Consider the following 141,806-nt stretch of genomic DNA (forward strand, 5'->3'; position numbering starts at 1 on the left):
GCTTGAACACAGACACCCGACCTCGACTGGAGCATTCGGTCCTGCTGGCTGGGACGACATGAACACCGCCGAGGTGAAAACTGATTTTGCACGCTCTATTTTGCACTAAAAATATTGGACACACCTAAGTGCACTTATGGGACGTGACATGGGGTCAACTTGTGCACTGCCAAGTGACGTTGAAGACGTCACGGTACTAGTGCTTCTCAGTGCAAATTTAAAGAACTCACGGAAAGAACAAGGTGTGGGTAAAAATATAAAAGAGGGGAAAGTGGCTTCAGAAGATATTGCTGTCCTTGACCATAGACGTTGGCAGTGTTTCCTGTTGCAGGTCAACTTAAGAGCTGCGTTTTATGGCAAACACTGGATAGTTGGATAGTATATCCATAGTAAACCATGTGATGGATATAAAGCATCGGGCAATGGAAGTGATGAAAAAGCAAAGTACATCCCTACTCTTACATGAGACCAGCCTGTGTCCTGTCTAGAAGATTCCAGGGGTGCCTGCATGTTTCATCCCAGGACACGCAGCACAGACATGCAAGAGCCAAGCGGTCCAGAGGCAAGAAGAACTCTCATAACCAAAGACTATTGTCAGATGTCTCAGTCTAGAAAGACAACCGATGGGAAGGATTTGGATGAAAGTTTTGGCCTGATCAGAGTATAAATTTGGTGAAGGAGGGCATTTTAGATTTGGAAAGTTGTTGGAGGAATACCTTTCCATGCCACAGAAAAAGAGTGGAATTTATTATCCCAGGCATAATACGGCTGCAAAGACTAATGTTCTGGAAGCATGTTTGCGTTAAGATAATGAATTCTCCGTGGTAGACTGGTATGATGAAGCTTAGGAGCCGGGCATGGAAGGAGACAGGACACGTGAAGAATACCGAGCTAGGCCATGCGTTGATCTGTTGCCATGATGTTCCCCAGGCTCCTGTCGATCATGTGTGTCTATGATCACAGTGGCACGTGGCCTGAGTGTCAGAAGTGAAATGTGCCACCTGAGTCCCATGATCCCACGTGCAGTACAAGATAGAGAGATGCAGCTTCTAAGTCCTATCTGATTCATACGGCCATCACATCAATGAGGATTCATGATTAATTTGAGATGTTGAAATATGAAATATTTCTCCTTCCATAATATGCTCTTTTCTTTAGCAAGCCTCTCAATATCCTCAGCAACCTTTGTCTTGCACATTCCTGCTCTTTTTCCCCCGAAGGAGTCCTCGTATTTCCTCTTCTGTTTTTATGATACGTTCCGTAGACGTGACCCTAGACTTGAAAGTGGTAAAGAGCCCATTGATGTCTGTCTTAGGGAGGAATGACTGGGGACCTCTTGTGCTGGGAGTTCCAGTGGAGGAGTCCACTTGGAGAAAATGCTCATCCTCTCCAACCATAGAAGGGCCCTGGGTCCTTGGAGCAGCTCTTCCCTGCCCTCTGTGTGACATTTATCACACATTGGAGCAGGTTGGCGTCCAAGAGAAAGTGCCCACCGCATTCCCAGCTGCTGTCCAGCACCCGTCTGGTTATCCAGCGGTTCTGGAAGCGTTCTAAGTTTTCTGCAGCCAGATCTTCTTCATGACCACAGAGTGGGATGTCTTCTGCTTGTGTCTTTAAGATACTCTCAGGTTGGGAGACAAAAATATCATTGGAGAGAATTGCATTAACTTACTGGGGTTTCAAAGAGTTCTGCCCTGAGGAAGAAGCCATAAATATTCATAACAAGTCTTGCTTCCCTGGATCATGATAGAAATGAGGGCTTTAGGGGCGCCTGGGTGGCACAGTGGTTAAGTGTCTGCCTTCGGCTCAGGGCATGATCCCAGCGCTCTGGGATCGAGCCCCACATCAGGCTCCTCCACTAGGAGCCTGCTTCTTCCTCTCCCACTCCCCCTGCTTGTGTTCCCTCTCTCGCTGGCTGTCTCTATCTCTGTCGAATAAATAAATAAAATCTTTAAAAAAAAAAAAAGAAATGAGGGCTTTGTATGTTTTTAAGAAGGGTGTTTAAGACTATAGCTTTGGTTGATAATGTATTTGTTTTTAATAAAACTCAACAAAATATATCTGTCTCACATCTCCCCAGGATATCATTTTATATTTTGCTACATTTGGTTCCTTAATGTCTTTTTGGAGCCTAGAAGGATAGGGAAAAATCATTCATTAGCAGAGGGAAAATTAGATAATCCGCTGTCTTTCTGGAGGTTTTGTCAACTGACTGGCTGACCTTCAGGATGGCATTTTTCATTACGCGCTTAGCTCCTTGAATTCCTGATTTTTATGTTAATAATGCCTGATTTTTGTGTTACTCCTGTGGTTGGATCTTCTCAGCGTTTTTGGTCAAAGATTTCCAGATATTCCATTGTTACTGCTCGAAACAGTCTCATTATACGACATAACTTTCAGAACAATGAAAACTCCTCAAAAAGGAAAAAAAAAACAAAACTAGGAGACATTCAGCTCTTTCAACTTTTAGTTTCACAAAGTTTTTTTGTGGTCATTCCAGGAAATGGAGTCTACCCAGGTGACGGGAATTCAAAGGGGAAAAACAAAGAAACTTCTGAGAAGCACGTAAAGGGCATCTCTGGGAACAGAGCGCTTGGCTGAAGCGAAGCTCGGATGGGCACCGTCCAGGGCTCCTGCCTCCCTCCCGCCACGTGCGATTATCTTCAAGTACCGAGGTCGTCCCTCGGGCGAGCCGCCCGGAACCCTTGGGAGACCAAAGAAATGTTGCACTTCAGATTTCCTGGCAAATATCTTCAAAGCTAATGTGTGGGCTCACCCCTGCTTGCCTATCAGGCGTTTTATTCATCGCGGCTTGAAAGCGTGTCGTGTAGCAGCTGAGAAGTACCGTGACGACACTGTCCGCGGCCCTCGGCAGGCACAGGCAGAGGTAGTGCAGCGGACAACGACCGCTCGGAAGGTCTCCAAACAGAAGGCGGCCCGTGATGGTGTAGGTGGGACAGGACGAGCTGGCTGTGGAGGAGCAGCTGGCTACCGCCACCGCCGTCCGAATGGAAGTCGTCATCCCCATCACCGGGACTCATCGTCACCGACACCGGCTGTCGGAGCTTCCCCTGCTCATCGCGAGCTCCTCGGCCGCCGAGCCGCTGTGCCCGTGTCTCCAAGGCAGCCGGTCCCTCAATCACCGTCCCCCAGCCTGGAGCTCCTGCCTCTCCTGCCCCAACTAAACGGGTCCTCCGCAGGAACCAGCACACTTCGGTCGGTCTTTTCCGAGCTTAGGGCGTGGCCTGACACCCTTCCAGGCCCCACTCGAGTATTCACTGAGTCAATGAATGAATAAAGGAATGATTTACAGTGTTTCAAAAATATGTCGACTATGGGTGCGATATTTAGAGACGGAAACCCCTGGTAAGCCAGCTGACCTTGCCGGGCCTTGGGATGCACTGTGCGGCCGATGGAGCCGGGGTCTGACATCCGCTTTCCTCCACTTCGCGGGCTCCTGCCACCAGTGTGGGCTTGGCCTCCAGCTCGATTTGTTGATGGGGAAGCATCAGCATGCTGAACCTTCCTCCTGAGCTCCTTATTTCCCTCTTGCCACCACCCCACCCCCTCCCCCACGTCCCATGGATGCGGACTCCAGCTCTGAATTGAAATCATGTTGCAAAAATCCAACAGTTTCACTCATGCTGAACTCGTTAACTGCTGATCTGATTTTCACAGCATAGCGATTCCAGTGTTCTCTGCAGTCGTGGGGGCTCCGCGTCCTCACCTGCCTGCACAGCGCTGGGTGTGGGGTGAGCAGCTCTGCCGTCAGATCCTGACTGTGCAGCCTGCCCTCCCCGCTGCTGCCCTGCTCTCTCTCTCTCTCTGGAGTCCGCGCCCGCAGCCCGTCGGGGAGCCCCTGCAGGGTGTGGCAGAGCGGCTACCACGAAGACCCCACAGGTGCAGCTCCCTGACTTGGACACATGTCTCTTGGGGTGACCCCGCATGTGCCTGGCACAGGCAGCAGGACAGCCACCCTGTCAGCCTCCGTGCTCGGGTCATGGGGGCTGCCACTGGACTTCCTGAATGCCTGGTGGCCAGGTCCCAGCCCCCATTCCACAGCCCCAGGCTCCGGCCAGGCGCTCCTCCTTCTGGATTCTGGCCAGAATTTCCCAAAAGCATCTCCTTTACCAGATGTGTGGAGTCACCCGGGATGTGCTAGGCGCCATAAGACGTGAACAAGATGGGCCTAGCCGTAACTTCATGGAACTTTCCACCAGGGTAGGGAAAACAGACAAGGGAACTGGCAGATTTGCCAGCAGTGGTCAGTGCTGCTGAGGGCCCCTCCCATGGTTGGAGTGGTCTGCCCGGACCAAAGCCACCTGGGACACCTGTGGTTCCGGCACTGCCCGGGTCCAGTCGGTTCCGGCCCATCTCTGAGGGGAGAGAAGGCCTGGGGTAGGCAGACCAGGACCATTTCACAGCCAAGGACTATTTCCAGCCAATACCAGAGACATGGCTGCTAGACCCATGAGACCAAACTACCGTCTTCCCCAACCAGGGGGAGTCCTCGGGGCACGTGCCTGGGGCGCGGCAACCTCTGAGCGTGTGGGGAGGATTACGGAGCCCAGGCCCAGCAGGGAGCGTCAGTTGTGTGCCCTAAAAACACGCCTTAAAAGATGAAATTTCAACACCAGGCAGCCGTGGTACCCTAGAATAATGTGTTCCACTTTGGGTCTGATTGGGCATCCCAGCTTTGGTCTGGGACTGTTTTTAGCAAACATTTCTCTAAACTTCCAATTAAAATCTCTTTTCAAACGAGTTCACATAAACTTCCTGCTTCTTGCCACCTGTTCTCTCGAGATGGTTCTCCTGAATCAGGCAACATTTCCTCCAGGAAGGCATGAAATATATAGGAAGGATGCAATTTTGATCCTCCCAGATATTATTCTTTTTTAAAAAAGTTTTCTTTTTTTATTTACTTGACAGAGAGAGAGCACGCACAAGCAGGGGGATCAGCAGAGGGAGAGGGAGAAGCAGACTCCCCGCTGAGCAGGGAGCCCAACACGGGACTCAATCCCAGGACCCTGAGATCATGACCTGAGCCCAAGGCAGACGCTTAACTGACTGAGCCACCCAGGGGTCCCCTCCCAGATATTATTCTGATAGGCAAACATAAAACAATCAATGAGTACGTATGGAGAGCCGACGACATGCATCGACTATACAGCACATTTGACCGGACCTTGCATAGAGAAGCAGCTGGCTGCGTGAGAGTCAAATTAATATGACCGAGGGTCCAACAGATGCCCCTTCACTTCGTACAGGAAATATATGCGTACTTTAAACAAAAATAAATAAGCTTTTTGAAGCACAGTTGATTCCTGTTTTGAAAGAAGTAAAATCTTGAGGCACCTGGGTGGCTTAGTCAGTGAAGCATCTGCCTTTGGCTCAGGTCACAATCCTGGGGTCCTGGGATCAAGTCCGCCCGGCTTTCCTGCTCAGCGGGGAGTCTGCTTCTGCCTAGCCCTCTGCCCCTCCCCCTGCTCATGTGCTCGCCCTCAAATAAATAAATAAATCTTAAAAGGAAGGAAGGAAGGAAGGAAGGAAGGAAGGAAGGAAGGAAGGAAAACCTGCCACCACAGGCATGTTCTGTCTGCACATGGAATAGAATTCAGTTTAGAAACAGGGGTGTGGATAGTACATATCCACATGGATTTGAGTAGAAGGGGTGATCTTGTCCTAAGGGGATTGATTTTTATTTTTAAATTTGGAGGAATGCTGCTGAGGGAAAACGAGATAGTAGTCATAACAGGCTAACAGAAATTGGAAGTGTTGTTAGAGATTCCATTTTCTGCTGTAATAAGGATAAAACCTGGAGATGGAAATTGTCAGTGTTTTCATTAACAGGCAGTCCTTAAGTACCAAAATGTTAACTCTATTGAATTGTAATCACCTAATATTCAATTCTTGTTACAATCCTCCAAACCAGTCTCCCAGGAGGGCTTTTGCAAGTTTGATTTTGCAAAACAGTTTGCAATTCACCAAAATATATTCAGCACAAAATCCAATCATATTAATGTAAGTGCCTGAAATGAACAACCTGCCACTAAGGGGGAAGCGAACAGAGAAATGAGTCCCATGTTCCTGCCACCTCCTGCCAGCCCAACGAGGAGCTGCCACCACCTGGTGGAGGCGTGCAGGCCTCACTTTTGCCTGCAAGCATGGCTCAACTCACTTCTGCGATTTCTGTTGGAATATTTTCTCCCAGAAATGCTTGCAATTGGAGGATCTTTCCTAAAAGGAAATATGTCTTATATTAGAAAAGCCAGGATCTTTGTAGGGTAATTCGGGGCTATTTTTAATATTTGGAGTTATATTGTGAATCTCCTATGAAGAAGTTCTAAGAGATAAACCGATACTCAGCATTTCTGACAACAGAAGGGCAGAAGGGAAGGCAGGGCAGGAAGGGACGCAGTCTGTGGAATGGAGTGCAGTGGAGCGGAGCAGTGCATGGCCACGGAGCATCACAGTGCAGAATAATATTTGGGGGCACAGAAATTTCAGCAGGAAGGAGTGTGTGAAAAACCCAGGTCTCAGATCATAGCGCTAAGTATGACCGTATCTATATAGACATGTACACAGGGGAAAAAATAGAAGTAAAAACACCAAACATTGGTAGGGGCGGAGAAAGGGCTCAGGGCTTAGGGAGTCGGTCAGGGATGGCATCATAGGTGAGTCAAGTCCTATAAGCAGTGGGGCAGGAAGCATGGTGGCCTGGGATAAGATCATCCTGGGGGAAAAGAACAGCAAGCATACGGCCCTGAGTGTCGTGTGCCCATGGCCTAGGATACTGACCTACCTGTAAAGTTCTCTGGGAGTCCCTAGGCAGCACTAAGAAGTCGGAACACAGATGGTGGTTTCAACCTGTCAATCAGCCGACAAAAACCACGGTCTCATTCAATAAAGAGACAGGACCCCAGACAGCGAGCTCCCCACATGGAAAAGTCACACCTTCAGCTTCTCCTCCCAGTTCCCGATTTCCCTTCACTTCCACGGATGTGGGGCTGCTAGGCTGATGTGAGGCGGGGGCAGGAGCACGGATAAACCTGAGTCACATCTCACCTTGGGTTGGGAAGATAGACGTGCTCATTACTGCGAGGCTGATGCAGCCACAGCCATGAAGTCTGCTGCGAAATTCTCAAGCTAACACGTGAGTGTCCTGATCAATTTCCCACAGCACACACGGGGGACCTCAAAGATGCTATGAGAGCCACGGCGGAGGAGGGGCAGCGTTTCCAGGAGCAAAGTAGTTGGTCCGAAAGGACAGGAGAAAGCAACCAGGTCAGAAAATCGACAAATGAATTTCGACTTTGTATCTGCAGGAGTTTGGGTTGTCAACCTTAAAGCTGCAAAGACCCCAGAGTAGAGAGAGCCTCAGACAAGACTAAGTGCAGAGCACAGAGAATGCAGGAGTCCTGCTCGGCTCTCTGCCCGAGTCATCTGGGGGGCCGAAGCCAAGAATGGAGTATCTTTCCTTAGAGTCCCCAAAAAAGTTCTAGAAAAAGGAGTTTGTAATGACGTGGCCCGAGTGGCTCGTTTAATTGCCTGCCCCCGCTCCTGTGGCTGCAGGGATAAAACGCTGGGATGCAGGCCTGGGGCAAGGCGACAATGAACTCCGGGGACTCCAGGACCGGGGGCTGCGGGGACGAGGTGGCGGGACTCACACCCAGAGCGCACGGAAGACGGGAAGCTGCGGAACGCGAGGAGCAGGACAGCGGACGCGCACTTCGGGCTCCAAGTGCAGGGCTTCTCGGTCAGGAGCCCTGGCTCTGTGCGTGTATTTATAGGTTGTCCAGGATCAAAGCTCCCAGTCTTTGGGAAACTCCCATTTGCGGCTCACTCTTTTACAGCAACAATTGCTTTGTCTCATGTATCCTTTTGACAATGCCACCCAGGCAGCATGAAGTGCTGGTGCGTTGGAATAACTGTCAGGAAAGCAATTTCTGTAAAAATAAATTAACCGGGTGAAGGACGCCTGTTCTCAAAGCGGACTCCTTGCCAAGGAGACGGTGGAAGTTAAAGGCAAGAGCGCCATCTAGTGGCTGCACTGCTCACGCGGTTGCTGGGGGCTGACCGAAGATTTGGGGATGCAGCTCTATTTAGGGGAACACACCTTTATCAGCCAGAGGAAATAGGGTGACCAAAGAGTGGGTGTTATTCTGTACCTTCAAATATAAGCTGAGACCTAACTGCAAACAATGAGAGAATTCATCGAAGGGATAGAGGTACAGAAACTACTTTTGTTTTGTTGTGTCCGTGATAGATGGAGCCCTGCTCCTGGCTTGCCTGGGAAGCTAAAATCTCTGCACGTGCCCGGTGATGTCTGCACTGCCCTAGTTCAGTGATTCCAACAGGTGCGTTTCCGTTCACAATCACAGAACCCAATACCGCCACCACCGGTTTGGCTCTAACAGCCAACGACGTCAGTCTTGGTAACATAAGAGGCTGTAGAAAGGGCAAGTCCCGCAAAGTTATCATTTTATGGTATGATATGACACGAGCTCATCTTAAAACGTTAAAATCCACTACCCTAGGAAAGACGTATATTTTAGGATGACGTACTGATGTAATAAAAATGGGTGAGAAGTAAAGTAAGAGAATAGTTTTCTTGGGTTGGAGGGGAGGGGACACTCTGTAGACACAACATTGTTCTTGTCACATTCTAAAATATTACAAAATACACAAATGTACATGATGATGGGTATTTGTACAAGAGAGGTCTAACCATCTAGTCCATTCCTCAGCAGTATTTTTGTTGTGTCTGATGTGAAACCAGGTCTGAGCTGCTTCAGGAGACAAGCAGACAGAGGTCTCTTTCCTTTGATGTTTACGGGTTTTGAAGAAAAGAGTGGTACTTGCGTAAAAGTTGGAGTTCTTCCTACCGTGTCATCATTGCTGTCCAACACATTCCTAGAATAACAGAAGGTTAGAACAGAAAGAGACTTTGGAGGTCTGCTGGAACCTCTTTATTTTGTAGAAAATGAATCTGAAGCCCAGAGAGGTTATGCGCATTTCCCGAAGCCACACAGCTAAGCAGGAACCAGGCCTCAACTCCAAACCCAGCGCCCATTGAAGCACACTTGGCTGCCACCTTCTGAATACAGTTCAAGATCGGAATCATGCCCATGGCCTTGTTCTGCGTGACCTTGTCAGCCTTCAGTTGACGCTTGCAAAATGCCTGCCAAAAGCCTGGGAAAGGTCAGTTTGCCTGTGAAATCAGAGACGGGATGGATGCTATTCATGGAACAACTTCATTTTGTCCAGGAACCAAGCAGAGTTGATGGTGCACAGAAAAGACTTCGTTTCCTTGTGAAATGTTTCATTAAGTTATTTCCACCGCACAGATCCACGGAAGTCCAACCGCTTATATCAGGGTTTTATGTGAACTGTTGTCTATCAACAATCACAAGATATATTTCAATATTCATGATGGAACCGTGATGGAAATCCGACTTCAGGAAAGAGGAAATACAGTCTGTCATATTCAATATTCAAGGAAAGTACAATAAAATGATACTGAATGGAAAGATCCAGGTAATCTGTGATCCATCTAGACCTGCCATTTACATTTTTAAAAACATTAGGCTAAACATTTCGTTATTAAAGGCACTCAAAGTTTCCTCGAGGAGAGAGCATTAGTGATTTGCATTGCCTGTACTTTGAAAGACCTTCAACTTTCATTCAAAGTGAGGGTGATCTAAGCTCCTTGCGCCCTTGACTGACTCAGCACTGACCTTTGATAATCGCTTCAACTTGCCTGTGTTGGTCGAAGGAATAGATGCGCTCAGGCTTGATTATGAGTATGCGTGAGAGGCAAGGAAGAGATTGGATCTCAGAGGAATTTTTTTTTAATTTAAAGATTTTACTTATTTATTTGACAGAAAGAGAGCGCGCGCGCACAAATGGGGAGAAGCAGACTCCCCGCTGAGCAAGGAGTGCGATGTGGGGCTTGATCCAGGACCCTGAGATCATGACCTGAGCCAAAGGCAGATGCTTAACCGACTGAGCCACCCAGGGCCCCCCCCCAGAGGAATTTTTAAAAATCCTAAGAGGGTCAGTTTGTGTGGGAGTCAACGACATTATCATCCAAGGCCGCTCCAAGATCCCACAAGGAGGGACCCTGGGACCCCACTCCCCATTAACATATTTTAGCTACTCTGTATTCTGCACACTCCCCTCACTTCCTACTGGCTTGGCCGTTCTTTGATCTCCAGCATAATCATTAGGAGAGGGCTTCCCGTAGGCTCAGCTGATGACATCAATTACTCACATCTGAGTGGAGACTTGGGCACTGAATCACGTCACAGACCCAAGGCCAGCCTGTGAAGGGACTGTCATTGGCTGAGGGGCCCATTTCTAAATCAGGCTGGGCCGAAGGATCTGGGCTTGGCACTCATATTGTCGCTGACAGACACTGGCCGCCCTAGCAATGGTGGCCATTTTCTCGAGGGGCTGTCACTACCTCGGGCACTGTGACTGACTGGTCTCATACGTGTGCTGATTAAAGGAAACGCGTTGCCCGTTCTTTCTGCAAATGCAAGAACAAGCCTCACTGAACAGCATCTTGGGAAGGGTATGGCTTACCTGGTCTGTTCGCTGAGCACCAGTTGGGGGCCTTGTTGCTCAACCAGTATCTCTAAAGTTCAAAAGTGGGGCGCCTGGGTGGCACAGCGGTGAAGCGTCTGCCTTCGGCTCAGGGCGTGATCCCGGCGTTCTGGGATCGAGCCCCACATCAGGCTCCTCCGCTGGGAGCCTGCTTCTTCCTCTCCCACTCCCCCTGCTTGTGTTCCCTCTCTCGCTGGCTGTCTCTATCTCTGTCGAATAAATAAATAAAATCTTTAAAAAAATAAATAAAGTTCAAAAGTATTTTTGTAGTAATATGTTAAGGGACGTGTAGCCAAGAACTGACCATACTCAGAGAGCACTGGCCTTTGCGCCTGGCCTCCTGGAAGGTCATCTCTAAGCCCCTGGAATGTCCTGCCTGATGGGAGTGTCCCTGTTTACCTGGGGCTGGGACCACACTGACTGTCGACACCGTCTACAGTGTCGTTTATGGTGGGGGCTGTGGGACATGTGGCAGCAGCTCAAGCTCAAGAGGGTCTGGAGACAAACGGTCAGACAGGCGGGCAGTCAGTCATGACAGAATCCTAATAGAAACTCCGAACACCCACGCTCGCGAGGCTTCCAGGTTGGCAAAACTCCATGTGTACCGCCACACGTCACTGCCGGGAGGAGCCAGTGCTGCCCACAGTCGCACGGGACAGGACAGCTGGGGGCTCTGTGCGGGCGTGTCCTGGTCACGGCTCCCCAGCCCCCCTTGCCCTGGCTGACTTTCCTCTCTGTTACTCTGTTGTTACAAACCACAACTGTGAGTAAAACAGCTTTCCGTGATTCTGTGAGTCCTTCCAAGCGTTGTCAAATCTGAAAGTCTTGGGAACTTCCAAACTCTGCAAAGTGTGATTATCCTTTGTTGAACTTCTATTATTTAAATGACCAACTAAAAGAACTTCAAGCAAAATGCATGTGCAATTTAGGAAAAGGACAGGCATACACACACGTGCAAAATAAGCCATGACGGGTGCTTCTCTGGAGTTAACATTCAGCCTCGCTGGGGAAAATGCCTTCATCAGATGTTGGCCAGGGGCCAAGAGAAACATCCTTGGCCTTGCCAGCTTTTCTCAGTGCCCTTGTTCCGGCTCATTGGGAGTCCTTTTCTCTGATCCGTGTTGTTCTGTACGGACATTGCTGCTTCTTTACGTGCCTGTGTCTGCAGTCGCCGGGATAGCCAGCGTGGCTCTCAGGGATGTGCTGGAGCTGGCTTAGGCTGGTGGCAAACCACAGTCATTAGCATCTCTGCTCCCAGACGCCCACGTTGGTCCCTTGGAGTCACCTATGATGGGAGTACTTCCCAAACTACCCTTGACACAGGACCGGTTCTGTGTTTCTTTAATTTCCAATTCCAATGGATTGATTCTTCTCTAAAATACAAAAAAAAAAAAAAAGTCTTCAGAAAGATTAAAAAAATAGGAACCCTACATTTTTACTATGAGATCTAAAGACATAACATTTCTGTTAGAAAGTTATAAAAGTTTCTAAGCTTTGTAAACTCAGTTTCTAGCCTCAAGTTTTTCAGTTTCCAAGCTCCTAATTTCAGTACTTCACCCTGTAATGCTCTGGTTTTGGACTTAACTTACCATAGGCCAGACGCAGACTATTCGCGGACCGTGTCGAGCAGCAGAGAAGACCCCTCCTCGCAGCGATCTGATCGGTGCCAAAGCAGCCGAGCGTTCATGTGCCAGGGCTGCCGTGCTCCCATTCGTGAAGGTTATGCGTTCATGTTTCCCACCGTTAGAGACCAGGATTAGTGAATGAAATAAACCACGATTTTGAAACTCAGTTTCATTTCACTGAATAATTGATCACGGACGAGCAATTAAATCCTAGCGGGTTGTTCCAGTTATTTGTCTATAAACCCCGGACATTACGATCTGGAGGCTAAGTCCGTACGATGCAATGAATTAACTCTATCGGGATTCACTGAGGTAATCGTAAGGCGATTGATCAGATCACCAATTAGTCGGTCCAAATCATTTATAATGACAACCAAGACGGCTCGACAGGCGCACTGATTACATACCTATTTTCTCTGAATTGCAGCTTTATGGTCCTCTTCCACTATTCTAAGAATATGAAGATTCAGAAGGTCGCCTAAAGCCAGAATCTGTGTTAAAATGGCTCCTCCATAGCTTAGGTTGAGAAGAGAAAGCCCTGAACGAGGCATGTTAATCTGGTGGTTAGATTATCTAATACAAATGCAGTGAATAAATGCACGACAGGGAGCACGAGGATCCATTTAATGGGAATCAGTGAAGGGTGTTGCAAAGGGCTCCATCTTTATTCCTACTGGGGAAAAATTCATTAAATCAGGATGATTTTCTCACTACACCCTTCTGTAGTAGATGGTTCATGTTAACACCGTAGCTGACGTGTCAGGAAATAATTCAGAAGCCTTGAAATGCACTTTCTAAGTGGCCGCCCTCTGGAGCCGCTGAAGTTCTGGAAGACAGGTGAGAACAGCACACTCCAGACAGCTTTCCTCCTCTAGTTAGGGAGCAAATGGAGTATGACTATAACAGCGATTCGTGGGACAATGTGACTAGCACTTCGGATCCATTATCTCCTTAACTTTACACAAAATCCTGTGAGATGAGTTCTAGTATGACGAGATCCATTTTATCTTACAGAGGAGGGTAGCTTTATGCAATGAATCATGTGTCTGGAAAAGTCTACCGTAATCTGTTCTTTTGGGTTAATTGCAACTATCTCTAAAATATCAGTTTCAAATTTAAATAATTTCAGAGAGGAAAATTTTTTAACATTTATCAAAACTGTGAAGGAACAAAAAATTATAAGCAGTTGTGTTCTGTGTATATGTATTTTAAAGTGATATTTCTTTTCTTTTTTAAGATTTTATTTATTTATTTGACAGAAAGAGCGAGAGAGGGAACACAAGCAAGGGGACTGGGAGAGGGAGAAGCAGGCTTCCCGCCGAGCAGGGAGCCCGATGCGGGGCTCGATCCCAGGACCCTGGGACCATGACCTGAGCTGAAGGCAGAGGCTTAATGGCTGAGCCACCCAGGCACCCCTAAGGTGATGTTTCTTAAGTAAGGAGTAGACCCTGGAAGAAATCCATTTGGGATAATTTAGATTAGAAGAAGGCCAATTCTCATTATAGCAGTTGTAATTGGTAATAGCAGCTCTAAAGCTTTTAAAGTACCATCTCTCCTTCTATGTAAAAGAAAATATGCCAAATACTTTATATTTTCTATGAGATAGGTACCCTCTATTGTACAGGACACTGAAATTTTAAGAACTTAGGTGATGTGCTGAAGGTCAAATCGTTCATAAGTGGTGGCACTTTTCCGACTGCAAACCTGTATTCCATACAACAGTGTCCTCTCAATGTAAAGGATAATCCTAAGAAATTGGATGGGAATTACATTTTATGTATTCTGATCCAAAACAGTAGAGTCGAATGAAGACATGTTATAAGCATAAAGACAGTGAAGCAATTGGGCATGAAGACACCAGTTATCTGAAAGGCTCTTCCCTTTCTCAAAGGAAACAAGAGAGGCTGTTGGGGACGGGGAGGAAGAAGAGAAAGGAAAGAGATGGGAAATTAATCATCTCTTATGAAAAGCAAAGGGCACGGAGGTGGGGAACTGCTTGCTCTCAGCTTACCTTGGTATTTTCAGAGATGAGCAAAACCAGTCAACAACGACAGAAACCCCTGATGGCTCTCTACATGCTAGAAATGGCTCTGGGTACGGGGGGCACAAATAAAAATTATACCAAGTCCCTGCTTCAAGGGGCCCCCAGAAGAGCCGAGGAATATACTTCTTTCCCAGGAAAATGTATGCAGAAAAGCAAAAGCTGTGAGCAGCACACTTTACATTCATACAGAAAAGGAGCTGCATAGAAGCCGAGGCTTTTCTATATAATGGTTTCTGTGTATCTGTTGGAGAGCTCTCTATAGACATGGTGCACATTCCTACTCGATGTAAGTACTGAAGTCATACATACACATGAAGAAACAGTTTCAGAAGGGTGTAAAGGGAAAGATAAGTATCCTCTATCCCTCACATCCCTTTCTACCCTCAGCCATTCTGAACAGATTTTTATACTTCCAGGTGTTTTTAATTGCGGTAACAGGTATATCTGTGCCAACATTTCTATTTTTAAAAGTTGTATTTTAATAGAGGATCATACTGGTGACTCCTCAAAAAATTAAAAATAGAATGACTGCATGACCCAGCAATTCCATGTCTGGGTCTACACCCAAAGGGACTGAAAGCAGGCTCTCAAGGAGATATTTGCACGTCCGTGTTCACAGCAGCGTTATTCACAACAGCCGAAAAGTAGAAGCAGCACAGGGGTCCGTTGACAGGTAAATGGACAACTAAATGTGGTAAATGCAGACGAGATACTTTCCAGCCTTTGAAAGGAAGGACGTCCTGACACGGGCACAACATGGACGAAACTCGAGGACAGCATGCCGAGTGCAATCAGCTGGGTGCAAAAAGGAAACAAACATTGTCTGACTGCATTCACATAGGGTGCTGAGAGTAGTTGAATCCATAGAGACAGGGCGGAAGGGGGCTGCCAGGGGCAGGGAGGAAGACAGAATTACTCCTGAGTGCGTGCATGGTTTCAGTTTGGAAAGATGTGCGTTCTGTGGACGGATGGTGGCGGCGGTTACGCAGCAATGAACGTGCTTACTGCCACAGGGCTGTCGACGTAAAATTGAGTAAAATGGTAAATTTACTGTTACGTGCATTTCACCTAAATTAAGAGTTATTTTTTTAAAACAAGGATTATACTTTTCACAATTTGTTCTTTCGAGACAACACTGTTGATGGGCCATCTCATCCTGTGGCCACACATAGCCCTGCTCCTTGTTATTATAAGAGAATACTGAATGGGTTATCCCTATTTTTTAAGAACGTGCTAAAAGCAGGGGCAGGACCAGGGCCCAGCACACCAGAGTGCCCGTCCCACGACAGGGCGTTGAGAAGCCCTACGTCGGTAGAGATCGCTGGGGGCCACCAGCTCCTGACTCTGGGAACTGGGCAAAGATGGCCTAGCAGACCTGGGCGTGTGTGGGGGAAGCCCAGGGATTTGGGTCATAACCTGGAGCCACGGGGTCTGAATGTAGCATTGCAGTGGCTGCAGGAGACGGGGAGGACGGCCTCTCTGGGAGATGGGGTCAGTGAGCAGGGAGGAAGATAGAGAAACAACACCTCCTCCCTGGGCTCCAGCTGCACCATCAGCAGGGCATGCGCCTAAGGATGGCAGGCACTTCCAGCGCATTCCATGTGATGAACGTCTGTTAGACGGCACGTTGGCGCGTCTGCATTAATCACCACCCTGCACACAGAGTTCAGCCGTCTGCCGCGTCTACGCCTCTGCTGAGCTGTGCAAGGTGACCCTGCCTCTCTCGGGGAGCATGCGCTATTTTACCTTTAATTCACACCGCCGGGTGGCATGTGAGGGGGCTACTCTAGACACTGACAATTGTCACTTAAACCTTTGCCGATGGGATTGACTGAAAAGGGTTTCACGTTTTTATTTTAATTTTTATTGCCTTTGTTGTGAGTTGGAGGGTCTTTCTTTTTTTTTAATTGGTCATTTGTAATTCTGGTTTGGAAACAACTTTGCCTTTTTAAAAATTATTTGTATTTTTCTTAGAGATTTATAAAAATTGTTCGTGTGCCAAGGTCTTTTCCTGCCCTGTGATTTGCAAATTTTTTTTTTTTTTTGGTTTGTTGGTCTTTTGACTTTTTAACGATACTTTTGTTGCGTACATATTTTTAAATTTTATACTGACGAATGAACCTGGTTTTTAAAAAAATTATTTATTTATTTATTTATTTATTTATTTATTTGAGAGAGAGAGTGCATGCCCTGCTGTGCACACGATGGGGGGGGGCAGAGGGAGAGGGACAAGCAGACCCCTCACTGAGCACAAAGCCCAACAGGACCTCGATCCCACGACCTGAGCTAAAATCAAGAGTCAGACGCCCAACTGACTGAGCCACACAGGGGCCCCAAACCAGTGTTTTGTTTTGTTTTGTTTTGTTTTTAAAGGATTCTGGATTTTTATATCATACTTACAAATACTTCCTAAATTGTGTTTTAAACTTATCTTTCTTTTCTGTTTTCATGAGTTCCTTTTCTATTAAACTCATTGACCTACCTGGAATCTCTTGGCGTAAAGAATGGGTCTGTATTGAACTGATTTCTTGCAACACCATTCCTTAAAGAATCATCATTTACTCAGTGGTTTAAAATGCTTCCTTTATCATGGATGAAAATTCCGTCTGTTCTGTTGGCTGTTTCTGGACACAATATCTGGGGTCCCCGAGATCAGTCTGTCAGCTCCCTTTTAATAGCCAACTGTGCTGGTTTCCTGGGGCCACCACCACAAGCACCAGAGACCAGGGCTCAAACAGCAGACCTTTGTTGTCTCCCAGTCCTGGAGGCCGGGAGTCTGAGATCCAGGCGTGGGCAGGGCTGGTGTCTCCCAAGGCCTCTCTCCTGGGCATGCAGACGCCGTCTTTTTCCCCCCTCCCCCCATGTCCTCACATGCTCTTCCCTCTCTGCAAGTGTGTATCCTCAACTCCTCTCCTTATAGGGACACCAGTCAGAATGGATTAGGACCCATCCTAGTGACCTCATTTTACCTTAATCACCTCCATAAAAACCCCATCTCCAAATGTAGTCCCATTCTGAAGACCTGGGGGTTACTGGGAGATAGGGCTTCAACAGAGGAGTTTGGTTGAGAAACAATTCAGCTCATAACACCATCTTATAACCAGAGACAAAAGATGGTTTCAGGGTAAAGATAAAATCAGTAAGAAAATAAATGCCTGTCTGTTTCAACCATCATGACTCAGGTTATCCACCGTCTGCCTTCAAAGCTTTGCTAATGATCATAAATGGACATCCCAACATTTCATTTCTCTGGAAATGTATCAGACAGGAGCACTGATTTAGAAAGGAGTCTGTGAGTCAGAAGGTGCAAAACTCCAGAGGTCTGCTTCCGGCTTGTCCATTATGCCCAGATTTCTATGTACACGCCACACACGTATGGGGATGAATAGAAGTTAGTACTAACTGAGCACTAACATATGATGTGCGAGGTCCCTCGGGGGCCCATGCTTTTCTCTCGTCCAATTCCTGATTCTAAGTTCTCTCTCCCCTTGGATTTAGATTTAATGTTCGAGTTGAGAACTTCCCAACTTTGTGTTTTCAAACTCAGTTCCCCCAAAGACACTTTCGTTAGAAATGGGACCAGTCCTGCATTTCCCACTGCACACTAGCTGTGGGGATAACAGGGCCAGTTCTTACCCATCGTGATCCAATTCCGGCACTAATTTATTTGGCTCCTGACCTGAAAGATCCTCATTGTTTCCCCCAAGAAGTGTATTTCAACAAGGAGAGGACTCCTTTATTATCAATATTATCAATAAAGGAGTAATTTTCATGATTGATATGTCAAAAGATGTCTTAAAATGAACCACCTTTAATGATATGTCCTGTGAATTTAAAAAAGAATCGATTCAGAAGTAACAAAACAGCTTTTCTCCACAGAGCTTTATGCTGTATAAATGTGCTCTTGCCTCTGGCTTGTTTCCACTAAAAAGACATTTCACTAATGAATATTTATTTCACTGCCATGGATAATAATGCATAAAAATGCTAAATCAATGCTATCACGGGCATTCCTTCCCTTCCTCCCTCCTCTGATATGGACCCATTTGTTCTTTCTCTAACTGACAGGTATTTGTTTCAAAGCTCCAAAAAGTGATATCTGCAAATTCAATTATAATATTCATTTCCTTCTATTTCTGGCATGTCAAAATTCCTCTTTCAAACAAATAAGCCAGAATATGGTAGCATATTTTGCTGAAAAGATCAATAATTTGCCATAAAACTTCACATTTACTCTGTGAAATAGTGATTTTGATCAGTAAGTGGAACTCAGGGAAGAACCTCAGCAGGAAAGGCCAAGGGGTGTGGGTGGGGAAGGGAACAGATATCCATAGACTCCCTCTGGTTAGTATATTAACCTGACAATTTATTCTGAAGTATCAACAGCAAATTAGTAAGATACTAATTTTAACAGTATAGCATAAACATAAACATTTTATTTTGAAAGATCCTTCTAGCATTTCATAATACAGGAGTTTGACTTATTTTAACATGGTGGTGGGGCAACCTAATGGCCCCCAAGTATGTCCACATCCTAATCCCTGGAACCTGTGAATATGTTAGGGTACATGGCAAAGAGGATGTAGGTAGCAGATAGAATTAAGGTTGCCAATCACATTGATCTTAAAGAGATTAATTTGGATGAGCTGGATGGGACCCACATAATTACAAGGGTCCTTAACTAGGGCAGCAGAAGGTAGAAGCATCAGCTATAGAGAAAGGGCATCAGGAGAAAGACTGGACTGGCCATTGCTGGCTTTGAAGTTGGAAAAGGGGGCCATGAGCCAGGGAATGTGGGCGGCCTCCCAAAGCTGGAAAGGCAAGAAAGCATATTCTCCCTGGAGTCTCCAGGTCTCCAGAGGAAGCACAGCACTTCGCACTTGTTTTAACCCAGTGAGATCCATACTTCTGCCGTCTGGAACTGAGAGGAAATTAACTCACGTTGTTCTAAGTCAGAAAATGTGTAGTAATTTGTTGTAACATCAATAGGAAATAAATACAAACACGTCACATTGTTTATTCATTCCCTGTTTGGGGAAAGTCCGATGTGTCCCCTTCTGCAGGAAGGCTTCTCTGAGCCATCATTTGCCGGCAGAATCTTTGCCTTTGTCTTCCCAGAGGGCACTGCATGTGACGACACAGTAATTCCCCACTTATTTTTCTGCAGCTTATGCTAGACCGAAAGTTCCTTGAAAGTGGGGACTATGTCTTTAATCTCTGCCTGAAGAGCTAGTTTCTAAACTTTTACCCAAATTTTGGCCACAGCTAAGCGGCTTATCCTAGGAATCCAATAAATATTTAGCCAACCAGAATGATTATGGGCCCATTGCACTCCTGCCTGAAAACCAGCTACAAACGTATTATAAAGTGTTTTCAGTTTTATAAAATGACTTGTCATATGAAAAATGTAACCCATGACCACAGAGCAGATAAAGGGTCAAACAAAGAGCCTGGACCTGAATATTGTAATCAGCGCACTGAGCTGTGGGTTAGTTACACCAGCTATGAAGTCATTCACAAGGAAACTGTAGCATTTGGGTTGCAGATAAAACATCAGAAACATACAAGGATTAGAATGTGAGCAATGGCTAGCCTTGGAAAAAAACATTCGAAGAAAATAATCTTGGGCTTTGGAAGTCCCCAGGGTTTGTCTTCGCTTTATCCTTTCTACTTGATGATGACACCCTGTCCTCATAGCCTTCCACCCACTACTCAATAAAAGTCATTCCCTTCTGTGTGAATTAGGTGAATGCGTATTTGCATTTTAAGCATTTTGCTCAATTTGGAACACAAGTCTGTCTCCTGCTAAAGTATTTCAGGCAGCAGTAAATACGTGTGAAGGACAAGATGCTGGTGGAGATCCTTTCTCTGCCTGGGCTCCAACCCTAAATTTGCACCTTGGGGGGGGGGGTCCAGTCTAACGATTTATTCTGCAGTCACTTTAATCCCAAGGATTTCTCTGTTACAGGAAGCAGAAACAAAATTCAAATCATGTGTATTAAAAGCATAAGTGAGAAAAGTAAAACTTTTAACCCCTTTGAAGAAATATAATGTCATTATGGCCTTAGGGTAGGTGCAGACAGATTTGAACCAGCAATTAAATTTTTCCCATATAAATTACAAGACTCATTGAGTCTGTTCTCCAGTGACCTACTTCTAGGTGCCTATTCCTGGCTTTCTTTATATTCCTTTAGACTCTTTGACTCTCTCGGTGCTAATATTAACACACTGTCTTATTTCCTATAGCTTTTTATAGACTTATAAAAGTCCTTAATAATAGGACTTGTCTTCATATCTGCTAAAATAAGTTTCCCACATTGTCCTTCTTCAAAATTGCTTTGCCTGTTCTTGAATCTTTTCTCCTTTGTCTGTATTTTAGGATCATTTTGTGCTTCTAATCTGTTCGGGATTTTTATTGGAATTGCATTGCTTTTTTTCTTTTTTTTTTTTTGCAAAGAAATGACATCTTTATCATACCATGTTTCTTATCTATGAATATAGACTGTCTTACCATCTATTTAGTCTTCATAAACTTCATTCATTAAAATATTATGTTAGATCCATAATTAAAATCTCCTTTCAACTTGTTTCACTCAAATGGGAGTATATTTTTTCCCACTCAATGAGAGTTTCAGCCCACATCTAGCTTTTTTCTTACTAATTTGTGTTGTATATGTATGAAAAATAATGCATATCACTATTTTTACTATCTGTGTAATATTTACCTATATGAATGTTTTATATTTTATTTAAGAAAACTCTTCTTGGTAGTCTTTGATGTTGCTCAATATTTGCTATAGTTGAAAATGCTGCAGAGAACATTGTTCGTTATACATCATTGTGCCCTTGTGAGAATAGACCTGTAGGGTAATTCTCATGAAGTGAAATTTCTGCTGAAAGAGTACACTCACTTAAAATTTGTATAAATAGTGCCACAGTGTTTTCCAAAAGGTAAATACACAGAGAGTAGCACACAGTCCTCAGAGCGTAAGAGTACCTGTTCTCCGTAACTTCACTAGCTCCACTAGCTTTAGATTTTATCAAACCATTACATCTGATAGATAAAATAATATCCCATTGTTATTTTAATGTACTTTTTCTTCAGTTATGATTCATCCTGGATTTTTTCACACATGTATGTATTAAGTTATAAGGTATTTGAAAAATTATTATTATTATTATTATTATTATATTAAAGGCATTAGGCAAGAGGAACCTCAACATCTTAGATTTTCTAAAACAACTGTTCAAAACATCTAGAGTCGGGGCGCCTGGGTAGCACAGTGGTTAAGCGTCTGCCTTCGGCTCAGGGCGTGATCCCGGCGTTATGGGATCGAGCCCCACATCAGGCTCCTCCGCTATGAGCCTGCTTCTTCCTCTCCCACTCCCCCTGCTTGTGTTCCCTCTCTCGCTGGCTGTCTCTATCTCTGTCAAATAAATAAATAAAATCTTAAAAAAAAAATCTGGAGTCAAACTACATTCACGTGAAGAGCTTACCTCCATCAAAGGTGGATGTCAGACAACATACCTAGAAGCAGAAATAAAACAAAAATCTGTCAAGTTAATGTGAATTTCTTAATGGGTCCTTTTAAGCAGACAGAAAAAATAAAGCTGAAGGCTGGAGTCGATGCTGTGCCAATGTCACAATTGAGACCCGAGATAACACAACTATGGAATCTTAGGGTTAAAAGTCGGCTTGCAGAAAATCACGGGCCCATTCGTATGAGTTCAACAGAAGATGAAAGTCTTTTATTCAAACTCAAGGTGGCAGAGTTCAGGTGACACACAATACATTTTTGTTGAATGAAAAACAATGAAGGAGCACTGGCGCCCTAGGTTTTAGCATGGAGATTTCTCCTTATTCCATGTTATTAGCAGTGTTTGTTGACATTTTTTACATTTCTATAATTTCATAATTTTAAAGTTGGAGGCACTGAGCTAATCCCTTATCTTGCATTTCCAACAATCATCACTTGTGGTTTATGATACACTCAGGAATAAAGGATTTCCAAATGGTACGCATTATGTCAATGACATCAATCCTGGGAAACCACACACTTTGTGTTTTTCCTTTGGGAGGTGACAGAACCCTGACTTTTTCATTAGTTGGCTGGGGCGGCCATCACAAAGTACCACAAGCTGGATGGTTTAGAACAACAGAAATTCATTGTCTCATAGTTCTGGAGGCCAGAAGTCCTAGATCGAGGTGTGGGCAGATTGGTTCGTTCTGACGGGGCATCTTCTCCATGCTTCTGGTGTACCAGCAATCCTCGGTGCTCTTTGGGGTATAGAAATATCCCCCTGATCTTTGCATTCATCTTTACATGGCCTCCTGTATGTGCTAGAGGGTCCAAATATCCCCTCTCTGTAAGGACACTGCTCATTTCCTAATGACTTCGTTCTAATTGCATTACCTCTATGAAGACCTTACTTTCAAATGAGGTCACAACATATCTTTCTGGGGAGAGGTAACCCAATCCGTAACCCTCAAATATTCACTCGACTGCTTTTCTACATCCCAAACAGCACCATTCTGATCAAGGCTCATCCTACTAAAACAGCGTTTCATTATGACATTGGATGTGTTTTTGAAACATAGGATATTGCATAGACGATTTTTAACTTTTAACTTCCACATTGCAATGATTTTTAATATACATCAAGATTACACACGTGTGAAATTATACTGGGTGCTAGTCAAAATATTTATTTATAAATTCTGTGTGTGTGTGGGTAGCTGTCAATGAGGTTGTGTGCTGTGGGAACATACCAGTAAATGGCAATTACTGGATTTATATAGCATCTATCCTTCAGAGAGATCAAAATACTCTAACTTCCGGTGCTCATTTCTCTAAACACTCTCAGTAGGGTTAATAACACCCAACTGTGTCTGCAGGATCACAGAGATGCTGTGGTGACTCAGTAACTTTATCACCCAGATCCCCCAAGGAGGAGAGGTTTCTGCACGGGGTGTGTTTGTATTAGTGGCTTCTTATCATCACCTCTGTTCTGGTTCAGCTGGTTTCTCCTCTGGATAAAGAGATACTCAGTTACCTGCAGAATCTATGGTACCGTGAAGAGTTTTTTGGAGACTTTTGGTGGCTTGTCAATGCAATATTACGCTCTCCATTGCTGCCATAGCATTTACATAATCAGACAGATGGCACCTGTCTACTTAGAGAAGGCTTTCTTTAGAGCCCAGAAGCAGAGGCAGGGAGATTTGAGACCATCTGCACGTGAGGGCCAGGGAGAAAGAGAAGAGAGGAGGCCATGGCCCTGAGAATCTGCAGACAGACATGGGGCTGGACTTCTCCCCACCGCTCCAGGGCCCAGGTGTGGTTAATCCCAGATGCCCTTCCACCCCACAGCCGCAGTGCAGGCCCACACGCATGATCTGCCCTCCTGGAGCCTGTCTTTGCGGTTCAAGGAGGGCACATGGTTACTTTGGACAACTTAGAAGTGCGGAGTCTTCCCAGACACGAGATGCAGGTGGGGAAAGCGGTGAGTCAAAACACGCTTGCAGGTGCTTTGAGCTGTCCTGCGGTTCCCTGGGGACATTCTGAGCGGGACCATTCTTAAGGAGGCTGACATCATGGTATCCTGACCCTGGAAACCATCTGGTGCTGTCCTCGGACCATTTCCACAAAGCCCCGTAGGCAGGGGCTGAGGCACCTGGTGGGCCCCCAGCTGGACGTCTTTTACTCTCACTTAACTACCGAAGAACTGCAGATAGAGCTGTGAGCACGCGCAGGTCAGGCTCACGACCTCCTCCAGGAGACCAATGCCCCCACCAAGCCCTGAGGAACAGGCAGCTCACCCGGCCAGCCTGAGTCCGCTCCACACCTGTGCAACCCACTGCACCTGAGTGGGCCAGCCCTTCCCCGCACAGTCCCCGCCCCTCGCCTTCACAGTCCCGCCTACCCCCCAGTACCCGCCCCTCCCCTCCCAGTACCCCCGCCTTTTCCCAGCGCAGGGCAACCATTCGATTGCGCAGGCCCCGCCCCTCGCCTGCGCAGGCCCACCCCTAGCTTTCACGGTCCCGCCCTCCCCTGCGCAGTCCCCGACCCTTGCCCTCACAGTCCCCGCCCCTTCCCCGCGCAGGCCCACCCGCTACCGCGCACGCCCCTCCCCATGCACGCCCGGTGCTCTGGCCTCGGCGGCGCCCTCGCCGGGCTCCGCCCCTCTCCGTGCTTGCCCCTGGCTCCGAACGCAAGCCCCGCCCCCGCCTGCTCCTGCGCGGCGAGGCCCGCGACGCCCCGCCCCCTATCGTCCCGCCCGACCCGTGGCCAGCTGCCTTCGAGTCCCGCCCCGCCGCATCAGGAGCCCACCCTTTTCCTCGCCAGCCTATTGGAGAGAGCGTCACCGTGAGCGCTGACGAATGAGAGTTGCGGCCGATGCGTCACGCCCCCGCGCCGTGCGTCTGGGTAGGTAAAGCTACGACAGGGACCCTGAGCTGGTCACAAGCCATGTGGCGCTGCGGCGGGAGGGTACCGTTCTTCCTGAGGCGGCTGAGCGGCGGGTGAGACGCGGGCAGGAGCGAGAGAGGGCGGAGAGGAAGGAGGCGAGGGCGAAAGGTGGCAGGGGCGGTCCCGGCGGCGGGGAGAACGCAGGGGGTTCCAGGGTCTCGTCTCGGCCTGGCGGGGCCGCACCACAGCTCCCTGCTCTGGGGCGCCCGGACCCTGACGCCCTTCGCCCGGGGAGCCCGGACTCCGGACCGTCTCTCCCCGAGCCCAGCCCGGCGAGCCTTGCAGAGCGTGGGTGAGGGACGGCGCGGTGGGTCCCCCTCCCATCGCATCCTCCTCCAAAGGAAAGGAGTTCCTGTCCAGTTGTCAGGGTTGGGAGCGCAGCCAGGAAAGCCTGTGGGTAAAGCGGGTCCGGGCCCAAGGAGCCCCGGTGCTCCCGGGACCTTAGGCGGTCCCAGAGCGGGTGGCCTTGTGTGCAGATTGTCAGGGCTTTTGAAGTGAAAATGGTCATTGTTATGGATTTTTAACGTGTAATTAAATTAATCGCCAGCTTGTGGTTCTCATTAACGTGATTGCCCCCATGTCTTCTATTGTGAGCAGGGAGTCCTCAAGACACCTGAGGCTTCCACACGAAGTGCTTTTAGGATGCAGTGTTCTTAATAGAACTGGAGTTTCCAGAGATTGACTTTTTTTTAAGTGACTAATTTATGAAAAAAAGATAACAATCCAGCCTTGAATGATCATGCTTTATGAGTTTGTAGATAAGTTTTGTTTCATGCTAATTCACAGAACCTTGTTTATTTTATGGGGCAGTTTAGCTGTTAGTCAGGGGTGTTCGTTTTTGGGTACTCTGGTGGTGTGTTTGAATTAGGCAGCAGGGCATTCTTCACGTGTGTGGCTGGTAACAGGAAGTATATGGGGGAAAGGCCATGTTGCCTCAGGCTTTTTCTGCATTTTCAGCCTGAGCATTTGTTTTTTGGGATTGTGTTGTTGTTGGTAAATAACACCTTAAAACCCTCTATTCCATAGTTCTAGAATTAGCTAAGTTGGTAAGGAAAGAAAGGCTGATGATCGCGTATCTCCATAATGTTGCCTGATAGCGACTGAGTCTGTTTTTTCCTTTTCTGTATGTATTGTCTTCAAAAGAGATATTTTTGCGAGATATAATAATGTAGAAAATTATTTAAAGCATATAATACAGTTGAGAGGGAAAATATTTACAAATGGTGTCACCGTTACCCAGATTAAGGTTACCCCTAAATGATTGACCCTCCCTCCTCTTAGATGTGATCTCTCTCCTGGTTTATTTCCTTGCTTTTCTTTATAGGTCTATGTGTCTATATAAGATTAAGCCCCAGAAATACAGCAGCTACAGGAGTCAGTGGATCGACACCCCCCCGCCCGTCTCCCCACCAACGGGAGCTCCCCTCTGATAACATCAGTTTGTTCTCCATAGTTAAGATTCTATTTCTTGATTTGCGTGTTTTATCGCCTTTGCTCGTTTGTTTCTTATTCCACATATGAGTGGCATATGGTCTTTGTCTTTCTCTGACTTATTTCACTTAGCATAATACTGTCTAGCTCCATCCATGTTGTTGGCTTTTCTTTATATTTTTACCATCTGTACGTATTCCTGCAACACAGTGTTACCTATTTAGGATGATACCATGTCTATCCTTTGTTTTTTTTTTTTTTTTTGGTTTAGCATTATGTGACCCACAATTTCATCACGCGTGGTTGCAGTCCATCCATATTTATGACTAAGCTTATTTCAGCTATTGAATAGTCCACAGTTTATCCATTCTGATGTTGGACATCCTGGTTGGTGGAGTTTGGGACTCTTAGGAATGGTGCCGACATAAGGGGTGTGTGCTGGCACATGATTACAGGTTATCCAGGACACACATATGGAGATGAATAGTTACTAGTTTAAATGATGCCAGATGTTTTTGCAGGATCATTACTGTTTGCACACCTAGTTGCGGTTTAGGTATTCCTAGCAATGATAGATGTCTTACTTTTAGAAGTTTGGTAGATGCGTAATGGGAGTTTATTGCGATACTGTATACTGAGATGGAAAAAGTCATTTTAACAAGAGAGTTGTTTTTTACACAGGTGAGGAGAATTGGTATCATAGTTATTTGTGAGCATTTACATATAGAAGGCCTGGAACATGCAGTTATTAGTTGATACGAAGCTTTAACTGAGTAGAGGTAAAGATCATAAAATTGGAAGAACTTAACGAAAGGTTCCAGAAATCAGTTTTCTGGAATCTGTTTGTAAGATGTAAGGTTTAATTTTTATCTGAAGTGTCTTGATCATGTGAAAATGTTTTCGTGATGTCGCTGAATTACGTTAGCCACACAGTTGTCCTGCAGGAGCGTCTAACCTTGGTTCCTTTCCTCCTGTGGAGCAGGGCCAGTCCGCAAGCAAGGAGGAGGAGGGCCACCACCGCCTGTGAGAGGGCTCGGCAGCACGAGGTGGGAGAGCAGATCCACGGGTTCACCGTAAGCCAGGTGTGCATGGCCTATCTTGTTGCGCAGGCCAGACCCCAGGGGAGTTGGCGTCTCTATCCCAGGCCCTGGCTCATCCGTGTTTCACAGTAGGCTCAACTGAGCAGAGTTGGAAATGAAAGGATTTCCTGATTCTTAAATAAGGGATCCCCAGTCCCTTCCCTGAACCCGGCCCCTTGAAGCCTAATGTCTCTATTAGAAAGTAAGTCACATTGATGTTCAACCACACACGTGACTGTTCACCCCACATCTGTGCGGGTCACATTTTCCCTAGCACGTGAGTTTGCTCTACACACAAAAACTTGGTTTTTGAGCCATCTGAGTAAAGAGATTGTGGGCTTGTATGTTCACAATGTTTTTTTTCTTTTAACACAGTAATTGGAAAATATGTATTTCACATCACTGACTGGCTGTTGGCTTCACGCTGTGCGTAACACTCTTACCAGATTTAGAAGGCAGTCAGCTCACAGTCCAGAAGGATACAAGTGCAGCTGCAGCACAAGGGGGAACGTGATGAGCGTCTCAGTGGAAGTGCAGAGACCCAAGAGGAGGATGGGAGGAGAGGGTGCTCTGCTGGGTGGGGTGGGGTAGGGGGGTAATAGGGACAGGTTCAGGGAGAATGGAGGGGTGTGTACGTGGAAGACGGAGGGCTGGACGTGCCCGTGGTGGCACTTCCAGGCAGGGTTCCAGGGGGCTGGTTCGCTTGAGGGAGGGGCTCATGACACTGGGTGAGAGCATGTGTGAAGTCCCCAAAGGCCATGCAGAGGAGTTTGATGTAGAATAATGACTGTTAAGGAGAACCTCGTTCAGAGTCCTTTTTCTGTATTTTCCAAGTGTTATAGAAACTTCTGATAAAACATGATCCTTGTTTAGGGAGTAGTTCCCATGAAAGAGGTTGGGAGGCAGACAGTTCACCATTTGAACTGATTTTAAATACGTTGATCACCTCTTACAAAGTAAACTCTTAGCTATAGATAATTTAATACTTGTAAACTAAGCAGGCATTACAGACCTCTTTAAGCCATGTCGCTTGCATGGAAGGCCCCCACAACACGCTCCGGACCCCCGAGTTCTAATCTCTGCCCTGCTGGTAGCTTGCTGTGTCCACACAGACAAGTAAGCTTCACAGCCTCTGAAAAGAGGTGATAAATGGTGTGGCTGTCATAGTGATGCACCACTGTGATTGAAGGGGAGAGGCCCCTGGCATGGTTGGGCGATAGAGCACTTTCTAAGGTGCCAACAACCACAGAAACTTTTGGGAGGCTTACATAGCTAGCAGACGACCATCCTTGGGGTCAGGATGCATTTGTTTTTATTGGAGGTGATTTGGACCCTCCCCTAGGAGCAGGTAACTGGTGATACCCCAGCGCACCCCTGGGAATTCCTCAGTACTGCATAAACCAGATGAGGCACAGTTCGGTTGCAGGCTGTGGCCCAGTCCAGCATTTGCCTCCCGGCAGGGCCATTCTGAGCATTCCTCCCATGATGTGTATAAAAGGAAACCAACTGCACACATTGCAGGTGAGAGCAGGACTCCTCCAGCGCAGCCTGCTGTGAGAGATGGTGTCTGTGTCCCTGTCCGTTCCTCTGAGCCTCAGCATTTCCATCTGCAAGTGGGGGTGAGGATCCCTCCCTCACAGGGTTCCCCGGGAACTATTCAGAAAATGTCTAGCAGATAGGAAGCATGCAAAAGGAAAAGGTACCGAGGATGGTCAGGTCCATAGGTCTTACTTGGCTCGTTTGTGAGATTCAGGGTTTGAACAAGGTGGTTTCTGATGTGCCTCTGGCCCCGATGTGCCGGCTTCTTGCTGTTGCCCGGTGACACAGGCCAGGGCCTGTGGTGTAACCATACCTGTGCCGAGCGCCGTTCTGGCTGAGTGTAGCTGTTCACATATTCCTTGTTCATTCAGGTGACGGCCATCCCCGAACTGTCCCTGACCGCAGTGAAGCTCAGCCATGACAGCACAGGGGCAAAATACTTGCACTTGGCCAGAGAAGACACCAACAACTTGTTCAGGTGCGTGGGGCATCGTGAGGGCACGTTCTCGACCGTTTCCACCGAGAACGTCTGCCATACATTACGTAGTTTAAAATCCTCATTCACTCGTGTGTTGTTTTTATTGACCATGTCCTGAAAACAGAAGGAAAAGGTGAAATGAGTTTATGTCCTCAGGTGCCTGGAGTAAAAGCCCAGAGTGTGAATTGGGATTTTCTGCGTTATGTCGGAGACCGTTTTGCTGAGCGGTTGGGTGGTCAAGGGGTGACACATGCAGTCACAGCGGTAACCGTGCCGTCCCCCTGAGCCTTCCGCTTGCTTCTGTTGTCTCGCCGCAGCGTGCAGTTCCGCACCACGCCCATGGACAGCACCGGCGTCCCGCACGTGCTGGAGCACACCGTCCTGTGCGGCTCTCGCAGATACCCGTGCAGAGATCCCTTCTTTAAGATGCTCAATCGCTCGCTGTCCACTTTCATGAACGCCTTTACAGGTGAGCTGGTGTCCCGCGGTGGTACCGGACAGGGTCTCCTCGGTGTTTGGGGTGGGGGTGGTGGCAGCCCATAGGCCATTCTCTGGTCTGCTGGAAAGCTGCTGGAAATGGAATTCTTTAGGAAAGCCGCGTCGTGGCCGCATTATAAAAACTGTAGTTTTAGGGAAAAGGCATCTGACATTTTTCTGGAAAAAATCAAAATAATATTTTTTGGAAATCCTGCTATAAAATTTAAGCTCGGTGGCATATGTGAATGTGGTGGTGGTGTTTGAGTTGATTTCTAGGAACTCGGGCAGCGCGTGGGCTGCTGCTGGGCTCAGAGAAATGCCCAGGCCTCCAGTTAACCAGTGTACTCGGTCCACACCCTGCAGGTCAGGCCATCTGTGTAGGTGTGTGATGTCATGGCTCGCTGTGCCACTTCTACCTGCCCCCAGCCAGGCCTGCCCATAGTGGGACGGTGCTGGCTCTGTGCCCGGGGCTGTAAGGGCTCATGGAGGGGAGCGGGGCTGAAAGTAGTTCATTCCTGTGGGAATCTAGAATTTTAAAAAATCTTTTCGTTTATACCCAGCTAGCGATTATACTCTGTACCCATTTTCCACACAAAATCCCAAGGACTTCCAGAATCTCCTGTCTGTGTATTTGGATGCAGCCTTTTTCCCATGCTTGCGGGAACTGGATTTCTGGTACGTAATGATTAATTGATTTAGGCTTTAGAATTAGAGTCACTATCATTGTGTAATTGCTTACCGTTATTTAGGCAGGAAGGATGGCGACTAGAACATGAGAATCCGAAGGACCCCCAAACACCCTTGACCTTTAAAGGAGTCGTCTTTAATGAAATGAAGGGAGTATTTGTGAGTTGGTTTTTTGTTTTTTCCTTTTTAAAACTGTGTTACAATGATTGCTTACCGTTCCTGTGTAGAATATTGGGATGTGTAAATGGGTCTGGAAGACAGTGGACATTCTCTTATGTTGTTTGCACTTCTCACGTGGGACTTGGAGAACCAGCCGGGGGACGGTGCAGTGAGCACCAGCTGTAGGTCAGCAGAGGGCCACACTCCCGATTTTCTGGGATCCAGTGTGACAGCTAGCAGCCCTTGAGCTGTAGGGCCGCTGACATGTGGTCTGCAGGAGGTCTGTGAGATGAAAACTATTTGCATGACAGTGATCAGACCTTGTCTTTTTTTCCTCATTCTGGAGTTTCCCCAATCCTGCATTACATGTTTTGTAATAGTTTATAGGATACAGAAGCAAATAGGAGAGTCCAGCTGTCTTCGTTAAGCCAGACATTAAGGAGATTTGCGAAATGTGCAGAACAGTGCTATTCTTCTCAGTAATAGTTCTGCTTTGTTCTGAGAAAGTTTCCAAAAAATATTTGTTAACATGTACTGATGGGTTAAGATAATGAGTGAACAAGTAACTTTTTAAAAGGTCTTAGCTTTAACTTGTAACACAGAAAAATTCTGGGTACACACACACTCCTGTGTAATCAAGAAACCCACATCATCAAAGGCTCTTTGAGGGCCTCATTGATTTTTAGGAGTATAAAGGATCTTGAGACCAGGCAGTTTGAGAAACTCTCTGTTGGGCCCATCCTCCCAGCTCCTCTGACTTTGAAGTCCTGCCCTGACATGTGGGGCTACTTGATTCGGGCCTCATTTCTTCCAGCACCTTCTGGAAACTCAAGTAACAGTGGCAGCTTTTGCTCCAGAAGCCCATGGAACCCCTCCCTGCAGCTCATGGGCAGGGACTCTTCCGCATCTTTCCTTGGTCCGCACATCCCTCCCTCCCTTGGCTGTTGCTGGTGGCCCATGCACACTGCAAAGAGTTTCTCCTTCTCTTACAAGACCCCTGATCTCTGGGTCTTGTGCGGAGATTGTGAATGAATTGCATGCTTTGTTAGACAGGATCTGCCTGGACCACCTTGTTTACCACTGCGACCATTTGAATTGCAGGGTGTTACAGGTACATGCTCCCAGAATGTGATTAATTTGCTGCATTGTAACATGATAGTGGGTGTTATTTTTCATGCACATATATCTTTTTTTAAATTTGAAGACAGACAACGAGAGGATATTCTCGCAGCACCTTCAGAACCGACTCCTGCCTGACCACACGTACTCGGTGATCTCCGGGGGGCATCCGTTGTGCATCCCAGACCTCACGTGGGAGCAGCTTAAACAGTTCCATGCTACCCATTACCACCCCAGTAATGCTAGGTAATACTTCATTTTTGCGGTTTAATTAATGGTGGGTTGATGAAGAGCAGGATTGTTTGCATACGCTAAATGGCATGGCTTCTCTCACATTTGGCAAAGAATTGTTTGCGAAGAACTTTGTAAATTTAGAGGATTCTTTGCTTAATGGATCGCCTCGCTCTCACGTGGACGCTCATTCTGAGCGTCTACAGCAAGAACGTGCGTGCCCAGCATGCTGGTGACACCCCTCCTGCAGGACGAGCCGTGTGCTGCCGTGCTCCCTCCCCTTGGCCTCAGCTTTCTGATGGCTAACACGGGAGTGCAGGCTTGAGATCAGTACCTGAGCCAAAGGCAGATGCTTCACCGACTGAGCCACCCAGGTGCCCCAGGATCTTTATTTTTTTATGCTCAAATTGGTCCCCCTGTGTCCCAAGGGAATGCTTTTAAGCTCATCTTGTCTTCGGTCTTCTTAGTTTTCAGTGACTAGTTTCTGTGCCCCCGGCCCCAAATCCAGGCTCCCCCTGCTCCAGATCTGTAGGTCCTTCTTTCTCCGAGGAGTCCTGCGACCAAATGGAGGCAGGCATTTAGAGAAACGTGTCTCCCTGGACGCCAGGGATGCTCCTTGTTGCTGGAGTGCCCTCTAAACCATTGAGTGGACGTTCTTAAAGGATCTTTCAGATACTAGCTCCCAAAGTCAGATGTGTTTATTTTCTCGGGATATAATTGACATATAGTGTTGTATTAGTTTTATGTGGACAACAGAATGATTTGGGTCATGTATATACTGTGAAGTGATCACCACACTAAGTCCAGGTAGCCCTGTCTCTACGCATAGTTACAAATGGTTTTTTTCTTATAATGAGAACTGTTAAGATCCGTTCTCTTCGCAACTTTTAAATATACAATGCACTGTTGTTAACTACAGTCACCATGCTGTCCGTTATGTCCCCATGACTTACTCATCTTAAAACTAGAAGCTCAGACCCCTTCTACCCATTTCGTCCACCCCCTGTCTTGGCAACCACCAATCTGTGTTCTGTGTCTGAGTCATAGCTCACACAACAGCATATTAAAAAAAAAAAAAAAAATCAACTATGTCGTTGTACCCTTTTTCCCCTGGATGGATAAATGTGTTGTCTTGAAAACGTGTAATCTGACATTTGTAACCTAAGATTGAACTTTGTGAAGGTCAGTGATGGATTACTGTCTTCCTGTAGTTAAGACGTCTCATCAAATATTTGAACATATCAGTTACTTAGTTTTTGAAACACTTTTATAGTACATTTTAAATAGCAACTTTTGTCAGATTTACATTTAATTAATCACTTTTGCATGATTTGTGTTTCTTATAAAAAAGATCAAAGCCTCTATTTGGTCTTTGTATTTAAAGTAAGTGAACAGAAGGATGCCTGGCTCAGTCGGTTAAGCATCTGCCTCCAGTTAAGGTTGTGATCCCAGGGTCCTGCGATCAAGCCCCATATTGGGCTCCCTGCTCAGCGGGGAGTCTGCTTGAGGATTCTCTCTCCCTCTGCCCCGCCCCACTAGAGTACATGCACTCTCTCAAATCTTTAGAAAACAAAAAAATGTATTTCTTTTTTTTTTTTTTTTAAAGATTTTATTTATTTAGTTGACAGAGATAGAGACAGCCAGCGAGAGAGGGAACACAAGCAGGGGGAGTGGGAGAGGAAGAAGCAGGCTCCCAGCAGAGGAGCCTGATGTGGGGCTCGATCCCACAACGCAGGGATCACGCCCTGAGCTGAAGGCAGGTGCTTAACGACTGCGCTCCCCAGGCGCCCTCTTTATGTATTTTGGATATTAACCCCTTATCAGAGATGCCCTTTGCAAATATCTTCTCCCATTCCTTTTCCCCATTGAGTATGATGTTAGCTGTGGGTTTTTCATATATGGCTTTTATTATGTTGAGGTGTCTTTTAGTTTTGTTAATTGTTTCCTTTACTGTGTAGAAGTTTTTTATTTTGGTGTAGTCCCAAGAGTTTAATTTTCCTTTTATTTCCCTTGCCTCAGGAGACCTGTCTAGAAAGAAGTTGTTATGGTCAATGTCAGATGGATTTCTGCCTGTGCTCTCTTCTAGGATTTTTGTTTCAGGCCTGAAATTTCAGTCCTAAATCCAATTTATTTTTGTGTATGGTTTAAGAAAGTGATCTACTATCATTCTTTTGCATGTGGCTGTCCAGTTTTCCCAACACCATTTATTAAAGAGACTTTTTCCCATTGAATATTCTTTCCTGCTGTGTTAAGATTAATTGACCATGTGATCATGGATTCATTTCTGGGTTTTCTGTTTTGTTCCATTAATCTATGTGTCTTTTTGTACCAGTACCATACTGTTTTGATTACTATAGCTTTGTAGTATATCTTGAAATTTTGATATTGCGATACTTTTAGCTTTGTTCTTCTTCAACATTGCTTTGGCTCTTGGGGTTCTTCTGTGGTTCAATACCAGTTTTAGGATTGTTTGTTGTAGTTCTGTGGAAAATGCTGTTGGTATTTTGATAGGGATTGCATTAAATCTGTTGATTGCTTTGGGCAGTTTGAACAATATTGGTTCTTCCAACCTGTGAGCATGGAATAACTTTCCATTTGTTTGTGTCATCTTCAGTTTCCTTCATCAGTATTTTATAGTTTTCAGAGTAGGTCTTTCAGCTCTGGTTACATTTATTCCCGGGTATTTTTTATATTTGGTACAGTTGTGAATGGGATTGTTCTTATAATTTCTCTTTCTGCTACTTCATTATTAGTGTGTAGCAATGCAACGGATTTCTGTATGTTGATTTGTATCCTGCAGTCTTAACTGAATTCATTTATCAGTCCTAGTAGTTTTTTGGTGGAGTCTTTAGGATTTTCTGTACATAATATGTCGTCTACAAATAGTGGAAGTTTTAGTTCTTCTTTACCAATTTGGACGCCTTTTATTCCTTTTTCTTGTCTGAGTGCTGTGACTAGGACTTCCAGTAGTAGTTGAATAAAAGTGGTGAGAGGGACATCCCTGTCGTGTTCTTAGTTTTTCCCCATTGAGTATGATGTTAGCTGTGGGTTTTTCATATATGGCTTTTATTATGTTGAGTGTTTCCTTAAACCTACTTTGTTGAGGGTTTTTATCATGAGTGGATGTTGTACTCTGTCAGATGGTTTTTCTGCATCTTTTGAAATGATCATAAGGTTTTTATCCTTTCTCTTGTTGCAATGTAGCATGTTGATTCACTTGTGAATATTGAACCATCTTTGCAACCCAGGAATAAATCCCACTTGATTGCGGTGAATGATTTTTTAAATATATTGTTAGATTCAGATTGTTAATGTTTTGTTGAGGATTTTGGTTCTGCATTCATCAGATGATGGCTGTACTTCTCCTTTTTTGTGTGTATGATGTCTTTATCTGGTTTTGGTATCGGTAATGCTGGCCTCGTAGAATGAATTTGGAAGTTTTCCTTCCTCTTCTATTTTTTGGAAAAGTTTGAGAAGACTGGGTATTAACTCTGCTTTAAATGTGTCTTAGAATTCACCTGTGAAGCTGATTGGTCCTTGACTTTTATTTATTGGGAGTTTTTTGATTACTGATTCAGTTTTGTTCCTGCTTATAGGTCTGTTCAAATTTACTATTTCTTCCTGATTCAGTTTTGGTACTTTATATGTTTCTAGGAATTTATCCACTTCTTCTAGGTTGTCCAGTTTGTTGGGATATAGTTTTTCATGATATCCTTTTATAAATGTTTGCATTTCTGTGGTGTTGGTTATTCTTTTTCCTCTTTCATTAGTGTGTTTAGTTGGGTCCTTTTTCCTTTTGCTTTTCTTTCTTTCTTTCTTTTTTTTAATGAGGCTGGCTATAGGTTTATCAATTTTGTTGATCTTTTCAAAGAACCAGCTCCTGGTTTCATATCTTCTATTTTTTTTTAGTTTCTTTATCATTTATTTGTGCTCTCATCTTTATTATTTCCTTCCTTCTGCTGGCATGGGGTTTTCCTTGTTATTTTTCTAGCTCCTTTTAGGTGTAAGTTTAGGTTGTTTGAGACTTTTCTTGCTTCTTGAGGTAGGCCTGTATTGCAGTAAACTTCCCTCTTAACGCTTTTGCTGAATCCTAAAGATTTTGGACTGCTGTGTTTCCATTTTCATTTGTTTCATTGTGTGGTAGCATGTTATTTAACCTCCATGTATTTGTGGTCTTTCCAGATTTTTTCTTATAGTTGATTTCTAATTTCATAGTGTTGTCAGTAAAGATGCATGGTGTGACTTTGATCTTTTTGAATTTGTGGCCTAACGTGATCTATTCTGGAGAATGTTCTACGTGCACTTGAAAAGAATGTGTATTCTGTTTTAGGGTGGAATGTTTTGAATATACCAGTTAAGCCCATCTGGTCCAGTGCGTCATTCAACGCCATTGTTTCTTTGTTGATTTCATTTTTAGATGAACTGTCCAATGATGTAAAAAGGGGTGTTAAAATCCCCTATAATTATTAACTGTTTTATGTATTTGGATGCTCCTATGTTGGGTGCATAAGTATTTGTAATTGTTGTATCTTCCTGTTGGATTGTTCCCCTTATGATTATATAGTGTCCTTTGTCTCTTGTTGCAGTCTTTGTTTTAAAGTTTATTTCATCCAATGTAAATATGGCTAACCCAGCTTTCTTCTCACTTCTGTTTGCATGAGAAATGTTTTCCATCCCTTCCCTTTCAGTCCGCAGGTGTCTTTAGGTCTGAGCTAAGTCTTGTAGGCAGCATATGGATGGGTCTTGTTTTTTTATCATTCAGTCACCCTGTGTCTTTTGATTGGAGCATTTAGTCCATTTACATTATAGTAGTTATTGATATGTATGTATTTATTGCCATTTTGTTACTTGTTTTATGGGGTTTTTTTTTCTGTTTTTTTCTCTGTCTCTTTCTTGCTCTCTTCTCTCACCATAAGTTGTTTTTTTTTAGTGATATACTAAAATTCTTTTCTGTTTATTTTTTCCATAACTGTTATTGGGTTTCGATACACGCTTACCATTGGGTTTGTATATAACCTTTTCTGCACAAAGCAGTCTCTATTTAGTTGATGGTTGCTTAAGTTTGCCCCCATTCTCTACCCACCGCCGCCCATGTTTTAGGTTATAGTGTCATACTTTACATCCTTTTATGTTAAGAGACCCTTGATTGATTTTTACAGATACACTTATTTTTACTGCTTTTATGTTTCCTACTTTTTTTTACTCTTATTAATGGTCTTCCCTTTCCATTCAGAGTCCCCATTAACATTTACATTAACAAGGCTAGTTTATTGGTCATGAACTTTTTTAACTTTTGTTTGTCTGAGAAACTCTTCATCTGTCCTTCTGTTCTGAATGACAGCCTTGCTGGGTACAGTGTTCTTGGCTGCAGATTTTTCCCATTCGGCACTTTAATGTGTCATGCTACTCCCTTCAGGCCTGCAGTGTTTCTGTTGAAAAACTCACTAATAGCCTCCTCGGGTTTCCCTTTTACAGAACTTTCTTCTTTTGCTGCTTTTATAATTCTCCTTATCACTACTTTTTGCATTTTAATTACTAGGTGTCTTTTTTTTTTTTTTAAAGGTTTTATTTATTTATTTGACAAAGAGAGACCACCAGCGAGAGAGGGAACACAAGCAGGGGGAGTGGGAGAGGAAGAAGCAGGCTCTTAGCAGAGGACCCTGACGTGGGGCTCGATCCCAGAACTCCGGGATCACGCCCTGAGCCGAAGGCAGACGCTTAACAACTGTGCCACCCAGGCGCCCCTAATTACTAGGTGTCTTGATGTGGACCTCACTGGATTGATTTTTTGCGGGGCGTTGGACTCTCTTTGCCTCCTGTATCTGGATGTCTGTTAACTTGCCCGGTTTAGGGAAGTTTTCAGCTATTATTTCTTCACATAAATTTTTCTACCCTCTTTTCTCTCTCTTCTCCCTCTGGAATCCCTATAAAGCAAATGTTATTATGCAGGTCTTGTTATTTTGCATTTTTTTTCTGTCACCTGCTCAGCTTGATTAATTTCCATTGTTCTGTCCTCCAGGTCGCTGATTGTTTTTCTGCTTCCTGTAGTCTGCTATTCCATCTGGTGTATCTTTAATTTCAGTGATTGTGTTCTTCGTCTCTGATTGTTTCTGTTTTATCTCTTTGCTAAGGGTCCGCTGCTCTTTTCTCGAGTCCAGTGAATATCTTTATGACCATCACTTTAAAGTCTTTATCAGGCATATGACTTATCTCTGTTGTACTTAGGTCTCTTGCTGTGGTTTTGTCCCGTTCTTTCATTTGGGCCTTATTCCTCTGTCCCCTCATTGTGTCTAGCTCTCAGCATGTGTTCAGTGCATCAGGAAAGTCAGCTGTGTCCCCTGCTCTTGAATGTAGTGGGCATTGTGCACAGTTTTCACAAGGTGACACTGGTCCTGTGCTAGAGAAGTGCTGCCACCGGGGAGACCGGAGTTGGGTGGGGCGATCTGCAAAGTGCACGCGCACGGGACGTGTAGTTTTAACAAGGTGTGTGTGTGTGTCCTCCGTTGGAGGTGACCAGCTGCCACCACCGGGACTGATGTCCTGCAGAATGTGTGTTTGGGAGACACGGTGTTGGCCAGAGGGGCCCTGGTCATCTGTGGGAGGGGACTCGCAGCACTGGGGCTGAGGCAGGCCTGGCTGCAGGGGGTGGGGCACGTAAGCAAGTTAGGCCCAATGTGGGACTCAATCCCAGAACCCTAGGATCACGACCTGGGCCGAAGGCAGTTGCTTAACCAACTGAGCCACCCAGGCGCCCATGATTTTTAAAGTTCCATGTTTAAGTCCCACTGGTTGTAAGAACTCATGAAATTCAGCTGCTTTGGTTTTCAAAGCCAAATGTTACAGGGGGATTCATGTTCCCGTGTGGGCTCCCTGGTGTGACCCTCTGCCCCCCCCTCCATGGGTCCCTTCCTCCAGTGGACAGTCCCCTTGTCCGTTTAGCCCCCTCAGCGACTCTGCCCTTCCCACTCTCTCCAGTGTGTTCTCTTCCCTACGTTTAGTTGTGGAGTTTGTTCTGCTGGTTTTTGGGTTATTTTCCCTGATGGAACTGTTACCTAGTTGTATCCATGGAATGAGGTGAGTTTAGGGTTTTCCTATTTTGCATACCTTCCATTGTATCCAAACAGCGATCTATGTTGATTTCTCATCTTTTACGCTAAGATAGACTAATGTCTCTGAACATTTCAGGTTCTTCACTTACGGCAATTTTCCATTAGAACAGCATCTGAAACAAATTCACGACGAAGCACTGAGTAAATTTGAGAAAATTGAGCCAAATACTGCAGTGCCGGCTCAGAAGCCATGGGATAAGCCGGTAAGTTCCCCATGCAGAGAATAAGCCATGTTTTCACCTACTGAATACACTGAGACGAAGAGTCAAACTGTGTATTAGTAATAAGATTTTCAGATATCGTAGCCTCTGACTTGAATGTAAGAGCTTCTTAACCCTAAGAAATGGTTACTTGTTTGAAAAGAAAATTTAGTGAAAAGCATCTCTTGGGCCACTCTATACCTCTACGCGTACCTTAGTCTAGTTTAAACCCAGTTGTTCGTGCACTGCACCTGCTGAAAGCATCCCGTCGTTTTACAGAGGGAATTCCACGTAACATGTGGCCCAGACTCCCTGGCTGCAGGTTCCTCCAAACAAACAACCGTCGGGGTCAGCTTCCTCTTACCAGAGTAAGTGTCCGCGGTGAAGGGGGAAAAGTGCGGCTTAGCAGGGTCGGAGGCGAATTCTCCACGTAGAAATGGCTCAGTGGTGAGGATTTAGGAGTCGAGCAGCTGTTGGACGGCAGGGAGGATGTTAACAACATCTGGGATGGTTTGGGGGAAGTTGCCTTTAGTAGCTACCCAGGAAAAAGTACTTCTTACTGCATTTTAAAGCTTATTTCTGTGGAGAAAATGGGGTCAGGCAGCAGTTATTAACATTTGTGGGGGCGGGATGCCATTGAGCCTGAAGAGAGCACAGTGAACACTGGCTTCAAAACAATGTATGACCCATGGAGCTCTGTTGTCGTAGAGATGTGGGCGCCTGCGGGCACGTGGGCAGGCAGGTGTACTCGGCCGTGCGGTGGCAGGCTTGGTGGTCACGCTGCTCGACCGACTGCCCCATCTCCTCACTGCTGTTGTCTGTGTGTGGACAGTGCACTTGTAATTGAGATGACACAGGTCAGAGTGCTTGGCGCACTATGATGGGATGACATTCGATATGCAGCCAAGTCAGCTTGCTGGTGTGGGACCCCAAAATAGTCTAGTTTATGAGAACTTTGCACACCAAAAAAATAGTTACTCTCTTTTATCCATAAAACTTAAAGGTTGAAATGCAAGCATTTGTAGAAGAACACCCGCTTCTTTGGAAATAAAAGTGTCGGTTTAGTAGTGATTTCAATGATTTTGGAAACAGTTACTAGGGCCAACAGTTTCCCTTTTTCTCTCCCCCTCTACCTCCTACCACCCCGTTTTTAAATGAAGCATCACTGATACATTTGAAGCCTTCACGTTAAACCTTCTGTCTTCACTCTTGATCGGTGGACCCAACTCCCCCTTCTACAAAGCGTTAATTGAGTCTGGACTTGGCACAGACTTTTCTCCTGATGTTGGGTAAGTTTCATTATCTGATCAGATCAGTGATGTTTGCATTTGGGGCCAGTTTTGACATTTGACAGTATCGGGACACGTTTTTGGTGGTCACAACTGGGGAGGGTTGCTGGCATCTGCTGGGTGAGGTTGGAGATGGAGAATGCTCGGTATCCCACAGTCACGGGACGGTTCCCCTGCTGCCCCAGCACAGAACTGTGCGTGACAACCCTCGGCCAGTACAGCTGTTTTCTAGCCCCTGGAGGGCACATTTGGGAAAAGAAAAAAAGAAAGATAGCTTGTCCAAGATCTCAGAATGGCGTACGACTGCCTGCTTTAAAAGCCAGGTCGTTAAATATTCTTTTGTAAAGCTCAGCAGTTTCATTTCTAGATTTAATTTTGCCATAACTCTAAAGTTTAAATTGCATAGGTTTTTAGAAATGTGAAAAGGACCTGAATGTAATTGTGACCAGTTATATCTGAGGACTCTGCTTCAGTGGGCTTTTTCTGGGGAGACTTGGGAGGCTGGAGTGTCTGTAGCTCTGTTCTCTAGAGAGTGGCTCTCTAAGCGAAGCGTGTGCGGTGATGGAAATCATCGGGATTCTGCCACGTGACCCACTTGTGTATTGTAGATACAACGGCTACACGCGGGAGGCCTACTTCAGCGTGGGCCTGCAGGGGATCGCGGAGCAGGACTCCCAGGCCGTCCGGGACATCATCGACAGGACCATCGAGGAAGTCATCGAGTGCGTGTGGCTTGCGCTCTGCTATCCCGACAGTGCCTTCGCACTGTCCTCACACTGTCCAGCGAGGGAGCCCACCTCCACCGCCCCCCCCACCCGTGTCCGCTGTCTCTTTACCTCATGAAACACACACTGGTTCACTTGGAGTTGTTTAAAGATTGCCTCTGCTGCCCTGTTGCACAGGTATCGATTTCCTTTTTAACATCTCCGCTCTCTGTTTCTTTAGGAAAGGATTTGAAGAGGACCGAATTGAGGCTCTGCTTCATAAAATTGAAATACAGATGAAGCATCAGTCTGTCAGCTTTGGACTCGCCCTGACGTCCGTATGTAATTTCTCCTCTACCTTCCTCCATTTGTACTTAGTTTTTACTGGTGTGATCAGTGGGTCCTTGACAGAGCTGAAAACACAGGTGGGTATTCACAGTACCTTTCATTTGAACCTCGGAAGTTATGCTGTTTTGGATCTGATGCAGATTTACTTTTAATTTAGTTTTATAATACATTGTGTTCTGATATCTTTTTTTTGAGAGTCATTTGTTTTAAGGAGAGAGAAAGAGCATGCACGGAAGGATGGACAACTAGAAGGAGAGAGGGAATCCTAAGCAGGCTCCATACCCAGTGCAGAGCCTGATGCAGGACTCGATCTCATGACCCTGAGATAGTGACCTGAGTCAAAACCAAGAGTCAGATACTCAACTGACTGAGACACCCCAGTTCCCTTAATATCTTATATTTTTACGTAGGACAGATTCATACAGAGTACGTATGGGTAGAGATTTATAACTGTAGATCTGGGGGTAATAATATTTCCTAAAAATAATTTTATTTGTAATTTTTTTTTTATAATTTTTCTTTTTAAAGATTCTATTTATTTGAGAGAGAGAGAGAGAGAGATGGAGATAGGAAGAGAGAGCATGAGCAGTAAGGAGAGGGAGAAGCACGCTCCCCACTGAGCAGGGAGCTTGATGTGGGACTCGATCCCAGGACTCTTGAGATCATGACCTGAGCCGAAGGCAGATGCTTCACTGAGCCACCCAGGCATCCCTCCTAAAAATCATTTTAAAACCTGTGCTTCACTTTATTAGAAAACCGATTTAAAATTTTCCTAACCAAAGAATGACTTAATTTTTGTTACAATCATTGCGGTATTTTTAAATACAGAAACTGAGTTCGTAATAAAATGTTACTTTTGATGTAGAGTTCGTAGTGTAACGTGCTGTGGATGTCGCGTTCTTGGTTGCAGTACATCGCCTCCTGCTGGAATCATGACGGGGACCCCGTGGAGCTCCTGAAGCTGGGGAGTCAGGTGGCTCGGTTCAGGCAGTGCCTCAAGGAAAATCCACAGTTTTTGCAAGAAAAAGTAAAACAGTATTTTAAGGTAAGGAGATTGGAGAATTTATATGAGTAAGTGACATAATTTCTTAATTATTAATTAATGCTTGTATTAACAAATTTAGTTCATTCTGATGCAAGTTGGCTTTTTATATGAATATGTGAGTTTGTCTTTTATATATGAAGTATTTATTATGCACGTGTTGTATTAACAAAAACATCTGTAGGCATTTTTGTTCTGTTTTGTTGAAAGAGAGAGAATACTATTTACTCCTCAATTTTTTGGAAAGTTTTGATAAGAATTATTCACTTGTCATTAAAAGATTGGTAGAATTCACCCATGAAAAAATACACTCATCCTAGGATTTCTTCATTGGGAGTGTTTTGCTTTTTTTTTTTTTTTTTTAATTCAGTGTCTTCATGAGTTACTGATCTCTTCAGAGTTTTCTGTTTCCTCACCTTTCAGTCCTGGAAGGTGGTGTGGTTTTAGGGGTTCATCTAGGTTATCCAGGTTGCTGTACAGTTGTTCCGAGTATCCCCTTGTGCTTATTTCTGTACTGTCTGTGCTGTTGTGCCCTTTTCGAGTCTGAGTTCAGTCAAATCTCCCTTTTTTCTTAGTATATCTGAAGGTTTGGCCCTTTTGTTGATCTGTTTGAAAAAGTCTAATCTGTGATCTAATTTTTATGGTTTTCTTTGTTCTCCTAGCTTTGGATTTGGCTTGATCTCACTTTTCTTTATAGTGAGGGTGTGAAGATAGGTAACTCATGGATCTTTGTTTTTTTAACGTACAAGTTAACTGTGTGCGTATTAGTCTTCTTGCTGGTGTTCTGGGATCCTGTAGTTTTCAGTATGTTCTGTTTACAGCTTCATTTGTCTCACGGTATTTTCTAAGATCCCGTTATTTACTCTTTAACCTGCTGGTTGTTTGAAAATGTGTTGTGTCACTTGCGTGTGTTTGTTGGTTTTCCAGTTTCCCTTCTGCAGGCATTCCTTGGAGATAGTGTGTGTGTGGTTCCAGACCACCGCAATATAGCAAATACTGCGATAAAGTGAGTCAGATGAGTGTTCTGGTTTCCCAATGCAGATACAAGTTGTGTTTACACTACACTGCAGTCTGTTAAGTGTGCAATAGCATATGTCAAAAAAAAAATGTACACATCTTAGTCTAAAAATACTGCTAAAAAATACCAATCGTCTGAGCTTTCAGTGAGTCGTAATCTTTGCTGCTGGGGGGTCTGGCCTCGATGTCGATGACTGCGGACTGATGAGGGGGGTGGCTGCTAAAGGTGGGCGTGGCTGTGGCAATTCCATAAAATAAGACACGGATGAAGTTTGCCACAGCGACTGACTTCTTTCATGAACAATTTCTCTGTAGCAGGTGGTACTGTTTGCTAGCATTTTACCCACAGTAGAACTTCTTTCAAAATTGGAGTCCGTCTTCTCAAAACCTACCACTGCTTTATCCACTGAGTTTCTGTAATCGTCTAAAGATTTTTATTTATTTTAGAGGGAGAGCTTGCACGTGAAAGAGCAGGAGGGAGGGGCAGAGGGAGAGTGAGAGAGGGAATCCCAAGCAGACTCCATGCTGAGCATGGGGCCCAACGTGGGGCTTGATCCCCCGACCCTGAGACCACAACCCAATTGCTGGATCATAAGTAAGGTGGTTCTATTTTTTTTTTTTTTAAGATTTTATTTATTTGAGAGAGAGAGCGCGAGCACAAGCAGGGGGAGGGACAGAGGGAGAGGGAGAAGCAGACTTCCCACTGAGCAGGGAGCGTGATACGGGGCTCAATCCCAGGACCCTGGGATCATGACCGGAGCTGAGGGCAGACGTTTAACTGACTGAGCCACCCAGGCCCCCCTATTTTTAATCTTTGAGGAACCTCCACACTGTTTTCCGCAGTGGCTGTACCAATTTGCATTCCCAGCAGCAGTGACTGAGGGTTCCTTTTCCTGCACATCCTCGCCAATACCTGTTGTTTCTTGTGTTTATTTTAGCCATTCTGACAGGTGTGAGGTCATATCTCATTGTGGTTTGATTTGTATTTCCCTGATGACAAGTGATGTTGAACATCTTTTCATGTGTCTGTTGGCCATCTGGATGGCTTTGGAGAACTATCTGTTCATGGTTATTTTTATGCCAGTACGATACTGTTTTAATTATTATGGCTTTGTAATATAGCTTGAAGTCTGGAGTTGTGATGCCTCCCATTTTGTTTTTCAAGATTGCTTTGGCTGTTCAGGGTCTTTTGTGGTTCCATACAAATTTTAGTATTGTTCGTTCTCTGAAAAATGCTTTTGGTATTTTGGTAGGGATTGTGTTAAATTAGCAGATTTCTTTGGGTAGTATAGACATTTTAACAATATTTATTCTTCCAATCCATAACCATGCAATGTCTTTCCATTTCTTGTATCATCTTGAATTTTTTTTTTTTTATCAGTGTTTCTAGTTTTCAGAATATAGGGCTTTCACCTCTTAGGTTTATTCCTAGATGTTTTACTGTTTTTGGTACATTTGTAAATGGGACAGTCTTCTTAATTTCAGCTTCTGTGGCTTCATTATAAACGTAGAGCAATGCAGCAGATTCCTGTACATTGATTTTGTACTGCGTGACTTTGCTGAATTCATTTATCAGTTGTAGTTGTTTTTGGTGGTCTTCAGGGTTCTGCAAATAGTGAGAATTTTACTTCTTCCTTACCAATTTGGATGCCTTTTATTTCTTTTTGTTGTCTAATGGCTAGGACTTCTACTATATTGGATAAAAGTAGTGAGAGCAGACACCTTTGTCTTGCTTCTGACCTTAGGGGAAAAGCTCTCAGTTTTTCACTATTGAGTATGATGTTGGCTGTAGGTTTTTCATATAAAGGCTTTATTACGTTTAGGTATGTTCCCTCCAAATCGGCTTTGCAGAGGGTTTTATCATGAATGGATGTTGTGCTTTGTCAAGTGCTTTTTTTTTTTTTTTAACATCTATTGACATGATCCTGTGGTTTTTATCTTTTTTTTTTTTTAACTGATGTGACCTATCATGTCGATAGTTTTGCAAATATTGAACCACCCGTGCATCTTGTGAATAAATTCCACTTGATTGTGTTGTCTGATGTTTTTAATGTGTTGTTAGATTTGATTTGCTAATGATTTGTTGAGACTTTGTGCATCTAAATTCATCAGAGACATTGGCCTGTAGTTCTCTTTTGTTGCGGGGTCTTTATCTGGTTTTGGTATCAGGGCGATACTTGCTTTATGGAATGCATTTGGAAGCTTTCGTTCCTCGTCTCTTTGTTGAAATAGTTTGAGAAGATCAGGTGTTAACTGCCCTTAAATGTTTGGTAGCACTGGCCTGTGAAGCCGTCTGGTCCCGGACTTCTGCTTGTCGGGAGATTTCCGTTAGAATTTTCTATTTCTTCCTGCTTTAGTTTTGGGAGGTTATATGCTTTTAGGAACGTATCCATTTCTTCTGAGTTGTTGAATTTGTTGGCAGGTAGGTGTTCATAATATTCTGTGACAGTTGTTTGTATTTCTGTGGTGTTGGTTGTTATTTCTCGTCTCTCAGTGATTTTATTTGGTTCCTCTTTCTTTCTTTCTTTCTTTCTTTCTTTCTTTCTTTCTTTCTTCCTTCCTTCCTTCCTTCCTTCCTTTCTTTCTTTCTTTTCTTTCTTTCTTTCTTTCTTTCTTTCTTTCTTTCTTTCTTTCTTTCTTTCTTTCTTTCTTTCTTTCTTTCTTTCTTTCTTTCTTTCTTTCTTTTTTTAGGAGCCTGGCTAGAGGTTAATCAACTTTGCTGATCTTTTCAAAGAACTAGCTCCTGGTTCCACTGATCTTTTTTAGTTTCTCTATCATTTATTTCTGGTCTAATCTTTATTATTTCCTTCCTTCTGCTGATTTTGGGTTTTTTCCTTTTTCTAGCTCCTTTAGGTGTAAGGTTGGGTTGTTTATTTGAGATTTTTCATGTCCGAGGTAGGCCTGTATTGCTAGAAACTTCCCTCGTAGAATTGCTTTTGCTGCCTCTCAAGGATTTTGAACCATTGTGTTTTCATTTTGATTTGTTTCCATGCATTTTTTTTTTTTACTCTTTTATTTCCTGGTTAATCTATTTATTGTGTAGTTGCCTGTTATTAAACCTCTGTGTGTTTTGTGTTCTTTCCAGATTTTTTTCTTATGATTGATTTCTAGTTTCATAGTATTATGATCAGAAAAGATGTATGTCAGATGCTTTTTTTGCATCTCTTGAATTGATCATATGACTTTTATCCTTTATGTTATTGATATGATGTATCAGGTTGATTGCTTTGCAAATACCAAGCCACCTTTGTATTCCTGGAGTGAATCCCACGTGATTGGTGTATGATTTTTTTTTTCTTTAGCTTGTTGAGACTTGTTTTATGCCCTAATATGTGATCTGTTCTGGGGAGTGTTTCTTGTGCACTTGAAAAGAATGCGCGTGCTGCTGTTTTAGGATGGAGTGTCTGAATATGTTAAATCCATCTGGTCTAGTGAGTCATTCAAAGCCACTATTTCCTTGTTGATTTCCTGTTTTGATGATGTGTTCATCGATGTATATGGGACGTTAACATCCCCTACTAGTATTGTATTACTCTCAGTTCCTTTATATTATTGCGTGTATTATGGATTTGGGTGCTCCCATGTTAGGTGCATAAATATTTACAACATTATAACTTCTTGTTGGAGAGTGCCCTTCTTTGTCTCTTGTTGCAGTCTTTGTTTTAAAATCTGTTTTAACTAATGTAAGTATTGCTTACCCTGGCTTTGTTTTCACTCCACTTGCATGATACATGTTTTTCCATCCCTTCACTTTAAATCTGCATGTGTCTTTAAGTCTGAAAGGAGTCTCTTGTAGGCAGCGTATAGATGGGTCTTGTTTCTTTATCCATCCATCACCCCGTGTCTTTTTACTGGAGTGTTTAGTCCATTTATATTCAAAGTAATTATTGATAGGTATGTACTTCTTGCCATTTTGTTTCTTGTTTGATGGTTGTTTTTTTAGATTTTCTCTGATCCTTTCTTCTTTTGCTCTCATAGTTTGTTGGCTTTCTCTAGTGATATACTTAGAATCCTTTCTTTTTCTTTTGTGCGTATCTATTCCTGGTTATTGGTTTGTGGTTATCGTTAGGTTTGTATATAACGTCTGCAGATAGCAGTCTCTATTAAGTTGCCGGTCACTGAAATTTGAATGTGTTCTTTACCTCTCTCTCCCTCACGTTTCAAGTATGTGGTGTCGTATTTTACATCCTTTTATTTTATGAATCCCTTGACTGATTTTTGCAGAAATACTTATTTTTACTGCTTTTGTGTTTTTTACTTTTCATAATCTCACTTTCCACTCAGGGTCCCTTTAATATTTCTTGTAGGGTTAGTTTAGTGGTCATGAACTCTTAACAGTTTTTGTTTGAGAAACTCTTTTATTCTGAATGGTAGCTTTGCTGGATATTGTATTCTTGGCCCCATGTTTTTCCCTTTCAGCAAGCACTTTGAATATGTCAGCCACTTCATTTTGACCTGTTCCTGCTAAAAAATTCGCTCGTAGCCTCAGGAGGCGTTCCCTTTTATGTAATGTCTTCTTTTCTCTTGCTACTTTTAAGATTTTTTCATTATCAGTACTGCCATTTTAATTAGTTTGTCTTGGTGTGGACCTCCTCCGGTTGAACTTTTGGGTTGATCTCTGTGCCTCCTGGATCTGTTCTCTGTTTTTTTCCCCCAGATCAGGAAAGTTTTCAACTATTAGTTCTTCAAATAAATATTCTGTCCCCTTTACTCTCTCTCCTCTTGGGATCCCTATAATGCAAATGTTACTCTGCTTGACGGGAGTCACTGAGTTCACTAAGACTATTCTCAGTTTGTGTAATTTTTTTTTTCCTCTCATGTTCAGCTTGGTTACTTTCCATTGCTCTGTCTTCCAGAGACATTTAGCCTATTTATTCCATCAGTTGTATTTTTTATTTTATTGATTGTGTTCTTCATCTCTGATTGGTTCTTTTTTTATCTATTAAGGGTCTCACTGAGGTCCTCTACTCTCTTCTCTAGTCCAGTGAGTATTTTTATGATCATTACTTTAAATTCTCAATCAGGCATATGACTTAAATCTTTTCACTTTAGGTCTCTTGCTGTGGTTTGGTCCTTTCATTTGGGACATGTTCCTCCATCTCCTCATTTTGTCAACTCTCTGTGTTTCTTTGTGTTAAGAAAGTCCGCTATTTCTCTTGCTCTTAACAGTAATGGCCTTATGAAGAAGAGGTCCTGATGTGCCCTGCAGTGCAGTGTCCCCAGGCCCTGGAGCTTCAGGGACTGTCCTCCTATGTGTGTTGCATGTGCCTTGCTGTTGAGTCTTGGCCTGTTTTCCTTCAGTCCAGTTTTCTCTCGAGGCTTTCTTTGCCTCTTGTGGGCAGTGTTTGTTTCCCAGCGGGGGTCGACCTGGGGGGGGGCGCATTTTAACAAGGTGTCCAGTGGTCTGCTTGTGAAATGAGCCCTGCCCCCACTGCCACCAGAACTGAGTTCCCTCAAAATGCATTGGGTCAGAGATGTGGTGTTGGCAGGGTTTGTGCCAGTCTTCTAGGGGAGGGAGCGCACGGCGCCAGGACTGAGATGAGTACTACTGGGCAGGATAGATCCACCGAAGCATGGTGGACGTGAGACTTGGTGCCAGTTAAGGAGTCTCTGTGTGGTCCTGGTGCCCACAGATGGCCATCGTTTATGCAGAGGGTGGGAGAGGAAAGTGGTGCCTACCAGCTCCCTTGTTCCTGCAGGGGTCTTCCCTTGATCCCTGTCTCTCTGGGTCATGCTCTGAGATAAGCAAATCACTGTCCCTCCTGTCTGCCCCTGGTGGTTCTCAGACTGCTGGTTCCATGCTAGATCTGCACAGCCATTTGATATGCTGTCTCTTTAAGGGCGGGATTCCACTTCCTAACACCTTCTGATGATGTGTGTCCCACTGGATGTAAGAACTCAGGAACTTCAGCCTCTCTCATTTCCAAAGGCATATGTTACGGGATTCATTCTCCCCATTGGTGGCTCCCCAGTGTGAGAGTCTGTTTTTCACCCTTTTCTGCATCACCTGCTCGCTCCCTGCCATGGGCAGCCGTGGTTTGCTTCTCTCCCAAACTGCATCTTTGCTCTCCTTACCGTCTCTGATGTGACATCTTCTCTACCTGGAGAAGAGTTTGTTCTGCCAGTCTTCAGGTCGTTTTCTGCGTTATTTATGTTGATGGGAGTGTTTCCAGTTGTGTCTGTGGGATGAGGTGAGCTGAGCATCCCTCCACCACCGTCTTTCCAGCCGACCTATTTTTGTGTCAGTACCATACTGTTCTGATGACTACAGCTTTGTAGGACTGCTTGAGATCTGGGATTATGGTACGTCCAGCTTTATTCTTCCTTTTCAAGATTGCTTTGGGTAGTCTAGGTGTTTTACGATTCCTTATAAATTTTAGGATGATTTGTTCTTGTTCTGAGAAAAATGCTATTGGTATTTTGATACCAACATTGAATCTGCGGATTGCTTTGTAGTATAGACTTTTAATAATATGAATTCTTCCAGTCTGTGAACGTAGTAGATCCTGCCATTTTATGTCGTCTTCAATTTCCTTCATCGGGTTTTCGTAGTTTTCAGAGCGCAGGTCTTTTGCCTTTTCAGTTAAGTCTATTCCTGGATATTTTATTCTTTTTGGTGCAATTGTATATGGAACTGTTTTCTTAATTTCTCTTTCTGCTACTTTTTTATTGGTGTATAGAAACACAGCCAATTTCTGTATATTAATTTTAATGAATTCTTTTATTCTGGTAGTTTTTTTGATGGAGTCTTTAGGGTTTTCTATGTTTAATATCACGTCATCTACAAATAGTGAAGTTTAACTTCTTTCTTAAATTTAGTTGGCTTTTTATTTCTTGTCTGATGGCTGCAACTAGGACTTGCAGTGCTGTGTTGAACAACAGTGGTGAGAGTGGACATCCCTGTCTCGCTCTTGATTTTTGGTGAAAACCTGAGAGCTTTTGCCCTTTGAGTATGATGTCAGCCATTGGTTTGCCGTATGTGGCCTTTGTTACGTTCAGGTATGTTCCCTCTAATCCCACTTTGTTGAGAGATTTTTTTATCATGAAAAAAATGTCGATATTTGCAAATGTTTTTTCTGCATCTATTGGCAAATGATCATTTTAATGTTATTGCTGAATGTGGTTTGTTGATGATAATTTGTTGAAGATTTTTGCATCTTTGTTTATCAGGGACATAGGCCTATCGTTTTCTTTTTTGTAGTGTCTTCAGTTTTGGTGTCAGGATAATGCTGACCTTGTAGAATGTATTGGGAAGCTTTCCTACATTTCTGGTTGGGTGCTTTTTTTTTTTTTTTTTTTTTTTTTTAAGAGTAGTTTAAGGAACCTAGGTGGTAACTCTTTAAATGTTTGGTAGAATTCAACTTAGAAGCCATCTGGTGCCTTGACTTTTGTTTGTTGAGAATACAAGAACAATCACCTGAGTACGTGGATATTTTTTTTTTTTTATGATGGATTCTTTTGATGCTTGTTCATTGGTTTCTCATTTGTTTGCATTTGCTTCAGGGCATTTGCACTTGGTGTGTACGCGCTGGTAGACTGTCACGAGTGTGATAGGTTATAACTTATAAGGCTTTACCACAGGTAAAAATCGGCTCTGTTGTGCTGTGTACCATTATGAACATGGGGCTTAGGTTTGGCACTTGACCTGCCATCTCTCTGTTACTCCAAGTTACTTGGTATAAAATTTATACTGTAGTCCGGTTTTCTTTCCTCCCTGTAGTATTACTAATAGATGAGCAGAGTATGTGTGTGTGTGTTAAAATGAATGAGAGAAGCACATTAAATCTACTAACATTTTTACATTAGGTGGACCATCTAATTCATCTTCATGATTTACAAAATGCTGAATGAAAAATTTAGTTCTAATCTTCGAGAAGTTAGTACTCTAAAGAAGATTAAAGATTACATTATTTTATTGTTATTTTTGACTTAGAATAAAGTCAAAGATTTATAATGTTAAAACATGTACAAGTAATGTGTAAAGAAAATGTTGAATGTCGATATGTTTCTGGTTTAGACGTAGTACCCGTAACAGTAAGCATCCCAATAGTGAGAACCCCAGCACGTGTGAATGACACAGTTATTGCGTGGAGGCCGGGGTGTCCTATACCTAATGGGCTTTCTGCGGGACCACCTTTGAGGGATGCTGTGTTGTCATCGCTATTCAAAACGGGTGGGCGCCTCCTGCCCCAGAGCGGGATGCTGGAGGCTGGGCAGCATGCTGGGTGCAGTGAGATCCTGTTTCAACTTGGCCTTTGTTGCTGTGCCTGTTGCAGAATAACCCGCACAAGCTGACTTTGTCAATGACACCCGATGACAAGTATCCTGAGAAACAAGCACAGATGGAGACAGAAAAATTAAAGCAAAAGGTCAACTCTCTTTCCCCGAAAGAGAAGCAGCAGATCTATGAAAAAGGTCAGATGTTTCATTTTGTCCTAACTCCCTAGCCTTCACCCGAACCCAGTGAACTTTGTAAAATGAGTGGATGGTTGGAGGCAAGGATCATTTCAGCTAACAGATATTTATTGGGCACCAGCAAAGGTCAACCCTGGATGTGATGGCTTTATCCCCAGTAGGATTGCCCTTATTCTCAGGAGATTGATCCTGTAATTCGGCAGGCAAGGCACGAGTCGTAGGAAAGAGGCGCACTAGTCCCCCCGATCACACCTTCACGGTCTCTGGTTTCAGTTGCCCATGGTCAGCCGTGGTCTGCAAGCAGATGGCGCTCCTGCTGGTCTGTCGTCAGAAGGACAGAGGTAGCCTCCTGCTGTGCCACAGTGCCTGCGTCCCCAACTCACTTCATCTCCCCATGGAGGCATTCTGTCACCTCCCATCACCATAAGAGATTTATTTTTTTAAAGATTTTATTTATTTATCAGAGCGAGAGAGCACGAGCAGAAGCTGCAGCAGGCAGAGGGAGAAGCAGGGTCCCCGCTGAGCAGGGAGCCAGATGCAGGACTCGATCCCAGAACCCTGGGATCATGACCTGAGCTGATGGCAGACGCTTAACCGACTGAGCCACCCAGGTGCCCCACAACAAGAGATTTTGAGAGTGAGACAGAGACTTTTATGACAGTTTATTGTGGTCAGTGTTCTGTGTTATCATTAGTTGTTGTTGCTCTCTTGCTGTGCCGAGTTTATACAAGTTGAACGTGATTATAGGTAAGTATGTGTAGGGTTTGGTACTGTCTGTGGCTTCAGGCATTCGCTGGGGCATTGGGAACTTTCTCCCGCCAGATAAGGGGGACTACTATAGCTTCATAAGGTTTATTCATTTTACAAAGTTTATAAGTACTCGCTATTTACCAGGGGCTGTAATATGCCACTAAAATGTATGTTATGTTGCGATCTATAGTTAATTGCCAAGTGAGCACTGTATACAGTATGAATTTGAGTTCGGAAGAGGGTGGTCTCAGTTTGGGATGAAGGCCTCGTGCTGGGCATGAGGCCCTGCTCGGGTCTGGGTGGTGTGGGTGACGACAGAGGCAGTTACATAATTCCTGATTGTCTAAACACACACTGATGCTTAGGCCAGTGGTCTACTGCAGAGCATTTGCCCAAGAGAAACAAAAGTGTGTGTCCACAAAACTTGAATGAACCCACATTTCCATCGACGTGGTATATCCATACTGTGAAATACCACTCAGCCACAAAGAGGAGCAAAATACTGATACACTCAATATCAATGAGTCTTAGAAGTATTGTGCTCTGTGAAATTAGCAGGCACAAAATACCTGAGTCCATTTATATGAAACTATAGAAATAGTAAAACTGTGCTAACAGAAGGCAAGCGAGGGCAGGGGTCACCTGCAGGGGGCCAGGAGGGAACTTTCTGGGGGATGGAAATGTTCTATATCGCGATGTGATGATTACATTACTTTTTGCGTTTGTCAGAATTCATTGGATTATATCTTTGGAACTGTGGATTTTGTCACATGTAAGTTATATATTAACAAAATCTACCAGAATAGGTACACAGGACACACAGACACCGCCTGCGCCACCAAAGTGGTAGCTGGCTGGGCTTACGCGAGGGGTGTATCAGGGCTGTCAGGCGGTGGGAAGTACGTGACGCTACATTTCAGAGGGTTCAGTCTCGTCACGGCAGAGCTGACTCCAGCAAGGAACCTCTTTCTCTCCGAGTTCCTGTGTTGCATACAGCTGTTCTAAGCTCTTCATACATTTAATAGCTAATCGTGAGTCACGTAGTTGCGTAATAATCACTTCTGTTGCGGGAGTGCCAGTGGACAAGTCCTGTCTTCCTTTTTTAACTTGAGATATTGATGGCTTCCTGGCCTTTTGGCCAGGGTCAACTGTAGTATCCGTTCTGATATGTTTGGCATCTGACGCGTTCTCTGTTGGAGCACAGTTACTAAGTGGATGGAAGGAAGGAAGGAAGTAGAGGGGTCGTGGTACGTGACGTGAGGTTCAGGTGTATAGGGCTTTGAGGGGACACCTGTGCAGTGCAGCGATCGCAGCACACCTCGCTGACATCTGTCACCAGTTGCAGTTTATTTTTCTTGCATTGGGAACTCATGAGATCTACTCTTAGCGACTTTCAAATATGCAACACACCACAGTTACCCAGAATCACCAATGCTCTGCGTTGCATCCCACGACTTCGGTAAGTTTGTACCTTTTGACCCCTTCAGCCATTCCTCCCACCCCAGCCACCAGCCTCCGGCACCCACCAGCCTGCTGTCTGTGTCTGTGAGCTTGGCGTGGGGTTTTTGGTGCCGCATGTGAGTGAGATCCTACGGTATTTGTCTTTCTCCATCTGACTCATCTCACTTAGCCTAATGCCCTCTGTACTGCCGTAAATGGCAAGATTTCATTCCTTTTCTGTGGCTGAGTAACAGTCCATCGTGTATATACGGCATCTTTACCGTCCGTGTACACCTCGGTCGTGCTCACTTCTTGGCTTCTGTGAGCAGCACTGTAACGAACATGGGGGTACAGATACCTTTTCAAGTTAGAGTTTTTGTTTGCTTTGGATCAATGCCCAGAGGCAGAATTGCTGGATCATATAGTAGTTCTAGGTTTGATTTTTTTTGAGGAACGTCTGTCCTGTTCTCCAGAGTGGCTGCTCCAGCTTGCATTCCTACCAGCTCTGCAAGCTCACCAACGCTTACTTCTTGTCTTTCTGACCGAGGCCGTTCTGATGCGGAGAGGTGCTATCTCATGATGGTTTTGATTTGCATTTCCCTGTTGATGAGTGATGCGGAGCACTTCTTCGTGTTCTTGTGGCCGTCTGTATGTCTTCTCTAGGAAAATGACTATTCAAGTCCTCTGCCCATTTTTAATCAGATTATTTGGGCTTTTTTGGTGTTGAATTGTATAAGTTCTTTTATATTTCTGGACGTTAGCCCCTTATCAGATGCGGCCTGCCAATATTTTCTCCCACTCCGTAGACCGCCTTTCGTCGTGCTGATGGTTCCCTCTGCTGTGCACACGCTTCTGGTTTGATGCAGTCTCACCCATTTTCCATTTTTGATTAAAACCCTTTGTAGCACAGAACATAATCCCAGGCCCAAGCAACAGATCGTACATTCCCTGAGTTGTCAGATTCTTGGCCTGGCCATGGAGGTGTGCTTGGTTCTGAGAAAGCCCTTGTACTCTGGTCCACACCCACATGTGAGTGGATGGAGGCCCGTGATACAAAAACGTGTTTTTATTTTACAGATCACCACAGAGTTCCATTAGGTAGGAGACCATGCTAGGCCGTTTAAGGGGTATTTCAGGTCAGTAAGTCTCAGCTGTGGACTCCAGTGTGAGCAGTCTGTGAATCAGAGTTTTGTTGTTTTTTTTTTTTAAAGATTTTATTTATTTATTCGATAGGGATAGAGACAGCCAGCGAGAGAGGGAACACAAGCAGGGGGAGTGGGAGAGGAAGAAGCAGGCTCCCAGCGGAGGAGCCTGATGTGGGGCTCGATCCCATAATACTGGGATCACGCCCTGAGCCGAAGGCAGACGCTTAACCACTGTGCCACCCAGGCGCCCCTGTGAATCAGAGTTTAATCTGTAGCTAGCCGCCAGTGAAGACAGTGGGAATGGGAAATTAATTTATGAACTTCGAGCAGACCTCCAGTTTGGGGTATCTCTGTGGAACCGGTCACATGCTGTTGGGAAGGGCTGTAGCCCTGCCGTCGGGAGCTTGTTACCTGGCTGAGGAGAAGCAGTGACCCCGGGGGCATTGGGAGAAGAGCGGCAGGCGGCAGGGTGGGGGTGCTGCACAGGCTGAGGGGTGGGCTCTGCAGCTACTCTCGGAACTGGATGCGGGCAGAGGCGGGAGGCAGCCTTCTAGGGTCCAGCACACAAACCCGAGAGGTGTGGAGGGGTAGGAGGGGCAGGAGGGGCAGGTCTCAGCCGACAGTTGCTAGAGGAAACACCTGGGTGAGGGCGGGCCCGGGACGTCCGCGGGAATTCGCAGGGAGCCTGCGCCTCAGTGTCTCCTGGAGCGCGTGCCGTGGGCCGGCCCCACGGGGCCGAGGGAGGGCGGCTCAGCCACCTATTTGATGCAACAGTCCCTTGCCCCGTGCAGGGCTGCTCTGAAGGTCTCCCGAGTGGACAGGGACTGGGGACCTCAGGGAGGCGCACCTGGAGGCCAGTTCAGCCCAGCTGCTCAGACTGCCTTGGGAAGTGAAGCTGCCGTGTGTCTTGGACAGAACTGTAAACTGGCATCTTCACTTGAGTACCATTCAGTGCTGTTGCCAGGCGCACGCGCTGAGCCTTTGGGGTTCCCTCCCTGACGGGCTGGGCGGTTCTGTGTCTCTAGGAAGGAGGGGTCTCTCCCCTCTTACCAGATCTGCGAGGGCTCAGGCCCCGAAAAGCTGTGCTTGAACATTTCTAGAATTTGTGAAATTTATGTGATGGCACAAGCATGGTGTTGAGGTTAGTGCAGATGAAATAAGAATAGACAAGTTACAAAAGTTACTGAATGTCAATCCAGCAAGAAATGGGTTGAAAACCCTGAAAACAGTGGGTTGAATGTTCAAGGATTCAGTATAAAATGTGGGGGTGGAGGGGAAACTGCTTGAGCAAAGTAGTTCTTTTCCAGCGTGGAGAGGAGAGTTCGGGAAAGCGTGGTCTCCTGAGCAGGTTCCCCGGGCTCGGGAAGGGGTTTGCTGGGCAGCGGCGGGAGCTGTAAGACCGCGGTGCGGGCGGCGGGCTGGCCGGTTGTCCGTGGGAGCTGCCGCGAGCAGGTGCAGACGGCCGGCGGCGTCAGCCCTTTCAGTGGCTGTCCTGAGCATGTCACCCCACATGTCTCTAGGCTTAGAACTACAGACTCAGCAGAGCCGACCTCAGGATGCCTCCTGTCTACCAGCCCTGAAGGTGTCGGACATCGAGCGCACCGTGCCGCTCACGGAGTTGGAGGTGGCCCTGGCAGGTCAGTCCGGGGGCCCCATGTCCACAGGAGAAGGCGCTACGCGTGAACATTTTCCGTGGAGCGTCTCCCTGCCCTCTTATAGGCTTGCTCTTCACATGTCGTGTCGGTGGGTTTTCCCGCGTGATGACGACAGACTTCCCTGTGCAGGGACCTCGGTGCTTCCCTGGCGGTGGCGCTCACAGGGCAGTGCGGAGCGCTGCTTCCACAGTCGCAGGAGGCTCTGGCTCATGCGGGGCCTGGATGGAGAGCAGTCCCTGGCCCGGCCTGCTCCGCAGTTCTTGGGGGGGGGGGCGTGTGACACGCACAGCAGAGCAGCGGGGGCCCATCAGATGCCGGCGTCTGTCCTGGGCGTGCTGTGCCCGGGGAGTCCAGACCACCCGCCGCACTCCCGCCGGGCCGTCTTGCTTCCCCTTTCCTAGGGCTCCTCCGTTTACCACAGGTGGTGCGTGGGGGTGCATGACGAATGAGATCTTTGTTTCTGGACGAGGCCTCTGGAAAGTGGGGTTAGCATCCCGCTTGTGTCTTAGTCTCCCCCAGTTTTGGTTTATCAGTGCCGTTCATTAAGTGTTGATGAAGAGGAGGAGAGAGGGTAAATGGCAGGTTGTGAGTCGAAGCCCCGCTCCCTCTGCTGGGTTATGGCACCGTGCTGGTGTTGGAGGGACGAGAGCACGAGGCAGGTGCCCCTGAGGGACTCGGGGCCCTGGAGGCCGTGGGATGCCAGGTGCCCGGTGGATCCTCAGACCTCGGGGTGGGGGGACAGGACTTGTTGGGGAAGGGGTGGTGGCATTTGAGATGGGTGAGAGTGGGGTCGGGTGTTGCAGGTGGGAGCGGTCAGCCCACGTGACAGTGTGGAGGGCTGCATGAAGGGGGTGGAGGTGGGGAGAGGCGGGCTCGGCCAGCTCAAGTGCCAGGGCAGCCTCAGAGCCCGAGAAACGCTGCTTCTGTCCCATCCCTTCCAAAGGCGTGGGTTACTTCGATGTTGGCTGTTTCAGTGTTCACCATAAACGGGTAGTAGTCTTTGCTGATAAAAAGTTTAAACACTAAGCACCAGCACTTTAAAAATACTAAACAATGATTTCACGATTCAGAAGTTAGCGGCTTTTTGCTTCTGCAGCCGGCGAGACCCCCGTGCAGTATTGTGCGCAGCCCACCAACGGCGTGGTGTACTTCCGAGCGTTCGCCAGCCTGCACACCCTCCCCGAGGAGCTCCGGCCCTACGTCCCGCTCTTCTGCAGCGTCCTCACCAAGTAAGGCACTCACGCCTTGTACTCGGCGCATTTACAGTTTGTCCCTGGGGTTTTCTGTATACGGAGCTCTTTCGTTTTAGTGCATCAGCAGTCACTTTTCAGCACACTGTTCGAATTTTAAAAACCCATAGTCTTATGAAAGTGTGTAAGTCAAATGTGTAAGACATTTGCTAAGAATTTTTCCTGCAAAAGCTGAAACATCTATCTCAACAACTTAGTGCCTTTTAAAACTATGAGAATGATTGTTTTTTAATCAGAAAGTGTAAGTAATTAAATCTGCCGTGTAGGCACGGGGTAACCTTGAGAGGCCATGTCGTGTGCCCTCTTCCCCAAGCTAACTAGCATCGCCAGGACTCTTGTAAAGCCGGTGTTTGGGTCAGTGTGAGCACGCAGGCGGATACACGCGGCCCACCTCCCTGTTCATCTGCTGGGTCTCTGTGGTGGAGGACGGTGGCAGGCCGAGTGGCAGGCAGTCTGAGCCCTGGAGTTTCCTTTCCCACATGCCCAGACGGCAAGGGGAAAGAGCCTCTGTAGGGAGTAGGCCGGCCGCCCCATGTGCCACACGCACAGCCTTCCTGGTGCAGGCCCCCGGGGGTCATGGGTCCTGTGCGCCATGGCAGGCCTCAGAAGAAGACCCCTTGGACCTTTTCCCTGTTCTCTGCCCTCTAGGGCTCCCCCTGCTGGTCCTTCTGCGGCACAGCCGTTTCAGGGGAACCTCATGAGGGTCGCTGTGGCCTGAGTTACTTCTTATACTGGGAACAGGATGTTTCTTGGAAAAACATCACCCACCTTAGATGACTTCTGCTTTTCCTAAAAGTTCAGAAGCTCTCCTTTCTGAGCGTGATCATTTGGGCAGATGCCATCCACGCCAGGATATTTTAGAGGAGAGGAAAGCATAGGGAACACGGGGAGGCCTAGCGAGCGTGGCCCTGCAGGAGCAGAGCGCAGGGTTCCGTGAGCGCCGGGCAGCGGCTGCATCTGCGCACATGGCCTGGACGCTGCCCGGTGACCTCCCGGAGGCATCGGCGTCTGCCTAGACCGGCACTCAGCGGCGCTCTGGTGGTGGTCGCGGTGTGGAGGCTGCAGCCCCGGCGGTGACGCAGGCAGCTCACGGCTGTCGGGGATGCGGCCAGGACTGCGCTGGCAGTTGGGGAACCCTCCTTTGCTGTTGGCAGGCTGGGCTGCGGCCTTATGGACTACAGGGAGCAGGCGCAGCAGATTGAGCTGAAAACGGGGGGCATGGCCGCGACTCCCCACGTGCTGCCTGATGACGCGCACCTGGACACGTATGAGCAGGTAGCGTTGTGCCTCCGCGTCGCGGCCGCTCCAGGGCGGGCTTCCAGCCTCCCTTTTTAACCTCCTAAGTAATTTCCTTTCTTTCTTTCTTTCATGATTCAGGGTGTGCTTTTTTCATCCTTCTGCCTCGATAGGAACCTACCAGACATGATGCATCTGTGGAGTGAAATCTTCAACAGGTGACTACTTAGACCTGGTCCTGCGGCGAGATCACAGGGCTGAGCGTGAAGTTCTGTAGAAGGAGGAGTTTTTACTCAGTTCTGGGTTGTTGGGTTTGGAGCTTAATCTTAGTTGTAACTCCTGAGAGTATTGACAGCCCCTGAAAACGTACATTTAATTAATTTTCCAGGATATTGGAAAGGTATGGGTGGGTCTCCAGGAACTTAACACATTTTTCTTTTTACAAAGCCCGCGCTTTGAAGAAGAGGAACACTTCAGAGTATTGGTCAAGATGTCCGCTCAAGAGCTGTCCAACGGGATCCCAGACTCAGGGCATCTCTACGCATCTGTCAGGGCGAGCAGGACCCTGACGCCCGCGGGGGACCTGCAGGAGACCTTCAGTGGGATGGATCAGGTGACAGGCCGCGTCTTCCAGAGCTGGTGACAGCTTATATCCCAGAAAAGCTAACTTGAGCTGACCAGATTTTATAGGGGAAGATTCTTTGCATTCATCCTCCTCTTCCCAGCCCACCCATCCCCCGGCCCGATTCCCGAGTCGAGGCTGTCTGGTCCCGACCAGAGAGGAGTGTCTGTGGCCGCCCTCTGCCTGGGGGTCCATCTCTAGGTGTCGGTTTCTCTGGCTCAGGTGAGGCTGATGAAGAGGATTGCAGACATGACAGACATCAGGCCGGTGCTGAGAAAGCTCCCGCGCATCCAGAAACACGTGCTGCACTGCGGCAACATGAGGTAGCGCCCGGCCCCGCCGCCCCGCGCGGCTTCCGCGCGGACGCCTCCTCATTCTTCCCCCTTCCCTAAGTGTAGTTTCTAGAATCTTCTCACTTAAAGCTGTAGTTACATAAACTGTGTTCAGAGAGCGCGTTCAGGGTAGGTCAGAGAATTCATTCTAGACCTCACATGTTCTCATCATCAAGAAATCATTTTTTATGGGAAAAAATGTTTTAAGTTTAATAAATGTTGTGGAAAGTGGAAAAGAAAGCAAGCTAATTTAATCCTAGAACTGCAAAGTAGATTTCTTGCAAGTGTTCAGTTATGTTGGTTCCAGAAGTAAGTTGCAAGACAGGAAAGGTTAGCTTGCTTAAGAGCAAAGTAAAAATGCAGTTTCTCATGAGAACAGTTCCCTGATGATAAGAGAAAAACATCTGACATCGGTCACACATAGTCGGCCTTAAGCCCTCAGGGCTGTGAGTGCAAATGACATGTTCAAATGATTGACGGTGTATTTTCAGCATCTCACTAGCAAGGACACAGGTTTAGATTAGCTTGTAGTACCTTGTTGAGATCCCCACCGTCTTCCTGGGTCAGTTCTTGGGAATCCGCGACCCTCTGGGACGGCAGCACTTGTTTCCATTGCCTGGGCCACTAACGCCCCTTGCACCCATGGTGTCCTGGGCACCGTAACCACTCAGACCTTCTGTTTCCTTCTCCATAAAACACTACTGTGTAGGTGTATGCAAGGAATAAACGACGGTTTCCAAAGTAGTTGGTGTAGTGCCCAGAATGTAGTTAGCATTAATATGATGGTGCCTGCTGTTCATTAAACTAAATTCAGGAGTGAGGGCCAGAAGGAAGACAGACACTGTCAGTAGTCTGTGCCATTCAAGTAACTTGCACGTGACAGCAGTATTCGTGATTCTGTGGAATTCAGAAGAGTTACCTACAAACATGTTTTGGGGAGCACAGGAATTCTTTGTCTGCTTAAACTTTTCCACTTTAACGACCAGTTCACATCTTCGAATCGTTGATTTCTCTTCTTGACAGTAGTGTAGGTTTTCTGCCTTCAGTAACCTAAGTCCGAGGGCATGGTTGGCAGACGTGTGGTCTGTGTTCTCCACGGTGCCGAGCGTCAGAAGTGCGCTCCTGGCGTCCAGATGGCCATGCCCCGGCTCTGGCGCGGACCCGATGGCAAAGCCTTTTCGGTAACTTGTATTACTTCTGTATCGGGCTGTTGCTTTGTATCAAATCATGTTCAAAAGTGTTACAGAGAAGTGGGCGTAGTGGTCCCTTCTTTGTGTTATTCGTGCAGAATTACCGAATTAGGAAGACTGTTTTGTTTTTGTAACTATGCTGTCCTAGGTATCTGTGATCTTTTACACAGGTGCTCCATGAATGCTACGCCCCAGCAGATGTCTCTGGCAGAAAAAGCAGTAGAAAAGTTCATTAGAAACCTCGGTCAGAGTAAGACGGAACGGAAGCCGGTGCGCCCGTCCGTGGTTGAGGTGAGCCCGTGCTCACGGGGCGGCGGCCACAGCAGGCGTGGGTCCCAGTGTCTCCATTGGCCCCTTTCATTCTCGCAACTGTCCCGTGCGTGGGTACAATGCCCCCGATGCTCCCGTGGCACGTGAGGAACCGGAGTACAGCGGGGAAAGTAGCTTGCCCAGTGTTAGTTTAAGCCAGGTAGGAAGTGAATTCATACCCTTCGGTCCTGTGTGTGTTCTCTTGTTGTCACTTGAGCCTTGCGGTGAGTGCCCCCCTGCCGAAGAGCCGTGGGTTTGAGAGCCGCTAGGCTAGCGTGAGAACGGGCCGGGCCGGGACACCCGGGAAACCCAGGACTGGGACGCCCAGCGCACAGCTCGTTCTCCAGGTTGTACCTAGCACAGGCCATCTGGTTCCATGACCGTACAGAGCAGGTTTCATTAGCTCACCAGAACAGTCCAGAAGCCTTTTCCTGGAGAAGGGGGACAATCCATAGACTGTGCTGAGAAACCAGTCCTGCTCTCTTCTCCCTGATGTTCGTGCAACTGTGACCCTATCGGGTAGACCAGGCCCGTCTTCCCAGTGAGCGGAGGCCCTCGCAAGGTAGCCTGCTCCTGCTTCTCCCTGACCATCTGGAAATCCATACAGAAATCCCATTTGATTCAAACGGTGTTACTGAAAACACGTAAGCACATGTGACCTGACACCTGTTATTTGGCCGTGAGTTTTCTAGACCATACTTTAGCTACGTAAGATGCGTTTGGGATTTTTCTCATTTCCCTTGGGAACATTTTCAGAAACCTGCACCCAGTGGATCCAGTGGAAGCACCCACCTTAGCGGCCCCCAAGTCATAAGGAAGCTGATCACAGTAAGTGAACACAGTCCCTGTCCCCTTGGAAAGAGCAGTTTCCCATCTTTGCCCTGTCAAGTGTGGGGCGGCCGGTGCCTCCCTTGCTGGCCCCCCTCCCCCCTGCACGGAGGGGTGCAGCAGGCCCTGGGCCTGTCTGGGGCCCTCGTGCTCTCCGTGTCATCTCGGCGCTGTCTGCCTTCACCTGACAAGGCAGACTGCCGAGTCCGCAGTGTCCCTGTCAGCTGGGGACCGTGCGCCCTTCTCCCTGCTCTGCTTTGGTGGTGATGGCTTTTCGTTTGGTTCATCAGAGGATGGTGATTTGACGTATTTCTGGGGGAAAAATGCAAAGATGAGGTCACATAGTCACTTATGGACGGAAACCACGTAGGAGGAAATGTTTCTAATTGAGGAACTACATCTTGAAGCCTCCCGTCAGGGTTTTGGAGTATTTCATTATAAAGCAAGCGCCTGTGTGGAATGACGTGATCGTCGGTGCTTGCCCTTAGCCATGAACACGTGGGGCGGGGGGTGGGCCCTTGGGAGAAGCCAACACGGCCTGCCTGTGTCCCTCAGGACCCCACCTTCAAACCGTGCCAGATGAAGACACACTTCCTGCTTCCGTTCCCGGTGAACTATGTGGGCGAATGCATCAGGACTGCCCCCTACGCAGACCCGGACCATGCCAGGTGTGTGGCCAGGGGCGGACAGGGCTCTCCAGGAAGGGAATAGGAGGACAGGGATGGCTGGTGGGCACGCAGGGCCCAGACATGCAGGGCTGGTGCTAGGTTCAAGGGAAAGGACCTCTCCGTGAGGGAAGTAGAATCCCAGGATGGATTGTGTCCATGTTCCTAGGAAACGAACATGTGTTTGGTATGCTGAGCCCTCCAGACTAGGGATGATACGTGTCTATTAAACCAATTTAAAGCACAGAGAGGTTATGAGAAGTACCCTCGGTAGTAGGAGTATCGATTTTTTTTCCCCTGTTTCTTTGTATTTTATAATTTTCCAGCAGTGACTTTGTGTTCCTTATGTAATACAGAATATTCAAAAAAAACGTGGTGGTTAGGGGCGCCCGGGTGGCACAGTTGTTAAGGGTCTGCCTTCAGCTCAGGGCGTGATCCCGGCGTTATGGGATCGAGCCCCACGTCAGGCTCCTCCGCTGGGAGCCTGCTTCTTCCTCTCCCACTCCCCCTGCTTGTGTTCCCTCTCTCGCTGGCTGTCTCTCTCTCAAATAAATAAAATCTTAAAATAAAATAAAATAAAAAAATAAAACATGGTGGTTAAGCCCCCCAGGCCCTGCTGGGGAAGGGGGAGGCCTGTCTGCACAGGTCTGGCACCACAAACCCACGATATGAGCAGCTCCCCCACCACCATCTTCCGGGGACACCTGTCAGTGGGGAGCAAGCAGGGCCCCGCTCTGTCCTGTGAAGGTACTTGCTAGAACATTCCATTTCTCCTCTAGGGCATCCGCCATAACTGCCCTTCCATTCTAACGGTAGGATTCAGAAGTTCACTCTGTTGGAGTATGTTTTCTTAGGGAGGATTCCTACAGAAATCTGTTTAAGAGCTCTGTTTCGGTAGAGACACACATGCACACACCAGTGGGGGGATTTAAAGAAAGGATGGTTTGTGCATTTGCCTGAGCAATAAAATTTAGTAACGTGTTCCCTTGATCAGATTGTCAGTGTCCCTGTGTGCTGTAGCCGGAGAGGGGGGGGCCTGGACCTGTCTGAGGGACCTTTGCGTCCCTCTCACCACCTCTCCCCACAACCCTGGTTTTAAGATTTGTCTCACATTTTTCTCATGTTTGTTCTCCTTCATTAGGAAAGGGGAGACCATAGTGTATCTTACTGCGTTTTTGTTTTCGCCTAATCCGGAAAGACTGCGAGTACCTAACTAGATTACATCCAATACTTCCCTGCCAGGCCTACGGTTTCTAACTTGGGTTTTTTAATCATTCGTTTCAGTCTTAAGATCCTTGCACGTTTGATGACTGCCAAATTCTTGCATATAGAAATTCGAGAGAAGGGTGGTGCTTACGGTGGAGGCGCCAAACTCAGCCGCGATGGGGTGTTCACGCTCTACTCGTACCGGTGAGTCTGCGCGCCCCGCGCCCCAGCTCCGGCCCCGCTAAGCGTCCGCGGGTCACTGTCTCACACGTTGGGACCAGCCTTTGAAGAAGTATTTCCCCTAGTTTCTCGCTTCTTCGGCACATCCCCACACCCAGCGACATCCTTTCGGTTGTCCGTGTCTGGGAGCAGTGCTACGTAACGGGGAACTTCGGCTTAAATACACCCATTACCAAACACCCAGATTTCGTTACAGAGGAGACAAGCCAAGGGCTTTCTGGGCTCGCATCCAGCACAGAGGCCCAGCGTGGGGGCCGAGCGCGCGTGGTCACGGCCCCCGACTCTTCTCGCCCCTTTTCTTTAGAAAGCTTCCGAGGACACAGAGTATTTAGAATACTCTACGGGCAGGGTGGGTTTGCTGCCCTCTATGCAGGGTCTCTCTGCTCCCGCCTCACCGCGTCCCGGGACACTTGGAGGCCATGCATGCGCCCGCGGGAGCCCGCTTGTACAGAAGGACAGGGGCGCTGCCGTGACCCTGCCCTCGGTGCCCGCTGCCGGGGACGCGTGTTGCTGTGCAGAGCTGGACGCGAGGGCGTCGAGCTCTCGGGCCCCTTTATGGGGAGTTATTCATCTATTCCGGGTGTGTCTTAAGGAAGTGAGGGGTTTAACTCTGTACGTGAGTCGTCTTCCCTGTCCCCCTGATGGCCTCTCTTCGTGAAATCAGCTGCACTTCGTGATCCGGTGGTGACGTAGGTCAGCGTGTGTCTCTTTGGTCTCCTAGGGATCCACGTTCCACAGAGACACTGCAGTCTTTCTCGAAGGCTGTGGACTGGGTGAAGGCTGGGAGGTTCACAGAGCAGGACATTGATGAAGCGAAGCTTTCCGTTTTCTCCGTCGTGGACGCCCCTGTGGCTCCTTCAGACAGAGGTATGTGGCGTAAACGCCACGGTGCACCTGACACGTGGTGTTGCCGCAGTTCCCCTCCCGTGCTTGTCATCGGATGCCTCTCCTAGCTTCCTTCGTGGCGCACAGACGTCCCCCTTGGGCCGGAGCTTCTCAGTGTTGGTCACTCGCAGAGGGGGGCATCCTGTCCTCTCAGAGCTTGAGTGATCTGAGGCCCGAGTCTGGGGGCGGAAGCCACTCTGACTTGGCCTCCACTCCCGAGAGGAGAGGCTTGGTGGGAATGTGAAGGTCAACAGTGTGACCTCTGGTGGAAGTGTGTCCCAGCTGTCCTGAGTGAGCGTGTTCACGGTCAGGGCTGGACCACTTCCTGTGTGGCCTCTCGGACGAGATGAAGCAGGCGCACCGCGAGCAGCTCTTCGCCGTCAGCCGCGAGGATCTCATCCACGTGAGCAACAAGTACGTCCCGCGTGGCCTAGTGGCCAGACCGCGCCCCGCCGTGGTCGCCCGGGCTCCTGCTGTGGGACACAGCGCTGACCTGTCCCCGCCTGCCTTCCAGGTACCTCGGCCTTGGGCAGAGCACACACGGCCTGGCTCTGCTTGGACCGGAGAACGCAGAGATCGCCAAGGACCCGTCGTGGGTAGTCAGATAGCGAGGAACTCTGCCTCCGCTCGGAAGTACAGCTGACCTACGGGCACGTGGGGCTCTCCAGCGTGAAGCCTGAGCTACGCTAGTGCGAATCCGGAGAAAAGTCCCTCCCCCCGCCCCCGGTTCGCTCGTGCCTCGGTCTCGCGTGGCCGGTCAGATCAAGCGCTTGTGTCTTGGAAGAGCGAGGGTCGTGAAGAACCTGGATAATCACGTGTGAAGTGCTAGAGCTGCAGTGTAATTTTAAAAAATTGATGATGTAAATGCTTATTTTATCTTCCTAATTCTGGAGCATTTATTTTAAAGACTTAAAAATAAACAACCACTGTGATCTGACCTACTTGTGTTTTAGTCAGTATTTTAAGTGACATTTTGCTAGAGTGTAGTTATTGGGGCCTTTATTAAAAAACAAGTGAACAAAGGTGCCTTGATTCGTAAAACCAGTGTGGAACAGATGGGCGGCCTGACGGATTATAAGCGCATTAAGTTTCTCCTGTGGTCTTTACGGGAGGGAGCGTCTGTCACCTTACCTATCTCCCACAGAAGCCACACTCGTGCTGGCTCTTCCCCAACCACGGCGCCCTCGGTTCCTGAACAGACCTTGGATGTGACCCTCCAGCCGCCTGTACGTCTCAGGCGACAGAAGAGGCAGAAACGCTGCTTAGACGCGGGCTCCCCGGCTCCCTTTCCTCAGCTGTTGGCTCTGGTCCCGCCGGACGCAGTGCCGTGCTTCCTCGGTAGGAGAGCCTTCGCGTGGCTTGCGGGGACCTTGTTCTTAACCCACGCGTTGCTGGTTTCTGGTTTTAATTTTACACCTGGCATCACTCGGAAGGAGTGGGGTCACCTCGCCTGGTGTCCTGGGTCCCGGTCCAGGGCCGGCACTGCACACTCGGCAAGTCACACCTCTGCTGTGTGTGAGAGCGGGGCCTTGGTCCTGGCCTCGTTCACTGATGCCAGTGAAAGTACTGTCAATCCCTGCCCACAAAACTGCCAGAAAAACCTTTACAGTTGCCCACAGACCCTGAGGATTTAAACGCCTACCTAAAAAAACAGACAACCACGGCTGGAGTTGAGCGAAGCGTTTAATTCTACTGGCTACGCACGTCTGAAAGCAGGACACAGTACGAGACACAGCGGACAGCTCGTGCTGAGTCTTAGGGTCCCACGGGATGAGGGACACAGGACGGGGGCTCTGTGACTAGGTATTAATGTCAACAGTACTCGCATAAAAGTGCCGATAAATAACTTAAGTGTTACAAAAACGGGCAGTAAACGGAAGTCGAAGCGGTGCTAGCCGGGGGCGGGTCCAGCGGCGTCTAGATGGCGGCGGGCTCCTCGTGGCCTCGGTGGTGCACGGGCTCCAGCTGGTGGGAGTCGGAGACCTCGTAGCTGGCCTCGTACTTGGCCAGGATCTTCATGAGCGGCCGCAGCTTCAGCCACCACTGCTCTTTGGGGATCCTGTGCCTGCGGACGGGAGGAAGCGGCCGTCGGGGAGGCGGGGCTGAAGCAGCTCGGGGTGATGGAGCAGTGCTCCTAACTTACGTGGAACCGTTCTGTGTTTCTAGAAATCCTGCCCTGTTTCTAAAACGCGTGTTTCCTCAGGGGTGCTAACGGGTTAGGGACCGTAACTCCAGCAGCAGCGTCCTTCCGCCCTGCCTAGCACTGAGGTGTAGACCCACGAGGCTTATTTACTCACTCGAAGTCTGTTTCCTTCCTCAGCTGTGCCACAGGCCGGAAAAGAAGGTTTCTTTTGCTTATTCCCAGCACGCAAATGGAATCATCGCTCATAAATCTTCTTCCTGTAAAAGAGAGAAAAAGTGGTGTCAGAACAAATCATCGGCCATGTTGAAGACAGGAGGAGAGGTGAGGGAGAAAAGGAGGTTTGCCGACGGCGGGGAGCAGAATCCTGGGGGGCGGAGAAGAACTCGGATGGCCTGGGCAGGAGACAAGGCCCCTGCGTGCCCCAGGGCCTGCGGACGAGGTGGGGAACGAGTCCCGGGCACCACCGCACGACGGCTTCCTTGGGGGCTGTTGGCTCTGGTACCGCTGAGCGCCCGCAGGGCTGGAGCAGGGGAGGGCCTGGGTCACCACACGGCCCCACACGCTGCACGCTCACCCCGAGAGGGGCCGGTTTACGTGCACTTAGCGACTGGCCCCCAGAGCTAAGGAAGGCAGGCGTGTGCTTCTCGGCGGTGGTGAGGCGGGTCCTCACTGATGACTGCAGTGGGAACCCGGCTTCCTCTGCGGAAAGAGCCGGCTCCAGTGAGACGGCACTGGGGGGCGAGGCCCGGGGGTGCACATATGGGGAGGCCGCAAGGTAAGGAGATGAGCATCCTCGGGTGAAGTGCGAAAAAACCCCAAAGTAGAAATGGAATCAAAGCCAGAGTCCGTTCTTTGAAGACTAAAGTTAGGTTGGATCTATTTGCCTTGTTTTTAAATCAAAGGTTGGAAATAAAAATGACACAGATCCGGTCAGACTGGTCAGGAAAACGGGGGTGAGGTCAGGTGTCTGCAGTAAAGGGGGTTACAAGTGCCATGGGCACCAGAAAATGTTCTAGAAAATAGAACTTATAAAACTGATTATAGAGCTGCTCTGCTCTTTCTGTAAACTTACGGGAACTCCACAGTCAGCTCTCCCCACAAAGGAAGCAGGAGGCTCGATGGTATCCGAGGGGAACCCCCACCCCCAAACACCGAGACTTCGTACAAAGCCAGAGCGAGCTCGTGCCCCACACCTGGCAGCGACAGGACACGTGGGGGAAGTGGCTGGAGCAAGAGCCCATCACGAGACTGTCCAGGAGCCCGCGCATGGGGGGGTGCGCTCCAGGACGCAAGGCTGGGCTTGACGGCAGCTGACCACTTACAGCAGATCCGCATGCCCACCTCAGTCCATGCAGCGGTGTACACGGGTGTCTCCCGCTTTTACGGAAAACCTGCGCTGGCACCTGTTTTCACTAACAAAGAAATCCAAAGAGGCATATAAAGTAGCCTTTCACAAAAAAAGGCTAAAAGCCCAGAGAACATTCAGCTGGGTTTTGCAGTGAGGTCGCGGAGGCTGCGAGAGTGGCGCCATCCAGCGCCGTCCCCTGGAACTGCATACGGCGTCTGCACATCCAGCCGCCTAAGGGGTGCCTGTGAGCCCCCTGTGTTTACCTTGATTAATTTCATGCATCCGTTAGCAATGTGTGCGTCCTAAGTGATTTTAGGGGGTTTGGGGATGCTCAGAAATTCTTCTGTATTAAACTGCTTATGCCATTTTGACTTATGAAATGGTTTCATAAGATAGCAAAGGAAACCCAAAATACCCTTTCACGATCCAAGCGATACATAACAACCATCAGCACCAAGATCCCAAGCTCATCACAGACCTGCAGCAGCTGTGAACTGCGGAAAGACCTCAGTGAAATAATAAGAGTGGGGAGCACTGAAAGCTTTCCCTGCTGCTATCAGGGCTGAGGCCGGGACAGTTCTCACTCCATCTCCTCAGAGTTTCTCTGGAGCAACACACACCCGCAAGTAGCAAGGAAAAGTGACAAGGTTACATACAGATGGTCCTATGTCCATGGAGGTGAAAAACAAAACCTATCCGCAAATAATTACTAGAATTCAGAGTGTGTAGAAAGTTGTGGATCACAAGCTCTGTTTACAAAAGTTGTATTTCTGTATGCCAGCAATAAGTAAAAAAAATTCCATTTACAATAATATTTTCTAAAATATCGAGTCAAGAATAAACAAAAGATATCGCAAGATCTTTATGCTTTCATAAGATAAGGAAAGGCCTAAATATATGGAGATGCAGTGTTCATGAATTAGGATATATTTTTAAAATGTCAGTTCCTTCCCCAAATGATTTATTGATTAAATGTAATTCCCTCAGAACATCCAGCAGAGTTTTTGGTGGACGTGACAGTCTGATTCTATCTCTGTGACGGCACAAAGGCCCAAGAACAGCGGAAACTGGAAGAAGCCGGGATAGAGGGGCCTCACCTGTCCAGCTATCAGAAATCATCTGTAAAGTTGGAACACTGGCCTGTTCTGATAACTGAATGCCAACCGCAAGCCCACTAACCCAGAGGTCGTCCGGCTAAGTTCACAGATTACCTGGTCTGTGCCGGAGATTAAAGGCCGCTCCCTAAATGGTACCAAGTAAGTGATTATGCACGTGAAATGAGACTTGGACTCACACCAAGTGGATCAGAGAAGTAAATGCAAACATGTTTTAGCAACAGAGCTCAAACCACAGAGGAAAAGGTAAACAGTCTTCCGAAAGATGGAGGAGAGATGCCTTACACAAAATGACAAGCCCCATGTGACAGCCCTGTCTGCAACATGGGATGGGCAGAACATAGAAGAATTTCCTAGAATAATAAAGTAGAAGAAGTTTCTGTAAAGTCATCAAAATGCTTTCAAATCTATACAGTGATATAAAAGCAAAAAATAGAGTCAATAAGGAAAGCGTCACCAAGCAATAGAAAAGTAGGCAAAATACTGGAAGAGCTCCCGGAAGCAGCAGGACCCTGAGTAAGCACGGCAGAAGCGGCTTTCCCTTCTCGCTTTGGAGGCTTCGCCTCAAAGCCACAGGGAAACTGCCCCTGTCACAGCAACAGCCCGACAGGGATGGGCCCTGTGTCACCTAGACAGGAGGAAGGAGACCGCACGGCCCGCAGGTAAGCCTGGGGCTGGGACGCCGGGAGGCGGGTAAGGGTCAGGAACCCCAGCCGGGCGCACACCGATGCGGAGCACCTGAGACCCCAGCAAAGGGAGATGCACGCTGTCAGCTTCCGTTCACGTAACCACACGCACCAGCTAGAGCACGGGAGCCCGCGGAGCTGTCCCCGAGGCCGCAGAACTACACGGGAGCAGAAGGATTCTGCAGTTCTGAGGCCGCCTCTGGTGGGGAGGGAGGGAGGGACACATGCGGAAGGACACGCTGGGTTTGGAAGGACCAAACCGCCCAGACACCTGCCAGTTCCTGCTTTTCTACGAAAAGAAGGGTCACGAACGAATCCCTAAGTCCTAGATGTCCTAAGTCAGGGCCAGTTCAGAGTGTGCCGTGTGGCCAGAGACAAGGGAAGGTCCCATCTAGGGTCCTGCCGGGGGAGCCCGGTGTATGGGCAGCCTCCTCATTCCAGGACGTCGCTGAACGACCTGAGCGCCTCCCGCCACCAAGGAGCAGGAGCAAAGCACTGCCTTTTACGAGTCCCTCCGAATGACAGCCTTGAAAGTCACGTAGCAACTGCAGAGCGGGGCCAACCCGCGCGACGCTGGCGGCTCCAGAGCGCCGTCCCCGCCCCCAGCCGCTGCTCCCTACCTTTGCCCGAAGCCTCCTTCAGTTTCGTGCTGATCCACTGCATGGCTCTAGCGGAGATTTTGGTTCCAAAGTTTCTGTCAAACGGGGAAGGTGCTCCACCCTGCGGGCGTCAGGGTTACGGGAGAGGTTACCGAACAGCCACGCCGGCCGGCTGCTTTTCAAATGCGGTGAAAGGTACGAGTACTTAACAAAATTCACATCATGCTTTTAAGAGATTCAGGACCAGTAAGCAGGGATTTGGGGGGTTTTGTGTTTTTGTCCTTGCATGTTTTTACCTGCTCGTATGTAGCTGGGACCTGCAGCCAGAGCTCAGCCTCGAGGCCAGCTTCCCCGTGCTCACCCCCACCCTGCGTGGGGCTGCGCGGCTCGCAGCTTCATTACTTTCAGAGGTCCCATCGGGATGTCTTAGTCTTATTTTGGGGTAGGGAGCTGGTCAGGGTTTCCATTCAGAATCGGACCAACCCTGTGGGCGAGCTTCCATAAAAATACACACATGCAGGGACGGACGGCCCTTTGGAATGGATGAGTAGACCCTAAGTTAAAGAGCCTAAGATAGCGGGGGGAGGGGAAGTAGTGCTGGGACCGGGACAGGCACGCATTCCAGCGGCTTCCGCCCTTAATCCATGCCCGCGTCCGGCTTTGTCATCTGGGGCATGCTTACAAACCAAAGCACACCCCAAGATCCCTTCCAGACCATTCTGATTTTGTGCAAATCTCAAGTTTCATTTGTCTGATACGTAAGTAGTTACTAAGGCCCAATACTGAAGTATTTAATTTGATTAGGTTTTTCCAATCAACCAGCGTCACTATGTGAACATCGATTGTTTTCCTTAAAACACCCATCTACCCCTACACAGAATTTCTGAAGTTGGCGGTATTGGGTAAGATTTTGAAACGGAACCATAACCTAGGAAAGTAAATGCCAAGATATTTAAAAACATCTCATGAGCGCACATTTTTCCCCATCACGGCTAAAACAAGGAACGCGTGTCTGCAGCGCCTCCTGGACGGCGGCCTGCCCCGCGGCGGCCCGCACCTGCTGCATGTGGCCCAGCACGTTCTTCCTGCAGTCGAACACGCCCTTGCCCTCCTCGGAGTACAGCTGGTAGATGAAGTCCGTGGTGTAGTTCTCGCTGCAGCTCTCGTTCCTGCAACGAGGGCGGACGCGGGTCAGGGCGCCGGCGGGGCGTCAGCCGGCCCGGGCCCATCCCGGCTACATGTGTTCTTTAGAAATGCCAGTGGCTTCATTAAAGAAATGGCCTGGTGATAGCTTTAAAATAAAACTGCAAGGCGAAAGTGAATTTTTCCAAAGGACCCTATAGTTACGTAAATGTGTGCGGTTTTTAACGCGATGCGCTGCTGCCCCTCCTGCATTTCTTCAGTGGTGAGAGACCGCCCCGAGGGTTTCGACCCTGTAGCCGGGTGGTCTGGCAGCCCGGGCTCCGTGACCAAGGACACGCGTCCGTACCTGAGCACGAGTCCCCTCTGGATGGTGGTCTTCATCTTCTCCGTCAGGTGCTCCACGTTGGACTAGGAGAGAGCGTCGTTTGTCCGTCAGACGGTCGTCTCGGAGCCGGTGCCCGCTGCCCTGCGACCCTAGTGCCACCTGCGGCAGCCAGTGCATCCGGGCTCGCACCGCAGCGGGACAGGACAGCGCGGCGAGCCCAGACCCGGGCGCAAATGGAGCAGAAGGGCCCAGCACATGAGGTCAGGCAGCACGCTCGACCTGGGAGGGCCGTGCTCACCTGGGCACACGGACGGCATCCGCGGGCCCGGCTTCCCTGCAGCACGCTTTCCAGAATAGAGCTTGCCCTCTGACATCGCGAATTCCCGTCACCTGTGCACTGGACCCGCCCCGACCAGGCGTCCCCTCGCCTCGCCCGCCTGACGATTTCTCCCTCGGAGGGAAGACTGGCATACCTGCCCTCGTACGATCTCCTCCCTGCCTAACAAGGGTGCGGGGCCAGAAGCTGGTACAGATGTGGATTTGCGTACAAAGTGTACGAGGAAAGGAACCCGCATCTTGAGCACAGGAAACGTGCGAGAAAAGGTGTTTGCGGGTAAGCGGATCCCAGTCGTCATCACTGGTTACGCGTCCCTGTGCCGGAGCCCAGACATGGCTGGCCGAGCACGGTCTTTAGGGGAGTTTCTGAAGTACGAATAGGTTAAGTCCGATAACGAATAAAAACATCAAGCAGGCCTCTACTCGATTTATGTGGTCCAGAAACATAAAAACACTTTCAAATCCCTGTGCTCACTTCAGCAGCACAAATAAAGTCATATTCGTATTTGTGTTTGAGTTGTGTCTGTCTTACTCAGGCTTATCCTTGTCCAGTGCCCGCCTGGAACCTTCCCGCCTGCTCCCCTCACACCCCAGCCTCCTCCTCCCACCCCAAGGGGGCTGCAGAGCCCGGCTCCCCTGCACTTGCCACTCGCCCCCCGATAAAGCTGGGGCCGAGGAACCCCTGGAGATTTGGAAAGTGCATCTCAACCTTAGGATCCCAGAGTGAACCCTGATGTCAGCTGGGGCCCCAGATGCTGACGATGCGTCAGCGTGGGGGGGGGGGGCATCTGTTCTGACAACGGTCCCACCCTGGTGGTGTTGCTGGGTGTGGGGCAGGTGTGCAGAGAAGCTCTGCCCTCACCCTGAAACTGCTCTAAAAAATACATCGTTAATTTAAAAAAATCTTTAAAGGAAACATGCAACCAGAAAGAGCAGGCTTTGAGGTTACTTCTGTCTTGTTCTTAGTGCCTTAAGCCCACCGCGCTGTGTCCTCACCGGTCCCACCGCCCCAACGGGCGCCGCGCACTGCCGTTACACCCAGCCTTCCCGGTGGGCAGGCCTCGGCGCTCAGGGAGGATGTGCTCCCGTGAGCCTCCAGCACCGACGCCCACAGGGACAGCGGTGTGACCCGCAGACGGACGTCTAACAGGAAGCTGGCGCCTCAGCTCATGCCCCTCAAGGTGGGGGTCACTGAGAGTGCATACAACCGGGTGTCCCGTCAACCCCATCGCCCTCCCCTCGGAGCCAACCACCATGAGTGCGACAAGGCGGCAGCACCAACCACCGTGTCACCCAGGGGCCCCGTGGCGTCGACGTACCTGCAGGTCTCGGATATCAAACGGCTCCTCAAAAATGTAGGCAGCGTCGGCTCCGGCGGCGAGCCCCCCCATGTTGGCCAGGTAGCCACAGTAGCCCCCCATGGTCTCGATGATGAACACACGGCGCTTGGTCCCACTGGCCGACTGCTTGATGCGGTCACACGTCTGGCCACAGAGAAGGACACGGGTCATTCCAGCGGGGGGGCGGCCAGGGCTGGGACGCAGAGATAGGCTGCAGACCCCGGCGCCACCCTGCCCTCGGTGGGTGTGCTCACCGTCCCTGCGTCCTGACACCGCCCACCGTGGGGGGCCTGGGACCAGCTCACTCTAGCTGCCCATGCAGCCTCATGGGATGTGGGCACCGACAGGCTTTATGGGCTTAGTGAGGATGTCTGCCGGGTTGGTCCTTCTGAAAAGCTCCCTGTGACGCTTGGGTTTTGGTCATCCTCAGTCTATCCCCAAGCACTACAGCCCGTGGGGGCAGCGCTACTCGGGGCTGGGTGGCTCCCAGACAAAGGCCCTCAGGAGTCTTCCAGATGCTCAGACAGCGCATCTCCTAAGGAAGCGTCTGCCACGGGCCATCCTCGGAACACAAGCTCAGGGACGAAACAGCAGGCCCACCCATCCCCCCCTTCCACGGTGGCACGAGCGCAGACCACCGCACCTGCTCCAGGGGCCACAGCGCCCGCGGCTGGCTCTGTCCGGGACAAGTGCTCTGATCCCACTCCGGCGTGCCTGGCCCCAACGGCTTTAGGTACACATTCCAGCCTCGCCCCAGCCCAGCCCACTTCCAGCACCAGCTCCAGCCACGTCCTGCCCCCGGGGAGTGGACGGGGGGGACAGCGGCCCTCAGACGCACCAGGTCCTAATCCAGCAACCGCAGCCATGCCCCCTCAGTCACTAAAACCAACACTGACAAAGCCTCAGCACCAGAGGCAGCCCCACCCTGCGCTCGGGGTACATGTAGGGGACTCTCTGCCTTTGGGGGGACAGGGAGGAATCCAGGAGCACTGACGTCCCCGGACCAGCCCTGTTCATGGTGGGAGACGCCCTGCAGTGGCAGCCAGACGGTTCTCCCAGCACTGTCTCTGGGCACGGTCCCTCTGGAGTCGAAACTCGGGGTTGCAGTTCCAACACGGCTAACGTTTTGTCACACGTGTTTTAAAAACATAAACTGTGTGAAAAGATAAGGTGGAGCTCAGAACAGGGTGAGGACAGGAAAGCGCCCGTGGACCCGGACGGGGATGTTCCAGAGAATCAGGTGTCTGCTGAACGGGTGTCTCTGGAGCCCAGGCGACGTGAACGTCAGGAACACGGCCCACCCCTGGCCGCTGTCCCTCCTCCTGTTGGGGGAGGATCACGTCCCACAGCCACCCGCCGCTGTGCTCGCAGAAGTCCTCAGCTCCAACCAGACGGTGGCCAGGGCGGGCCCTGCCGGACCCCCGAGGATGGGGACCCTCCCCGGGAGCAGAGCCTCCCACCGCACGGCCAAGGGCGTGTCCAAGCCGCGGACATGCCTGCGCTCCCCTGGAGCTTTCACATTCACACGCACAGCCTCCAGACTTGCACTAAGCCCCCCTCGCATGCCACGTCCAGGCTGGCCGTCCCCTGAGCACGAGCGCAAGCCTATTGGACACAGCCCCAGAGAGACCAGGGTCTCTTGTTTTGGGGTGTGCAAGAACGAACATCACCCGAGGACCATCCTTGTTGACGGCGGGCGGTAGGCTCTCCCTATGCTAGGAGTTCCACTGACGGACCCCGACAGGGACCCTAACTGTGGCTCATTCCTTCTGCAGCATCCGGTCCACGAGAGGGGAAGAGAAAGACCCCCCGAGTCCGCCAGCCGGATGGAGCCACAGGGCCCTCTTACCTCCACCACGGCATTGAGGCCAGTGTCACAGCCCATGCTCAGGTCTGTGCCCGGGACATTGTTGCTAATGGTGGCCGGCAGGATGCAAATGGGAATGCAAAACTCCTGGTGGCGGTCGCACGCGTCGGCAAACAGAACAGCGCTCTCGAAAGCCTGAAGCAGCAGTGCGGGCCGTCAGCGGGGCGTCCCCAGCACCCCCTGCGAGCTGCATCTGCGGGGCCGGGGGCGTGGGAGCTCCGGGTCTGCCGTGAGGGGAGTTGAGGGCGCGGAAATGCTGCCCCAGGGCATGGCCCTCCTGGAGGAGGGGACGCAAGCAGGCGGGAAGCAGAGCAAGAGCCAGGGGAAGCATGTTAGTGGTGCAGGTGTGAACAGCCGTCCTTCCTTGGCCGCTCGGAGGCAGCGAGGGAGGCCAGCTGGGAGGGAGGCCAGCCTAGCAGCTTCGTGCGGTCAGCCTCGTTAGGGACCGAGCACCAGCGTGAAAGGCAGCCGGCAGGGCGACAGGCAGCCACTGGGCTGGGGAGCCTGGCGGGCACGCCTCTGCCGTTCCTGAGCCCTTCCCAGGCCTGACACAGTAGCATGGAGGGGCCGGAGCCCAGCGCTGCTTGCGAGCCTGACCAGAACATGTTTGCCTCCGAGGTCAGAGAGAGGGCTGTTCGCAAGCACGCGGCAGAGCTTTGCGGTCTCGGCCTCAGTGTTAGCCCGAGTGCTCGTTAGTGGGCACAGGCCCACCATCCACCGTCCCTGAACCCACCAGGCTGGCTGTACGGCCGGGCGGTTTGAGAGACCACCCACAGGTGCGCAGACGCCTGCCAGGGCTGTACGCATCCCGCCTGCGTGACCACAGCGCACCTGTGGCAGGAGCGGGCACAGACAAGGGGGGCGGCCCAGGCCTCCCGGAGAGGCAGGTGCTCTCCGGGGCCTCGTGTTTCCCCGCAACACATCGGGTCCTAGAGCGGCTGTGGCCCAAGGACGTGTGGATGGCGGGCCTGTGCTGGGTTAGTCCAGGGAACGGCCAGGACTCAGGTGAGGGGTCTCTCCCCTGCCTCGCGGCACCTCCACCTTCACCCTCCTCCACCTCAGCCTGGCTCCCCGTCCCCGCACGGACCCTGCCTTTCGGCCCCTAGTCCAGCTCGGGCCCCGCGCGGAGCGCTGGCGTGGGCAGGCATGCAGCCGGCTGCCCCCGGCAGTCACAGGGCAGGCTCTGAGGCCAGGAGGGCAGTTAGCATCACTAAACCCGGCATTCCGTAACCGCCAGAACTTTCTATGTTCGGGCTCCTGCTGCTCCTCTTTTTCCCCTCAATCTCCAGGAAAATGACTGGGACCCCCCAGCGGGGACGGGGGACAGCCCTGCCAGCAGAGGGAGGGGGACGCTGGAGGAGGCGGCTGGCCCAGGTCCGGGGGAGCAACGTGGGCTTCTGCTTCGGGCTCTGAGCACAGGAAATTTACAGCACAACAGCCCTGCGCTAACACCGAGAAAAGACAAGACACTCCGGGGGAAATAACCCTGGCTCCCATCTCCTCGTGCTCCTAACTCGGGGCGGCCACCCTCCCGGCCTCCATGGCAGCACGGGGCCAGTTCTGGGGACGCCAACGCAGCCCCCCCCCCCCGCCGAGCCGCGCAGCCACGGTGGGACAGCTTTCTGAACCCCTGCTTGGAGGTGCCAGGGCCAGCGCAGCCTCCATGATGCACGAGAGGTGCAGGAGTCTGTTCTGAGTGACGCACGGGTAGCCGAGTGTATGCGCTGACGGGGAGGACGTCACCCGTGAGGACAGTCACGGAAGCGCCCGAGAACGCGACACGTCAGGGGGCCTGGGCACTGCGGACACTGGGGCCGACGGCTCCCTGCGGTGGGGCTGTGCCGAGGTCCTGGGGGTCAGCAGCAGCCGGGCCGCTACCCACCACGTGCCAGTGGTGCCCCCACAGCCCGTTCTGGCGACCAAAACCGTCCCCAGCATTGCCGACACGCCCTGGGGGCAGAGTGCCAGTGGGAGGGCGCGCAGGGCAGCCGGTGCGTCTGGACAGGAGGCCTTGGGCCCGCGGCTGGCCCGTCTGGGAAGGAGCTCCTGGGTGAGGCACGCAAACCCACACTGAACTCACTCTGGTGCTCAGTCCCTCGGGAGCAGATTGGGAAGGACGCAGGGTGCCCTGGGCCCCGTCCCCTCAGCCCCCCGACGGCACGTTTCCAGCCTGCCGCTCCCTCTACACGGCCAGTCCCGCCGGGTTCCAACCCAGATCCAAACCTCCCGAAGAACACACGACTTCACTCTGGTTTGCACCAACACAACGCTGCAAGAAACCTAGCGACATCCACACGCCACACCCGTACCCGGTCCCCACAGCATCAGACACGCTTCGCAGGCACGGGGGCGGGCGTCGAGGCCCCTCACCCCGAGCATCCGGCTCACCCCGGGTCACAAGCCAGGACCGGGACCTGTGCCAGTGAGCCCACCCACGGCTTGGGGCCTCAGCACACATGCACACCTTCTCGCCTCGCGAGGGTGGGCCTGGCATCGGCTCGGACACAAAGCTACCAACCTTGTAACTGGGAAACTGGCTTCAAGAAACTCAAGTGAATGAGAAGCCAGATTTAAGAGATCACGTAAGAAATTTCCAAATCCCTCCAAGGCGAGCAAGGTGGACCATTCAGAGTTTCCGTATTTCGTGTCTCATCTTTATAACCTGGAAACCATGTTTTGTAGCAGAAAAGCCTGGGACTTTAAAGTGGGAGACTCCTGGCTTTGTGCCAAAGAGCGTACGTCCTATGTCACGGGGAGACGAACACCAGCTGGGGCCAGGCCATGCCGAGGACAACTCCCGAGTCCACCCCGCCCCCACCTAGGAGGGTTCCAAGCAAGTGACAGTTAGGAACCATGAACTTGCAGTAGCTTCCACTGAGCGTAAGCAGACGCAAACTCCAGCCAGGGGCAGAGAAAAGAGCAGGAAAACACGGATGACGGTCACGCACAGGGAGGGACAGTGACCCTTCCACGGAAGGTTGCAGCCTGATCAGGAGAAGAACTGGTTCAGAGCAGCCAAAGCAGGTGCCACAATCACCAGGACGGCACGCGCCACGGCCCGGCGGCAGGTTAGTGGTGCAAACAGGGACGCTCCAGCGTGGACACACAGGACACACAGGGCAGGGCTTTTTAGTAAAGAAACCACAGAAAGTTGAAAAAGCTCAGAAAAGCAAAACAAAACAAAACACAAAAAAGCAAGCGCTAAGCATTACTCACCATGTGAATTTTATTTAAAGAGAATTTCTTTTATTTACCAGCACTAGAGACAAATTTGATCCCATGGGGTTAAGAATGAAAATTCTAGAAAAACACTCATGGGATTTGTGTCTCACAAGGAAAAAAAAGACTGGAGAATTTACTGACGATTTTAGATGCCAGATTAAAAAGAAGGAGACACGTATCCTGTTACGGTGCTTTAAGGTCCCACGCCACCGGACCCCGGATTTACCGTAATAAATCACATTACGGGGTGGGGTGCCTCCGTGGCTCAGGTCCTGGGATCGAGTCCCGCATCGGGCTCCCTGCTCAGGGAGGAGTCGGCTTCCCTCTCTGCCTGCCACTCCCCCTGCTTGTGCTCTCACTGCTATCTCTGTTGCTCTCTCTCAAATAAATAAATAAAACCTTTTAAAAAATTAATAAATAACGTTATGGCAGTGAAGTAAATTTGGCCCAGGCAAAAAACCCCTAACTTTAATGATTACCCGAATCATAAAACCCTAGCCCACCTGGCTGAGCTATGATGTCCCGTTACCCGATGGGCCTCGGCAGGGACGCACCATCCTGGCCGCGGAGCAGGAAAAAAGGTGGTAAAAACAAAAAAACAAAAAAACAAAAACAAAAACAAAACCTCTGGGCCTTAGATTAGAGATTGTCACACTTTAAAAAAAAAAAGAAAAAGGAAAAAAAGACTTTTCTGGAAACCAGCCCAGGTCTCGCTGCAGTCTCTAGTGCATGGCAGATAAAAGCGGGCCAGGCGCCCTGCGGGTTAGCGTCTGCGGCTCCTGCTCTGCTGGCCGCACAGACTTACGTCGGTGATGGTGTTCAGGGCGGTGTCTGCGCCGATGCTGAAATCGGAGCCCGGCACATTGTTGGAGACCGTGGCGGGGACCATAACCATAGGGACACAGAGCTCCTCGTACTTCTCCCGGGCAGCTGACAGCTCCAGCAGTCCCAGGTAGGCCTGTCAGGCAGTGTGCAGGTGTGGGGGGGGGGGAGGGGAGCAGAGCGGCCGTTAAAAACACAGGAAAGCGGTAGGGTCACCAGACAGCGTCTCGCAGAAGCGACACCACATCTCCTGTGGGCAAGGGTCTCATTATTTGAGGTCCTTACGTCTTCTTTAAAGCAAGTGGAAGGGTTATTAGGGGATCGGTCTGCGGTCCAACACGCAATTGGGAGCGATAGGGCCACGTAACCGCCCTGCTCTGACGGCCAATGGGCCTCGGATTCGAGAGAGACGATCACTTCTGCAGACTTGAAACGCGTGAGAACTCACGGGAAAGATGCATCCCAAGTGGGGAGTCCCTGACTCGGCTGCTCCGTGGCTGCCACCTGAGCGTCCCACCGCAGCGCCACGACTATCCAGTGGCCCCCGGGCTCAGGGACTACCACCCCCCACCCACCACACTGTGCTTGCCAGAAGCCTGCCCACGCTCACCCCCAAACCTACAGCACTGACGAGCCAGCAGGTGCCCAGAGACAGGGACGTACCTCAAATCCACCAATGATCAGCAGGGCGTTGATACTGTGCTTTCGCATCTGTGTGGCGATGTCCTCCAACGACTTCCCAGGCAGCGTGCTAGAAAGAGTTCAGGCAAGACATGAGGCCAGACAGACCCCGCCAGCACCTGGTGTCCCCACTGCCCCCAGCCCCCAGCCCCGGGCCGAACACTGCAGCCCCCACGAGCAGCCCTGGCTGGACAGCAGAGCTGGGGAAGAAGTCCAGGGAGTGCATTTAAAACAAAACAAAAACAAAAACCACAAATGGGAAGAAACACTCAGCTGTGCAGATCCCTGACCTCAAAAAAATCCTAACGCCACCTCAGAAACTAAAAAAAAGCACTATTAAAGCTTGTGAATACTCATAATAATTGTTTGAATGGAAACTTCCCGTCCGTGCAGCTCACCCAGCCTGCTTGCGAATAAAGCCGCACACGCTCCCGCTCGCTACTCCTCTCCCGTTCTGTCACCTAGAACCAATGGCACGCCAACACGGAGGACCAAACACACGACCGCGGGCCAGGCCGCATCCCCAGAGCCACCGACACCTGCCCCTCCTCTTTCCTTCATGCAGAGGAGACGTCTGAGCTTTCAGTACATTTAGAAGAACTCCCGGGACAAAACGGCGGGGCCTGGGTGGCCTGGGTGGCCTGAGCAAGCAGGGGCCCCGCGTCTAGAGCACAGCTGCCAGCTCGGCCCTCCGGCTCAGCCCAGAGCAATGCCTGCGCTCGAAAGGCGTGCGCACGTGGGTGTCACAGCCGGTCGGAAGGGGCCCGGGGCACACAGGTGGACATGTCTGCTCCTGGATGGAGCCCGGTGTCCCCAACAGCAGTGGCAGTGAGCCGCCGTGGGCTCCGCAGGGACTGCTAGCAGCCACCATGGGGCTCTGCACATCAGCGGAGAGCAGCGATACTGGGAGAACAGTCCCCAAGTCACATGCCTCGTCTCTGTTCCAGGGCACATCTCGGGGGCTCCCCAAAGCACGACCCAGGTCCCTCACGGGGGCCGGGCTGGCACGTGAGCCAGCGCCAGCTTCCTTCAGGATCCCCTCCCGGGACTGAAAAGCAGCAACTTCTGTGCCAGCTGCTCGTCTAGGATGGGAGTCCTTCTCCGTCCTAAGAGCAGGTCAGAATCGAGAAGGGGAATTACCGTTTGGTCCCGAGAATGGAGCCTCCTTGGCCGGTCCAACCTCCGACATCCCCCCAGCCGATCTCCTTTATCTGGCGTGCAGACACACGGTCGAACAGGGGGAGCGACAAACGAGGGAGTCAGCTGTGCAGAGGGCTCCCAGGTCTGCACCCTCAGGAGGGGCACCTGCCCAAGGGCCTGCGAGGCGCTCGGGAGCTGCCCCTGTCGTGACGCTGAGCAGGTCAGAACCCAGGACACCCAGGCCCGGGGCCTCCCACCACGTACCCCCCACCATGCAGAGCAGATCCAGACCTCGGCTGGCCATGCTCTACGCATAGGAATGAAAGAAAAACAGATATTGTTTTTCTTAACTGATGTAAAAGGAAACTTCTGTAATTAAAAATTGAAAGAAGTCTAAGGACTACAGGTGAGCCAGCTAGGCGTGGACATACGCCGTCTCCTGGGCTGGATCCCCTCCCCGCTCCTAAGAGCAAAGGTCTCGTCCACCGACCCAGGCGCCCTGGGGGTGCCCTCCGTGCACCAATTCCTCCCAAACTCCGGTGTTCAGCCCATGCTTCTTAAAGACCCTGAGCACAACCCGCCTGCTCCCCAGACGCCTCACCCCAGGGCATTGAGTCACCCCTCCACAGTCCTGTCCTGCTCAAAACCCTCGTCTTCTCTGAGCAAAACCCAAATTCCTTCCAATCACTACAAGCCACCTGGCCCCATCCCCTCCTACTCCCCTGGTCTGCTGCTGCCCTGGCCATGTGAGCCCGCCGTCCCGAACTCCCCTGGACCTCGGCGCTGTCCTCGCCCAGCCAGCACGTTCTCATGGCCTCTGTCTCCAGTCTGAGACTCCCCTCCCTGGGGCATGTCTGTAGGGTACCAGGGCAGACCCCTCCTCTGGGTGTGTCTGCAGCGCTGGTCCTTGTCCGCGATGCCACGCCCTGTGCCCCCCTGCTCGCTCACCATCCTCTCCCTCCCCAGGCTACAACCTGCGGAGAGCGGCTTCACTTTCTGCACCAGCTGGCTTCCCCGGGGTAAGAACTCAGTGCACTGCTGGGTGCACGCTGCAGCCTCAACCACATTATCTAAGCCCCTACAGCGTGGGACCTCGTGTGACTTGGTTTCTGCATAAGGAAAATGGGGCTAACATCGCAGGTTTACAGATCACGTAGGAGTACTGAGTATACATAGTAAGCACTCAAGAAGTGTTTGTTCACTCTTTCCACCAAAGCTTTTGTCTGAGTGCTTGCTGGCCCCGTCCCACTCCAACGGCACAACAGCCTCCGAGGCAACCGGTCCTCTTCCCTCCTAAGGCCGGAGCCCACGGGCCCACTAGTGCCACTGTCTGCGGACCCCAGAGAAAATCGGGTGGTGTGTTCCACGCGGAGTGTCCCTGCAGGGCCCAGAGCGCGTACCCCAGGACGGCTCTAGCGCACAGACCGTCCTGAAGAGCCGCGTCCATGTTCACCGTGTGACAGAGCCCTAGGCTCGCGGCCGTGAAAGGGAGGTCGTCCACTTCCCCAGACGTCCCCCGGGGACTCACCTGGCCTTTGGCGAAGCCCTCAAAGCCGTCGTAGATGGCGAGCATCTTGTGCCCATCCGCGATGCCCACACGCACGGCCGAGCGCACAGCTGCGTTCATCCCGGCGGCAGGCGCCCCCACGTTTATGACGGCCACGTTACAGTTGCTCTGCAAGGTGGGGGGGCACGCTGTGTCCGCGCCACACATGCCACAAGCGCATGGCAGGTGTACATCCTGGGAGGCGCGGGTCCGCGGGAAATGTGGGATGGCTCTCGGGACAGTGCGCAACGTCACCTACCTTCACGATCTGATCGTCCGGCAACTTGATGGCCAGCCGCTTGTAAGTGTTCAGATTGCTCTCGAAGCTCCTGGAAGGAAAAGCGCCATCGGGCCCAAGGTTAGAGGGTGGGTAGAACGTGAGGGGCTCCCCTGGGAGAACGGCCTGTGCCAGACGCAGACAGGCCGCACACACCTGCTCGGGGCGCTCGGGGCAAGGAGGCAGCCCTGGTATTTCCAGTGACAACGGGTACGTGCCACTTGCCATCTGCACCTCGCTGAATTCTCAACAACCCCACCGGCCAGAAAGCAGACCGCAAACCAACCAGTCCCCCAACTACCCATCAGGGCCCTCGAGCTGCAGAGCGGCGCCCTGTGGCCTGTGCCAGCCTCCGACGTTGTCCCGTGGGATGGAAGGAGCACAGCCCTGGAGCACGTGCGAGCAGCAGCCTGAGGAACGCAGGGCCCTCGGATAGTCACCTCCCGCGGAGCTGCACAGCGTCCTTGAATCTCCTCTCGTCCATGGCCTTCTGCACTTCCTGGGTCTTCAAACACATAAGGCAGAGAGAACATGTCAAGACTCAGATGTCTGTGGATGACATGGGCTGCCGTGCCCTGCCGGCTCCTGTCCGCCCGCCCCCCTCGCGCCCAGTGGCAGCCCAGGTCAGCGAGTCACCTGCCACTGCCGGCTACAAGGGACACGCCCGGGCCTGCCCGGCTCAGGCGGCTTGGTAAAGACGGATGGGGGGGGCAGCAATGCCGGAGGGAGATGCTGAAATCTCCAGGACAGCAAAGCCAGAGTGAAACCAGGCTCCCAGACAACCTTCTGAGCAACTCCTAATTTGATTCTGGCGAGGAAGAAGCACGACAGAACGGCCTCTCAAGGGACAGGGTCACAGGAGGTAGGGCAGCGGTGGGGGGGGGGATGCGGGGGAAGCGCTCATGCCTGCCTCCGCCCCTCTCAACGTAAGGATCTCGGGCAAGTTACTCCCCTTCTGAACTTCAACTCCCTCAACTGTGCGCTAAGAGATAGACCCCGACCTCCACTGTCACCGTGGTGAAAGGAACGTGCCAGGCTCTTGACAGACAGCGGGTGCACGCACGCGCTCGCATGCACCTGCGGCTGCACGCGCTCGCACGCACATGCGTGCAATTTACCCCCAGAGGCTTCTGGAAAGTGTGTTTCTATGGCTACTTTCAGTAAGTTCCTGGACGTAATTACGTAATCACCTAAGTCACACGATACATTCACTCAGAGCTGCCGGAAACGCCAAGGGAAAGGACGGTCACGGATAGGGTTTTGCAGAGTAAAGACAGGGACAACGTCTAATGCAGCTCACGGCCACCTCCTCAGCTGGCCAAGGACCTAGAAAACCATAACCCGTTTCTCTACGTCCGGGGCACCTCCTCCCGCGGCCTGAAGGAGGCCAGGGCACGTCAGGATGTCTCCGGCATTAGCTGCTCCATGGCCGCATCTCCGATTGGAAGGTCCTTAGCGGACAGGCGGGCAGGAGCAGCTGAAATCGGAGAGCTTCAGCCTCAACCCTCTGCCCCTGGGACTCCCCCAGAGTCCCCACAGACCTGTGTTCCTACGCGTCGTCCTCGTCTGCACGCATTCCCTCCTGACAGACTGACCTCACCTTAGTGGAGGCTACGCTACGTGCCAGGGACCCGCGACCTCAGAGCCTCCTGCCTCCCCGCGGGGTAGCAGCTCGTGCCCGGGGGACGCTCACTGAAGCCCATGTTGGACTGATCCGCGAGCGTGTGGACGCCCGGAACTCACCATCTGTACGCACTCCACCAGCGGCAGGCGCACGGCCTGGTTCCCGCTCAGCGACACCACGCAGGCCGGGGTCTCCGGGGTGGCCTGGAGAAGGGCAACCACGGCCTCCACCCCCATGCGACTGGCCTGGAAATGACCCATCACGAAGGTCAAAGACAAGGTCAAAGGCCAAGGCAGCATGCCCTCCCATCCCCCGCGCCACAGAGGCACCACCAGGGTGCCCCCAGCAGACACATCCATGAGCCAACCTGCCTTCCATCCTCCTGGACTGGGTGTTACTTTTAACCCGCCTCCAACAAGAAGGTTTGGACCCCACTAGGAAGTGGCTGGTGCGGGGGAGTGAAGGGAAAGGTCAGAGGCGCAGAGAGCACCCCAGACCAACACCCACGAATGCAGACTGGATCTCTGCTGACCCTGGGGCCTGTGTCTAGACACCTGCACGCAGGCTTTGTTCTCTGGAGTCCCCGTCATCCTCAAGCCCCAGGTTGGGGAATCTGTGTGACTGGGGGCCAAGCCTGGTTAGCATGTCCAGGACAGGCCACCCACCCATGGCTCAGGCCAAGATGCTCCGAGCGGGACGGTCTTTGTGGCAAACCGTTCCTTCTCACTCCCAGGTGAAGGCACCTGACAATTTCCACCCTCACTTACCAAAATCCTGTCAAAGGCCGAAGGAGTCCCGCCTCTCTGCACGTGTCCAAGGATGGTCACCCGCGTGTCGTACCCCAGCTGTTTGACCACGAGCTGCAGGAAACACAGCATGTAACACAGAAGGTCACCTCATACAGGGTGCTGGGGCCCCAGAGGTCTTTCTACTCTTGCTTCACACCGATGTGGAAAAAAATTCTAGTTTCTAAATTTAACTTCCTAAAAGGATGTTTAGTTTAATGGTGAGCTGAACTTTTTTTAAAAAAAGAATGCTTTTTATTATCCCATAAAATCTTCGTCTCTCCTACCTTGCAAATGAACACTAGTAACATGATTTTGAAAAAGGACACGGCCCCCCTGATAGTGTACAGACGTGGAGACGTTTCCCTGAGTCACCCTACGCCGGCACAGCTCTATATGAAAGGCACGCCGTGGTCAACCGAGGCGCCCCCTTGGGCTGGGCCCCACGAGAGCGCCGCGGGCAGCTGGGCCAGGGCCCTGTCCTCACCGGACCTCAGCTCCTCCTAAGAACGACGGCGGCCCCTCTCGCTCTGCTAGCACATGATTCGCTCTCAACTCTGCTTAAGTGGGAAAGAAAACCTTTGCCCGTGTGACTTCTATCCGTGCAGGCACAGCGCCTTCACAGACAGCTCCCCACACGCCGAGGTTCAGGTGCTCAGTGCGTCAGAGAAGGAAGAGAAGGCATGACGGAGAAACTACTTTGCAAAGCCAAGCTGATACCGTCCTTTGCTGTGATGGACAGCTTCAACCTGCCCATCTGTCAGTCTGTCTGTCTCCCCAGCATTCCGTCTGGAACGTGCGCAGTCACCTGCCCAACTGGACAGCCTGGCCCATCCCTCCCGCCCCCCAGGGCTGGTGGGACAAGCCAGCACCTTTGAGCGAGCGGCGCAGCAACAGGACCTCCTGGGTGGTCCCTCCACGGGGCCGGGCGTGGCACAGGTGCAAATATAACAGGTGCTCTCATCTGCAAAAGCACCGAGGCTGCACCCCCCAGCACCCGAGCCTCGTCGCTGGCGGGGCAGCTGGCGCCTGGAGCTGGGACCCCCTGTCCCCACCCCGCTGCATCTCCCCAACTGTCAGGGCAGCTCTGGGGCCTCTGGGAATATTCCCGACAATGCGGCGGGAGCTGCAGGAGACTCATGCCGTTAAAGTCATGAGTCATTACGAAAACATCTTTAAGTATCAGGAAGAACAAAAAGTGTTTTCATGATAATAATACAATGTTCCAAACGCGAACCCTGCCAGCCCCGTTAAAATCTCCCATTTCCAGGCTGGCGCCCGAGGATAATTGCAAAATCCGACACACTCACCTCCTTGATTTGCTCAGAGGTAATAGGTTTATTTTGGGTATCTATGGCTCCCTCGGCCACAATGATGATATTCAGTCTTTTTTTCCGGGCACGGTTCTAGAGGAAACAGAAAATGAACACCCTCAAACACCTAAACCGTTTTAACAACAAACAAATCCAGGGCCCTTTGCCCCAGGTGAACTGGCCTCTTTCCAGGTAGAAATCGTCACCTAATTTCGCAAGCGGGGTTTCCGACCATCTGGGCAGGCAAAGGCACTCTGGGCGCGTAGCTGGAGGAGGCAGGGGGTGGGAGGGACCTGTCAGATCGCCCCAGACACCGGCCAGCAGCCAGGCAGACCCAGGCTGGGGCCCATGCTCCTTTGCCACTTGGGCCCAGAAGCAGTGAGCTCAGTGATGGGCCCCTGCAGCATGTCTATACTGCAAACCAGGCTTCCAATCTCCCCAGAAGCCAGAGCTTCCCACCACCCCACTGTGAGCCCATCCGTGAAGGCTGGCCGCTGCCGTCGGAGCTCAGAGCCCTAGGCCTGCGCAGGGGGCAGGAGGGGCGAGGAGGAGCGCGCGGAGGTCGGGCAGCCACACCTGCTCGGGACCAGCCGGGCTGGCACAGCGCCCACACCTGCCGTCCCCACAGGCTCACGGCGGTCGTCATCCAGCGACGCCCTGAAATCATTCTCTGCAAGTCTGTTCTCTACCCCATCCCAAGTCAAAGACCCTTCCGTGGGGGCTGTGGGGCTCAGTGTGGGCAGTGTCACGCAGGGCGTGTCACCCAGGGGGCGGTTCTGAGCAGGCTCGCCCATCCCCCCACAGGGCATCTCGGGCACACCTGCTGTTTGGTGCTGGGCTCTTTGCTTTTTAATAGATAGAAACGTGCTCGTCTTTGAAGAGACCACTAGACAGAAGTATTTTCTAAAAGGTGTACAGAAGTGGCTACAGAGGGATCGTGACGTGTTCACGAACATGGGGTTGGCCACAGAGCCCCACGTCATCCATAAAACATATTCCAGAGGCTTACAGAACAGAAGAGTCATCTACACACGCACGGGAAGATAAGCCCTCGCGCCTGGACAGGTGTGCGGACGCCTCCCGCCGCCCCGCCTGGAGGCATTCATTCCCAGAGCGCTCCCGACAGCACAAGGGGCCAGCAGCAGTGCCCCGGGAACTCGGGACCTGGGAACGTGGGGTCACCCTGTGGGTGGCAGAGCCGAGACCCAACCCTAGGACCTGCGAGGCCTCAGAGAGGCCTTCCCTCTTCACGCCGAAATGCCTGGGGTTTGGGGCATGCTCTGAGGCTTGCTAACTAGGCCAACTTACCTGACCGGATATTTGGGGAAATTCTTACAGTGTCACATCCACGACCAATAAAAATTAATTACAGCTAGGATGAGATCAAGTGTTTCTGCACAAGGGAGTCCAAGCCATCTGCCTTACGTCCGCCGACACTTAACGTGGGGACCCCAATACGTTCTTTTTCTTGTCCTAGCTGACAGTTCATGACATCTGAAACCCAAGGAGGTTTGCAGACAAGACCACACAGCTACGGAAATAACAGTCAAATCCCAAACTCAGCACCTAAAAACCACATAGGGCCTGAGCCCGACCACCGTACCCCGACCTTCTGACAGCTGTGCACGGCCTCGGAGCAGGCGCGCATGTCCCTGTCCCCAAGGGCTGCTGCCAGAACTTGGCCTGTGACCGCAATGCCCTGGACCAGGCCTGGGACTGTCAGGGGGGAGGAAGGAAGGACGGCCGGTGGAGACAGGCAGGGCGCTGCGGGGATGCGACCACAGGTAACATCCCGCGGGATTGGTGATGTCCTCAGAGCCACACAGAAATGCCAGTCTAAGACCAGTGCCACCCCTAATGTCACACAGCCAGCCATGAATCATCCCACAGGAGCTGGCCCGCATCCCCAGGTCGGAACTGAGAAACAAGGAATGGACCCATTACGTCCACAGCAATACTGGGACTTGGGGTGTTCCTGCATTCCGCAGTCTCCCGCAGCTGAGCCCCACCTTCCTGTGCGCACGATTGTTCCCAGCAGAGCTACGGCGGTCAGCAGCAGCTCCTCACGTCGTGTTAGGTCAGCAAAGCTCACTGGGCACGTTGCTCAGGATCCTTTCTTGGAACCTGTCACCTTGAAGGTGGTGGCAATATCTCACCACACACGTGACCTGGCTGCGTGCAGAGCATATGTGCTTGCTGAATACAGCCATAACTAGCCTGTGCCATATGCTTACATTATGCACCTGCAAGACGGTGATGACGTGGCCGGGAAATGCACCCGGCGCCGGGATTTCTGTCCCAGGAGCTAAGCTCGTATGCCCTCCTCAGAAGCCTTCCCGCAGGGAAACGCGCCCTCCACTGATAATGCCGAGGGGGGGACACAGGCAGCCACAGACCACAGACAGAAGGAAAAGCCTGGTTCCGAGTACCTGGTCCACCATCACACCTGACGCACGCCCAGCGTGGCGGGGACTGCACAGCCCAGGAGGGGCTGCGACCTGAGCCACGCAGCGCTCTGCACAAATGCAATTTGGGGTCAAAACACGGGTCTGTTCACACTGGTGAGTGGAGACGGAATGGGAGACAGATTTCCTCCCCAACTCCGATTTCTCTTAACAGCCATCATCTCTACTTAAGACTTTAAGTCAAACTTCAGCTGCTGCTTTACGTGAAAAACAAAGTTTTGGGGGTTTTTCTCCGGCACCCTTTGCGACACGGGGGAGCAGCTGGACATACAAGTAGCCAGTATATGCAGACCCTACGTGACAAGCTCGAACTCCCTTTAGAACCACAGAGTTTCCACCTGCTTGTAACTGGTCCAAACTGGGAAGCCCACAGGCTGCCATGCATGGTGGTCAGAGCCTGGCCATCAAGGGGCACAGGACGCACGTTACCTCTGAGAGCTTGATGCACATATTCTCCTGCCAGCCTTCTTCTGGTGGGGATTCTGGAAGGAACACCCAGTCCGCTCCGCAGGCCAAGGCGCTCACCAGGGCGAGGTACCTATTTGGAAACAGCACCGATTCTGTAAGGCTCCGGCCGGGTACCCACAGCTCGGAGACGGCCCTGGGCAGTCTGGACACGAGCGTGCAGCAGGAACCGCGGACTCCTGCCGGGGTGGGGGTGGGGGGTTCTGCACCGTGGGGCACAGAGCTCTCGAGGGGCCATCCAAGTTGTGTCTACACATACGTACCCACAGTGTCTCCCCATAACCTCGAGAACAAAGGTCCTCTGGTGGCTGGAAAAGAGACAAAGGAAAGACCCACTTACCATCCCTGGGAACAGCATGAAAAGCAAAGAGGAAAGTACTTTTACCGCCAGGTTGTACAGAAAGCCTGCTTCATGATGATGGCAGGCACCTAAGCTTCCAAAAAGGGCCCGTTTTTACAAAAGTCTATGCCACTGCACTAGCATTTCGAGCTCTTACGAGCAAAGGGGCTTTGTTTGGGGTTACGCACTTTACAGCACGTGTTTGCTCGCCTACACACACTCCCACTCCCAGGACACCTCTGCGCTCCTGTCGAGGAGCAGGACAGGCTGCATCGCTCAGCACACATGGGACAGGGAGCCGACCCGGCTATGCCCTTCCAGGGAGCACGCCAGGTGCTAGGAACAACCGCTGGGCTCGTCCAAAGCCCACGGGGTCCTCGAGCACCAACTGAGCCAGAGGACAAGGGGCCACATCCAGTCCGCTGTTCCTACAGGACACCTTGCACAGGACCTCCCCTTATGATTATTTTGTCCCCTCCAGGAAACACTTTTTTCTTCTAAAATCAGGGGTAAGAGTAAACAAGGGGAAGTAGTTTTCTTGCTCTGGTTTCTAACATTCAGTAACAAGACTGTATCAAAACACGGGTCTCGGGAACCCTCTGGGGCCAGCACAGACATCTACACGGCAACACAGAACACCCCTTTGAAGGAAATACCCAGAGCCGGCACTGAGGTCTACACCACAGCACAGAACACCCGTCTGGGGAGCCTTCCGGGGCCGACACAGACGTCTACACCGCAGCACATCTACCCCAACGGCCCCTCCCCGGGCTCCCGTGCACCTGTTACCTCTGGGCGGTGGTCATGATGGCATCAACAACCTCGATTATCCTGTGCAAGGCGGAGTCGGTGCCGATGGTCATGTCGGTCCCGCAGAAGTCGTTGTCGATGGAGCCCACCATGCCCACGACGTTGAGGTGCGCGTGCTGCTCCACCTGCTCCTCGTTGAGCTCGCCTGCGTGGGGAGCAAGCACGGCCGTGACCGGGAGCCGCGCCGACGCCACGGGCGCCGGGCTGCTGAGAAACAGGGCGCCCCGGGGTTCCAGACCAGCTTCCTCCATCGGTTTTGGTTTCTGAACCATGGACAGATGGAGGAGGGGGGCGAGGGGCCAGATGGGCGCATGGGGGCCTGACACTAACAGAAAGGGAAGGGTCTGGACCCGGCGGCTGGCGGGTCGCACCCGACCTCTCTTCGGCCATGGCCTCGGGCACGCGTGCCTCTGAGTGAGGACGTGGCCGCATCACAGAATTTGGTACTTAGGGACACTGGTTTCTCCATACGTGGGGCTGGTTGTTGGCAGGGACCTCAGCAAACACTGCACGGCTGGCAGATGTGCTAAACGGAATGAGGACAGGCAGGGACCCAGAACACAGGGGTTCCCGAGAATCCTGTCCCCCGCAGCCGGAGAAGTGGCACGGGAAGATCCGCCAGCAGAGCATTTGCTTCATGTGAACTCAAGTCTTGCAACAAGTGGACATTCAGGAGCCCCCGGCTGGAGCAGGAGGAACAGAGTGGTGGGTAAAGGGCAGCCCAACGCGCCCTCCCTCCGCCCCCCAGTTCTCTTCTGCAAGGTGGGGACACACAGGAAACCTAGCTCAGATGGCCTTCATGAGCACTGCCCGAAACTGTGCCGTGGGTGGGCAGTTCCTGGCACGGAGCAGGACCAGGAACACAGAGCTCATTGCTCTCAGAGGCACAGGGTCAAGTCCGCAGGTGGCGGACAGGAGAGTTGCGCCATCACCACCTAATGCCTCTCTACAGTCAGATGGGTGAAGGTCAAAGCTCTCTGCAGGGAACAGAAGTGCAACGGAGGGAACAGAAAACCCACTAGAGCAACACGCAGAGGGCAGGGGTATACCATTTTGGGCCAGCTCTTCCAGCAGCCCGCTCCACTCTTTCCTGAAGATATTGGCCCCTGTGAGACTTCCGTCCCCGCCGATCACACACAGGTTGGTGATGCCCCGCTGAACCAAGTTATGAGCAGCTTTCAGGCGACCTTCCCGAGTGCGGAAGGCTTTGCAACGAGCACTGCCAATAATGGTCCCTCCCTGGAAAACACATAAAATCACGTGTGTTCATCTTCCTCCTGCAGGAGAGGAAGCAGCAGAGCTCAGCACATGTGAATACCACTGTATACACACACGACTTGCAAAATCTAGGTTGCCCTCATGTAATCTTTTAAGTTGGTCAAGCGTGGGTACAATGGAGAAAGGCACCGGCTTCACGCCCAGGGGATGCCAGGGAGGGTCTGGAGACAAGGACCGCCGTCAGGTAAACATGCAGATGACCCAGCCATCCAGGGGGCCTGTGGTGGAGCAGTACAGTGTGGGGTGGCCGGACCCCACGCCCACCCAGCCTCAGATGGACCCAGCGCCGGCCAGCAGCTGCGGCCAGAGAAGCGGCGTGTCCAGCAGCCCCCGGAACGAGGCCCCTGTTCCATCAGAGCTCACTGTATGTGCAGGCAAGACAGAAACCTGTGAGCCGAAGGGGTTTATTTTTGCCCATCTGCCCGCCCCACCCTTTTGAAAGGGTGAATCTTCAGAGAACTCAAGTTGGATCATCAAACTCCGGAGAGCGAGAAGTCGTGATTTTTCACATTTGGTTTTTCCAAAAGGAAAGATTCCTAGTTGTACTTGGGAAAAAAAGCAGGGTTGCTCTGCACACACCACCAACGCCCTTATAAAACCCCCGTTCGTGCGTCTCCTTCCAGTGCAGGCTCCTGTCCTGAGCCAGGCGCCCCCCCGCAGTGTGGTGACGCGAGCGTGGTGAGATGGCGTCAGGGCACAGCGCGGGGCAGCCGGGCGAAGGCTCGGCCACACAGCAAAGATAAGCTGGTTGCCTGGACTTTGATTCGATCAAGAGCCACGGGAGGCTCATGTGACCTCTACAGTCAGAAGCTGAATCAGTGGCCCCTGCAAGGGGAGGGGTCACAGGCCGGGGCCTGGGGCGAAGCTGCAAGTGCGGAATGCAAAGAGGGCGCCCCTCCCTGCCCCCACCCTCGGGGCACCGGCCGTCCTGTCTCCCTGGGCAATCACAGGTGCACACCACTCACGTCCCCAGTCCCCACCGGGGTGACGGAGATGTAACGGCCTCGCACATCGTGGCGTGGATGTGAGTGGATGTGATGGTCGCACACACTGTGACGTGATTGCCGCAATCAGGCTCGTGGTGATCAGTTCACGTCGTCAGGGTTTTGGGTCGTGAGCACTTTCAAGAGCGACTTTGAATATTATCATCACTGTACGGCACTGTGAACAGTTTTACTGGCATGAAACACGGTGATTTACGTGATCGCCATACTCCTGTCCGTGTGTGTGTGTGTGTGTGTGTGTGTGTGTGTGTGTGTGTGTGTAGAACGGAGGCTTACTCTCCCAGCGGCCTTCAGGGGTACAACACGGTGCTATTAACCACAGTCGCCGTGCTGTGGGTTCCATCCAGAACTCCCTGTTGTCAGCCTGGAAGCTGGTGCCTGTGACGGGCACATCCCCGTGTCCCCTCCCCCAGCCCCCGGCAGCCACTGCTCGGCTGTTTCTGGGAGTCAGCTTTTTCAGATCCCACACGTAAGTGAGATCGTAAGGTACATGTCTCTGACTTATTTCACTCAACACAACGCCCTGGAGTCCCACACATGCGCCCCGGCCAGCAGATTTCCTTCTTTCCTATGGCTGCATAGACCCCGGTTATATCTGCACGCCACGTCTATTCGATCCATTCTTCTGTGGCGCCAGCACCGTCAGCGGGGCGGTACCAAGCTGGTTTCTATTTAAAAAGTACTCAGCATGAGTTACAGTTAATACGCGCGTTTCAACAGGTCACGAGTGAAGGGCTTTCCATCACGTCCTTCTTTCCGCGTAATCTGCCTCTGCAGGGATCTGGAGGCTTCCCTTAGCGCCCCTGTTTGGGGAATTTATAGGCAGGAAACACCCAGGCAGGTTTCTTCTAAATTCAAAGTAAGCAATTGTTTTGCCTAAAACGGTACTTGTCTCATTGCTGTGTGCACCGGAGCAAGTCGCCCCCGACTGGTTCAGGCCAGAACCCGGAGGCTGCGGTCCCACTGAATCCCCCCCCCACCCCCCGCCCCGCCCCGCCCAGGGAGGAGCCGTTCCCAGGCTTTGTTACAGGGACACCAAGCGGCTCTCAAAATCCAGCAGGCAGAGGGTAGTGGCCGTGAACTCAGCACCACAAACCAAAGCCACCTCACTATTAATCTGGTCTTAAAAAAACAAAAACAAACCCGAAATCCACTATAAGGACCACAGGGAACACTAGTGATCACATGTAGCTTTTTACTGCAAGAACAATCCTCTGTTTGCATGATGTAAGGCTTTTTAAAAATTTTAATTAAATGACAAAGTAAGGCTGGTTTTTTTGTTTGTTTGTATTTTTTACCGTGTACGTAGGTGAGAATCATGCCAGCCAGCCCATTAATCCCTGTTAAGCATTACTGGAGCCTACGGGGAAAAGGTTTCCAACTCAAAGAGGGACTTACTTTAGAGAAACAGAGTATTGGAAGTCAGCACATACCACTTGCAGAATGCTGGAGACGCTCTCCCAATTGGCTTCAACAATGTTTTTGCCGCCATCGACCATGCCTTGGTAACCCTGGGGGAAGAGAACGGAGATCCCTGTAAAATGGGGCTAAACTCTCGTGGGACATTAGATGGATCTGTGAATTCTGCAAAATGCAAAGGATGAGGACCCCGAGCCCCGAAGAGCCCAGTGGTTAGGAGCAGTGCCAGACGAGCGCTGGTTCCAAGCCTTCGATGCGCAGAAAAGCCTCCCGACGGAATCTCTGATGAATGGGAACTTCTTGCCAGACTGGGCTGGACTACGACGGGGAGTAAGAGAGTTTATCACCTAACAGGGCCTGAGAGCCTGAACGGGCAGAAACTTACCCCAAAACTGTTTGTAATTTAACAAACTCACACGCAAACAGTGGTGTCAATCACATCGCATCCAAGAGAGCATTCCTGTTGGGGCCTCGGCTGGCCCACACAATCCACACTGCTCTAGACAGACAGACACACCGTCTTTCTGAAAAGCACCGCAGACGCCCGTCGGCCCGGCCCTACTTTCCAGGCAGCCGCTGACTACCCCCAGGGGCGCGGAGCACGGATGTGAGGGCTCACTCTCGCCGGGAAGCCCAAAGACCGTGACCTTCTGACTCCCAAAGACCAGGACCTTCCGACTCCAAGTGCATGTCGCTTCCCCCCTCTCCCCAGGCTGCACAAGATCGAGGAATCTGGAAACACCCATGTGCGTCTTTACCTGTGTGACTCTCTCCCCAGGACATTTAACCTTACAAAGGAACGGGAACCAACCGTTTAGAAAGTTTATCGTAACAGATTGTTACGGGGGATTCAGATCTCCTAACCTAGTGAAGGTCAAGAGGAAGGAAAAACAAGGATTAATCAAAATGAAATGGCCCACGGTAGACAACCACGTGTGGAAGTTAAGAGCACGGGTGCCTTTACGGGCCACCAATGCACACACCGGTGCTTACAAGTGTCCACTTCCCGCCAAAAGTGCGTTACCATATCATGTAATACCCTGGGTCAACACGTTGTATCTTAATACTACGTACCCCGTATCAACGTACTGTGTACAGTACATACAATGCATCGATATATTATCTTTATGTCATGAAACACAGTACTGATGAGGTTGGGGACTGTCGGTGAGGTTCCGTGGGGTGGAGTCCGGAGCCGACGACCAAGAAAGAATTCTCGAGGCGTCTTTGGTGCAAAATGGTGGTTTATTAAAGCACGGGGACAGGACCCGTGGGCAGAAAGAGCTGCTGCCTCCGGGGTTGTGAGGAATGGCCTATTTTATACCCTCAAGTGGGGAGGGGGCTAGGGATGGCGTAAGTCTCTAAGGAATTTTAGAAGCAAGGTCTCCAGGACCTTGAGGGGGCTAGCTGTTGTTGGGAAAAGGTCATTTATTACCGTCTAATAAAATCTGAGTCATGAGACCCTTCAGATGTATATCGGTGGGCCGTATGCTTGGGGGACGATTGCCAATATGTATCTTGGTGGCTTAGAGATAAAGAAGTTTCCAAAGGAATTTTTATACGTTAAAGCAGACTTACAGGATCTTGGTGGAGGGGAGGGGGTCAGGCTAGGACTGCCTTTTGCCCTTAGCAAAGTATTAACATGGAGGCAGCTGAGTTCCTAGAGGAATGTCACCATGCCTGTTTCAAGGACTTGTCAATGGGCTGCAGGTAGTAAGGACTGTTTCTTCGTCCTTTAGGGCAGCAGGAGTGCCTGAGGAATGTCACATACATCCCAGGGGGAGGGGGGTTGCAGGGTGTCAGCTTCTGCTTTGTCCTCAGCTTGCCTTCCGTTCCCTCGTCAGTACCACAGAGTTATTTCTATATTATAGAGAATACATTTATGTATACTTTGATAAATTATACAGAACGAACCTGCTTTCAACTTCTCTTTGTTCTCTTTCATTCCATGCCACCCTCCTCTCCTATCTGTCACACACAGAACACTAGGCTACCAACACACACCTGTGCCTATGTTATATAACATATGTTTAATGTTATATATACATTGTATACATCATGTAATAAGTTATACATGATATATAATTATATGTTTATATATTTCTAATACACTGATATAATTACAATTACAAATATAACACATATTTGATATATTACACGGAGTATACATTGTATATAACACACATTATAGTCACGTAACATTTTATACTACGCAGTGTATGTACACAGCAATACCCATAAACCTGTGCATGTCACATAGGTGTTACGTGCGACAAACAGCAAAGGAACAGGTGGCCTGGAACGAAGCAGAGAAGGCGAGAGCAGGTGCACGTCGGAGCTGGCAGGCCTCCCTGTGCCCCCCGAATGGAGGACGGGAGAACAGGCCCAGCGTCTTCACGGGGCAGCGATGCACACCTTCTAAACGCACTTCCGTAAACCTTACAGGGCGGGCGTTGTGCATTTTTAGCCCACTCCATATAAAGTACCGAGCCGTTGTGGTGTCACTGTGGAGGATGAGGGTGATGGGATGCAGGCCCGGCCTCTGGAAAGGGAGCTCTTAAGAGAGGCACTATCTACACGGGCCCCCGGTGTGAGCTCCCTCCCCAAGCAGAGAGGCTGCAAAGCAAGGCCTCCCTGCTTCTAAGTGAGTCCCAGGGATCTTCTGCAGAATATTAAAAACAGGTAGGGAGCCAGAGGATAGCTAGATGGCATGCAGACAGACAGAGGACAGACAGGAGGAGGAGTGAGCCTCGGGAATGCCTTTCGCCGAGTTCTGCAAACTCCCAGCTCCCGAAAAGAACGGCCCCGTCACTGCACACACGCCACGGCACTGCATGCTTCAGACACGGGCCCAGCACCCATCAGTCTGCGCGGTGCAGACTCCCAGCTCACTCCTAGGACGCGGGGTTGGCGGGGCACCACAGGGGAGTGGGCCAAGTCCAGAGCCTTGGCCACTGTGCAGACACGGACGTGGCCCCTACGCGGAGGCCTGAGGTCTTACCACCCAAGCCCGCGCACGCGGGGTTGAAGACGGGAGAAACCATTACTCGTGAGACCAGAAGGGCACGAGTACACCGGGCTGTCCCGGGCAGGGCGCTACCCACAGGCTTTGGCAAAAATGGGACATGAACACCCTCGACGCCCACAGCCACAGGAGTCATTTCTGCACACTCCACCGCGAGGTCAACAAAGCGACAAGGGGAAGGGGGCGCCCCAGACCCCACAGCGCTGACGAGGACACGGAGGCTGGGGGGGCCATCCCCAGCTTGTCGGGGGTTCTCTCCACTGCGAGTGGCTGTCAGCACCGGCCTGTGGATGATTCCAGCAGCTCATGCTCCCCGGACAAGCACCGTGTCCAGCTTCTGCCCCACAAGTGCCGTGCTGGGAGCACAAAAGTCCCCTCTGCCTTTAGGATTCTTGCTCGGCATTTAACAGTGACTTAATAAAAGCATTGATAAATCCCTTTGCTGCTGGGGCAGGAACGTGGAAAATTGTTCTGTAAATCGTGACACGTTATTTTGAAACGCAGAGCGTTCTCCGAAGATACTTCATGTCGTGTGGCATAGAGACCCACGGGAAAGCGAGCAATCAAGGGATTTTTTGTGATCCGTGCGTCCCCAGGACGCTCCGACCGCACGCCTGGGCAGGGCAGGAAGTGACTCATTCTCCCTTGCACACTCACGGCTCAGGCAACCCTTCAAAGTATCTCCCAACTGCAATTTTAAGCGGTCTTTCACTTACGAGGAAGTGGTTACTAAATTAAGACGACTGATTTTACACAAATGCACTGTAATTTGTAAATTCGGATGCGCTGTTGTCTGTGGAAGTCTCTTTGGAGGCTTGAGTGCTTTAATCCCAGCACAGCCAGAGCCCAAACTGTTTTCTAAAATTCTCCTCGGATTTTGCCTTCAGAGCCAGCTGGATGACTCACATAGGAGTAAAACCACAGAAAACCCTTCAAAGCCCCACTTAGTGTTCAACCTCGACTCACACTGCCTGCCTCGTTGATCCCCCTTCACAGGGTGAGCCCAGGAGGCCGTCACACACGCCGTCCCTTTGGTGACATCTGAAAACGTGCCACAGACTCTGAAATCAGTTTGACTTCTTGTCCGAAGTGGTTCTGAGCGATGGCAAAGTCAGTGTGGTCCCCCCAGTTTGTTCCTCTGGGGACAGTGCTGCATCCAGAGGTCATCGTGACCTGTATTTTTGGGCACCTGTTAAATCCCTTCTGAGGAGAGTCAGAGCTAGTCCCCCATGGGTGGCTTTCTCTTGTAAGAGATCTCATACTATGAATGGTTTCTGAATGAAAGGCCCAGAAGGAAATCACAGTCCTGAGCTATACGGCCAAGTGGGCTTTTCCCCTTGAACACTTAAGTCTGATGAGTGCACCTGTCTTCTCAACTTGATAGTGGTTTTTCCGCCTCTGATTTCCTGGATTACTGGGTCAACAACTCACTGTTTGAGCAGCTAACACTCCAACTACCAGCGGAAACAATCTACCGAGGATCGCGTCCTTCAGAAGTATTTTCTAGAGATCACGGCGACCGACACCAGAGACTTCTCCCCGGGCTTTGCTGCGTTGAGTAAATACTTGAGTAAATATTTTTGTTTTCCTGGCTTATTCCTTAATAAATTAAAGCATTCCACTTACAGAACTCGAGAGCCAGCACGTAGAGAGGTCAGCTCTGAACGGCTCGCACGTGTTAGAGCTGGTAAATGCCATCGTGCAAGACTAGGGGGCGTGGAGGAAGCAGGCACGGGTCCTCTGGGTGGGCAGCAGTTGTCAAAGTTCAGGAATCATGACTCTGTTCTGCTACAGCGAGTTCACTGCAGAGCCCGAGATCACACAGTCCTTCCCGCGCCCACATCCAGCCCCCGCTCGGCCCCCACCAGGACTCTTTGGGGCGCGGATGCCCTGGCTTCAAGAGCCTGACAGCCACCCCTGCTCAAGGACCCCATGACTTCAGGGACAATGCCTGCAGAGTCACCTCTGCACATGTCCCCGGTGAGAGGTGGTCAAACTCTGACCTTCCACAGTAGGTCAGAACATGTAAGGTCATGCACTTTGTGCTTGTGGAAACCTGACAACAGAGACCAGTGGGATCGGTGGACCCGCCCGGCTTTATCAGATTTCTGGACACCAAAGCTGCTAATATGATAAAACCCAAAGCCGCAGAGGGACACAGCAGGTGCGTACCCTGCAGGTCAGAGAGCCTGCTCGCTCACAGAGCCACACACCAGCCGCGCGGTGATCACTTACGGGCACAGGCGGGGAAGGAGGCCATCCTTTGGTGATTAAAGCACCGCAACAGTAACCAGCACGAGCCTGTGAAAGGCCCAGGGCACCATGCGGACTGTAGGAGGACCGGTCACAGAGCAGGCGCTCAGTCAGGGCTGATGCGGAGGGCGACCTCGGCTGGGTCCACTACCCAGCTGTGCACCAGCCACGGGCCCTGTGGGAATCAGCCCCAAAGGGCCAGGCCTGCTCCAGCTTGGCGGTCTACACCTCCCGGTCACCTGCAGACTGGTAACACTCCGCTGCACGTTCGGGCATCCTGTTCCTATTTTCAGACAGACGTTTTGTGGTTAAGCAGCTCTGACTTTAAGGAAGCGAAGATGCAGAAACTGTGATGTGTAAAGCCTCCAGCAGGTGGGACAGCGTGGTTCCAGTCACCGTGCCCGGCCTTCCCGGAACTTGGGGGAGGGGGGAGGCAGAGGCGGGACAGGTCAGAGCAGGGATCATAAACCAGTCATGCCCCCCAAAGGTCACCCTGGCAGCCAGGTCTGCTCTCCTCCCGTCAGGCGGTGTCGCCACCCAGCACGGCCCACACCGCCCAGCCAGCGGCCACCTCACACGACACACGGGGAAGCCCAGAGCCCAACCGCAACGGGAGGTCAGGCCAGGAGGGGAACCACCGCGTCTGCAAAAAGACCTGCCCAGCCTCCCTCTGTTGGAAAAGACGGGGTTTGGGTTTCTTTGTGTTTCTGCCACAAGCATGCCATTTCTGACTCTCAAAATTGTGAAAGTCAGCTCATCAGATCCGAGAAGTCACGTGCCCTGCGGCAGAGGGCTTCTGCTCGGAAGGAGAAAACGGTATTCATCTATTAGCGGACACATTAAAGCGTGTTTATCCGAGTATAAGTCAGCCCTGATGCCCAGGCCCAGCCCGCTGAGCTCGGTGGGAGGCTGGGGTCCAGACAGAAAGCCCGTCGGGGCCTCCGGGGCAAGGTCTGACCCTTCACCCGCGGCAGGACGCTGGCGAGGCCACATAGCGCTCTGACCCGCTCTGAGGCGGCCTCCGTAGAAAATTCTGACCAGCACACGCAGAGAGACTTGTTTTTAACACGACCGGCTGATGAACGTGAGGGGTACCACTCCAGCCTCCCTTCAAGGCTCCGAAGACGGGGCGATGGGCATGCCCAACGGGGAAGTGTTGTTTTAAAGAGGAAAGACTTTTCACGTTAGTCCTATTTAAAGAGCTGTAATTTTTTCCAACCTACAGAAAAACCTTCAGCTAGTAAGATTTTGAGCCCACAGATTGCATGAAATAGGACTGGCCTATCTCTGCCACCAAGATCACAGGAACAGAGAACTTAACAGATCTCCTCCCCCTGGTCCACCGAAAGCCAGGACGGTCTCCTGAGCACGCCCTTGTAACCATGTAGTGTCCTTGCCCTCACCGTCCCCAAGCAGCTAAAGATACTTGTCGGTCTCTAAGGAAAAGCCCTAGTCTAAAAGGAGAAAGATAAAAAAAAAAAAAGATCAACTGGCTCTGTCGGTGGAAAGAATGGGTTAATCCGCCACGTGTCCAGCCTCCCCAGACGGCGCCCTTGGGCTCGGCATGCACCACACGTAGACCTGCCCCAGATTTACGGCCTCTCCAGCTGCAGCCAGACGGCAGAAAGCCGGTGCCAGGCCCTCAGCAGAAATGCCAGTGTTCTCCCATCAGTACGCTTCCCACAAACTTTCTGCTGAGGAAAAAACCCTCAAATCCTTTGTTTACATAACACTAAAGTGTTTAACTGTTTAGGTGGGCCTAGGCAAGCTTAGAAATTAGACCGCCAATGAACACACGTGTGGGACAGATGGCTGAACGAGGTTTTAAAAAATAAAACCAAACATCTTCTCAATTCGAGCCCAAATAGGTCTCGGACGGCCATGCCCGACAGGGGTGAGTTTGCCCCCGCAGAGGACAAGTGCCAACGTCTGGAGACATTTCCGTCACGACTGTGAGGTAGGGGGTGGTCCTGGCCAGCACCCCCGGCCCCATCTTAGGGACAGTCACACGAGGAGGTACAGAGGAGTTAGGAAAAACTGGCAGGTCTCAGGTTTGGATTTCAGAGACAGGGTCATCGACATCCCTCACGAAGAGCAGAGGGTACTGCAAACTGTCTCCCAGGGCAAAGCCCGAGGGTCTGAGGCAGGCCGAGGACCACCCCCATGCAGCCGTGAAGAACAGGCCTGGTTCCCTACAGTTTCTCCTTCCCGGGGGAGGGGGAGGGGTGTCGCGAGAAGCATGGCACGCTCTCCAGACCAGTGACTTCAGTTCAAACGAGTCCAGCTCCAGGCCACTCCTGTTTGCTCCCCGTCTCTTCCTGGGGCCGAGCCACAGACTGTCCCCTCCGCTCTTCTCCCCACGCACCCTCTATCCTCCATCCAAGGCCCCAATTACCAGTAAACCAGTTATTATGAAGATACAGTCGCCCTGACCCTCAGTACCCTACACCCACATTCTCTCTGGCGCTTCCTGATGGAGAAGCTGCACAGACCCCCTGCGTTTCCCTGAAAGAAACGGGATCTGGGGGCGCCTGGGTGGCTCAGAAGTTAGGCGTCTGCCTTCGGCTGAGGCCATGGTCTCAGGGTCCTGGGATCGAGCCCCGCGTCCCCCTCCCTGCTGAGCGGGGAGTCTGCTTCTCCCTCTCCCTCTGCTGCTCTCCCTGCTTGTGCTCGCTCTCTCTCTCTGTCAAATAAATAAATAAAATCTTAAAAAAAAAAAGTGGTCAGGATGAAAGCGGGCCTCGGAAGGCAGGCCACCTCTCCCAGCGGACAATGGGATGGGTGCATCTGGTTTCTAGGTCAAGACTCCTCCGAAGAAAATCCAAGACGCTCTTCTGCTGAGGAACCCCCAACGTTCCTACGTGTGGGCGTGGCTGCTGTGTTCCAGCTCCATTCCTCAGCTGGGAATGCGTGAAGTCTGGTAACGGAAGTCCCACTAAATAGCCTATCTAAAAACCCCCAGAATACAGACCCAATAAAACCAACAGAAACACGTCTCAAGCCTGAAGGATTAACATCCACGTCCCTATGTCAGCTTCCACACCCAAAGATTGTGCACGCGCACAGGCCCACCCCCGGGCCCCCACGACACTCACACCAAGGACACGCCCGGCCCTCGGTTCAACGTGGGGCTTCCTGACCACGGCACTGCGAACACTGGGGCCAGAGCATGGATTCCTTGTCGTGGGAGCTGTTCCGGGCATGGCAGGACGCTGAGCCAAAAAACGTGTCCAGACATTCACGCCCCTGGGGGTAGATCCCACCCCGGTCAGAGGTTTGATGGGGCACGTGAGCTTTCTCCCCAGCCCCGCCGGTGACAGACAGACACAGACAAAGCAAACTGTCTTTTTCTAAAGAAACACGGGTCAGTTTCTTTCACTATGAAACACCGGATAGGACTTCCTTCCCTTCCCTCCCACACCCGCTGTCACCGCGAAGACCCAGCGGTGGCTGGTGACAGAGCGCAGCCCCGCGCACCACCACAGCGTCCCCAGCCAGGGTGACACGCACTGCGGGGCCCGCATGCTGTAAGCCGGGGGGGGGGGGGGTCCAGGCGGATCCGTCTTCAGCGGATCTGAAAACACGCTGTTAATTACAACACAAGAACCCAAGCTGAGGCTGCCCCAACCCCCTAAAGGTTTTTAAAACCACGTTCACGTAGGAACTGTGGTCAGGCCAGGGGGTGGCGGTCTCTGTCAGCTCTCAGGCAGAGGGCAACCCCTCCCGAAAATGGTATAAAATAAGATAAAAAGGCAGAGCGGTCTGTGTGCATGCAGTCTGCGGCAGTAGCAGGAACGCACACACGTGTGGACACCTGTCTGACGGTAACCACCGGCGGAGGGGATGGGGGAGCCGGGGGAGCCTGGGGAGCCTGGGGAGCCTGACGCTCCATCCGCACCGGTGAGCGGGCAGCTGGCGGCCAGCAGCCCAGGGCGGATGCCCACAGGCGCCACGTGACCCCAGAGAGAGCCACACAGAACAGGAGCAGACAACAGTCTGGAAATGCTTTGACTGGGCCCATCGTGTTAACATCGCCCAAAGCAGGCAAACACAACCCCCAAACTCAAGAACCACAGCTCAGAACAGCACACCAGAGCCCGGGGCAAAAAAAAACCCTCTTTCCAGCGAACGATACACAAACCATTACGTGGCCCACTAAGCACAGGCCTGTGAACAGCCACTGCCCAGAAGGAGTAAAGGACGGGGCAGCCAGCACCGGAACCCGCGCCAGCTCCCGGAAGGGGGGGTTAGGCCGGCGCCCCGCACATGGGACAGGCGCCCGGCGCCACCGCTTCTGGACCGGCTGGGGCCTGCAGGGGCTGGACCTGGTGTCAGACCCCTCATGAGGGCCATTCCCGGGCACTTGTCTGTCTGGGGATCAGGGTAATCCCAGACACCCGCGTAGGTCTTCTGCGCTAGGACGGTTGGAAAGCGGGGCGTGACCTACATAGTTCAGCCGACTGGGAGTGGAACGTGCCCGCGATGGGGATACCGCGGACACCGACGGGGTCGCTGCAAAGCGTGCGGAAAATGGGCACAAAACACATACAAAAGACATATCTGCTGTGGTTTTAATAGTGTCCAGATTCCCTTCCAGACTTTCACACGCAATCCTGGGAAGATTCCGAATGCAAAATACGAACGGTGGCTTTGCAGGAATCAAGCCATTTAAAAAACATACGCGCTTCTTTCCGTGTTTTTGGCTTTATCAGATTTCATAAATTTAAAAAGTAAATAGAAACTATTTTTTCCTGGTAGTTTTTGAAATAACTAGCATGAGTCCAAACTGCACTGGCACCTTCCCTCCAAACCTGGCTTACTTCTCCGAGGTCAGGACCCCGGGAGACGTCTGGGGCCGCTGTCTTGTTTCAGGTGGTTGGTCTCGAAGTTAACACACAGAAGGTGGTTAGGGAGGTGGTCTGGGTCATGATGAAAAGCTCAAAATGGCCGCTTTACCTCAACGCTGATTCAAAGTCACCCCCGTATTAAATGAATATATCACTTCCATAGGGAAGGAGGACTACAAATAAATACACTAATCCCATGAGACCATTTTGTGCCCCGTGGGCTCTCCCCTCCCCCCACCCTCCCTGCCACAGAGCTCAGACCTGCACGTAGACCAGGGAGCGCCACCCCCTCCCCGCGCCCCTGCGGGACCCCCGGCCCCTGGGGCCCTGGCTTGGCCTGGCCTGAGCGTTCCCAACCGGGGCAGCAGCGCCCGGGCAGGCGCAAGGCACAGGTCCCCGAGTCAGAGAAAGCAGGCGGGAGACGCGACACTGACCTCATAGATAAAGTACACTTTGGCCCCCACGTAGATTCCCATGCGCACCACAGCTCGGACAGCGGCGTTCATACCTGCGGGAGGAACAGGGACAGCGGTCAGCGACCAGGCCGGGCAGTTCTGACGCTGCCACTGGACCCGCTGGGACAGCGGTGAACCGCGTGCCCACCCAGAAGGCTCCTCGTGGGGACGACGGGCCTGGTGCATCCCTCTGGGGTCAATGTCACCTTAGAGTCGCGGCAGGCAGAGTGGGGCGCCAACCCGCGGGGGGGGGGGGAGGCAACACCACCCGCTAGGCACCAGAGGGGACGGGTGTTCATGTGCCGTTAGGCCAACTCAAATTTATATGGAAAAGGACAATTTCGGTGATTTGAGGAGAAGATGAAAGAAAAATACATAATTTCATTAGCTACCGAGGTAAAACCATTTTTTTTAAAGACTTTTTTATTGGTTTATTTGACAGAGAGAGACAGCCAGCGAGAGAGGGAACACAAGCAGTGGGAGTGGGAGAGGGAGAAGCAGGCTCCTAGCAGAGAAGCCTGATGTGGGGCTTGATCCCAGAACGCCGGGATCACGCCCTGAGCCGAAGGCAGACGCTTAACGACTGTGCCACCCAGGCACCCCATAAAACAATTTTTTCATCAATGGCCTTAAATTCAAAATAAGTCATGCTGTTTTATTAAAAGAAAAATTAAACCAATATACTATAAACAATACCTACTCGAGAGAAATCTAGGGCATTTTTCACACTTTCCCAGGGGCTGTTACTTATTAAAAGTGGCTTTTTTTTTTTTAAGATTTATTTGAGAGAGAGAGTATGCAAGAGAGAGAGCATGAGCGGGGTGAAGGGCAGACGGAGAAGCAGACTCCCCACTAAGCAGGGAGCCTGACATGCGGCTCCATTCCATGACCCCGGGATCATGACCTGAACCAAAGACAGATGCTTAACTGACTGAGCCCCCCAGGCGTCCCGAAAAGCAGCTCTGTGCAACATGGTCTTGTGTGTCTGCTACACTCCATTCTCTCTCCCCAGGAGCCCCACTTTTGAACGGCCCATCTGGGCTATGCAACCAGCGTTGAGACCAGGTCTGGATTTCACCCCTGCAGAATCCTGTGTCATCACCGCGGCTAAAAGGCCGTTGAGGACACAGTCCCTACCCTCCAATGCACAGTGCCTGGGGTTCAGGCAAACTCCCAGCACACACCCACCCCACAGCTCCAGTCTGCCTTCTCCACGAGTTTTTATTTCAGAAACCAACGTCAGGACTGAAGATGCTGGAGAACACGGGCCACGAAGTAAAGGCCACTCCTGCTAACGGCACACGGAAGGCGCCGTGGCTGCCAGGAGGGTAACAGACACAGAGCCTCCATTCGTGTGTACGGGAACGGTAAATCTGCTAAGATGGGCAGAAATGTTCACGTAGCATGGACGCTGGTCTGAGATACAAGAAAAGGCCGTCGGCTCTCGAAGGCGCGGAGTTTGAAAGGCTGCCGTAGGCCCATAGCTGGACAAGCCGCGGACCTTAGCAGTCAGTCCACGGTTCATGCACGGTGAAATCTACAAGGATGCGGATGTGTGTGTCCGAAGTCTCATTACTTATGTTCAAACCATGCTTAGGACACGGAGACTTTGAACGACCTACCGATTAACAGGTGTCCTCCCTCCAGACCCTCCAACTCTACAATCAGCTCCTGTGAGCCCTCACGCCCCTTTCCTCTGCATGTGTTCCCGCTCTCGCCAGAGGCACAGCTCTCGGGCTCACGCCCAGTACACACGCCCTCCACAGCCCCTGCCCGTAAAACTGACATTTCTCCTGACATTTGCCCGGAATCCTGCCATGTCCCTCTAACATTATCCACGCAGCGGCTGGAGTGACTTGAAACAGTTTTTTCTCTTTGGTTAGTTATTACATAATTTATAAATACATTCTTACTGCTAAAAAAAAAAAAACAGATTCTGGAACAGACAAAACTATGGAGACAGTAAAAAGATCAGGGTTGCCAGGGGCTGGGCGCAGGGGAGGTAGTGATGCTATTCTCCCTGGTGCTCATGGTGGATGTGAGTCATTCCACATCTGCAAACCACCAGCAGTGACTCTGGCGGAAACTATGGGCTTTGGCGGGGGAGGGGGGTCAGGGCAGCTTCACCGGTTGTAACACACGTGCAGCAAGGTGGGGATGTGGACGGGGAGCTGTGCACCTGTGCGGCAGGGCTCCATGGGCACTCTTTGTACCTTCCACTCAATTTTGCTATGAAACAAAAACCGCTCCAAAAAAATAAAGTCTTGGGCGCCTGGGTAGCGCAGTCGTTAAGGCGTCTGCTTTCGGCTCAGGGCGTGGTCCCGGCGTACCGGGATCGAGTCCCACATCGGGCTCCTCCGCTGTGAGCCTGCTTCTTCCTCTCCCACTCCCCCTGCTGTGTTCCCTCTCTCACTGGCTGTCTCTCTGTCACATAAATAAATAAAATCTTTAAAAAAAATAAAAATAAAAATAAAAAAAATAAAGTCTTAAAAAAAAAATCGGGGTGCCTGTCTGACTCACCCAGAGGAGCCTGCAACTCGAGATCTCTGGGCTGTGAGTTCGAGCCCCACATGGAGTGTAGAGATTACTTAGAAATAAAATCTTTTTTTTTTTTAAGATTGTATGTATTTATTTTAGAGATAGAGAGTGGGGGCAGGGGCAGAGGGACAGAGAGAATCCCAAGTAGACTCCCTGCCCAGCGTGAAGCCCCACCCCAGGTAGATCTCAGGGTCCTGAGATAGTGACCTGAGCAGAATCCAAGAGTCAGACCTTTAACTGACTGAGCCACCCTGGCGCCCCAGAAATAAAATCTTAAAAATATATACACACAACATAAAAGCTGCCCCACGTTCTTTCCCCTTGTCCACCCCCTGGAGCCAGCCACAGGAGCCCCGTAGAGACGCAGTACCATGCTGCTGCATTGTCCTGGCAGCAGCCAGAGTGGTTTGCCAGATCAGCCTCCAGGAGCACGAATACGCCCAGGTTCCCGCCCCGGATTCTATGGGGCCTGCACGCATCACCCCAATCTGCAGGGAGAGATCTTCCACCGGGGGACTGCTCCTACCTGTTCCCCCACCCCCACCCAATGCTCATCCTTGAACCTCATGGCCGTCTACACAGCACACTCGTCTACACAGCACAACCCACAGCTCCCCCAGGACAGCAGCTACAGAGCTGGGGGATGCTGTCTCTTGACCTCGAGACGGGGCTCCTGACCTCCAGAAAGACCTCCCTGTGAGCCCCCCACCCACTCCTCTTTCCCCTGGGAGAGCTCCCCGCGCCTGTGTGTGCGCTGGGTGGGGGGCGGCCGCAGGTATGCGGCGTTAGCGCATCTGCGGGCGGACGTGCGTGTGTCTCCACGGCCGGTCCCCTCCACGGCCGGTGCCGTGCGCACGCAGCCTCGCCGCAGCCCTTAGCGGGATGGAGAGACACAGCTGCTCACGGTCCCTTCCGACAGACTCCAGGATCCTTGGACTCGCTCTGTGCCACTGACCCGGGGAAATTAACCCCAAACGCTCAACCACACCGACACGGTCACCAGGTGACAAACATGATTAATACCCGACCTCAGGCCTTGGCCCTCCCAAGCACCCCTTCTTTACAAGGACACAGCTCCAGAGGGTCGTGCCTAAAGGCACGATAAATGGGGGGAGGAAACTGTGACAAGGACACGTGACGCAGAGGGGACGCCCAGGAGACCCGTCCTGGAAGGTCCGCACACCCTCACACCAGCTCCGCGCCTGACTCCCACCCCAGCCTCTTGGGGTGACCCTGCGCTCACCTGGGAAGGGCTGATCACCAGCAGCACTGGGTGTCCCATCAGCCCTGGCAGAGCCCCCAGAGGGCGGTGGGGCTCTTCCCAAGGACAGGGACAGAGGAGCCTGAGCTCAGCATCTTCTGCAAGTTCCCCAGGAGGGCGAGCTGCAGCAGGACATCCTACCAACTACCTCCAAGCCTCCCTCGGCTTTCATTTAAAGTGAGTGCAGAGTTAAACCAGCTGGCCCCTTTCCGCAGCTGGGGCCAGCCCTGGGAGTGGGGCCTGGGGAGATGTGCCTCCAGCTCTGGGGGGGATGGATGCTCAGGGGAAGCCTGTGGGGTCCGAATCCCCCAGGAGGGGTGAGGAAGTCAGGCTCAGAGCAGACAAAGGGATAGCAGGGGAACAGAATTAATAAAGGGCACAGCTGGAGCATAGACCTTGGTCTCCGTTGTATTTTAACTTAAAAGACCAGCGAAATCCCTCTGGTACAATGGCTGCACTTAGAATCTCCGAAGGGAGCCCTGAGCCTGCTGGGCCCCAATTCTGGGTTTCATTGTTTGGGGCAGGGTCTGCTGGGTTTGCCCAAGCTCCCTGCGAATGGGGTGTAGGGCTGGGCCCTGCGGGTGGACACCTTCCAAGGAGGGGACCCTGGAGGACAAAAACCAAGCACAACTGAGAACGCCCCATGCCCCCCCCCAACTTCCGTCACACACAGTTTGGACAATGGGCTTCGTTCCTCGTGCTTTTGCTTCTGTTTTGGTAGCCAGATCTGGGAATTCAAACAACTCTCCTAATTATTACCAGGGGAAAATGTAATCCTGCTACCAAGTCCGAATCTTATTTGGAAAGTAACCTCATCGTCGTCACTGGCAAAAATTTAGACCCTGGCCTACAGGGAATGGAGAGGCTGGTTACGGGAACCAAAAATGAACGAACCTTGAAAAAATGAGGGAGCAGCTGAGTGGGAACTGTGTGATTGATCAGTACCTCAAATGCGACGGACAGAACAGGTCATTAAACCTTTGTCTTGATTTTACATATCTGCTGCTTCTTACTAAAATATCCTGCAGGGAAGAGCGGCCATTAAGATCATTCCTTCCTGAATTAAAATACAAACTTACAATGAATCATGGAACACTACATCAAAAACTAATGATGTACGGTATGGTGACCAACATAAAGAATGAAAATTTTTAAATAAATAAATAAATAAATAAATAAAAATAAATGAACGAGTGAAAAAAAGGAATTGTTCAGTCACTATACTGTGTATCTGACACTAATAGGAAACTGCATGTTAACTATACCGGAATGGAAACAAAAACTTAAAACATAAAAAAAATTAATAATAATTTAAATTTTAAAAAAAAGATCGTTCCTTCCCTGAGGTCACGGAGTGCAGTGGACCTGTTTCCAAATGCCTCCTGAGATCTGCTCTGATGACATTTAACCTTGGAGTAATCTGTAAGAAGCAAGGGATATGTTGATTCTAATAAAATAATGGGGGCTCGTTCTTGTTTCCTATGTAATCTGAAGAGTACAGTCTCCTTACTTAACCCTTTCGCCGTCTGGGGCTATTTACCCCTGCTTATCACCATTCCCTCGCTAATGTCCGTACTTAAATTTTTTTTGAAAAATAAAGTCAGGTTGTTCGGTTGCCTTACTGGCTTCCCCCTGAAATTGTGTCGTTCTCGGTTTTGTACCAAAGCAAAGATGTCAGCATGTGTCACAGACACACGTATGGCTCCTAAAGTGCCCGGTAGCAGCTTCCCCATTCAGTAATGTAGGTCGGAGGGGAAGAGGGTCCCAAGGAGCTCTGTGTCCGGATGCCCGCTGCCCCGCAGATCAGAAACAAGCCAAGCGTCTCTGCATCTGTACCACCCAAGTCACTGAGCTCAGAAAAGTCAGAGGGAAGCTTGAGATGGGCCTGCGAGGGGAGTGGCACCCATCCGATGCACAGGGATGGGGCCCCTTCTCTCTGCCTCACTGACGGAACAGTCACCGATGAGCACACACGCCGCACCCAGCGGAGGCAGGGGCTAAGAACACAAAGCAGAGCAGGGCTGGGGAACTGGGCGTGGGGTCCTGTGGGGTTCTGTGGGGCGCGGGGAGGGAGCTAGCCAGGCCTCCTCCAGAAGCCCTGATGACAGAGAATGGAAGAAGCCAGCCGAGGGGACATCTGGAAAAGAAGGCCCTGCACGGGCCACGTGGGAGTTCGCCGCCACACGCTGCATCCCAGCGTCCACTGCGTGGCATCCGAGCTTCAACACAAACACTGGATAGGGACCCTGTGAATACCAGCTGCGATGGCCATCCAGGTGCCGAACCCCACGGTGCCTGGGACGACCCTGGCCCCAGAGATGCGTGGTGTCAGAGTGAGGGCGGACTGCGGGGCTCAGCATGGAAAAAAAGAATGTGGGGTGTCTTACTGATGATCTTTACACCGATGAGGGATTGAATACTAGGTTGGATAAAATATACATTTACAATCAACTGTTTTCATGTGGTGACAGGATAAAGTTACACACGTAAGGGGCTTCGAACGCGAGCCTTGTTCTCCCGCACAGCGTGGGACCCCGTTTTGAATCTACTCTGTAGCAGGGGTGTATCTTGCCGCGGGAATCGCTGCAAAGCTCTTTGTAAAAGGGGATGACTGTTCCCTTCCAGGGACCTAACGTAGCCAAGTTCCTGCTGATGGGTTTTCGCTGGTCTTCCCACTGCTCACTAGTGTAAGCACTGCTGTGAAGAACATTCTCTCACCAGCCTACCTGCTTCCACCTCTGCTCCCGTTCCCCGCATTTCCTCCTGCTGTCCAGAGGAGCAAACCCACCCCACACCTCTGGACGTCACAGGGCACCCTGCCGCAGGCGCCCCAGCCTCACCCCTGCAGCCCTCCAGCTACCGCCCAATCCTGCTCCCCGTGAGACCCTAAATGTGGGCTTCCCACCCGACCCCTCCTGGCCACGCCACAAAACTACCCATATCAGAAGCAGCCAGTGCCTGCAGTGGCCTCCCTGCTCCCACCAGGTGAATCCAAAGTCCTCACTGCCTGCGCCTCCCCACAGCCTCACCCATCTGGCCTTGACCTCCTCCTCCCAGGCCCTGTACATACGTGGCCCCCGCCAGGCTGCTTTGCCCCAGCACACCCCTCAGCCCCCGGTGGGTTGTGGGTCGGGTGGAGGGTCCCTGACCACAGGTGCCTGGGCCTTCCAGAAACAGGGGCTCTTTCCCAGGTCTGGCTCGCTTCCAGCCCTCAGTGCCAGCTCCCTGAGAGATGTGGGTCCTCTGTCTGCCAGAGGCACGACTTCTCACCTCAGCGGTCACTGTTCCTTCATCGGTGGGATGGTGACATGAAAAGGGGAGCCAAACCATAGGAATGTTAACCCAGAGCTGAACCAGTCACCCTACACCACTCTCCCGACCATTTTCTGGCCAAAAGAAACGTCCAGCCAGGTCACTCATTCACACCTTTTTATACAAGGGATCCTATGTTAATCAACCTTCCCAGTCAAGGTCAGTCCTTATCAAGGTCAAAAAGCCATGCTATGAAACGACCCCATGCACCCAGGACGCAAGCGTGGTGCTGGGCCGACCTGAGGGACTAGATGTGATTCTCAGGCCCCCACTAGACCCAGACCCACAGACTCAGAACGTGTAACTCAGGAAGACCCCTCGGCAGCGGCTACGCAACCAGGAGGGAGGAAGCTCGTGAGCCCCCAGGGCAGCAGGGCTAACGGGGACCTGAGCCATGTGCTGCCCGTTCTCTTCTGCACCTCCTAGGGTCCTCCTCCTTCCACTGAAGACATGCACTGGAGAGAAGGGAAGAGGAAAGGGGAGAAAGGAGGGAGGAGGGGAGAGGACTGCGGTTCAGTGACTCTGTGTCCTTCATTTTGCAAATGAAGAATGGAGGCCCTGCCCACCGCCAGCAGAGAGAACCAGGAACCAGGACCTATTAATCAGTGTCTTGACTCTCGAGGCGCTTCTCTGCCCCACGCTTTGCTGCTTCTTGTCTTGACAAGCACAATTACTGTAATTCCCAGCATGCTAAGTATATGGTGGCGAAGATGCACGGGTTAAAGGGGCAGGGGGAGGGCACGGGGCTTCCTGGCAGGTGCACTGCGGCAAATAAGAATGGAGCACCGTGCCAGGCCCACTTTTTCTCAACAGAGACCACCTGTTCCTTACCCAAATACATCTTCCCGACCTAGTTACAACGGCACTCGGTGTACGGTTTGGTGTCCCAACATTTGCCTTTACCACATTGCTGGCCTCCAAGTCTCTAACGGTGATTGCTTCTGACGGCTCATCAGGTTGGTGCAGCGTGTCCCATGGGCCCCAATTCTCCCTGATGAAAGGTTTCAGTTCTGAACCGAAGCTGTTTGCTCCCCCCCAAGGCAGGATTGAGTTTTTCTGAAGATGACGAAGTGTCTAGCTTCTAAGAGGTGCCTAGCTGTGCCACGCAGAGTGTGTGCGTTACAGCAGAGGGCTTAGCGGCTGACTGCCCACGGCATTCACAGGGTGAGCGCTGAATTTCGAACACGCGGCCTCCTAAACGCAACCGTGCTTGCTGAATCAATTACTAAATTTTACATGGAAAAGAAGTCCCCTCACTATAGAATGTAGCTGTGCAGAGTTCCAGGACAGTAAGGGGCCCCCGAGTCGGGGGAGACGAGATGTCCAGTGCCCCCCCCCCCCCGCCGTTTCCCTCTGCACTGAGCTGGGCTCTGCAGCCAACACAGCTCCAGGCGAGCACAGAAGGAACCCGCACAAGCGGGACCCCAGGGCCGTGTTCCAGCAATACGCGGTCAGTGGCGGAACCGCCCTGTGCCCGGGGTCCAGCCATTAGTGGCAGTAGAGCTCCAAGCTTTCAGGCATTAGCCTTTCCCAGATACTGCTCTGCAGATAAAAGAGTGCTTTTGATTAGTGAAGGTTCAAGTCCCTGAAATGACATAATGAGGAAAGGAAGGAGCCAGTACCGCAGTCACCTGGCATTTCATGAAAGCGAGATTCAGGGGAGCCGTCCAGCAAACCTCTGAGAGCCTGCCTCGCGCCACATACCAGGCCGGACTCGAGACACGCACGGAGGGACGCCCTCCCGCTGTCTGTCGTCTCTGCGGCCGCACGGCCCGGCCCCTCTACCGCTCAGAACGCGAGGAAACCAGTTCCCCGCCAAGCCCGCTTGCTCCCGCATGAACGGAGAACAAGTCAGCACGCACCTGCGTAGCGCCCGCCACCAGCGAACGTCAGTGCTTCTTGAGGCTCTTTCTTAAGACTGACAGAGACTCAGTTTATGTGAGCTCTGGATACTGTGTTCACGTTTGCTTTGCCTTAGGCCAAAGAGGACTTTATAGCCTCGCTGCCCGCAAGGGGCACTCAATTTCTCCACCTTCTCATCTGCACCGGGCTGATCCCACAGTCTGTGTCTACGCCCATGAATCATTTTTGGTGGATGACACAATCTTGCTGGAGGGTGGCTACTTAGTCATGGAAAGGCTGTCTGTCCAGCAAGGTGGAAAATCAGTTTAAACTTGCAGACATTCCTTGTGACAGCAGAAGAAACCCAAAGAAGGAGAAAAATAATTAGCCCTAGATTTAGTCTTCCTTAGTGGACAGGGCTGGGGCAGGAGGAATAGAGATGCAGGATTTTCTTCTTTTGTTTTTTAATAGGTACTGAATTTGACTGGAAAACTAAGGGCTTCATCACTCTGGTATCAAGTGTCGCATGGCTTCGGCTAACCTAGTGCTATCCCTGTAAAAAGATGTTTTCTGCTCCACTACCAAAGGTGTTGAAAAATCATCTGGGGGCACCTGAGCGGCTCAGTGAGCTAAGCATCCGACCCTTGATTTCTTTTTTTTTAATTTTTTTTTAAAGATTTTATTTATTTGACAGAGAGACAGCCAGCCAGCGAGAGAGGGAACACAAGCAGGGGGAGTGGGAGAGGAAGAAGCAGGCTCTCAGCAGAGGAGCCTGATGTGGGGCTCGATCCCAGAACGCCGGGATCACGCCCTGAGCCAAAGGCAGACGCTGAACAACTGAGCCACCCAGGCGCCCCCCCCCCCACTCTTGATTTCAGCTCAGGTCATGATCTTAAGGTCTTCTAAGACCTGATCTAAGAGTCAGACTCTACGCTCAGCAGGAGTCTGCTTGGGATTCTCTCTCCCTCTCCCCCACTGCCCCTCCTACCCCCCCTCTGTAATAAGTACATACATACATAAATAAAATCTTTAAAACTTGGACTTTCACTTTACAAGGCCCCTGAAGAGCATGGCCTACTGGAAAGTCCTGGACTGACATCCGACAGAAGTTGGTTTAAATCCTGCCGACTGCCACACAGGAGCTGTGTAACCCAACCAAGTCACTTATGTCTTTGTGGGTCTTTCTCCCCACCTCCAGAACAAAGACATACATACCTGGGAGCAATGTGACCAGGCCTGTAAAGCTCCCGGGACACAAAACGTGCCCAATAAATTGTGCTCACCACCATCACCCCCGCCGGGGGAATTTGACCAAAATTTCACAACTGACATTAAGCCTTGCATATGCTCCCCTAGATCTTAGGTAGGAGCAAGACGGTCCCTATCGCAGGGAAAATCAAGTGCTGACAGAATTTGGAGTCAGGATACAAATGGCAAAAAAGCTGAGCATCTCAGACAATATCTCTGGGAATGACCTTGTCAAGGTGTTGCTGCTAAGACCAGCCCCTCTGAGCACGTGTCCAGACGAGCTTTCTCAGAAGGAAATGGGTCCAGATGCTCCATCAGGTCTAAGACAGGACAAAAAAGCAGGAGATCGTGCTTTGCATGAAGTCCAAGAAAAACCCCAAGTCAGAGGCCTCCCCTCCACCTGGGGTGAAATGCCCAGAGCACAGGGGCTCTCCCTGGGCCACCCCAGATGTGCCAGCTCAGATCATCAGGCCTCCCCCGCGGCCCTGACGCTAACAGAGCAGGCTTCTCATGTAATCTGGGTTCTCGGAGTAGCCTCTTCCACTGACCAGCAGACGTGGGCCTCGTGCCTCTATCAGAGCCACTCACAAGTGGCTGAGCCAGGCCAACTAACAGAAACGCTGATTCTGTGGGTTACACCATCATCTCCAGTGCAGCTCCTCATTCACCAGGTAGCCGAGCACACTCTTGGGCAGAGATTCCAAAGAGTGACCCATAAATATTTTTTTCAACAGACACAACACCTTAACTGTAAAATAACCTTGAAACTCTGGCCTTGAAGCCTGTGGTTTTAGAGACTAGTTCCTCTTCCTGTGCCACCGTTGTTTTCCCTTTCAGGGCAGATTAAGATTCACACAAGATGCTTCCTAATTTGTGCCAAGGCAGGTCTCCAAGACGCATGTGCTTTTCACGCCGTGTGACAGGAAAGCCTCTCTTAACCCCACCACGACCCCACCAGGGCTCCACGTGGCACACCTTTAGGTGTTCACTGAAGTCACGTGGGCGATGTCCCCGGTTTCACTGTATTTCCCCAATCCGGGCCAATCCGGGCCTTGGCTCTATCACAACATTTTCCTTCTCCGGAATGTTTATACCGGGGCTCCCTTTACTAGAAACCAGATCAGACAGAACAGCCTGGCTTCCCTCGCAGACGCAAAGGGGGCCCGTGGAGTGGGGGCGGTGACTGGCGCCGCAGTCGCCGCCCCCAACAGGACGAGGCGGGTCTCGCCAGGGACTCACGCTCTGGGGACGCTCTGGGGACGCTGCAGGCGCTGGAATGCCTTCCCCTCACCTACTGCGCGCTTTGCGCGCCAGGTGCCTAGGAACAAGGGCACAGGGTGCGCGGGCGGCGACTGGCCGGGCATCACGTAGACGCGCGGCGGGCGGGGCTGCGGCCACAGCGCCCCAACCTGCCGCCCCCGCGCCAGCCCCGCCCGGCTCAAGGGCGAGGCAAGGTCACGCGCGCGGTGGGCGGTGGGCAGGAGGTGAGGGCGCCGGGCGCAGCACCTGCGCATCCCTCCACCTGGTGTGGCCTGGAAACCTGGAAAAACCAGGCACCGGGGGTAGGAGGAAGAGGAGGAAAGAAAAACCTAACCCAGCTCGGGGAGGCGTCTCCAGCCTGGGCGATCTTAGGCTCCAGGGACGCATCCGCCGGCAAAGCGGTGATCCACTTTCTAGCGGGCGGCCCGCCCCATCCAGGGATTTACCTGGATCAGGAAACCCCACCGCCTGGGATTCCCTGTGGCCCCACGTGCACCCAGCGCCAGGGGCCCAGGCGTGGCCATGTCACCCCCTCCTTTAAATTTCAGTACTCTCTTTGGATGTGCGCGGGCCCTGGGCTTGGGTCCCCTTCTCCCCCAAATCTGCCTCCACATGGTGGGGGGAGGTGGGCTGGAGTCCGCGCCCCGGGCGCTGGTGACGTTCCGGAGTCCCCGCTTCCTGGTCCTTCCCAGCCAGAGGAGGCTGGCGGGGCGGGCCTAGTGACCCACTTCAGTTTTCTGTTTTGTCAGGAAAGCGGCGGAAACCTTTTAAAAAGTCTCCAGCGGAAACCCGGCCGCTGGGCATCCCTGGCAGGGTCCCCTCGCGCCCCCCGCCGCACCCCACCATGCAACAGCGGGGACCCCGCCCGCGCCGCGCGACGGACGCCGATCCGCAGGACGCGTGGCGGGGACCCAGCCGTTGTTTCCACCCGGTGGGGGGCGGGGTGCGGGCGATGTGGGGGCCGCGGCATCCAGGTGGCCGCGCGGCTCCTAAGCTTCCCAGGGGCGTCGGCCCCACCCTGCGACTCGGACGAGAAATGACCTCCGAGCGCCGTCCAGGAGACCCCACCGCCAGTCTCAATTTAAAAACTGAACGCGGAGGGGGAAAATTAATTGATCTTCCTGATAAAGGATCCTAAGGCCACATTCTTCCCTCCTCCTGCTCCCCCACCCCCCGCAGCGACTCCTTCTGAGGCTGCACCGCCCACTCCTGCCCCGGAAGGTACCCCTGCGGTTCCCGGGCCCCGGGGTTTCTCCCCCACCCTGCTCTGATCCGCAGGACCCCCTCCTCCTCGCTTCTTCCTGGGGCTCCCATCGCTTGTCCCCGCTAGCCCCGGGTACCCCATCCCTTCTTCCCGGTCCCTCCTCCCATCACTTATCCCCCGGCCCGGTCAGGCGGCCGCGCACCTTGGGCATCCCCGCCGCTGGTCAGCACTCCGATGGCCTTGCCGGCCCCGGAGAGGTGCTCCAAGCACTTTCGGAAGAAGACCTTGCGGTTGGCGAGATCGTCGTCGTCCATGGCGAGCAGGCCGAGACAGTGCTGGGGCGGGTGCTCAGCAGGCAGTGCCCCCGCCCGCGCCGCAGCGACTTAGAACCGTCCGCCCCGCCCGCTCGGCGCGCGCCAATGGGCGGCCAAGGGCGGGCTCCAGGACGCGGGGGCCGGCCGGCGGGGCGGGCGGGGCTGGGGCGCGCCACCGGCCAGTCGGGGAGCTCGTCGGGTGATGGGGCATCCAGGGTTGGGGAGCGCCGCAGTTGGGGGGGGAGGTACGAGAGGAGCGGGAGCTTCCGGCGCCGAAGGTGGGCGGGAGTAACGTAGAGGGGGAGCGCCACAGGTGGGGGTGGGGGGAGCTGATGGTCGCAGAGAGGGAGTGCTGCAGGCGGGTGCAGCGCTGGTGGGAGGAGGATCAAGCAAGGTCCGCTAGGGAGCACCCCGGGGGAAAGAAAATCATGGCAGGTGGGCGGAGCATCTTAGATGGGCGGGATCACAGCAACTGTGGGAGCATTGCGGGTGGCGGGGAGCGCCGCAGGTGGCGGCTGTATCCCGGTGGGAGGAGCCTCGCAGAGGGCAAACGTCATGGGCACTGGGTAGGGAAGGGAGCAGGGAGCATCCCACGTGAAAGGGAAAAGCACCAGAGGTAGGTGGGAGCTCTGCAGGTGGGAAAAAGCACCAGGGGTAGGGACGCGTGTTGGAGAGCGCGCAGCAGGTGGCGAGCATAGTACCCCAGGTGGGCGGAGCATCCTGGTGGGCGGGATCGCAGAGTGGGAGGGAGCGCCACAGGTGGGGGCGCGGGGCCAGCGGCTGCTAAGTAGACAAAACCCCAATGGAAGCCCTCCCCGCAGGATTCCTCCCAGGGCGGTGCTCGGAACCGCGGGCGCCCCAGCTCTTTCTCTGGCTCCCCTAGGTTTCACCTGCGGCTTGGGGTTGGGGGGACGTGCAGCGGATCCTCCAGCTGGTGGACAAAAGTGGGCATCGCTGGCTGGCGATGACCAAGCCCTGGGCCTGCCCCGGGCTAGAGGAGGAGCAGGAAGTGACCGCGGAGATGGCCTTAGCGACACCCTCCAGCCAGACCTGGTTGCAGAAAAGCCAGTGGAGCGGGTAGAGGGCGCAGGAAAGATTTGGCGGGGGAGATTAGACCTAAGTTCTTATCTGAGGAAACCAACTTGTTCTTGTGTTGTCAGCCAGAAGCTCCCACGGCTCTGCTGGGAATCTCCAAACCTAAAACATTCATATCCAGTATCATCGGGTGAAGGATGAACGACCAGCCAACTTTTCACAGAGCTCAGCTCAATGCCAGTTACCTGCTTCGGATACGGAGTCCGGGCCCTTTCAGGGGCCTAGGGTCACCAGGCACCCAGCACTATGCTTGGAGTGCAGGTTACCCCAAGAAAAGAGTTTCAGAAATGCCCCGCCAGCAGTTCACGGTAGGGGTGGCACCGTGCCTCAGCCTACAGATAGAGGCTCAATGAATGTTTGTCCTGTGGACGCAAGAGGGAAAAAGAGCTCAAGGAAAGACTTGCTGAGTTAACCCAGAGAAGTCTGTAACAGCGACACAAACAAGCTGTCTACCTAGGGCCACCCACCCCGAAGATGGAGGTACCTGCATTTAGGTGCTTGCCTCCTCCCGGCTGCACGTGATCCTCCAGCTCATCTCTCTGAGCATCAAAAATTTACTGTAAAAGAGAAAAATACCCGCCTTAGGCAAGGCTGGAGGTCTGACCTCTCCTGGCCAGTATTATTGGTGAATCCCTCAATCCCACGGTCATCAGAATCACCCTGGCCTGGTTTTTCCCAGCCCCACCAGAAGCACTGAAGTCCACCTTTGGCATGCTGTCAGGGAATATATATATATTTTTAAAGATTTTGTTTATTTATTTGACAGAGAGAGAGAGCACAAGCAGAGGAGCAGTAGGCAGAGGGAGAGGGAGAAGCAGGCTCCCCGCCGAGCAGGGAGCCAGAAGCAGGCCTCAGTCCCAGGACCCCGGGGTCACGACCTGAGCCAAACACAGATGCTTAACCCACTGAACCACCCAGGCGCCCCGGAATACATATTGTTAACCAGCTCCCCGTGTGTTCAGATGATTGCAAAGCCTGAGAGTGACTGCTGGAGTGAACTGGGCCTGAGCCGCACAGGGGCTGCTGGCAAGGGACACTGGGCCTCGTGGGGGGTGGTGAGCAGCTGTTCTTCACTCTCTCAGGGCAGGGGAGCCAAGCCAGGCTGCACCCAGAGGCCCTGCACCCCCAGCCTAGGATCTGTGCTCTAGAATCACCCACTCCTTCCTCGAGCACCCTACACTTGAAACATTGGTGCACACTGAATTTTATCTCAGCCGAAAACCCTTTAACTTCTTATACAATTGGTATTTTTACAACGTAAAGTCAGAGATTGGCCATTTGTCATTGAATTGCCTGTAATATAGACAACAAAGGATATAAACGGAGTCCAAACATGACAACGGGTTAAATAAATTATGGTGAAAATATATACTGGAATAGTTTTCAATTGTTGTTACTATTATGAGCATAAACATTTACTGACATGGAAATATGTCCTGGATATATCTGTAAGAGCCAAATACAGTGAGCCCATGTGTGTGCGTGCACACATGTGTGCATATATATGTAAACAGATCTAGATATTTCTATTCTCTTTCTTTTGCTTATTATGGGTATTCTCTTATCCTGCAATGAACAAGTATTTTTTGGAATAAATTTGTGATAGTTAATTAAAAATAATAAGGTTGAGAATCATCAGACGTCCACGGTTCTGTCTATTTTGCGAAAGCTAAGGTCTATGTATGCAGCATTGTGGCTCCCATCGCCATCCCCCAGCTGCACCCCGGAGCTCTGACCCATTGCTTGGGGTATCAGAGTACCGTGTACAGAGACCGCCAGCTAATAGAGACGGAGCCCTCTCCTTTCTTCTTCTTTTGCAATCTGTATGTTTTAATAGTTCTTCAAACCCTTCCACTGGATGGTTTTGGTGGGGTTTGGTTTGTTTGTTTGTTTAACTTTGGCCTTAGAGGAGAATCTCTGATACCAGAAGGGACAATTCCCTGCCCCGTTGACTTCAGCGCTTACCTCCAGCAGGACAGGACATGTACGCTAGCTCTCCATTGCTGCCTACAAATTACCCCAAACTTCTGCCACTCATACCAGCACACACTTACATCACAGGAGGAATTATCCCAGGGTCAGGAATTCAGGCAGGCTTTCCTGGCCCCTGCCCAGAGCCTGCCCGGGCTGCAGCCAGGTGTGGGCCAGGGTCTGAAGGCTCATCTGAAGGCTCCGTGGGGGAAGGGTCTGCCTTTGCACGGACTCCCATGTTGCTGGCAGGATTTGTTTTCTTCAGGGCTGCTGGACAGAGGGTCCTGGTCCTTCCGGCCTGCAGGCTTTAACTCTGCCCCTCATCTGGGCAATTTCCTTCCTTTCCAGCCATCAGGCTAGCTGTGAGCTAATCTGCAACCACACCACACGGGCTTGCCTTTCCCACGTGCCCCGCGTTCCCTCTCCTTCTTCCTAGAATTTGGAAAGTCCACACACCAATGGTCAATCACCCACTAAAGCAGGGAAGGCCACCGCACCCCTGCCTCCCCGGACCAGTTGTCCTTCAGTGTCCTTGTCCAAATTTAAAAATAATGCTGCTCTGCATCTAACAGCTAACCTGTTATATATAGAACAGTTGGACGCTTTCCAAGACCTTAATGCAGAATCACATTGTCCAGGGCCAATGAGAATTGGGGGGAAATGGAGAAGACGGTCTCACTATTTCTGCCAAGTATGTGGCTGTTCGGAGTTCTGACTCTCTAGGCATCTGCATCAGTAACCTGGAGGCCCTCACGGAGGAACTTTATCTCCTCCATGGCACGTTGGTGCAGGTTGACTAATGGAGACTTCCCTGTCCTTCCAGCACGGTTACCGTAACAGGAGGGGGCAGCCCTGCATGCGCCGCACTTGGCGCGTAAGTGGAGGGGTTGGTCTGTTCTCTTCCAGGAACGTCATCTGAGCCTTCCCGTGCTTGCTCGTGCTTCTTTCCTCAGAAAGCAGAGGGAAAGCGAAGGGCTGTCGTGAAGAGTAAGATATAGAGAGATCTCCCAGTTAGAAAAGGAAACGGTGATTCCAGCCACGTGACAGTGATGGCTACCTTCAGGAGCCGAGCCGGAGGTCCGGTTCCACATTGCTCTGGGTGTGTCTCTGGATAACGTTAGCATTGGAGTCCAGCGCCTCAGAGAGGCGGACTTCCCTCCCGGACGTCCGATGTCCCGTGGGGGAGGTGGGGGCTCAGCCAGCCCACTGAGGGCATGAAGAGACTAAAAAGGCAGAGGGAAGGAGAGTTTGCTCTCTCCGCTTGACCTGGGACACCTGTTGTCCTGCACTCCTGGTCCTTGGCTTTTGGGTTTGGACGAGAATCGCACCACCGGCTTTCCTGGACCTCCAGCCTGCACGTGGGACATCACGGGACATCTCAGCCTCCACAGCTGCTGAGCCAAGTCATATGAGCAACCTCCTCATATGTGTATAAGTATATCCCATCGGTTCTCCTTCTCCCCAGAACCGGGACTCGTCCGTCCAGCCAGGTTCAGGACATGTTCTGTGTTAGCCGAAATGCTAAATTTGAATGCGGGTTTGCACACCGCCTATGCAGACCTGTGTCCGCTGGGGGCACCTGAAAGTTCGGGTTTATGATGCCTGGTTCTCATGGCTCCTTACATCCTACCAGAGCTGAAATGATTCATGGCTGAGGCGTTCAAGGGCAAACAGTCTGAAATATCTGAGAGCCCAGCTAATAACAATAGCCTGTTTCCAGTTTGCAAACGGGCACGCGGGCCACACGTGTGTCAGAGGCACATGCCAGCATCCAGTGAGCGCTTTTGACATTTTGGGGGTGAACTTTCTGAGATTCTGATGTAAGCCACAGACCTTTTCCTCTGCCCAAAAGTACATATACGCACGTGGAACCAACGCAAGATGCGTACAGTTGCGGGAAATTCCAGGCCTGGTGAGCGGCCAGGGCCGGCCCAGGGCTGACGGCTCGAGGGCAGAGCCGTGGTCCCAGGCCCCCAAGGGGCAGACGTCTCTGACTCCTGCGTGGTCTCCGGCTGGCCACCTGCAACTCCTCTTATCTTAGGCCAAGCCAAGCTGGTGGCATTTGAGCCCAGGCCAAATGGGGACTCAAGGTCTTGGGGACAAAGCCAGGGTCTTGGGCCTGAGTCTGTTGCCACCTTGGCCATTTGTGCTCAGACTGCCCTCCCGTCCCCTGCAGCCTGAGAGCCACTTCAGAGCTCCATGTTTCTCCCGCTGAGAGGGGGGCATGGGAACGCTCCTGGGGCATGCTATCCTTTTACGAACCCTCTCCAGCCCAGTGGGCATTCACTTAGGCCTCTCTTCCTCTCTTTGGAGGCACTTAACAGTGGAGCACGGCTGACGGTCTCTGCCACCACGGGGCGTGCTCTGGGCACCTTCCTGGTGACCTGCTCACCCCTCCTTGAGTGGGGTCCCTCCTCACATGGGCCCTGACTGGCAGCACACACAGGGGCCCCGCTCCCGTTTCCCCGGCACAGCACCCGCAGGTCACGTAGGGGTTTACTGCCCTGGGCACAGCGCCCCCCCCCCCCAGCTCCGCGCCCCTGGCCTCTGCTGGCCCCGGTGAAGGGCCATTTCTGGGGCCATTCGCTCACCATGTGGGGAGTCAGCTTCTTCACCTAGGAGACTGGAGGGCTGCAGCCAGAGAGAGACAGAGACTGGGAGACGCACGCAGGCAGGCAGGGAGCGAGCAGAAGCCCACCCTGCTCAGAAGCCCACCCTCCGGCAGCCGCCTTCCCGACCTCCGCTGTCTGGGCACGTCTCCCTGACCGTCAGCAGCTGTCTGCCCAAACCACCAGCCAACAAGAAAGCGTTTGAAGCCATTAGTCCACTTGTTCTTGTTTCTCAGCTGTGATAAAGGATGTGGTGCTATTTCCTAAACCGTCCCCGCACCCCCAAACCTTCTCTCTGGTGGGGTCAGTTGCTCTTCATGAATTCGTGTGAAGATAGGCTACACTTACCATCTCCTGGGATCAGCACGCTTGGGGTCCCTTGCCTCCCAGCTTCAGCGAGAAGACTATACTTTAGCTCTCACTTGGTGGCACATAAAACACCAAATAAGCATCATAAATGTCAAGGTCTGTCCTTCCGTCCAAGTGTTAGTCCGTGTTTTGCTTTCATTACCCTGGGTTAGGGCCGCCTGGCTCCTGTGTCCCAGAGATTTCTGGAAGAAAAAGCATTCAGGAAGCCCTGATTAGTCCCACTCAGTCTATCAGATAGGAGGTCCCCCCTGGCATCAGGAAGGTGGCATGTTCCCAAGGCCGGGGAGCCAAAGATTCAGTCCAGGGGCACCTGGGTGGCTCAGTCGTTAGGCGTCTGCCTTCGGCTCATGGTGTGATCTCGGCGTTCAGGGATCGAGCCCCACATCAGGCTCGTCCACTGGGAGGCTGCTTCTTCCTCTCCCACTCCCCCTGCTTGTGCTCCCTCTCTCTGGCTGTCTCTCTCTCTGTCAAATAAATAAATAAAATCTTAAAAAAAAAAAAAAAGATTCAGCCCGGCTCATGGCAGTTCATGGAAGAGCTCTTAGAGTATGGACAGTCACCTGAATGTCACAGCCTTTACACTGCAGGTGCAGGGAAACAGCTGCAACCAACTGCCTTTACACTGCAGGTGCAGGGAAACAGCTGCAACTGACAGCCTTTTCACTGCAGGTGCAGGGAAAGAGCTGCAACCGACAGCCTTTACACTGCAGGTGCAGGGAAACAGCTGCAACCGTGGAAGAATCCACCTTGATTCCTTCCAGCCTTGCCTGAGGCTTCTCTCTCTGTCTTCCCTTCACGTGGGGCTTAGGCTCCTCTTCCCAACTCCCCACTAAGCTGCTTTTGCATAAGCCCCCAAGAAAAAAAGTCTTACGGTTACATATAGTTAACCTACAAATCTTCCAGATTCAGGAAAAAAAAAAAGAAAAAGAAAAACATTCACAGGCATGGGAGTTTTCACCAAGATGAGGGCAGATCACTCCATATCCCACAAATTGACCCCACGATTTTCTGTTCCTGGCCTGAGCTTGTGACACTCTCCCAGGGCACCCATGAATTTCCCATCCCTCCTTCAAGGCGCAACTCAAAAGCAGACGCAGCTATCTCAGTCCCCCGTCCCTTCTAACTGACCACATGGGCCGGCCCAGGGGAAGAAGGCACCTCCCAGGCTTCTTTGTTGATCTGCCTGGCTGTGTGACTCTATTCTGGCCCAGGAAATGCAAGTGGGATGGGGAGAACTTTCAGAAAGACTGCTTAAAAAGAGTCAAACTACTAGCCTTTTCCCTTTTCTTGCTGCTTGGAATGCAGATGTGATGGCAAGATCCAAGTCACTACCAGGGAGCCTGAGGCACTCTAGAAGATCCTCAGAAAGACAGCAGAGGGAGCTACCGCGTGGGGTGGGGGACGGCGGATTGCCTGTCTTCAGATTCCTTTGATGGAAAAGGATAGACCTTGATGTGTGTAAGCTACTCTGAGCTTGAGTTTTCTGTTCTGTGAGCTGAACCTGACCCTCCCTGGCATACACCTCCTGCTGGTATTTTAGGCTGATCTGTCAGGCCACTGTGTCCTCCCAGGAACTCCTAGAGAGGAGAAGGGGCTTTTAGGATCACATAACCCATCTTCCTCATTGGATAAATGAGGGCGTGAAGGTGGAGGTTGGGCGGGGGGGAGAAAATGGCTCTTCAGGCGTAGAACGCGATAGCTTCCATGGCCTCTTCTCTTCCTCGCCCTCCGGAATTGCTTAAGGAAGGCTGAAACGGACGCTGACCACTGACGGGGGCGCCTGGGCGGCTCGGTTGGTTGAGCATCAGTGGGACCTGCTGATAGAGGGGGATTTAGTAACTGAACAACAGAACGCAGCGTCTCCCCCTCCATGTTTTGCATGTGAAAGAACAATATAGAAGCCCCGCCCCCAATGCTATTACCAGGTAGAATTATTTTCTATCTAATTTCTTTTCTCAGTATTTGCCCTTAAACTGAGCTCTAGGGGCCCAGAACATCTTCTTTAAACAAAAGTCTAGTTTTAGTTATTTTATTATCTAGTATTTTAATTCTTTCCTATCTTTTGGCTTAAAGAGCCTCAGACAGAGGAGATGTCCCTGCTGCAGCTACAGGTGGGGGGAGAGAAGGTTCTTCCCACAATCAAGTGTATCTGTTAAGCAGACACTAGCCAGGGACTTGTCTGTGGCTCCGGTGGCCCGGCCTCCGTGTGCAAGGCCGGAAGCAGGACTGTGACACCGGCGCCCGGAAGAACTCAACACTAGGGGACACCCACCTGCTTCCCTTTCCTCTGCATGCATACCTGCTCCTGTTTATTTTTAATTTGGCAAATCCTCAGGAGTAAGAAATGAAACCTGCTTTCAGTAACATCCCCCCAAAATAATTGCTTAGCTGCTGGGTCCCAGGGAAAGGCCCAGGACTTTGGCTAGTCCAGCCAGCGCTGTGACAAGAATGTCTCTCTGCTGCGTCTCCTCCTTTCTGTTGTCCCCTTATCGTGCTCCAGACTTCCTTGGCTCTGCGGTTGTGTTCAGCTATGTCCTACACCTGTCTGCTCTGCTTCCTGCCCCCACTCCGACGTCCGGCATGGGAAAAGCCGAGCACAGGGCCACTAAGAAGGGCAGGAAACGGACTAAAGCATAGCTGTGAGCAAGGAAGACCACGTTATTCTGGAGACACGTGTCATTTGTCACCGGAAACACGATGCTGATTCTCCTGTTCCCCACTAGCGGGGACGACGGGGGTTCCAGGTAATCCGAGTGCTCAGTAGGGTCCAGGACACCAGCACTCACCGTGTCCCTGACCCTGGGGGACACGGAGGGAGGTCTGCTCAGCAGGGAGAGTCTCTGCTCTCCCAGAGGAGAGTCTCGTGATTCTGTCCTCACCACCCCGACCCGTGGGCCTCAACCTCACTCCAAGGCCATTCTGTGTCATTGCTTCACTTGGGCTCTGCCCCTCTGGCTAGAACACAGCGCCTCCTGGGCGCGCCGGCCGCCGAGCCGCACACAGGAACCTTTGTCCCCGCACCGGCCGCCTGGTCCTGGCTCGGGAGGCCCCGCTCTGGGGGTGCCTGCCTCCTGCTCTTCTGTTTAGCTCCAAGATTCTGACCTCAGGAAGGGGTTCAGAAACTTTCTTTTAAAACTTATTCTCGAGGTTTTTTTTTTTTTTTTTAAGGCAAAGATCCAAAAAATAAAGTACACAACGAAAGTCGGAAGAATCAGCTGCGAGTGCGAAGTGTAGGTACTGACATGGCCCGTCCACGCGGGCTCGCGGTCAGCACGGCTCTGACCAGCGAGGCCAGCCCTCAGGTTCTGTCTCACCGTAAAGTCTCGCTCTTTAGATGATGTGTTTTGCAGATTTTTTTCCCTTGACTCCTAGTGATTGGGAATCACAGAAGTAATACGACAGGAGTCCTTACAAGTAGTGTGAGCGTTTGCAGGTGGACAAAAATCATTGGAAACCGATGCACAAATCAGAGGGCAGTTTGGTTTATGTGGACGAGTAAAAAGGATGCTGGATTATTCTGAGGGAGTTTCCCACTGAAGTGTTAATTGGAGAGACAGATGGAGAAAGGCAGGGAGACAGAGACATAGAGAGAGAGACAGAGAGACAGAGAGGAAGACAAGAACGGCTGACCACTTTTGCCCAAAGACCTGGGACCGATTGTCCAGAGCCTTCCCTTGAAGCATTTTGGAGAGAGGCTGGTACTGACCACGCTGCTACCCTTTTTCTAGAATATGACCATCCCCGCTGCTCTCTTTCTGTTCCTTAGTCTCCACTTTAAAAATGAGGCTCTTACGGCTAGAGCTTATTTTCCCATCTTGTTAGCTATGACCTGGTGACATTCCAGAAAGGACTTCGATGATAGGAGCAAATGGGTCCTCAGATGACCTGTGAGACATGCTTCTGGAAATGTGCCCTGGAGATGGCTAATTCCAGATAGTGTTTATGAGCTCCTGAGATCTCATTCAAGTTCACTGTCTTCCCAGACTGGTTCTGGCTCCTCCGTGGCCGCGTGTGTGTGTGTGTGTGCGTGCAGGCAGGCACATGTATACACACCCACACACACTAGGGCAAATTAACAAGCTGCATTTGCATTCCCGGCTTTCAGGAGCAGCAGGACGCAGTGTGCGTTCTGTGCCAGCGAACACCAGGCTCCCAGCCGTGGAGCAGCCTGTTTTCCGGGATCAGGGACATTTTTCAAGGACTCAGGCCTCCCAGCCTGGGCCCCCTCCATATATTCCCCTGTTATGTCTCTAGTACACTGACTTCCCCTGGCCACCGCCTGGCCAGGAGGGGGTCTGACCTCAGGGAGGATGACCGAGACCTGTGGTGGGATGTCTGAGGGTCAAACCCAGTCCCAGGGGCTTAACTGGCTTCCAGAAATGGCGATGTGACTAGAGGGTCACGTACGGGTGGGGAATAACCCAGGCAGAAGGATGTATGTAAGAAGAAAGCAAGCCGCGTGGGCACACTGTGCAGGTAGGAGCCAGCAAGAGTTGTCTGCAGGCATGAGGAGAGACTGCAGCCTGGTGGAGAGAGAGCACAGGGAGACAGGAGAAGAGCAGGGAGAGCAGGGGGAGAGCAGGGAGAGCAGGAAGAGAGCAGGGGGAGCAGGAAGAGAGCAGGGGGAGAGCAGAGAGGGCAGGGTGAACAGTGAGAGAGTGGGGAGAGAAGGGAGAGCTGGAGGAGAGCAGGGAGAGAGCAGGGAGAGAAGGAGAGTATGGGGAGAGCAGTGATAGCAGAAGGTGAGCAGGGGGAGACAGGAGGAGAAAGAGGAAGAGCAGGGTAAGGGTAGGAAGAGTAGAGGGGAGAGCACTGAGACCAAGGGGAGAACAGAGAGAGCAGGGAGAGCAGTGACAGAGGGGAGAAGGGGGTGCAGGGGGAGGGCAGGGGCTGGGCAGGTGGGAGGACAGTTGGGGGAGTGCAGGGAGAGCAGTGACAGAGTAGAGGGGAGAAGGGAGTGCAGGCGCAGGGCAGGGGTGCAGTTTGGGCAGAGCAGGGAGAGCAGAGGGAGCCCTGGCTGACCAGGACAGCATGGGGGCTAGGCGGGGCCTCAGTGTTCCCAGTCTACACTGGCACTGAGTTCCACAGGAGGGGGACCGGCTAAGTTAGAGGTGAAGACAGAGTCATGGGGGTGTGCTCTGTGCTCTGTGCCCATGCAGTCAGGGCTTCTCCTGGGAGGCAGGAGCTGTCCTATTGCCCTGTTTGGTGCCCTGGGCGGGGACAGATATGCTGGAACTCTCAGTCCCAGGGCTGGGCACTGATGACAGCCCTCCCTCCCAGCCCTCAGCCAGCTCCACTCTTCCAAGGAAAGGAGGTGGTCACTAGGTGGGGACCTGTGGCTTTCCAGCAAGGACAAGTCAAAGGAAACGTATGTGACCGCGAGGCCAGCCGTCCCTCCCCTGGGCCAGGGCTGAAGTCATCCTGGGCAGGGACTTCCTTGTAAGGCCAGGCAGGGCAACAGGCAGCCAGGGCAGGGTGGGGCTGCAGGGGCTGGGGCTGCAGGAGCAGGGCGGGCTCCCTGGGCAAGTTTCAAAGGCCAGGAAGGGAGGGAGCAGGGAGAGGAGGACACAGGCTGGGGCTGCTGTCCTTGGGCTCACAAAGCGGGGGTCCCTGGGGCCCTATTTCCAGCCAGCAGGAAGGGCTGGGGGTCCTTAACGGTTGCAAGAACTCCTGGGTCCTGCTGTCCCAAATTAGCACGGTAGGTGGGGACGGCAGTTTCTGACTGATGAAAGGAAGCGAGTAGGGAGCATCACAGGTAGTGAGCATGTCCGCTGCTCTGTGATACCTATTCCAGCTGTGTGCGGGTCAAGACAGACCCTTTCTTGGTGGGTTTCATGGTTTTCAAGTAATAGTTTGAGTGACTTCTATTCAGTAAAGCTGTTAAAAAAAGTCGCCTGAGAGTCCTGTACTGATTTGGAAAGGCGCTCCCCTGTTCCCTCTCTCTCTCTCTCCCTCCTTTTCTCCTCTTTTCCTGCTGTTGTGCCTTCTGGTTAGGACGGGAAGGCTGGGCCCAGGCACTGTGTAGGACAAAGATCAGGACAGACACGGTCTCAGTGTTCACAGAGGAGGATGTCAGCTCATCTATGAGGCAGTGCAGTGACAGGCTTTTTGAGGAAGGGACTGTCTGTAGGACCAGGTGGCCCACCTGATGTCCCACATGGAAAGGCTGTCACATGTGGTGACTAAGCTGTGTGTGCATTTCCATTTTTATTACATGGGAACCAACAGGAATCCAAATACATTCTCTTTGCTCTTTTCCCCAGCTAGCTAAAGTTGAAATTTAGAAAATACATACATATGTAAAAAGCAATCTCAAATAAATAAGCTTTATGTAAGGGTTACCATGACTGGAATCTTAAGAAAGCAAAATCCTGATCAAGCTGACTTGGGATTTCATTAATTTCTGGAGAGCTGGCAAGGTTCTGTTTCCCTGCCGGCTAGATCTGGCCAGGAACATCGGAGTCTCTACAGTGAGCACCCTGAGATCCGCCAAGCTGGACAAAACCACAGTGTTTCATGGCAGTCAGGTAAACGTGCAGTGTGTGTGTGTTACAATATTGTATCACATTATTCTTCAGACTGACCTCAAGGTATTAACAAAGACCCTCTGTGGGCACTCAGTTCTGTAGGCTACGCATCCAACCCTTGATCTCAGCTCGGGTCTTGGTCTCAGGATCGAGAGTTCAAGCTCCACACTGGGCTCCGCGCTGGGTGTAGAGCCTACTTAAAAAAAGACGATGCTTTGGAATGTGTTTCCATCTGTCCTCACTGCCTTCTGCCCCCTGTTACTGCAAGGCGGTCTGTGCTCCTGGGGACGGACATCCCTCCGAGGGATGCAGAATCCAGGGTTTCACTTCAGCACGATTCTCCGAGTGATTATACGCATATTAAGGTCCGAGAGGTACTTCAATCACTTTGCATTATTGACCGAGAAATGGCCTCGGCTTGTGAAGAAGACCCCTGATCTTTGATACCTGCAGCGGCTGACAGCCCCTTAGGTCTTTCCCTGCATCCCTCCAGCTGTGCGCCCTCTTCCTGCTCACCCACGGCTGGAGGGCCCCAGAACCCTGCCAGTTGGGGCCCTGGACCCCGCCTCTTCGGCCCTCTGGGGTCAGATTGCATCGGTGATTCCCTGATGGGAAATTTAGGGCCCCTGGCATCGTTGGCTGGCCAGTGTCAGCGACAGAATAGGATAGGATACAGTGTCACTAGCCACAGTCGCCGCGCTCTACCGAGATCCGCAGAACTTACTCATCTTAGAGCCGACGCTTGGTGCTTCTGACCAACCTCCCCACCAGCTGTGTCCCCATTAAAAAAAAATGAGAAGAAATGGAATAATTTCCCTAAAGAACAGGTTTGGACATGTTGCCAGGAATTCTCTTGTCCACACCGTTAGGGACTTTCAGGTCCCCGATCTCTCGATTCAGTGCACTTTCTCCTCTGCAGTGTGGACGTAACACACGTGGTGATCTGGTCTGAGAAGACGTTCCTTTCTCAGGACGCCACGATGGCAGAAACTCCCCTGAGCTTCATATTTCAGGAAAAATCTGCCAAGTTCCGAATCCGAGGGCAAAGCCTTATCATGTATTTTTGAGAGATAATTAGGACAAAATATGTTGGCTTTTTTTTTTTAGCTGTTTTATTGGCACTTTTCCTGTTTTTTCTTTCTTCAGCTTTATTGAGGCATAATTGGCACACAATAAATTCACATATTGAAAGGCTATAAATCAAGGACCTCTGACCGATGTGCTGAGAAGACTTTCACCGTCATCAAGAACATCACGTGTCTGTCGTCTCCAGAAGCTCCCCTGTGACCCCTTCCTTCACCCCACCAGCCGTCACAGAAAGCCGCTTTCTGGCACGGCAAATGTGTTTGCATTTTCTAGAATCGTATATAAACAGGGTAATATGCTCTGTGCTTTTTGCTGTGGTCGGCTCGTCTACCCGAGCGCTATAATTTCGAGATTCAACCACTGATAGCATTTGCCAATAGCTCGTTCCTCTTCACGACGGAGCGGTTTTCCGTTGTACGGATACGTGTGATTTGTTTATCCAGTCACCTGTCCATGGACGTTTGGGGTTGTTTCCGGTTTCAGTTATTACAAGTAAATCTGCGATGGATGCTGGTGTTCGCATCTCCGTGTAGGAATATGCTACCACTGCTTTTGGGTAATTATCTGGGAGGGGAACGAGTGCGTTATGGGGAAGTATAGGTGGACGTTTTAAATAAACTGCCAATTGTTTTTCAAAATGGTTGCTCCATGTTGCATTTTCACCAGCAGGGTGTGATCGGTCCATTTTAGAGAGAGGGGGTGCATACGCATGCTCGGGAGTGGGGTGTGGGGAAGGGCAGAGGGGGAGGAGGAGAGAGAGAATCCCAAGCAGACTCCCTGCTGGGCGTGGAGCCCTCGTGGGTCTCGATTTGGGGCTCGATCTCACGCCCCTGAGATCATGACCTGAGCCGAAACCAAGACGGTCACGTAGCCAACTGCACCACCCACGTGCCCCTGCATATCATCTTTAATGAAGGCTCCCTTCACATTTTTGCCCACTTTGTAACTGGGTTGTTTGTGCGAATTCTTTGAAAATCGTAGATTTAAGTCTTTTGGTAGATGTGCGTTTCACCAGTAACTTCTCCTCGCTTTTACCTGGAAGATCAAAACCGTTGACTTTCAGGGCACTTGGGTGGCTCAGTTGGTTAAGCATCTGCCTTCGGCTCAGGTCATGATCTCGGGGTCCTGGGATTGAGTCCCGGCATAGGGTTCCCTGCTCAGCAGGGAGTCTGCTTCTCCCTCTGCCCCTCCTCCTGCTTGTGATCTCTCTCGCTCTCAAATAAATAAATACATCTTTAAAAACCTGTTGACTTTCACAGTTATTTTTAGCATGTAGAGTGAGGTAGAGCTTACATTTCATCTTTCTTGCTTTGTCTTTGTCATTCGCAGTGAACACGTTGCATTGCTCCACAACTATTTGTTGGAAGACTAACCTTTCGCCCCAAATCACGTCTTCACTGTTGTTGACGATTAAGGGGCCATGTAAGTGTGAGTGTGTGCCTGTCTCTCCATCACTGATCCACGTGCCCTTCCCCTCCCGACACCGCCTCCTCCCGCTCATCTCAGGACTTCTAGAAAGCTCCAAATAAAGTCCTGTGAATCTTGCTTTGCTTTTCTTTTTAACTGGGTCACATTTTGAACCTTTCGTGATACAAGTTTCCCGAGGACGTGGGGCTGAAGTTTTGGTGCACTCTGCTTGTTTTTCCAAATGGGCTTTGTCCATGTATGGGTTACACCAGGGAGACTATCTCACTGAATCTTTTTTTTTTTTTTTAAGATTTTATTTATTTATTTGACAGAGATAGAGACAGCCAGAGAGAGGGAACACAAGCAGGGGGAGTGGGAGAGGAAGAAGCAGGCTCCCAGCAGAGGAGCCTGACGTGGGGCTCGATCCCATAACGCCGGGATCACACCCTGAGCCAAAGGCAGGCGCTTAACTGCTGTGCCACCCAGGCACCCCTATCTCACTGAATCTTGAACTCTGTCTACTCCAAGACGCACCACTGTTCTCCGTACCAACCAGAAAGAGAGAAAGAAAAAGCCTCTGAGTGTAATACACACCCTGAGTTGGAGACGTTAGAATGTTAAAAATGTGCTGTCTGATATTAATGAGAAATGGTCAGTGGAAGATTCTTCATGGTGCATAGTCCCCAGAGAGGTGGAAAATGCTCTCCATTTCATGAGGAAGCAGAACTCCTTCAGCTGAAAGGGACTGCTTTTTCTTCTTGAGAAAACTAGAAAACACATCTTTACATAGAGACACCCAGATACACAGATGGCCCTTGGTGCCACCTTTCATTGTATTTATTGGTTCTTGTTTCGGTTCTTCGAGATGTTGAGACATTCTTCATTGGTAACTAATTCATGGTGTGAGACGTCTGGCACTTAGGCACGCGTGTGCTCGCCATTCTGTCATATCTTGTAGCTGCGTGTGCTCTGACCTTGGGGTAGTCCATTGACCTTTACCATGGCCAGTTCCTCCTTAGTTCATCTGCTTATCACAGGACAGATCTGCCAGATTATAGCCACGGGTAATTTCCTAGGGATGTTAGGGTTATGTTATTGCAACATAAATATAGCTGAAGTTTATTGCACGCAGGCTGTGTGTGAAACACAGCTCCGAACAATTCTGTGTATGATCTCATTTAACAGACCATCTTATGAAGCAGGACCTCCAGGACCCACATTTTATCACGGAGGAAGCTGAATCTCAGAGAGGTTAGAAACTTTCCGGTGGTCACACAGCATTAATGGGGGCGTGGGGATTAGAACCTGCATAGCCAAGCCTCAGAGCCAGGCTCTCACCCCCAGGAACCCGGTCTGCCCCCACCCAAGCCGCTTCACCTTGTGCCTGGGACACGAGACCAGCTGGCAATTCTAGAAAAGTCGTTCGCTAGAAAGCTTTACAAATAAACCATAATTTCAGAGTTACCTCTATTTGAACAGAGAATATTTGATTGCTGTTTTTTCTTCATGACCCACTTTTACTGCTTTTATTTCTGTAGAACAGTTATGGATCGCATCATTGTTTATTCCTCGGTACTTATTTGTGGCTTTCAATGTCGTGATCTTAGTTGTGCAGAATCTTCTAGATGAAGATTCTAGAATCTAAACTACCCTAAACTGTCACATCCTATGGATGCTTCCACTATCCTGAATTGCTGTGTTTTCTATATATATTTTCCTCCTCACATCTCTCCCTAGCTAGGGACTGGGGTGTATCACTTCCTTTTGCCTTTTGCTAAAATTCCATTTTCTCCTTTCTTCTGAAAACGTCCCCACCCCCACCCAGGCTTCTCGATGTTGCAATCCTTATAGGCATTGGTTCCTAAGCTCTTCCTTAGTGGGGTAAACATGTGGTTTTATTCCAATGCTTTGACCTCTGTAGTCGCTCAGGGCCTGCCCCTCCCATAATAAGCCAACCCCTAGAGCAGGTCAAAGACTTGCCTGGGGGCTCGCCTTTTGAAAGCAAACCAGCAGGCCCAATCCGGCACCCCCACCCTCCTCTGTTAACTGTTACGCTCCCGGGCTACTGTACCCAGCCCTTATCCCTGCAGAGTCCAGTATCTATCTGCCTGCCGGGGACAGCTCCTTCTCCTAACCCACCAACATTACTCAAACTAGCCATTCCTAACCCTGCGCAGGCTGCCTCCCGGTTCCTTCTGGCCGAAACCACAGTAAAGGCTCCTGCCCACGTTTCCCCTCGCTCCTGCTGCCTCCCACGCACCCTAGTGCTTCCCCACTGGGCACAGCAGGGCCTCCCGTGCTCCTCCCTCCAGACAAACTGTGTTTTCCACAACTGTCTTCCTGATCTGTTGATCTCACCATGCTGAATAATCGTAAGACCTACATTTAAAAATACATTTCCAGAAAGTATTCCTTTCTTCACATGGGAAATCTTAGCGAACTGTCCTGGCACCATGTGTTCGGTTCGTTCTGAACGAGGCGGAGAGACGGATGCTTTGTAATCTGTTCAGTTCAAATCTTCTAAACACAAATCTTTTTTTTTTTTTAAGATTTTATTCATTTATGTGACAGAGAGAGACAGCCAGCGAGAGAGGGAACACAAGCAAGGGGAGTGGGAGAGGAAGAAGCAGGCTCCCAGCAGAGGAGCCCGATGTGGGGCTCGATCCCAGGACTCTGGGATCACGCCCTGAGCCGAAGGCAGACGCTTAACGACCGAGCCACCCGGGCGCCCCCTCAAACACAAATCTTTAAGGCTGAGCTGACCACCCCGCAGCTCGGGCTCCCACACAGACACTTTGACAATGAAGTGGCTCCTTATTGCCTGAGTGTTTCTAAAACAATATAGCCATACCGGGTACTTTCCAGGGGAAAACGGACGCGACCACAAATTCATTATAATAGATGCATAGCATTAGTCACTTGCAAGTGAAGAACAACAGTATTTTTCTCCAGGATCCTGCATTTGCTGGAAAGTCTCCCTGGTTCTGAAGTGGACTGCTTCCCAGGGCAGATGGTGTTTGTTCTACGAGAGAAAGCAGTTACCCGCCGCGCGTAGGTCGAGGCTCTGATGTTTCATGGAGCTCTTTAGCGAGTGGTTCTCCTTATACATCGGGCCAGCCGGTATAGAAATGTAAATATGGAGCTCAGATGTTTTATGATGGTGCTTAACCCTCATGACAGTGAGCTTGAAATGATCACTCCGTGATGTTCCCGAGTAGTGTGGGGTGTATGTGAGACAGAGACAGAGAGACAGAGACAGAGAGAGCCGACAGTTGTCACATAGGACACGTCACAGCGCTCTCCAAACAAAGGACTCATTTTCAATTCCTTTTCTTGGTAGGAAGTGGTTTCCTGGTAAAAATGAGCCCTAATCCCTAACCTTGTTGCTATAATAGAAAAAAGGAAACAAATCCTCTAAGGGGAACAGAGGGAATACTCTTGAGGTAGAGATGCATAGTTCCTGCAAATCATGTCCGACATCTTCTAGAGCGTATGGAAGAAAAGCATGGCTTGGCAAAATCAACGGTATACACAGACTCCACTTGGAATACATTTATAAGCAAAGACTACACGTAGGAATACGAATCTTGAAAGGAGAAGTAGACATGTCAGTGGCTTGAGGTCTGGGAAGCAGGTAGGACCCAGAGAAAACACAATCTTGACCAGCAAGAATGTTCTGCAGTGACAGTAGATACAGCTTATCTCCAATCCTTTACTGAGAAGAAGTGAGTGAATCAAGGTGTATTTATGGCCCATATTCCATTGAGCATTACGAGTACTTTGTGTGTTCTGCTTTCATGAAGTTCCACTTGCATTACTTTAGATGTATGGGGTTGAGGCCACCTGCAGACGAAGACTCTGGTGACAAAGAATATAAAACATCAGGTTAAAATCCACCCCCAAAGAATGTGGAGTTTAGGAAGGTGACTTCTGTCGGAGGGTGCCGTGTTATAAGAGTGTTTCTACTGTGTTATTTTTCAGACATCGTGGCTCTGCCCTAGGCATTTCTCTGGATCTCCTGAATGCAATATTTGCTTTAGAGAGATATGAATTAATAATTACTCCGAGCCCTTTGGATAAACTTTTTAAGGAGATGCTGACTCATGATGAATGAATGTCTTTTGGAGCTCAGCGTTCCCTCTGGACTTGAAGTTTCCGTGTTTATAGAAGAATTTGGCCCTTTGAATATTAAGATGGGGGAGGGTAAAGATGCCTAGAGATTCATTAAAAAAATGACTTGATTTAAAACTACACACATACAAAACGTGCAGAGTCTTCGAAACGGTTATTATAACGGTCAGAGTGGCCTTTGGACTCCCTGGTAACTAATTCATTGTGTGAATTGAGAACCATGGGCATTTCGCTATATTCGTTTTAGGTTATCTTATTCTTTTAAAGGGAAGATGAAAAAGTCCACATTGCACGTTCATGGTCTCTAAAATAGTTTTGGCTATTTTAGTCACAGGGAGAAAATGGAATTCAGCGATGAGCCAAGACTTGACAGTAAGGTCTTCACTATTTCTCTTCATCCCCCGGGTAACGGGTCATTCTGACTCACTCTGCTCCTTGAGTTTCCTCAATGCTCTTATTAAAACAAGGCTATTTTAAAATTATGTGGTAATCAAGGGGGAACTTCCCGCCCAATCTCCTAACCACATCTCCGCTTCCACTTTGTTGAACAAGGATCCTGGTTTATCCGACCTTGTGATAATTGAGATTCTTTCCCAAGTATCTGATGGACTCACTTGATCCTAGAAAGAATTTCCATCCTTTAAGTATCTCTTCACAAGAGACCGCGGTCTGCTCAGAAACGTGCGGCTTTATTAGAGAAGGGAGACACCACTCATGAGTTGACTCTCCTTCGCACGCTCTCTTTTCCTGTCAGGTCACTTACGTGTGTAAATCACATCCAGCCACTATTGTGCAGATCCTAATATGATATGACTCGGAATCACCTCGGCCGGTGCGGGCATCTTCCTGGCAAGTACTGGGTCTCAGAACCAGGATCTCAATGTGAGTGTGGACTTTTGCTTCGAGATGCATCAAATTAAATCATTTTTCAGCGAGTGTTGTGCTACGTGTGGGACACTGTTCTAAAGCCCTATATGTGTTTTTAAGTCATACAATCACCTCATATCCCCATGAGCGAAGTCCTGCTTGTGTTCCCAGTAACTAGACAGGGACACTGACTGACAGACCCTTTGATCTTGCCCACAGTCCCCCATCGGGAGGGTCCGTTCCAGCCGGTCTGGCCCACGGCCCGGCCACTTGGCCATATGCTCTGCTGCTCTTCCAGGACCTCCTGATATGCAAGAAATTGTGTGTTTTTACGTATAATAAAAAGTAACTTCGAGATCATGAGTGTGAGCTTAGGAGTGAGTCTCTGGTTTGTGCCACTTCCTAGCTGGGTGCCCTTCCGGAAGGGGGTTTAAGTGCCTCGTCTGTGTGTTCTTATCAGGGACGGGAAGATAAGCCAACCGGAAGGGCTATCGAGACAACTAGAAAACAGACATCCATCCAAGGCCTGACGCCTGGACTTTCACGGCACTTTGGAAGTAGCTATCAATAACCATTAATTAATTATTAATAACAAGGCAAACGGGTGGGAAAAGTAGGACTGAAAACAAGGAATTTTTGACACCAGCCGCCCTGTGCACAAACCGTTGAGGCGGTCCGTGTGGGTTTTTCTACCCCTCCAGGCCTCAGCCAGAGGGAGGCCACATCGCCATGCTCCAGAGGCCTTCACCTGGGGACGGAGCCAGGAGGTGGTGAGCGAGTCCGCTTTCCTTTCCCTCCCCAAACGCTTCCTTAGTGTCTTGTTTTCTATTATGGGGCAGGTTCAAGCTACCTTCCAAGGTATTTTGGAATAACAGACTATTTACTGGCCCCAGGATGGCGAACGAAAAGATTACTCCAGACACCTTAGTAGGAGAAAGGAAAGGCCTGGGGACCAGGCACTGTCGTGGCAAAAGGCCTCGAGCTAAGCTTTGTCTCCACTTTTGCTGGGGTCTTGGCAACACGTCAGATGCAAGTGCAAAGCAAGGAGGAGAGTGCGGCCTTCGTGGTCAGGACAGTGCGATGAGGGCGAGGAGGCAAGAAACCCGTGAAGTACGTGACCACCCCAGGGGCCTGTTTTTCTTCAAAATTTAAACATTGACTCCCTAGATGAGAACCTCCAGCAGCAGTAAGAATCCAGCCGTCTTCAGCCAAGAAACTTCAGAGGAGGCCCAGTGTTCAGGCTCTCCTCCTTTGCCTTTCAGTTAGTGTCACCCAGGGGGGCACGTACAAGTCAGATTTTGTCTATCCACGCACTGTGAATTCCCACATTTACTGATGGCAGAAATCTTACGTTTTCACTCTTTGGTAGGTTCAAAGGAAAGAACACTTAAACCGATTTGCAGTGAAAAAAACAAAGAAAGAACACTTCCGCAGTCCTGTATCTAAGACACTTCTGCAGTCCTCCGTTCATACGACTTTGTATCAGTACGGGTCTCCCTCACCCGACGGGTTCGAGGCAAACTGTCCTTTTCCCGAAGTATGTTAACGTTTGTGCAGCTTTTATGATGTCATATTGTATTATCAACTATGCACGCTCTTTGTTTTTTAAAGATTTTATTTATTTATGTGACAGAGAGAGAGCACAAGTAGGGGGAGAGGCAGAGGGAAAGGGAAAAGCAGACTCCCCACTGAGCAAGGAGCCCTATGTGGGGCTCGATCCCAGGACCCTGAGATCAGGACCTGAGCCGAAGGCAGATGCTTCACCGACTGAGCCCCCCAGGCGCCCTGAATCTGCCCACTTCTTATCCAATACGAGTTTATAAGTTCCTCCCCAAGGTTGAGGCTGCCACGTGAGTGATTTTCCACGGTCGCCTGGGTGCCGTGGGAGCTCATGGTGATTTGGTCTGCCGCTAGCTTTTAGGGACTGACCACAGTCCGTTTGGTACCTGTCAGCAATTTGAATTGTCACTGTGGATTAAGCAGGACATGTTTCCCTTTCTTCTATAGCTTTGCATTAATGGCTGAGAATGTCCAGGAAGCAATCGATTACATTGCAAGCTGAAAGCACTTCTTTCATCTTTGCGAGGACTTAACACCATTATCATTCTTGTAAACGATCCCTAAGTTCTCACTTACTTAAGATGCTGGTGTGAGGTGGTTCTTGTTCACTGATATTATTCAATGTTCCAAGAGAGTAAAAGCGAAGTAAACCTTACGTGTCTGGTGTACAGGGAAACGTGGATGGCGTTGTTTCAGGATCCGCCCTAACAAA

At 51.0% G+C, this 141,806-nt stretch overlaps 2 protein-coding genes across 4 annotated transcripts; one reads left to right on the plus strand and one right to left on the minus strand.

Annotated features, from left to right (window-relative positions):
* The first annotated feature begins 24,681 nt into the window (after nt 1–24,681).
* Nucleotides 24,682–66,757, plus strand: PITRM1 (pitrilysin metallopeptidase 1). The gene is made up of 27 exons (XM_045812970.2): nt 24,682–24,796; nt 27,157–27,256; nt 29,164–29,270; nt 29,588–29,739; nt 30,308–30,422; nt 30,497–30,593; nt 31,798–31,958; nt 39,129–39,255; nt 39,532–39,620; nt 40,413–40,541; nt 41,150–41,263; nt 41,487–41,583; nt 42,504–42,638; nt 51,929–52,067; nt 56,923–57,039; nt 58,154–58,286; nt 59,462–59,582; nt 59,685–59,761; nt 59,991–60,156; nt 60,388–60,488; nt 61,858–61,978; nt 62,753–62,824; nt 63,380–63,492; nt 64,774–64,899; nt 65,657–65,802; nt 66,132–66,234; nt 66,335–66,757. The coding sequence occupies exons 1-27, from the start codon at nt 24,744–24,746 to the stop codon at nt 66,426–66,428; spliced, it is 3,105 nt and encodes a 1,034-aa protein (XP_045668926.1). The 5' UTR covers nt 24,682–24,743; the 3' UTR covers nt 66,429–66,757.
* Nucleotides 66,758–67,485: 728 nt separating this feature from the next.
* On the minus strand, nt 67,486–119,548 carry PFKP (phosphofructokinase, platelet). 3 transcript variants are annotated; one of them, XM_087857765.1, is made up of 23 exons: nt 119,361–119,548; nt 106,473–106,546; nt 95,928–96,005; nt 93,262–93,451; nt 92,192–92,357; nt 91,326–91,370; nt 91,027–91,135; nt 88,130–88,225; nt 86,802–86,894; nt 86,154–86,279; nt 84,851–84,915; nt 84,393–84,462; nt 84,116–84,262; nt 82,588–82,658; nt 81,430–81,517; nt 80,750–80,902; nt 76,705–76,857; nt 74,835–74,999; nt 73,201–73,262; nt 72,769–72,880; nt 71,733–71,832; nt 68,118–68,220; nt 67,486–67,885 (listed from the first exon to the last, which is right to left on the minus strand). In XM_087857765.1, the coding sequence occupies exons 1-23, from the start codon at nt 119,470–119,472 to the stop codon at nt 67,738–67,740; spliced, it is 2,526 nt and encodes an 841-aa protein (XP_087713891.1). In that variant the 5' UTR covers nt 119,473–119,548; the 3' UTR covers nt 67,486–67,737. The 3 variants fall into 3 exon arrangements, with proteins under 3 accessions (XP_087713891.1, XP_045668927.1, XP_045668928.1); XM_045812971.2 differs by lacking the exon at nt 76,705–76,857 and having other exon boundaries at nt 119,361–119,545; XM_045812972.2 differs by lacking the exons at nt 74,835–74,999; nt 76,705–76,857 and having other exon boundaries at nt 119,361–119,546.
* Nucleotides 119,549–141,806: the final 22,258 nt, after the last annotated feature.

The sequence above is a fragment of the Ursus americanus genome, chromosome 31 (assembly GCF_024610735.1).
Source record: "Ursus americanus isolate L20-20 chromosome 31, mUrsAme1.1.p, whole genome shotgun sequence".
NCBI lineage: Eukaryota > Metazoa > Chordata > Mammalia > Carnivora > Ursidae > Ursus > Ursus americanus.

Coding starts and splice junctions, on each gene's coding strand:
- PITRM1 (XM_045812970.2), top strand. CDS start 24,744: ATGTGGCGCTGCGGCGGGAGGGTACCGTTCTTCCTGAGGCGGCTGAGC. Junction 24,797..27,156: donor CTGAGGCGGCTGAGCGGCGG/GTGAGACGCGGG, acceptor CCTGTGGAGCAG/GGCCAGTCCGCAAGCAAGGA. Junction 30,594..31,797: donor ATGAAATGAAGGGAGTATTT/GTGAGTTGGTTT, acceptor TTAAATTTGAAG/ACAGACAACGAGAGGATATT.
- PFKP (XM_087857765.1), bottom strand. CDS start 119,472: ATGGACGACGACGATCTCGCCAACCGCAAGGTCTTCTTCCGAAAGTGC. Junction 91,136..91,325: donor GTTATGGGGAGACACTGTGG/GTACGTATGTGT, acceptor GTTTCCAAATAG/GTACCTCGCCCTGGTGAGCG. Junction 75,000..76,704: donor GCCTCAATGCCGTGGTGGAG/GTAAGAGGGCCC, acceptor CTCTGTGGCCAG/ACGTGTGACCGCATCAAGCA.